General features: G+C 35.4%; 2 protein-coding genes across 9 annotated transcripts; one reads left to right on the plus strand and one right to left on the minus strand.

The window, feature by feature from the left end:
• Positions 1-4,474: 4,474 nt before the first annotated feature.
• Positions 4,475-85,007, minus strand: LOC121422279 (unconventional myosin-XV-like). Of its 8 annotated transcripts, XM_041617205.1 has the most exons (53): positions 84,719-85,007; positions 81,665-81,737; positions 80,933-81,005; positions 68,051-68,184; positions 63,822-63,926; positions 56,704-56,792; positions 55,506-55,569; positions 54,358-54,470; positions 53,683-53,854; positions 53,091-53,194; positions 52,142-52,205; positions 51,499-51,774; positions 50,987-51,103; positions 50,535-50,593; positions 46,889-47,012; positions 46,318-46,413; positions 44,950-45,081; positions 43,888-44,091; positions 43,303-43,457; positions 42,502-42,672; positions 41,757-41,877; positions 40,856-41,116; positions 40,421-40,649; positions 39,837-39,970; positions 38,564-38,749; positions 37,672-37,832; positions 36,843-37,094; positions 36,308-36,514; positions 34,961-35,112; positions 34,009-34,272; positions 33,243-33,299; positions 31,031-31,123; positions 29,731-29,903; positions 27,955-29,151; positions 27,378-27,518; positions 25,283-25,418; positions 23,605-23,717; positions 22,528-22,643; positions 21,630-21,723; positions 20,686-20,851; positions 20,195-20,289; positions 18,707-18,748; positions 17,374-17,480; positions 17,095-17,180; positions 16,477-16,614; positions 15,864-16,041; positions 14,922-15,150; positions 13,187-13,361; positions 12,469-12,629; positions 11,543-11,676; positions 10,721-10,988; positions 9,723-9,860; positions 4,475-9,459 (listed from the first exon to the last, which is right to left on the minus strand). In XM_041617205.1, the coding sequence occupies exons 4-53, from the start codon at positions 68,057-68,059 to the stop codon at positions 8,848-8,850; spliced, it is 8,670 nt and encodes a 2,889-aa protein (XP_041473139.1). In that variant the 5' UTR covers positions 68,060-68,184; positions 80,933-81,005; positions 81,665-81,737; positions 84,719-85,007; the 3' UTR covers positions 4,475-8,847. The 8 variants fall into 8 exon arrangements, with proteins under 8 accessions (XP_041473139.1, XP_041473140.1, XP_041473138.1 ...); XM_041617206.1 differs by lacking the exon at positions 81,665-81,737; XM_041617204.1 differs by lacking the exons at positions 80,933-81,005; positions 81,665-81,737.
• Positions 85,008-87,579: 2,572 nt separating this feature from the next.
• On the plus strand, positions 87,580-100,493 carry LOC121423017. The gene is made up of 6 exons (XM_041618288.1): positions 87,580-88,331; positions 94,439-94,472; positions 95,286-95,561; positions 97,205-97,405; positions 98,213-98,392; positions 99,106-100,493. The coding sequence occupies exons 1-6, from the start codon at positions 88,212-88,214 to the stop codon at positions 99,342-99,344; spliced, it is 1,050 nt and encodes a 349-aa protein (XP_041474222.1). The 5' UTR covers positions 87,580-88,211; the 3' UTR covers positions 99,345-100,493.
• Positions 100,494-116,805: the final 16,312 nt, after the last annotated feature.

Raw genomic sequence — 116,805 nt, forward strand, 5'->3', positions numbered from 1 at the left:
AGAGATGGATAAGATTTGAAGGAAAAAGAAGGCCCCTTGGTGATTTTCATGCTATGAATAAAGAGAAGGGAGAAACATATGGTGCTACCAAAATAACGTTGTGTGTTGGATATCACCTGGTGTTTGGGTGATCTCTAGCTACTAGAAGGAAACTGTATATTTATCTGTAGTTGTTAGATATCATTAGACATTGTTTCATAGATTGGAAGATTTTAAATATGATTGCTCTTAAACCTTGCCTCAGAAATACAGGGGAGTCATTTCTGTGTTTTCAGGATTAGTAATTATCTTATGTTCAAAGCTTTTTCAGTATTTTGATCTTTTTATGTTAAACTGTTTTTGTGTTTGTGTTTTTACAACCGGTTCTGTTTCGGTGCCCAAATGTTGATTGACATCGTTGCTGAAGGTTTGGTTTCTGTCTTAATTTATCTTGGCACTAGATTGAAAATGTACAGAGTTATGTAGTTAGATTGAAATTCATTACCTTAGCTTTTTTTAAATGATTTATAATGGTGATCGAGGATAAATCAGACATTGTTGATAACAAGTATTTGTGATGCAACAAAGAATCTTTTGGAAATATAGTGAGAGAGTTTAAATGAATGTGTGTATGTGTGAGAGAGAGAGTGGGAGTAAAAAAGGTGAAATTCTTTGTAAATGTACTCTTTGAGTCAACAAGGAAGCTAAGGACATAGTGATCTTTTAACTTTATATTTATTATTATTATACCGTTCATGACATATGAGAAGAGATCTAGCAATCTATTGTATGTATCGTAGGTTGTCTTCATATTTGATTTTCGCATTTTGGTGCAATGTTTCTCTTGCAAAGTGCGTCTTATGATAAGTTGTTACTTTTTGTTATTTCTTCTTTTTCTCTGAGAAATGACCTTCATTTTTGGTCATCCTTGTAGAAGTCTATCTTTCTCTAATTAGTGTGCTACTCAATGTTTACCCATGTATTTCTGTTGTTGATTGTGATGTATCGATAAAATGGCGAGGAGAAAAATATTGTGTAATAGGCATTGGAATTATTAAGTATGTATTGATTGCGAGAATGTCGTGAACATTCTCTGGTTTTGAATGTGCCATGGAATTGGACAAACTTTACTGCCAAATTTTGTAAATTTCTAAACACATGAAGAATTTCTCATGAAAGAGATTTTTTTATCATTTTTGAATCACATTCATTTTGGCTCACAACTGTTGAATATAATGAATTTATAGCTGTAGCAGACATGTTTTGATTGGATAGTTGTTACACCAATGCTCCAAACTTCAGATGATCAATCAATCTGTATTAGCTCATCAATGAAATCCTTCCCCAATAAATAAATGAATAAAATTAGTGGTAATTATCAGTTAGAAATAATTAAACAAGTATAAGATAAAAGACTAAATAAATAAATTGATTAATGACATAAATAATAGATCATAAAATACTTTTTTAAAGGATTTTCCAAATGATCTACAGATAATTTAAACTATTTTTAAATGATTCATATGAACAGTAATTACAATGAATTCATCCAAAGCAATTAAATCTGTGCTCTTTATAATTGTGCTCAAATAATGTGCAAATTCATACCAGCCATCTTGCTTTGAGACAAAAACGGACAATTGTTAAGTGATTTTTTGCCATTTTATGACAATCAGGTTTATTCATAAACCAAAATATGAGTCTCGCACTTGTCTTGTTCATTGTGATATAGCACCCTTTCCTCTGTATCAACCAATGTACATTATTTTATTTTTGCCAACTTAAGTTATTACTGTAAATGTGTATACCTTGTCTTTGTGTTAACACTCAAGAGTTATATAAATATGTTTTGTTTTTCTTCTCCTCAAGTTCATGTTTGAATGAAAAATCAGATTTTATTGTCAAATGCATTTGAGTACGGCTGCCAAATCTTTGATATGTTACTGATTGAGATGATTGTTATATGTACCATCAATGTCTTCATATCTCGGTGCCCGCTGAACACGCTACAACTCGTGTTTCAACTCATCTCTGTTTGTTTCAACTCTGTCAATTTCAATCAGTAGTACAAGAAAGGTATTAGAGATAGGAATTTTTATCATAGTGACTTTTATCATGTTTATTAAGGACAACTCGTCATAAGATATATATTTTTTTTCAGTAACGTTACATCGTATTGTGAAGTCAATCAAAATTTTTCAGGTGTCGTTCATATTTTATCTGAGAACATTTTACATGTACACGTTAGTTGAGGGAAAATGTGGATAGGGGAAACTGGAAAAGTTGCAATTTATACTGAGCTATTGTGTGCTTTTAATCCAATGCTGTTTGTTGGCATAATGATTTTAAAATGTAACAAATTTTGATTGTATAGTATGTGAGGATATGGTATTTTTATCTCAATGTGCAAAACAGACCCATTGTCCATAATAAAATAACACAGAACCTTGTCAATTTTAGCTTGTAGAATCTTAAAATGAATAGACAATTAATTCTTTGTATAGAAAATTGATAAATCAAATGAAATTATTACCTGGATTTTTCTATGCCATTTTAACTTGTAAAAAGGAAAGTGATATACGCATTCAAATTCATCGAGTTTAAAAATCAACTCTTTTTAAAGTTAGTATTTCTCAGCTCAAATATTTAAGGCCATCCAATGCTTGATAATATTGTGTGTTTTACCCAACACTTGAAGTAAAATTTGAAATCACAATTTCTCAGATTTTTGGACTGCCTCCTGTGTTTTGTGAAAGAGGCTGAAGTTTAAAGTGTAATACTTTTCTTAAGCTGCAAGTATCATGATCAGTGCATTCTTTTGCATATTTTTTTTTGTCTCTCTACCCAGTGGTGCATTTAGGAATGGGGGGCCTCGAGCCCCAATTATGGAGGGTGTAAAAAGTAAATTGAAGAAATGAGGAAAAACTTAAACAAAATGGCCCTTTAAAATTTTAATCTGACAAGCAACTGAAGAACCCACAAGTGTGGGAAAGGTTGCAATATCAGCACTTGATCCGGCAACAAACTTGGTAAGAGGCATGATTTCAAGGATGGTCTATGTCAGACGGTAGGCAGACTCATACTTGCCCCGAGCTCCATCTGTTCCTGAATACACCACTGTCTATCTCACAACTCTTTATTTTTTTATCCTTTCGACAATCAATTACATTTTAAGGTGCCATCTTATGTGTCAAAGGTTTTTTAATGATGTTTTTTTTTGTCAATAGCCAAGCATATATTCATACTAATTTATATTTATGTTTCACTTGATCAATTGCTACTGTGTCAGTGAGATTCATTCACTGTTGTCGGCTTTAGATCTGAGTTCCTAGTAATCCTCATTTTGCCTGCATTTTATGGCACACACTCTATCATTGGATAGTCAGTTTTTTATCCATATTTTCTTTTTGTAGCAGTCTGGAGTTGTAGAAATCATTTTGTCTATTAAGTGTAGTATATTTTTCCCTCATTCATTCTCTTTTCTAGACAGTTGTTGATTTTAAGATGAGATTCATTGAAAAGATGAATCTTTGGGGCATCAAATGCACAGAAGTATTATTGTAAAATCTTAATTACAAAAAAAATAATAAAAATTGTACAGATTCAACAAAAAATTATCGTTTCATATTTTGTTTTTTTTAATACTCAATGTTATTGTATGTTTCTATTAAGAAGTTAAAGGGGTGAAGGAACTGTAGAGAGAGAGAGAGAGCAAGAGAGAGGTAATTAAGTGGTAGTGAGAGGAGGGGGCAAATAGAGGGGGGGGGGGTTCATGAGACAGATAAAGAGGGATAGGCGGTAGAAATGGTGACAGAAACAAAGAGCACGGCTTCAGTCACAACGAAACTGACTCCAAACCGACCGATGTTGGTTATAACTGATACAGCTTATGTCTCTCTGAAGTCTGTATTGCAGGTATAACTGTAACATAAGACAAGAGGACAAGAAAGGGAGTGAAAGAAATTAGAACAAGAGAGAAGTGATAATGAAAAAAGGAGAGAATTTCAACCAACCTACATGTAACTGAAATGCATTTAATAAAAAAGATGGGGAAGGATATAAAGATCTAATTTGCAGCTTACTTGGAATGCTTTTACTAGGCTACAAATAACAACCTTTGATTTGATAGTAAATGGTTGCATACATTTTAATAGACTGTTTTCAATCTCATAGAAACACTTCATTCTAGCTCTTTTATTTGTATGGGTTGTCACAGAAGTTTAACATATACGACTGTTGAGAGAAGAGACAGCACTCGAACCCCCTCCCCCTTAGAGGGGTTCCCACATGGCGTCAAAAGCAGCCATGTCAGAGGACATAACAATTAGAAACCTGTGCATTGGACTATCAAAACAATGATTGTTAAAGATTCAATGCACAGGTTTTTATTGTTTATCCTTCAACATGGCTGCTTGTGTGAACCCTCTATTGCAATGCATTTATAAAAAAAGATGAAGGAAATTGAGGACTGTAAATGGACATGTTTGCTTTAATATTTATTACTTTTATTTACTTTTGGAGAAGTTGCTTTCCATATGCTACGTTCTGCCCTCTCAAAATATTTGGCTCAATATGCCCAACTGTAAACACACACACATGACTCCCCTTTTTAATTCTCTCCATTTATTTTCTTCCAAAAAGTTTTTAATCAATGAAATGAGGTCAATAAATCAAGTAAAGCATCAAGTGAAATGTGCTTTCAAATAACAGAATTAAAACAGACACATTCTTTGTACTGTCTATTAGATTTATTATATCAATGATAGCATATATATGATATTATTTACTTCTTTGAAACTATATGTGCACAGTAAATTCTTAAATGGAATACTTTATTCTATTTAGGTATAATGGTCACAATCTCTTGCTAGGGCAGCAAAACCTCATATATTTACCTCAAATTTAGGGGAAAATACTATTTTTTTAAATGACTGAACAATCTATCGAGCAATTTTTCCCAAAACTAAGATCTCCCTCTAAAAAAAAAATAGAAAATTGTAACCCCCCTCCCCATCTTGTTATATGAAAGGTTATTCATTTGATAGTCTTGTTATGGCAGACTGTGGGGTATCTAGCTGAATCAGAAACAATTCTTTGGAAGGTCCTGCCACTGAGCGCAAACAATAAGGTATCCTCTCCTAAATATGATTTTTTTTTAGATATGAAGTTTTGTGGCCCAAGCAGTAAGCCATCTTTCCCAAGCAGTCATATTTTTCTCTTTAAAAATATACATACCAGTATTTCAAATATTTTCTCACTAAACTCATGAATAAGGCCATCATCAGAATACAAATTCTAAATACATTAAATAGTGTATATATATATTCACTGGATTATACTCTGCAAGGTAGAACATTATTATTTACAAAAATCAGAAAAGTTGAAGCTATTCGTAAATATAATTCACACATGTGCAGTACTGCGTAGTATTGATGATATATGAAAACATTTAAAATATGAAAATATCATGTTAGAATTGGATACTGCAATATTCATACTACATTCTTTTTCAGTTTTAGTTGCAGTTCCAAGAAATGTATTCAGTGTTTTTTCAGCAGTCAAGGCAACAGAACATCATTTTAATTAATGAAGAAAATCAGCACTTACATACAAATGAGAGACTAAATATAGAAGGAAGAAAAAAGGGATTACATTTCTGAAGGAATTGGGTCCCAAGTGTTGGCACTTTATAATAAAAATATGTTTTTCAGCAAGATAAATAAACTATCAACAGCTTACAATTAGTTTAACAAAGGATTCTCCCATACAGACAAAATCTCATAAGGAAATCTAAAAAGTTGAATGTGAACAAATAAAAGAATTGTAATATAAATGTAATAATAACAATTATGACATTTCTTTATAAGTGCATATCACAAGATAATCAGGTCAGTGTTTCATGAAGCTGTTCTTAAGAACGACTGGTGATCCTTTCTTGTGGTAAATGGTATATTCCTTGGCGATGATTCAGCGCGTAAGAAAAGTTCACCAGTTGCTCTTAACTTATGAACAGCTTTATGAAATGGCTCCCACAGATTATCAAATCACTGAGTACAAAATACAAAGGCTTATACAATCACTACTCACTGTATTACAGAAAGGCCAACAATTATTTAAGGCAAAGGATGTTTCAACAAAAAAAATTCACATTATTTACAATGCTGAATGATGCATTTACAATTTTATGAAGTTTAAAATAAAATCATTTAAAAAAATTACTTGTACATAAATGAAAAATATTGCATAAAGGCACTAACCACTTTTACATTTCATAACAATATTTTCAATTAAATTGTGAATAAATCATGGCCAAAATATAATCTACTTTGTACATAATTATCATCCCATGAAACAGTTTTCTTTTGTATTATGATAATAATTCTTCCACATTGAAGTATGAATTTCAATTTAAGAGTCAATTCTGACACTTCATTTTAATGTAGATATGCATTGTCAAAGGAATTCCTGCATATATAAATGAGAAAGGCAGACAGAATACTACACACAAAACGCTTTTTCCCTGTGATTCCATTTATCGCTTTCTATTTTCATATATCCGAATTTTCGCAATGAAGGGTATTTAAGAATCGAATTTTATGCAAAGAAAAATTTCGAAAATGTATCTGAGTCACAAAATATTCTGATATTTTGAATACATAAATCATACATTGTCATCCTTTGATATCCATGATCAATATACACCATTAATTATAAAATGAGAAAATAAATATCTGATAAAATTTTTGAGGTACCCTAATAATTGTTCATTTGGTTTTGATGGTAATAGTGAAAGACAACATTATGAAGAAAATCAAAGACACAAAAGAATATATATAATCAATATCAATTACTAGCTCTATGTCAGAATGTACAGGTATTAGACCACTCATGTTTATCCACCATTTAACATATAAGATGAAGATTAAAAACTGCCCACGTCAGAAAATGTAGCAACCCACTTCAAAACCATCATACTTTTGATGAAATTTTTTTCTTCTTCTTTTTATTGGGCAAATTTTGAAATTTACCTCATACCTTTTGTGAAATGAATATCTTTGTATGTATGTTGAAAAGGAAGTAAGTGTTGTTAGGTTCTAGACACATATCAGTCATTGCCATATAACACATAATCAAACCCATCATTCAATGCTGTACATAGACATGGCATACCTCAAGGTTATTCAAGTTGTCCTGTTTTATTCATGTTTCTCCAGGTTGTGTGTTTAATGAATGTGTGATTCTACGTAAGGACCGATGTAGTCCCTACAATGTATAATAAGCTTATTCAATAAGTCAGATCCAAAATACTTTTCTTAGGCTACTGTGATTTACACACTTCAATATTACAAATTCTCTCCTTTGGCACTTGAAATAGCTATACTTGTAGGTATAAACGTGAAAGATGTTCACACATCTAAATTAAGAAACTAAACATACTATGAAGTTGAATAAACACAAAGACATACATAACACACAAAACATACCAAATAAAATGACAGAACGGTGTATTTCATCATCATGTAAAGAAATGAGGAACTAAAAATCAATATTAAAAGGATTAAAAAGTGCTGTATAGAAGGTTTTTAATGACAGTTATATATATTAAAAAAAAAACATGTTGCTAAACATCATATCACATCTCTGCTTGTTATATACATACATGAATTAACATGAGAGTTACTGTTGGTGTTTTAAATCAAATTTAAGTCACTTAAGTGATAAAGTAAAGAAAAAAACAGCAATGTCATAAATACCCATTAAATAATTTTCAAACAAGCACCTTTGATTTCAAACTAAAAGAACTAATTTCTTTACAAAAAAAAAGAAAATTATAATTTTGAGAGATCCACATAAGGCACCTAAATGATTGCATGAAATTATAATGCTAATTAACATAAAAATCATTAATTAGTCCTGAATGTACAAAAAAATTATCCATGGACACCTGGATTACATATGGAAATGGAAATTCATTTACTACATTTGATTCTTTTGTACTGAAACAAATCAAAATTTATTGTGCCATTTGTTGTTTTCGCATTCATCAATATATTATCTTATCAAAGACAAAATAAAGGCATACTAATTCATAAATAAAATGTATTGATCATAATTTAATTCATGATATGGCAACAACATACATCCACAATCTAACATTTTAATGTTTACATAAATTACAAAACAAGATATACAGTACTGATAAATGAATAGAATTGTAATACAAAAACATGATCTTACACCTGCAATAGATCTGAATATACATTTCATTCATTAGATATTTTATTTAATTTCATTGTGGAATGTTGATCTTGCTATTAACTTGCAGATTCTTTTAGAATGTATAAATCTTTGTTAAGAACTGTTGAATGTTGTGTGTTACAATACATGGATGAGCAAAACATTGTGGAAAATCAGTTTAATCTATGTTTTTTTTTTAGAGATTTGATTCTACAATGTTCTTGTTCTTTTTGCTGTTTAACAGACTAATTCTGATGGTCCTAAAGATTTATTTATCCTGAGATTTAATAATAATGATCACAACCAATGCACAGGGTTATGTTGATCAGGGGCCAGTCTTACAATGACTTAAGATTGATCCGATCACTCGCAACCATGGAAAGTCAGCAAAGCCAACATATAAAATGCATGTTTGCTCAAAAATTTTTCTAGATATGAATGTATATCCACAAATCTATTGATTTCTTGTCAGTTCGGTGTGTTCTCATTTGTTTACAAAGGACATTTTGCACATTACCTGTAGAAAAAAATTATGTCACTGATGGATTTCCATAGAGTTACAATTGATTGGATCAATCGTAACTCTTTGTAAGGCGGGGCCCAGATGTAATAAGCATCCTTCACACTCCCTTACTTTCTCATCCCTCTTACATTACCTCGCTTGAGGATATTATCAGAAGCTTGGGGCTGAGAGATGGGATTGCGGACGACACCTGTCGGTGACATGCTATTCTTGAGGATACCCTCTCTTGGTACTGGCTGTCTTGTCGTCGGGGAACCTGGGTATCCATTTGTGACAGGTGGTTGACTCGAGCTGGGGCTAGCAACGATCGGTAATGAATTTGGGCGGGAGTTGTAACCTCCCAAATCACCATTGACCTGTCCTGGGCTTGGATTGTTCGCGCCCTTTTGTGGTTGGTAGTTATTGTTGTTTTCCAGAGGCTGGTCAACACTGACCTGTAGAGGGGGTAGTGACATGACCCTGACGGCACCAGGGGGCGGGGCATGACTAGGACTTGCCGGTATGGAGGATCCGGCAGAGTCTGTAGATGATGGGGTCCTGTATCGTCCATCTATCCCGTTAGTTTGACCTGTTGAAGGGTCATTGGCTCCTGGTCCTGATGGCCAGAGGTTGGTGATAGCATTGGTTTGGTAATCACTAGAAATAGGTTGAGGTTCTCTCACTGTACCAACTTCCTGGGACTTGATGTACTTTGAGATCAACTCACCTATCTCAACTCCCTGATGATAAAACAACGATATAAGAAATATAAAACTTGAAATAATACTCTCTAAAATAAACTTAACCAGCAAGTTATTTTTCAAATATTGGGATATTCTGTGGAGAGGTTGACGTCTACTAATTACTGTTTTAAAAGGTGATTTGTGTCATTTAAGAGTTTCGCAGTGTCCAGTAACACACATCAAACCTTAAAACAAACCTGTACAGGGCATGGTGTCCATCAAGACACTATAAGTGGTCCTGTCTTATTTACAATACTTACCTGATTGGTCTGGAACCTTGAGACTGTCTGTTTCATCAGGTCACCATGTTTGATATCAAAGAATGAAACCTTGCCATCGTTGGATCGGAGTCTACGTGTTGAAACAATCTCTGCAAGCATTGTGTATTTCAAGATTTCCTGATCATTTCAAAAAAAGAGGGAAAAAGGAAAAGTGGATTCCAACATTTTACTGACTAAAGACAAAATCAACTTTTTTTTTTACCATGTACCAGTTTTAATGCCAAAATATCTTTTATTCTATTGTTATTCATTATCAAAGGTGAAAAATAAATTGCAACATAATTAGGAGACAGTCGAAAACATTTTACAAACTGATAGTGACAAATCCATGAGAATGATAAGAGAACATATACCCAGGCGGAGATTGATTTCAAATTGTGTAATCAATTGGTAGTAATTAATTTGCGTTTGATTAATCTAATACAAATCTTTGAGAGGAAGGGCCCACAACCCTTTTACATAAAGAGTGATGATTAATCTTATCAATTCCAACACCCAAAATCAGGTGATACCAGGGGCCTGTAATACAAAGAGTTGCAATTGATCTGATCTATTGCAACAATGGACAGCCAGCAACGTCAACATTTAAAAAACATGTTTCTTCAAAATATTTTCTAGATATGATGTATATTCATACATTATCTGTTTTCATGACAATTCAGTATGCTTCTCTTAGTTTTCAAAGGACATCAAACAAATCTCCTAAAGAAAAAAATTATGACATGGTTGGATTTCCATAAAGTTAGGATTAATTAGATCAATCGTAACTCTTTGTAAGACAGGGTCCAGAATTGACCACCAAGGAGGTGTATATATTGTCTGTTTGTAAGCCAATCAGCCTACAGAGAAAACAGGTGTTTTTCAAATTGTTATTTTGTTTTATATATGGGTATGATGCATTCCTGTTTATACTGAACGAACTCTCTACAGATGCTATTGATAAGACCGACTGTAATCTCTTTCATGAGAGTACTCACATGAGTATTATTCTGGAGTACAAAGAAGCCATCTTTATTAATAGCAAGCAATCTAGCATCACTGCTGTTAACCCCAGTCTGCATCCTAACATCAAAGAAGTTACATCCAAAGAGAGTCCACTTCTGAAGCATTTCAATGAACCTGACACGAGCCTGGACCGGGGTGACGTCTCGCATCTGGTCCAGGCTAGAATGTAGCAAGTTTAGCCAGTGTTGGGATTGCTGCTTCTCCTTCACGTTGAATGGTAGCACATTGTTCAAGTCTTTCCTGTTGTATTATAAGGTCAGATTTTTAAAGTATTTAAAGTAAGTATTGATCCACCTTACTTTACAAAATATATCACTTGTGATCAACAACATACATGCAGACATCAATAAGAATTTTAATACAAATATTACAAACAACTTAAATAAATAATTTTACATATGAATTCAGATTCTGTAGTTTCCCATTTCTGCAAAAGTAAACAATGAAAGATAAATTGCTATGTTCTCATAACTAACCATAGGTATGATTCTAGAACAAACAAAAATTACAGTCCAAATTTTAATGGCATGTAATATTCATGACAAAGACAACGTACCAAAGAATTTGTTTAAATTGATTTACACTGAACATTTAATCTTTTTCGAACTCATTTTAATGCAAATCATTTTTTTTTACTTCTCAGCACATTGTAAAAAACAAGATGTAACAATGGCTGAGTTGGTAACAAACACTCCAATCAAGTGTTTCCTAATTCACCCACTGACTTAATATCATTTTTATTCACTTGGGCTTTATACATGGATTACCCATCTTTTGAACAAACCATGACTCACTGAGTAGGAAGTTGAACTTGATCATTTGATTTCATCTGGTAAGCAGCTAGATGTATGATGGTATTCAGCTGTTCTTCAGTCAGTTCACCATTCTTTAGAATCACCATATTACCACTGATATAGTCTTGACGGATCTAGGGTGAGCAGTATAACACAAGGAGAAATCTACAGTTGATTTTCCCTTTATTTGACATAGTGGTACATATATGTTTAATTGTACAATTGACTGTATCTTTTAAGGCCACCACACACCTTACAATAGGTCTGCAACCCAATTTTGGAATAAGCATGGTAAAAATTGATGGGAATATTGAGACATGTAATATCTTACTCTTTTAAATTTTAAATCATCATAGAAATACTTACTAAAGTAACAGCAAATTGAAAATCAAGTTGTAATGATGTCAGAGCAATTGTATGATAGGCTACAATCTGAAACTAATTTGGTCTTTACTTCAAAACATAGCTTGCAATTTTACCAAATTGTTTTATCAATATTCTTACAATTAATTTGAATCTCGAATATTATTATTTTAATTCACATTTTTAGAAAATTAAGCAAAACACGATTGTTCCAAAGCCGGATCGTGGACCAGTCATAAGGAGTGCAATGGCCTTTACGTCACAAGGTCCACGATTTATAATCTGGAAATGAAGTACTACAGTAAAATACAAAGGTATGATAATACAAAACCTGCTGTATTGAAGAGAAGTAAGAAATATTTTTAAAATGTACTAACAGGCATCTTAACAACACTCTTTTGCATAGTGATATCTAGATGTTTCTAACGACAAAAACAATATCATGTGTTCTTCACTATATATTATTGGTATAGTAACCCAGAAAAAGATCATAAGAAGAAGACGCACAGTATTGTTGCTGACCTCCATTGTTTTGTCTGTTTTTTGCCTGTAAACAAATTTACCTGATTGTACATAATCTGCATGAAATCCTCTAGGTCAATGCGCAAAGGTCGTTGCCATAGCACCCTACGGAAGAGGAGTACATAGCCGATACCGGACTGTTCTAGGTGAGTGGTGATATCCATGATGTAATCACTCTCTTGGAGTAATGTCTCATTATGCTCTGAAAGAATAAAGAGGACTGGTAAGTCTGGTTCCAAAGTTTGGGGAGGGGGTGGCTCAAAACTGTACAAGACAAATTCACAAAATAAGCAACCTTTTTATATGTTTTCTTCATTCTAACTTGTTGTTGTTTTATTAGCCTTTTGCAACATGTACTTTTACAATGCAATTATTTGTATTCATCATTGTAAATATATTCATTTTTATACGCATATTCATTATCATTAATACATTCATTTTCATATGCAAATTAATTATTGTAGATATGTTCTTGTTGAGACTCTACTCCTGATAGGGGGTCAATAGAGTGTAATGAAATATTATATTATCTTATTTTACTTCACATTATGAAGTGCCAAAATCACAATCATTTGACAGCATCACAATTTTCATAAGAACTAGAAATCAGAGACAAGTTATTTCCAGAAGGTCCCATTTACTGGGGGCTGGACATAGACATTATATTGATTTTCCATACAGCACCTTATGTAATACAAAGTGTTTTGACCCAATAATTGTCGATAAAAGGGGAAGCATGCATAAAGTTGATAGGCTTACTATTTCCAATGATAGCAAAGAGTCCAAATTCTTTAACATCCTTCTCATTGGTTAACCCAAGGCTACTACAGACTCCAGCTAGAATATCTGCTGCCACCGTACTGGTCGTTATCTTAAGCATTGTACGGATTCCTCCTGGCATTAGAAATTGTTGTCTCCGAGTTGTTCTGCCAGCCTGTAAAGATCAATTCAAAACTAGAATTAAGATCTCGAGTTTAGTGATTATTGGTATTGCAGAAAATAGATTTTTGATTTGGGGTACTTATTTTGGATGAAAAATACACAAAGCCACCGCCAGCAGTACCGTACCACTATCGTTCACACAATTTTCATGGTAAAATTCACCATCCTTGATATTACTATAATTTCTAACATCACCAGCACAAAAGTCTCATCACCATTACATTCATCATCATCATCATCATCATCATCATCATTATCATCATCATCATCACCATCATCATCATCATCATTATCATCATCATCATCATCATCACATTATCATCATCATCGTCATCATCATCATCATCATTATTATCATCATCATCATCATCATCACCATCATCATCATCATCATCATCACATTGTCATCATCATCATCATCATCATCACCATCATTATCATTATTATCATCATCATCATCATCATCATCATCATCACCATCATCATCACCATCATCATCGTCATCATCATCCTCCTCATCATCATCCTCATCATCATTATCATCATCATCACCATTATCATCATCACCATCATCATCATCATCATTATCATCATCATCATCATCATTATCATCATCATCATCACCATCATCATCACCATCATCATCATCATCATCGTCATTATCATGATCATCATCATAATCATGATCATCATCATGACCATCACCATCATCATCATCATCATCATTATCATCATCACCATCATCTTCGACAACCATAACAATGATCATTAATTCCATAATTCCCACTATAAGCATCAATTTCATCATCATTACTAACCAACACCACCACCAATTACAAAAACAAATCATTGCCTTCTCCCCATGTATCACCGGTGCCACGATTACAATCATCATCATAACCAACATCACAATTCTTATGAGCACCCCCATCTCCATGATAAATATAAAAAATATATTCACATCTACTCTAGATGACTACGCCATGATCAATGATCATTTGATTTTAATGTACTTCATCGATATTACTCGGCTACCTTCATAATTGTCTTTATCTCATCTTAAAGATATCAGCACCTTTGATAGAACGGTAATGATTAATATTATTTTTATACATGGTATTCATCTCTTTCATTATTTTTGATTGAGTCTGTTTTCTGCATTCAAATCATTTTCATCATCCTCATCATCATTATCACCTTATAAACAATACCATAACCATATTGATGATATCATCCCACTGCCATCATGCATTAACATCATCACTGTCTTAATTATCATCATCATCATGACCACCATCATCATCATCACCTTTATCATCATCATCAACATCAACAAAATCATCATCAAATAAACCATCATGATCACCATGATTTACATCATTATCACTACTAGCATCACTATCATTGCTTCCACCACCAATAACACCATCACCACCATTACAGTCATCATCATCATAATCATCACTTCCATAAACATCATATCATCATCAACATCATCATCATCATCATCATTGTCGTCATCTTCACAATCACAAACAGAAACCAAACTCACCAAAAGATGTGTGACCTCCGTTTCACTGGGTATCACCCTCCTCCCATCACATCTCTGTGCTTTCCTTGCACTCTGAAGGCATATAGCAGCGATCCCACTGTATGGGTTCTGACTCTCGTGAGAGGCAGCATCGGACAGGTACTGGAAGAAGTATGGCTTGAGGACACTAGAACACGGTAGGAAGGTGGTCAGGAGGAGAAGCAATCGCCAACCCTGCTGCACACTTTGCCTGATACAGAAAGAGAAAAGAACTACATAGTTATCCTGTCAATATAATCCCCTGTCTTAATCAGAGAGTTAGAGAGAGAGAGATGCTAGCAGGAGCAATCAGAGGGCCTGATGATATTCTAAACTGAGTGATTTTCCCCACATAATTTGTATTCATTCTTTTTTTTGGGGGGGGTCTGAAAATGAAAAGCAAGGTCCACAACTCATGCTGTTGCTTGAAAGCTGGAATCTTCTATTAATTAATGCAGACATATATCACTGTTGAAACCAGTTGTCTATTGATTTGCAAGAATGAAGGCAAGTGTAATTATATTAGTATATCAAAGGAATTAATCATTATGAAACATGTTAACAGGACTACATGTATTTACTTTCTTGACAAAGACATATGAGTTGGGACATGCATTTTAAAGTTGAGAACTATATATTCCACTTTCCACCTTGTCTTGTCAGCAGGTTTTACAATTAAACTTCTTTTTAGCTACAAATTTATCAGTTAATTTGACACACAAATTATCATGACTGTCAGGAAATAATAACTAAAATTGTTTTAAATCATTAAAACATGAGGAAAGAGCAAAGAAAACATAAAAAAACAATGTAAACAAATATTTGACACTTTAGGCTTCCAATAATTTTAGCACAGAGTTATATGGTCTAACCAGACTTCAGTATTCCGGCGTATAACTTTAAAGCACTCTAATCTCAACATACCTCTTTGCACTCCTATTATCAGTGACTTGTTTCACAACCTGACACAAGATCTCATCTCTCAGGTCAGTACTGTTCAGACAATTCTTCAGGATGAACACTACACATTCATAGATCGCTCTCTCCTGGTTGGTATCAACTTTACTTCGCAAAGGATAATCCCCCATCACTTGCATCAGAGCTGGTATTAGATAATTATGTAAGTTTGAAAGAAATATCTCTTGATTAGTCACTCGAGAAGATTCTTAGGTGTTGCAAGAAAATATTTGCAATCAATTACAAACTTTCAGATGCAAATTAACCACTGATTTGTTAATGACAGCAAGTAATTTTTATTTGTTGTTGCAATATAAAGACAATCAATCACTTGCAAATTTTCAATGAAATGCCTGACTTTCGATTGATTTTGGGACCTAAAATTGATTTGGGATCAACTACAAGTTTCTTGCAACAACCCACTAGTTAACAATTTTGAGAAAAGAAATTATTTAAAATAATTGTTGCATATTTAATCTTCATAAAAAAAAACACAGGTAATTTTCAAGTAACAAACCTGCCTAAAACAAAAGCCTGAAGTTCAATTACAAAATTCTGATATATAACAAGATTTACTTACCAAGGAAACACTCCAAAGCAATCTTGTTAAGTTCTTGAGATTGAAGATCTATGAGGGAAGCCTGGATTGGTGAATTGGTGTAAGATACAGCGGCGATGTACTGCTGCACAGCAATGGCATCCTCACTCTTCTTCTTGTCTAAAAAATAAAATTAATGTGAAACAATCATTCTGATTGGCTGCTGGTAAGGCCTTCCAAGAATACTTGCATAGAACAGTGATTTTGATTGGATGAGGGACTTGGCACTCTCACTCTTCTTTTTATCTAATTGATAAAGTTCATGTGCAACAATCATTCTCCTGAGCTACTGGTAAGCCTCACTGAGTTTGATTGGACAATAGATTTGGTATTCTTTTTTTTTTTAATCTCATTACAAGTAGAATTCAAGTGAAAAAAACAATCTAATTGGCTCCTGGTTAGCTCTTTCAAGAATATTTGCATAGAGATTTAGAACAGAGATTTCGATTGGATGGACAAGACAGTTTGACTATTCCTAAACATTTATGGAATAGAAAACAATATATATTTGCAAACAAGTGATATAAACAATTATTCTGATTGGCTAATGAAATTTATTTAGATGAGACAGTCATGCTGATAGGCCAATGGGTTTCTTACCTTTCTTGAGAATAGATCTCTTGAGTGAACCCATGAACTTGAGGGATCCTCTGATAGATCCATCACTCTTACGCTGCATGATAAATCTACAGAACAAGGAAAGAGAGAGAAATAAAAATATGAGGTAGTGTATGTGTGCATGAGAAAAGATACAAGATATAGATTTATAGATAATGAAAGAGACAGAGAAAGAGGAAGAAAAATAAAAATAAATATTTATTATTTATTTACTTATTATCATTCTTTTTTCTGGGGTGATATGTAAGTACATGTACTTACTTGTCAGAGCTTTCCCTGAAGTACCTCTTGGCAAACTCAGTCATTGAATAACGTTTATGGTCATCATTAGGGGCATTCACTGGCTCCATTCGGGGCTGATGCCCTTGCTGTTAAAGTGAACATGAAATGAAATAATGTAAATCACAAATCAAACAAAATTATGATACTGGGATGGGAGGAAAATAATAAAACCGTCACATTATGACTAATGTATACCTGCTTGGTCCCGTTTTCATAAAACCTATTGCAATAACATATTAATGATAACCATTCAAAGCTACTAACAAAGTGGTTCATAATTTGATGAAGAAATTTGTCATAGATAGGTTTCTTTTGTACTTATATAAATATTGTTTTGAGACAAGACCAAGATTTGGCTGTGACCGGTTAATATATATCAATAAAAACAATCACATAATGGAAATTGTACAATACCCTAAATAAACATAATACTCAAACTGTATGATAAACCTTGAAACAGAGACATGCTTCTTTGTTTGTAACAATGATTCATCTGGAGACTATGTTTAACAGCTTATGTTCTTCAATATGACATCAGTATTATCCATTTTTTTTTGCGTAATTATCTAAAACAAATAAACTTTGATAAAAAATGATTTGTTATACAAAGATGCTCATTTATTAAGAAAGAGTAATCGTATCGTATATCTATTTTAGTGCCAACTTCTTGATTTATGCGATGATTTTTCCTTTTTATATTTTCATATAATGAAACAAAATATACTGAAACAATAAGAAGCCTATTAGCAAAGTTATGGACAACTAAGGTACATGCTTTAATTCACAGATGATTTGAGAGAAGAGTACTTCAAGTGATACCAAATTGTTGCTTTTCTTTTTTCCCCCTTTACATTATTCAAAGGAACAATAGATAATATCTTTTAAAGGCATTATAAAAGTGAAATGCATGTATGATAACCTTGGATAACCATAGAGGATGAAAGAAATGACCATTTCAGTCCATGTTCATGCAATGTATTTATGCAATATGGCATGGACATAGTTTATCCATGTATTAAGAGAATCATGAACCAGGTTTAATGAGAAACAATGAACAGGACTTCAAATGTGATATATCAAAAGGAAATCACACCAGAGAGAAATGAAAATGGATATTGAAAAAATGGGAGCCCAAGGAAATTGTTAGCATTTGTTCACACTAAGGGTTTACAATATTTGTTTTGTTTCTCAATTTAAACATCAATTATTATTGCCTGTTAATAATTCTATTTTATTCTTTCATAATTTACTTATCCAAGGAAATTAGAGGGCAAAAACTCCAGTTTTGAGAGCAAATGCTTATTTTTTTTACCTCTTCAAGCATCCGGGTTTCAATGTTGACACGATTCTTTGCCTGGGAGGAAGAAAATGGCATCATTCTGGCTTACTCCACAAGTTCAATTATTCATATATTCTACTTTTCCATTTTCAACATGAAATAAAAAGCATCCATCCATCCAACATTTAATTTCAAAAGTATAAACAGTCATAACATCCCAACAATGGAGCTTTTTAAGATAATTGCTTAATTTTGCACATTGTCATCAGTGTCACTTATTTGGTTTAAGAGCTAATCATTTTTCTTTTTAAAGGAGGGGGTGAAGGAGTAAGGATAAAGTGTGATTTGAAAAACATACCAGTAGTGTTCCAATGTATGAATATGATTCTCACAGCATTCAAGAGATAAAATGAATTAAAGAGAGATTGAATCATATGGATCAAGAAAGAGTTGATGATTAATCCTGATTTTGAAAATATTTAGAGAGGGGATGAAGTTTCATACGTTAAAATTCATGCAAGGGAATGAATTCAGTGATGTGTTGTTCGTTTGAGAGAGGACAGTATATGGACAATCAATCAAGTTAATATCCGCCACTTAAATTAATATCATAAATATGATAATCACAGTTGAAGAAGTTGAAAATGTACACATAAATGTATCAAAATCCACTTTATAAGATCTTTAAAAATGAAAATTGGTGTTTAAAATAAATTCTTGATGAAAGAGATGGTTCCATAGTCTCTCCTTGAAAGAAAGTTGTTTATATTGTTAATGAGAATTAACAAGACATGGATTGAACTAAAAAGAGCATTTAAAACTAAGATCTTCACTGCTTAATTTGTTTGTCAATGTTACAGACCTATTCAAGATTCAAATTTTAGTTCCACAAACTGCGTAATGCAAACACAAAAGATATCAATCCCATGTTTCCATGCAATGATATGTGATTTGCATTATAACATCATGATAAATTAGTCAGTTGTACATTCAACATACAGGTGTAGCTGTATCCCTACTGTACAGGACAATGTCATATATAGTTACTATGTGAAAATGCTTAAAGTTAACATAGTGACACATAGTGACTTTGCTAACTTTTGAGCGATCTGACCCAATAATAATTGCCCTTGTTCTAAAGTCCAGGTTAACTAAGACCATGGTCTAATTCTGTGCTAAAATTTTATGGGAAACCAGAAATGTCAAAATTGTGTTTACACTGTATTTTGATATTTATTTTGACCGTATTCTTTCCTCATGTTTTACTGATAAAGACACGTATTTTGGTTATATTATTTCCTAACAGTTAGGAATGAATTGGGCACCAAATGTAATGACAAATTAAACCTCTACTCCCATTTGGCTATTCATAGTTAGACCACAACCTTAGAACAGAGTTTTATTTAAAGCAGAGTTCAGAATACGAGCCTAAATGCTCACATTGTGTTCTTTCCATAAGGGATGTTTCTTCATATAATGATGGGAATGATTAATAAAAGCATTCTTTGATAGGAAACATACCTTTATTTGCCTCAATGTCTGTGGACCAGGGGCAGGAACCACAAACTCCTTAGGAAAGAGACCTGAACGACCATCCAACATTCCAAATAACCAACCTGATTTAATAACGTGGAGAGAATGAAGGGAAAATAGAGATAGCGGAGAAGAGTGAGAGGGTCAGTGATTTTTTTTTTTAACAAACTGCTCTTAGTGTATTATTTAAGAATCATGAATTAATATTGTCATGAGGTTCCGAACGACGATGAGAAAAACTACTGAAAAGTAAATTTTGGCTCATTGCGACCCTATACATTAGAGTTTAGGTCAAACTGGGTTAAAAACAAAGCAAACTTGTAGGATGATTAACAACTTTGGATCGTAAAGTGTTTCATGTTTCAATGTTCACATCAAATGATATTAATTTTATTTCCTTCTTACATGTAAGTAACTTTTAATTCCCTAAGTAAGTATCAAAATAATGATTAAAGTGTGGAGTGGCTTTTAGACAGTACCTGGATCTGAAACATGATGTTTGCCAGTGACTTTGATTATGTCTCCTTTGTGGAAGCTAAGGAGAGTTGTTTCTCTGGTGATGTAGTCTTGGATTGCCCTCATATGATGTGAATCTTTCTCTAGGTCTACCACGTATGCATCAATCATACTCTTGATCTGAGCACCCTGTGATAGGAAAATCAGAATGAATAGAAGCAATAGAACTTGATTTGAAAATCATGACAGTGGTAGTGATGTTTATGATTGTGATGAGGATGAGGATGATAATGATAATTATGTTGTTGAGGATGATGATGAAAATGATGGTGACAATGCTGACAATTATGTTGTTGATGATAATGAAGATGAAAATGATGATGGTGATAATGATGACAATTATGTTGTTGATGATGATGATAACGATGATGATGTTGATGGTTATGATGATAATGATGATGATGATGATAATGATGATGGTGATAATGATGATGATGATTGATGATGATGATGATGAATGCTGCTGCTGATGATGGTGTTAGTGATGACTGATATTGATGATGATAATGATGATGATTATTATGATGATGGTGATGATGGTGATGATGATGATAGTGATGACTGATGATGACAATTATGTTGTTGATGATGATGGTCATGATGATGATTATGATGATGGTGATGATGATGGTAATGATAACGATGACAATAAAAGCAACAATGACAATGTCACTGAGGATGATACTAAAAAAAATCCCTCATGATATTTGAAATCGACCAGCTCAGAGAAAAAAATATTTTCTGGTACAAACACCTTCTACCAAATCATCTGTAAAATTCAAATAGTGAGCTCTTATACATATAAATTGAATTATTACCTTTACTGACCTCATCATCATCCATATCACTTCAAAATCAATTCGGTGCCTTCATATAATCATTCTGCATATTGTAATAAATATCTTACTCTGTTTGTATAGACATTTATCGCTGTTCCATCTGCTAGATTGAGTTTGAGTATCTGGTTTGGTGCAGCTATTATCTGGTTAAGATCTGAAAAGCTTTAAAAATTATATTTGAAAAAAAATACTTGGTCAATCATCAATTCATCTAAAAATAATTTTAATTGTTTTTTGGGTAATTCTAATCACTCCATTCTGAAGTGTATGATTGTTCTAAAGTTAAGTACATATAATTCCTTTGGAACTTAATGTTCCCATTAGATTCAACAAATGATAGCTTCTTCAAATAAGAAAACATTTCACAACAATCAAGAACCTACATGATGCTAGAATACCACAAAACAGCATTTTTTTTACTAGAAAAGTAATATTTTAAGGAAGAGGTACAACTTGAATTGTAAATACATTATTAAGCTTTCTCCAATTTCCCTGTAAGTAGCTCTGAAGTGACTTTTATTTCTTGTAACAGATCAAATATCAGATTCAGGGTTGAGCTAACATTAAATGTAGGTAAATGTAGCTAAAGTGGTACCTCTATATCATAAATTAAGACAATGCTTTATATGTCATAAAAGTTAAAAACATAATAATTCAAAAAAGTTGGATTCATGACTGAGAAATGAATTAGTTTTTGTGGGGGTGATTTTATTGCTTTTTCAATCACTTAATTTGAAGTTGTATACCAGGAAGTGAAAATAGAGTGCCTATTTAGTTGCAAATCTTTCAAAAATAAAATCACCAAGAAAAATTCCTCTAAAACAGTATTGATTCAAGACAAATCACTTTGAAAATAACCAAGATCCTGTACAACCATGGTCTAATTAGCCGAAGTACTGGAAAATTTATTCATACTTCATATTTTTCATGACTTTGGACTAAGGAATATCCAACTGCTTTACTTACTGGAATGATTCTGTGACGACTAATTGATCTTTCATTGGATCTAACTCATGCCTGACAAGGTAGATACCTGCATCACTGACACATAACCATCTCAGATCAGGATGTTGACGCCCACCCTATATTAAAAGATATCATACCAATCAGATTTATTGTTTGTGACCAAAACGGAGAGAGTGTTTCATGAACCATCTTGTCAGTGATTTTCAGTGACAACTATGCTCTGAGCCAATCAGATGCAAGGATTTCAATAGCTTAAAACAGTTGACACAAAAAAAAAATTCAACAATACTCTCCCAATTTAACAATGGTGTTTTTGAATCTATAGCTTACATTGTGGCTTGTGGAGATTCCATGCATCAATTATGCTTAGTATACACAAAAAGTTTCCCAAAATATATTTATGCTGTTGTTAAGAGTACTAAATTCATGCTGGTTGCTAAGGTTTTATTACAAACATTATAAACATTGTGGGTGAAACAAAGCATAAAAACTAGAATTTAGCATACTGTGGCACAATAATGCATTTGTAATTGGACACAAATTAAGTTACAAAATAGAAATTGTGGTAGTAATATTATACCAAATATATTTATTAATACAAAATCAAGATTATTTCTCAATTGCCATTCAGTCAATTCTTTCTGTATACATTGCTTTGAAACTGAAAGTATTGAAAACTCATGTTTCAAGAAAATCATCATTTTTTTTTAATCCGTTTACTTAAAAATATACATTCTTGGAATCTAATGCAGGCAAAATAATCAAATGTGCTAATAATAAACATTTCTAAGTTCCATCTAATTTTTTCATGATGCAGGAAAAAATTATTTAAATACAGGAAGCAAGCAAGCACGAGAATTATGTAACAAAATAAAACAAATAAATAACTTATGAATGCATCAAAATCAAAACCATAATGCAAAATAAATGTGTAATTTAATAAAAATAAATGATGAATAACTTAAAAAACAAATGACTGAATGTAGATAATCAACTATATATAGATATAGTTAACATTACATTTGAGGTATTTTCGAACCATTTTTCATGTGTCTTAAATGAGGTTAGTATACTTACATGAATGGGGAAAAACCTGCTAAAATATAGAGGCAATTGTCTGGCTGCCTCAATAACTTCCTTTCGATGAGCACTCTTCTGGGGTAGATTTTTAGGTGTGATGCCATATTTGTCTGTTAGTAGCCCAAAAGCAAATTAGTGTGACCAAAGTGGGAGTTAGTAAGCAATAACAAACCAGTAACAGTGCCATAATCACATAATATAGTTAGTATACATATAACTTTATCTTGAAACCTGTCTTAAGTTTGGAGAAAAACCGCACACAGAGTGAATTTTATTGGAGAGTCATTTGAAAATACTTATCTTTGAAAAGTATAGTGGCCATATTTTTTTTTCACTAAAAAAATGTGTGAATTAATGAGATGTAGGATCCTTTCTTTGTGAATCTATAGCTTCTTTTATTAAAATCCCTTGGAAAAGTGATCTTATACTCTATGTATTTACATGTATAAGCACAGATTGTCACAATTCTGAAATTTTTACCTATTCCATGCTTTAGAAGTAGTATTATATCTGACTTCAATTTTTGCACTTTATTGATTTTACACACCATCTAACACAAAATGTGTATTCTGATGTTTTAATTTTATCTGATAAAGAATTCAATTTTGACAACAAATCGGCTTTAATCTTATCAACTTGAAACAGGCTTTAGAGAAAGTTGCATTGAACTTAGTCAATAACTGTGCAAGTGTTAGGTGTTACTGCTTTTTTATCATCATCACTATCACCATCATCATCATCACCACCACCACCATTACTAACATCATCATCATCACCTGATCACCATCAACATCACCATCATCTTCATCATCATCATCATCATCATCACATCATCATCACCATAATCATAATCATTATCATATCTTCATTCACAGTAATCACCATTACATTTTTTTAATTGAATGAAACTTCTTCCAGCCAATTTGTTTTGATAATCATCACAAATAAAATATTCCGTTCTCTAATGAAAATTAAAATACGAAAACACTTAAAATTAAAAAAAAAAATAATAATAATACTGCTTTCTTTTAATCAAACAATGCTATGTTACCCACATACAACCTTCATCCATTGCAAATTACGTATAAAAATATAAATGCAATTAATAGTATTAGTAACCCCAAATAAGATATTTCCAACATAATACAAAGCAACATAACTGCAAGCATGATGTTTTAAATTCTTAGAAGTCTAAGATTATTCAAATTTTCAGCATAAATAAACAAAAAATAACATTATGAATTTTCAAATAGGGAAAGAGGTGGAATTATCACTCCAATCCCTAAATCCTTTGTAATAAATACTGGTGTCATGGACAATTTTTTTTGCTTAGTGCATTAACAACATCCCTGTTAAAATAACTCAAACAAAAATAATAACTTTCCATTCTAATTTTAGAAAGTGTGTACAAACAATGAGATACAAAATGCAGTTGGCTTTTAAAACATGCATAAAACATTAAATTTTTAAATTGTTTTTAGAATTTAGGAGTGAATCAAATGAACAAGCTCAGAAACTTCATTAGAATGCAGGTTAAATTCATAACACACATCTCTTAGTGCATCCAAGAAGGCTCTTAGAAATACCATCAGGATCAATGCATTGTGAATCATCGATCAGTAACTTAATAAAAAAGGTGTTCTATCAAAAGCAGGCATCATTTTGATTGATTTACCTAGCAGACGAGCCATAGACCGTTTCTCTCCCTTACGCATACGGATGCAGCTATTACTGAAGACATCCAGGACAATCTGTGAGAAGATCAGCTGTTGAGTGGTAGGGTTTCCTAGGCGTTCTCCCGGAGTAAACACCTGAAAACGGAAGAGATGATTGTTATGTAGTATGAATTTAACTTCCTGTTATCCTTTCAGTCATTCACCCTCACTTGTTTACAAACTCTCCCAATGTCATCTAAGAATTCCCAAAACCCCAAATACCATTTAATTGCTAAGCCTTGACCATAAAAAGACCAACCCTCAGTGATGTCAGCTAACTTCATGGAAGAAGTATGACTCACACTCCAGCCCCAGTCACTTGCACAGAGCATCACCACACCCCATATACCAGAGAAAGTTTGATAGACAGTTAATTGTAGACCAATCAGAACAAGTTTAGATCACTCCCACCTTAAATAGTTACACCCCAAAACTAAGGATATAAATAAGACTTCTTGATGATTAGAATATAGAAGAGAGAACACCAACGATAGAATACGAGACCCACACTCATCCAGATAGACTGACTGACTTCAAGACTTAGACGTCCATCGAACTGATGATTAAATACTTTGTGATTTGAACTGTATAACTTTCTCCAAAGTTTCTTCATTACGCTTCCCTAATTACCGATCCCAACACGACATGATGTCAGAAGTAGCAAATATCTGAAGGGAAGGGTCAGCCAACTTAATTCTGATGATCCTTGTAGGTTTGCATGGTGGAGTTTATAATGTGGAGAAGGTTTACGGTTCACCATGTGTAATATGAAGAAGGGAAAGGAAATACTGGCAGATAAATTAAAATGGAAAGACAAAGTCACAGAACCATCACTGACCACCCGACATCGACCTGGCCCTTTATCGATTCCTCCGATGTCTGCATTCTCGCCACAAGTACCCAGAACTCGTTTAAGCATCCTTCACTCATGAAGACGGACAGTCAACCTGCCCGAAACGTCAAGTAACCTCTCTTCACTTCATCTTGCTACTACTCAAACCATTGCTACTCTAGCAATATTTAGCCTATCTCATCTGGTTTACAGTCCTTTTCGGGACTTCACTCACTTTAAGAAAAGAATACCTCTAATTTCCTCTTTTCATCGTTTCTCGTCTTTCCATTTCAGTTTTTCTGCCTTTATTTCCTTTCCCTTCTTCATATTACACATGGTGAACTGTAAACCTTCTCCACGTTGCAAATCAATTATATTTGTCATGGAGTTATACATTTATATACATAAACAACTTGAGACTAGTCCTTGTAGAAAGCCCTCATGAGGGTTAGGCAAATTTTTACAAATTGCCTTATAATTACTCTTCGTAAAAGGGGAATTGTAAAGGCAGCAATGCAGTTGAGGGATGCACTCAAGGCAATTGTCTTCATTGCCTTGAATTAATACAAGCCCTAGCTGCATGAGGCTAGATAAAATAATTATTTTAAACTAAACCAGATGTCGGTTTTTAGAGACCTGGCTTAGGTCTTTTGGATGTTGATCTATATAAAGGGAAGTCCATCCCGACATGTAGTCGGTAATGCATGGAAATAGCGTGAGACATTTTAGTAAAGGTTTGAGGAAACTCCATAGGAAAATAATTGAAATTCAGTCTTATAAATTTTGATTTTGTGGTGTCATATGCGAGGCTGCTCCATATGTCATATTGAATTCAAAAGATAATATAATTTTAATTTTTTTAAGAAAATTATATTAAATGGGATTTATATAAGATGACAAATTATGATTTAAGATGACTCGATTATGATTTATAAAGCATGAAAAAATATACAACTCGTAAATTATCTGATGTACTTTTGAAAAATCTCTACAAATACATGTATGTTCCTTTTCGTCTGCTTCTATCAAAACTAACTTGAAATCAGGATAAAAAATAGGTCCCAAGAAGTAAATTATATCTCATTGATTGACACATACACTAAAATGGGGCTCATCTAGAATAAGACTGTGGTGCACATAACCCCTGTAAAAAAATGGTGTCTATACTTTGAGGACACATGCAGCAGCTTGGAAAGATACAAAAGAAGCAAACTATTTCTCACCTCTTTCCTGATGGTGAGGCTCCATCTGACCCTGGTGTACATGTAGAAGGAAGACTGTCCCATCGGATAGACCAATGTCTGGACCTTCTCCATCTCCTCAACATCAGCATCAGATAGCGCATCAGGTATGGTGGATGACGTCTGAGGAAACAAAAGGCCATCAAAGACATCATGTTCATCTGATCATTAACATCATCACGATTCATGGTCTTTGCTTTAAGCAATTAGGAATATTTGATATCTCAATGAATAAAGAGGGTTTATCTCGGTGTGTAAGCTTAATCATCCAAATTGTGAGACATTTTGAAGCAAGCACAGTCAGATTGAGACCAGTGCTTTCCAAGATGCCCTTTGTGTTATCACTATTAATACATGTTTTCGTATGCTCTTGAAATGCAAGATTAAACCACAAACAGCCTTCATGTTTGGAAGCAGGGCAGGATTCAATCCTGGAATATGCAGAAGGGATTATACAGATCATTTCACTTTTAATCATGACAATTTTTTTATGTAGACGGAATGATCATCTGAAAGTTTAGCATCTAATAAGTCAGAAGAAAGACTGGAATATACTTACGACAGATGGTGTATCATCAATTTCCTGGATGATGCCTTGGGCCTTGAGGATATCAACAGATTCCATCTCTGTCTGGGTGGTCTGGATTGATATCTCCTTGTGCTCTGTTACAACGGGAGGAGGGAGTGGAGGAGGTGGAGGCGGGGGTGGAACAGCACCAGCAGCAACTACCACTTGAGCAATTGGTGGAGGAGAAGGGGGCTTTTGTGGAGGGGGTGGCGGGGGAGGTGATGGTGCTTTGGTGACGACAGGTGGAGGTGGTGGTGTCTCCTTTGGCAGTATCTTCTTTGGTGATGGTGGTGGTGCAGACTTCATTTGTTCCTTGAGCATCAGAAGTGCCTCTGAGTGATGATCCTTCTTCTGTCCAAAGACTTTTTTGGCTACAGGAGGAGGTGGTGACTTCACTGGTTCTGGTGCTGAATCTTTGGTTGCTACCACATGACCAACACCCCTTGGTCTTATTTTCTTTGTATTTGTCTTACGCAAGCTGCCGGCACGGTCCTGTAGCATGTCGGCGGTAATCGCGGTTGGACGATTGACAGGAAGCGATGGACCAGACTCCACTTGCTGTTCTACCTCTAGGCGTCCAACAATAACTTCTTCCTTTGGCCCATCTGCTTTTCGTGGAGGCCAGACGATCTTCCCGACCCTGATGGTCCTAGCCCTGTCCTTGACATCATCCAGCTGGATAGTACGACCACTTTTAGAAACAAATTGAGGAGGTGGAGGCGGAGGAGGGGGAACAAAGCTATCTCTGAAGATAGGAGAAACCGGAGAGGTTGGAGGAGAGACAGCTTTTAAGGCAGATCTCTCATCGCTTGCTCCATTGCTGATGTTGACAACCTCCTGATTGAACTGGATACTCTTCTTCCTCTCCTGGATGTTCTTTGAGACTGCTGTCTGCTTAATGGCACTTTTCAGCGGTGCCCCATTTACCGAAGGCACCGCTGGTGGAGGTGGTGGAGGCGGGGATATGGATGAAGATGATGCCGAAGATACTGGTGAGACAGGAGGCTGAGGTGCTTGAACTTTACTAGCAGTGTTCTGACGTGCCTTTGGTGCATGAACTGTTGGTGCAGTGCTGACAACCTGAGCCTGTTGTGTCTGTTGAGTTTGTTGTTGGTTCAATTGCTGGATACTTTGCATCAGCTGTTGTTGCTGTTGTTGTAGCTGCTGTTGCATTTGACTTTGTTGTGCCTTAAAAAAAATTAAAGATAAATGTTGTGACAAAAATTAAGGTGACTACAATTTTGACAATTCAGGACCTACAAATACTTTAATTAGGGCGGGTTTGAAATTAATCCATTTCTCTCGCTGTGACGGGAAATAGGGAAGAAATTTGTTTCCAGGCCATTTTTCATACTAGACAATGGAGTGCTTTCAGCCAATCAAATGATAAAATACCAGTAGTTTGTAACAACTACTTGTGACTTGATGTGGGTGGCATGTAACAAAGTTTAAGGCCAAGAATGATTTTTTTTTCATCATGATATGATTGATAGGATAGAAATTAGATCATAAATGAGTCTTTGGGCTCCCATTTCAGTACGCCATATTCCAGTATCCATATCCCGCATGAATTTATGAACACTTGCATGAACCAGCATCTTGGTGAGCACGTTATCTTATCAGTGATAATCAAAGATAAATTTGCTATGAGCCAATCAGATGCAAGTATATAAGTAGCTTATAACAATTAATAGTCAGTGAAATCACTATTTTTTCATGAAATGCTTTCCCTATCTCTAGAATTGACAGTAACTCTATACAACATACCAATAAGGTTTGCTGGTTGAGATAGGCTTGTTGTGACAGCGCTGCATTGGTTAGGGTTGGGTTGGTAAGTTGAGTCTGGGGTACCATGACTGGTGCTGCTTGCACCATCTGTGGTTGCACCACCTGTGGTTGCATGGAAGTCATCATCGGTGTCTGCATCATGGGCACCATACCTAGAATCATTAAAATAATGAACAAGGTCCAAAGAAATGGAAAGTTCAACTCTAAATTTTGTTAACAAATTTTCGGCATTACTCCTATTTGTTTTAAGATCGGTATGCTCTATCTGCAATTAAAATCATATGATCAGTATGCTCGATCTGTAATGAAAATCATAAGATCATAAGTCAGAAAAAATTGGAACCCTCTTAAAAAAAAAGTTAAAAAAAAATTAGAAGCCTCTTAATTTACTATCTATTGTCCACGGCGGACGGCATTTGAATGTTAATGAGTCAGAAAGAAGAGGATCGAGGGTATTTGAATTCAGTTCATTGTGGTTCAGCCATGAACCAGAATAGCCTGTTGGTTAAGTCACTGCCCGGAAAGCAGTAGATGGCAGGTTCGAATCCCACTGGTTCCAATTTTTTCTGACTTATGATCTTATGATTTTCATTACAGATCGAGCATACTGATCTTAAAACAAATAGGAGTAATGCCGAAAATTTGTTAACAAATTATAATTTCCTCCTATAAAAGCCTCTTAATTTACTATCAACTATTAATTACTTGGGGCCAAGCCAGGAAGACCAATTCATTTTATTGCAGTAAATATGTAATGAAAAATGCTCTTGGAACAACTCATTTTAGGTACACAAAATACAGTAACTGTAATTCATAGTGTTACGAAGATAATACATGCAATCCATTAATGTATTCAAGACATTTAAACCTGTCAAAATTTTTATATAAAAAACACATTGATTTGTGTAATGCAGGGTTAGTATAACACTGAAACACAAAATGATGGTGCACAAACGTAATAAAAACAGAATAACAAGAACGTGTAGCTGATCATTTATTTTGAGTTGACCAAAGTAAAGGAACTGTTTCTAATGACAAAATCTACAAATTCCGATTGAAAAGAACAACAAAGATACAATTCAATAGAATAACTGAAAATGAATAAATTACTGAAGAAAACATCATGTTTTAGAAATCTGAATGGAAAGGGGTCACTTAACAAATTTCCTACTAAATTCTGTAATTTACACAGACTCTGTACAGGAACCAACCACTTCCAGTAGGCAATGGGTTAACCTAATTAAAATCTGGTCTTAGGTTTGAATTGATGGATGTATACCTGCCACGTTAGCTGGTACAGGTTGGACAAACTGTGTTCCAATGGCTTGTGGTGCAGGAGTCATGTATTGGGTCAATCCGGCAGCAGGGGCTCCTAAGAGCAATCAACAAGATCATCAGTCGAGACAAGTTCTTGGAAGTTTTCAGGATATAGAGCTTTGAGGTATTGCTCATGCATTTTGGATTCAAAGCAGCAATAGCATAAGTGATGGATCCTGGGTTATGTGCTATAATTTCATGATATAGAGGGCTTTCAGAGAGGAATTTCATTACAAAAGGGAAGACTGGTTAGATGCTGAAGGGATGTTTTCAAAAGTTACAGTTTTGAGGATTCATTTGAAGCAGGGTCCTTGCATTCTGCATTCCAAGCAGCAACAAACATACACTGTTCTTTGAAACTTATGCTATACTTAAGCAATAAACAGAGATACTGGGCAGGAATTTTATAGGAAAGTGGGGAGACAGACGAGACACTCAATGGATGTGTGAATTACTATGATTTGAAGCCATTGATAACAGAGGAAACAGGGCTCATGCATTCAAAGCAAGCTGCAATGGTGTGGAGTACATAGTCCTTACAGACCTATCATACTTGGCAACATATAGGATGGAGCCTCTTGGGGACCAGGGGCCCGTTGCAGAAAGAGTTGCAATCAATCTCAACTCTAAAAATCATGCGCAACTTGATATTCAACCAATCAACAGCGCGCATTTGGGACTTGCGATTGATTTTTTGACTTGCGTTTAAACGCAACTCTTTCTGCAACGGGCCCCAGGAAACACTAGGGAGTTGTTTTCACAAAATAAAAAATAAAAATTGCTTGGCACAAGCATGGGATGGAACCTCTGGAGGGGTGAAACTGGCCAATGAGAAGATAATAGGTAGATGAGAGTAACAAAAGTTTATGATAGTATATGAAGAGATAGCTCAGCTTCCTTGGTACTATTTGTGTTTCTTTACGGTTGTTGTATCATAGTGCATCATGGGACTGAATTCTAGTATAGAACTGCCATGATTATTTATTGATAATGCACTTATGATCATTGTTTCCATTATTTCAACATCACTTTCTTATTTCAATTATTCAATATTCTATTTGGAAATAGGATATCGCTTTAATTCCAGTATTTTAAAATGCTTAAGATTGAAGTTCATAGAAATATCATGAATGAAGTGTGTGACTAGGACTACATGTTTTGATTGATGCACCTGTTTCTTGGAGCACCGATTCTGTCCCATAATGCATTGCCATGAAAACACAATGGCATGTTGAGTTAGGAGAGGTGGGGGTAGAGTTAAAAGGAGAATGCTGCTGATGGGAAGATTAAAGCAGTTTGATGGTTGAAAAAGGAGAAGTTGAGCTCACGTGAAAGAATTGCTAAATATGACAAAAGAAAGATAGTTGTGGCACTCTAAAATTGGCAACATACATGGTAGTGAAAGATAGGGGAGAGGGGAAGAAGACGGATGGAAAGGAGGTTACAAGCTCAAGCACCAACAAACAAACACTACATGTACATGAAAATGGGTTATGAATCGACAAATGCACAATAATGAAGGGGGGGTAAATATTAATAGCTGCTTCATGCTTTTTGTCTATTTTTTGAGTAATTTTCTAATTAAAAAAACAAAATACACTTATAATGACTATAATGTAATGATAATAATTATATTCATTAAATAATGCTTAACACTTATATCATCAGAAGTCTCTGAGCACTAGCTCTACAGTAATACAGCATAACTACCCTGGCTTTAGCAGAGAAGCTGTTTTGCGCAATTTGTTTGAAAGAATAAATTCCTGCAATGTCCCCATTTACTTACACTTGGGTTTGGTGCAGCAATATATGGATAAAATTCTTGCAGAATAAGAGTAATTTGGACCCATGACCCTCTGATTAAGAGATGGGAATTAGAACCACTACACCATAACACCTTATATATCCAAACACCACAAGATAAAAGTATAAGAGATGCCAAAAGACTTTAATATAAACTGATTAATCCAGTAATATTGAGAAACAAAGGTCATTATTACTTCCAATATATGAATGACACCACCCCTATGTGTAATCATGTCTCATCTTGAATTATTTTCAAATAGACATAGAATACTTAGCCTAGAGAAATAGACATACTTTGTTTGAATGACAACACCAACAAATGCTGAATGTGATTAAAGTTCTGAATACAAAATGAAGAGTGTTAGTACCTGTGTAAGTGGGATAGCTAGCAACAGAGGCCGGTGTGAATGCTGGGACACCGATAACTAATCCAAGATATTGTGAGAAATGATGAAAATATTGAAATAAAATACAGTAAAAATTGTGTTAGTTCAAGTAATATCAACATACATTTTACACATGAATAGATCACAATCACAAAACTTTCATTGAATATTTTGTTTTATACAGTAAGTAACAGAAGTAAATACCATTAAGGTATAATCTGAATATTAAAAAAAATGGACAGATACGTATACATTACATTCTGAGGCAAAATCACACAAGATGAATTTAAAAAGCATCCTAGTTACCATTATATTGCAAATTCCAGGTATGAACAACAGAAATGTTTAATTGTACATGTACTAGCATATAAAGATATCTAGTGATCTGGTAATATAAAAGAATGATAGGAAGCTAAAAAAGAAATAGAATTAGTTTAAATAGTTAGCACAATTATTCAAAATTGAAGTAATGATTTCTGCTGGATATCAGTAAACATTGGGTATCTGATGTGAAAAAATCCACAATAGAATATGAAGAAATATGTTAGTAAACATAAAGTACATTAATGTGATGAAATTATGTCAATAAGAAGTTAAAACAAGTTGTTTTTGGTTGAAAGAAGAATGACTGAATGCAATATGAAAAATCTTCATTATTTTTATATTATTAGCAGATGAATACAAACAATACCCTAAAAATAGAAACTCAAATTAAAGTTGTGACATTGTATATCTCAGAGTAACTTACTGCCTGCTGGGGGCTGTGATGTGGGCGGGACCGGGGGTGGGACGGGCATCATGGGGCCCCTGCCCCCGCCCCGGATGACATAATTTAGACGTGTAGGACTAGAGAGATCTGCAGAGGTTGAAGGAGATGGGGGTTCACTGCCCCCTCCACCATGGATACCCAAGGTAGCTGGATCAAAGAGCTGATTGACGTAGTCCTCCAATCCTGACTCGGACATTCCAGAGATGGTACCGATGCTCTGGCTACGCTGTGCCATTGACCTCCCTGTTAAGGATGAAATAGTAGAGTGAGAGTACTTCATGAGGTGTAGCTTTCAAGAAAACAAAGAGGCACATTTGAAAGCTGTTTATAAATAATTTCATGGATAGCCTGAAGATGAACATGGTAAACCAAATACAATCCTCAGTAGATTTTAATTGTATGTGCTTATGAGCTGAAATAAGATGTTCAAGTTACTATTGTGGAAAAATTGAAAACAAGTGTGAACTTTTTCTTAGGAGAAATTATTAATTGTATTTACTAAGTATGAATAATTCAATTTTTAATAGATTGCCTTTTAAATGTTATGACATTGTATGCAATGTGTTACTTAGTATTAGTTTTTAAAGTGGGGTAAATTCAGGGATTTACCTTGACAGGCCAATGGCCTTTTGTTTATCCCCCACATCCTCCTCACTTCATCTTTACCATCTCTTTTATAACATTACATATAATGTATGCTGTATTTTGTATTGATTTGTAAACTTGATCTTTTGATTTTTTTTAAGAGATGTGAATAAATCTAATTGAATTGAACTTATTTACAAAAAAAACTATTATAGTAATAGAATCCATGACAAAAGATTGCTCTGCAAATTCACAATTGTTGCCAATTTGAGGATCAAATGATTAATTTTAACATCATGAAAGCTGTGTGCCTATGCGTCAAATAAAGATATGATTTATTTTGTACCTGTTTTTGAATTGGCAACATAGTCTGGCTCAGGAATACTGAAGTCAGCTGGGTACTGGGACTGAAGATGATCGTGTTGAGATCGCTGACGAGGAACAGATGATCGAGTTGGGGTAGGAGCAGATATGATTGATTCTATCTCAGATTGTTGCCTGTAAGGTAAGACAGAGGTAATATTTTCTTTTAATGAGGCCAGGGTTGGAATTGAACATTTTATCATGAACATAGCACAGGGAGATCTGAAGGGTATTGCATAAAAGCTGCAGTCAATTGTACAATTGGTTGTAACAATGGAAAAAATGTTAAACAATACAATCAATTGTTGAAATTTATAGCATCTCTTTATGTTACAGAGCTATGGTGTGGGAGTAACATTGCAATGCTTCACCATCTTCATTAGATTACTATGTTCTCTTGATTGATCAATATGTTTATGATAAATATCAAGTCATTTGCATTTTTGAAATCACAATAATAGTGGCATTCAGTGATCTTAAAGTGTAACTGCACTTGACTCTACACTCAGAACAATAGAATATTAGAGCCAGAACAATAGAGTAAACAAGCTGGAATGGTGGATTCACTGCAAAAATTCTAAAGTTCTGGCTCTGAGTGTTAAGCCTGGTGAAATCCATTGTCAATGCTGACTGGGTCTGTACTTTGGCCATATGTATCACCAAAAACATAATAATCTTGTCAACACAATTGACTCTGTTAATTTGCCTATGATAGTAAATCACCAATATTATCATCAGTATTACCACTAGCATTGTCATCATCATCAACATCACTTTCACAATAATCATGACTGTTGTAATCATCATTTACACCAATACTACCATTATGATTACCATTAACATCATTTTCACAACCAACAATACCACCACCACCATCATCATCCTCATCATCATCATCATCAGGGGTGTGAGTGGTCACCAAAAAAAAGCTGAAAAAAGCTGAAGAGTGTTGATAAAGTCTGAAAAAGAAAGACCTCTCATACTTTCTGCACAGAGGAAAGCCAAAAATAAGCTGAAATTAAGTTGAAAATCAAAACAAAAAAATCTGAAATCAGATAAAAATCTGAACTCTCACACCCCTGCATCATCATCATCACTATTTTAATCATCCTCATCACCATCTTCTTCATCATCACCATCATCATCATCACCATCATCATCATCACCATCATCATCATCATCATCACCATCATCATCATCATTGTCACCATCATTTTCACTCCTACCATCACTATCATTATCACAATCACCCTCATGCTCCTTTTCTCCTTCTCCTCTTCATCATCATAACCATCACCCCATCACCATTATCCTCATCCTCCATCATTACCTTCTTTTGATAGTTCTTCTATGTTGAGTCTGTCCACTCTTGATCATCTCAGAAGCAATGAGGAAATGAGATTCTCCTACCGGCATCTCAGGATGAACCTCCATCTCAGCGATGAGATCCATGACAAAGTCCGGTCCAGAGAGATCGTAGCGGACATTCTCATCCATCAGCTCCACCGACCAACCCCTGTAACCTTTCTGCAGTCCCCTGATATGAAAGAACAAAACTATATTGAAAGTGTGGACTTGTGGATAGAAACGACCAACTGGTGTCCTAGTAAAAGACTAGTGGTGGACTGTAAGTACTTACAAAATGTTTCATTTTTTAATATCTTCCAGTAAGGCATCTTTGACCAAGATCACTGACTTGGTAAAGTGATTGGATGCTTTTTTTTCAGGCAATTTTCAAATCTTGAAAACTTCTGACAACAGATGGGAGAATTAAATGGATGACATAGTTGATTTTGGCATCAACAATCTTGCACTACACTTGCACTTGCACTACACTTTAGCTGACAAAGTATATATCATCTTACTTCTGTTTCAGAGCAGCGGCTGCGAAATCCTCTCCCGTTGTCCATGAATCAACCTGTACATTGATGGGATCAGTCTCTCCAGGAAGTCTGGTGACCAAGGACATGTTAGCCTGTAGTTGGTGAGCCTTCCACTCCAGGAGACTCGGAGGATAGGTCCTACTGCCCTGAGACTCAATGGCATGAGGGTCACAGGAGAGAAGCTTGTGTTGGCAGTAGGCCTTGTAACCATCGTAGGCATGGTCAGACACATACCTGAAGACCAGAAGGTTCTTTTGAAGTTAACCGATGCTCTCAAGTCAAGGTATGACAAAATATTTTTATTGGTAAATTCATGAAAAGGTGTAGTAATGAAAATCAAGTCATTGAAAACATCGACTGATGTTGTAGATAAATGTATTACCCTCATCCCCTCTGTATGTATGTTCTCTATCTCCCTCTCTCTCCCTCACTCCTTTGATCTTTCTGTTAACTTTAATGTCCGACTCTATCCTTCTCTTTCATGTTTTTAAAAATCTTTCTTATTTCTACTAATGCATTATTAACATATACCACTCCATCTTTCTCTTTTTCACTATCCATTCCCTTTTTGAAGATCTACAATGTTACAAATTTTGAGTACAGCTATATAAACTTCCATATTGCACATCCTTACAAGTATATTGTAGAACTCAGAAAAACTTACATAGTCCTAAATGAATTTCACAAACGTTTCTTGATTGTTTCCAATGACAATAAGCCAATAACATAATTTGAGTAGCATAGAACAAGAAATATAAAACAGAGACCAATGTTTTGACCCTTTAAGTATGTGGTCACCAATTCCACTTACTTGAGGAGGAAGTTGTAAAGCTTGGGAGATGGAGGGAAGGCCGCCATGATGTTGCTAAGCAACAGCCATGCCCTTTCTTGGATGGTGTTGTTGGTGTTATTCCACGTCTGGCTACAGACCTGGCAGTAGATCTCATCTCTGATGTTACGATTGTTCAAACCCTGCAGCAATATGACATAATGAATAATATTTTACTTACAATAATATACATGTACAGTATATTAAATACATAAATAAACACTGATTTCTGTAAGCACTTTACATTTGGATTTAAGAGACTATGACCCGTATTCTTAAGTTGGGTTTAACTTAAACTTAGGTTTAAAGTTGTGGTTTAAGTACGGATAGTCAATTGTTACATAAATCACTAACGGTAGGGATATCATATTTTAGCTCATGTGGCTCTCAAATCATTCATAATTATCTAGGAAGTATAAATAGATTATTGTCTTCACAATCGTTGAATCAGGAAAGAGCACAGTAAACATAAGAAACAGACAACTTAATAACAGTTTTGACACTTTTGGCTTCCCATAATTTTAGCACAGAGTTAGACCATGGTCTAGCTTAAACCTGACTTCAGAAAACAGGCCCATGTCTGATAAAACATCTGACTAGTCCTTTCATGCAATGCTCCCTAGGGTGGAGAGTGGCAAATTCACAATATTTTTTTTGCTGAAGGATGCCACAGAGGGGGAAAGAACCAAATACCTTAGTTTATTCTTTTTTAAGTAAAAATGTCAAAACCACTCCTTTCACTTCCTACATTAAAACTGTCAGAATTCTAAACATACATAGTCTTATCTCCCCCCCCCACAAAAAAAGATATATTACTTTCTACAACATTGCTTGAAATTGATAAATGGACGAAAAACCTGTAATCTATAACTACCTTCTGTACAATATAGTTGCCCGTGATAAAGTCCTGAGTTTTCTTGGCAGGGTTATTGCCAGGGTCAGCTGTCATAAGGAACCTAAGAATGAGCTTGAAGACTGCTACGGCCTCGTCGTCATCGGCTTCATTGAGGGTGTGGAAGCCAGTAGCAATGGGTAAGTCCTGATACCCAAAACCATCACTCTGTGGAATAGAATGTGATAGGATTGGATTGGTTAAGTAGGACTGCTGAAGAGAGTATGTGAAGTACTGTCATAAAGAAGACAAATGGTTTTACACCCTCTCCATTGGACTTACAATAAAGACTAATGCATCAACCTTCTAGTGTAAGGGCTCTGTAACACAAATGTTTGCGATCCATTGCCAAATGGCAATGCCAATCAAGCTCATCTTAACATGCATATTTTGTTTAACACACTGACAGGAACCTTTCAGCATTGCTCAACCATATTTGCCATCTATGTTAACTATTTGGTGCTATGGGGCCCTGGGGAGTGTTTCATCAACATTTTCATCCAACAAGTAGACAGATCTGACAACTTTCTATGATGTTGATTGGCTGAAAGGTACTGTTACTATGGTAACTGTCGATAAAATGGGACTTGTCTGATAAATCGTCCGACAAGTCATTTCATGAAACGCTCCCCAGGGGCATGCTGTATAAAACTTTTTAACTGAAAAAACTGGTAAAAACTGAAAACTAAGGTGAGTCTGATTTCTGCCATTGACTTTAAGTCTTAATGAGATAAAACAGTGAGATACTTAAACAACAGGCATGTCCAGGCTTGCCACATGATGCATTATCATTGGTTTATATCATGGCTTTCCATACTTTCCCATTGTTTGGTTTATGAAGAAATTAGAGGATTGTAAATGTTAGGACGTTGAGTGCAGTTTGTGCTAAATGCAACAGCTAAACTTGGCTCAAATCCTCGTTAAAGTACTTAAGTTAACATCTTCATGAGAAAGCAATCAGTCAACATCTTCCTTAGATTTAGCAAGAAGTTGACTTAATGCTCAATCTAAAGAAGATGTTGACTGATTGGTTTCTCATGAAGATGTAAACTAAAGTACTTAAACCAAAGTTTGAGTCAAGTTCAGCTAATACATTTAACAGAATATACACTCTGCATCTAATGAAGATATTGACTAACTGCTCAATCTAGTGAAGTTATTGAATTAGATTGAGCAATTGAGGAACATATTTCTATAAGATTAAGCAGTAAGTCAAAAATTTTCATTAGATTGATAAATTATACAAATTTCTAACCTTGAAATATATATTGACATATCTTGAGAAAGGATGGTCATTGATGTTAGCGGGGAAACTAATAGGTCTCTCCTGACGAGCTACTTGACCTACGACTTTTATGAGATTCCTCTCATTGTGAGGCGGACTCCAGCCTGTAAGGCAAGCATAAAGAGAAAATGGAAAATGAAAATTGGACAATAGTGCAGGAATTGGCAATGTGGTAGGAAATTGTAATCAGAAGAGTTGCATAAAAACAGTGATATTACTAATTATATAAGTAATATTACGTTTTACTGTCATGTCCCAAATATAGATTGCATTGTTCATGTTACATGTGCATAAATTTATACAATTTCTTGTTTATTATGTTTAGCACGACATGTAAACAAGATGAATTTCCATTTATGGACATTTAATAAATACTTATACTTATTATACTTATTGATTTTTGTAAACCAGAGGATCACACTAATCTACATGTTTCACATTTCCCAAGGCTCAGGAAGAACAAACACAGTAGCCATTGGACAACATATTCTCAACTCATCTGGGCTACCTAACTGTCCATCTAATTTGCTGCAGTGTGAAAAGGCCCATCTTACCTCTCTGTAGTAGCAAACTGAGTTCATAGGGAATGTCCACCCTGGATACATCTGCTGGCTGGGTTGGTAGGGATGGTGGAGGTGGTGCTCGACTGGCAGCCATCTTAGATGATGCTAGCCGACTTGCTTCTTTCCTTCTCTCCTCTTCAATTCTCTCTCTTTCCTGTTTTATGCGGAGTTTTTCTCTCTTCTCCCGCTCTGCTCTCTCCTCTTTTGCCTTCCTTAGCATCTAAAGAAGACACATACATTCCATTTTGTATTAAGAAACTTGGTTTATAAATTTGTGAGAGCTTTAAAACTATTGATAACTACTATGTCTAGCCATACAAATAGTTCCACAAACCCCCTAAAATTCATTGTTTTTATCTCAAATTTTGTTTCTTTTGAGAGCTCAGTATCTTGCGGTTGTTTGTGAAAACATTGGCATGATCTTACCACAAGGTATCTCCTCCTTTGGAGTCGCCCCCTGTAGAGAGCCTGGAACAGGACCAGTCCCTTCAGGATGGTCCTGACCCTACGCCTCACCAGGTATCCCCTCAAGTGAGCCTGGAGCTGGACCACGGTGTGAAGGATACGATGGTACTGACGCCGGGCTAGGAATCCTCTCAGGTGACGCTGGATGACCAAGACAGCCTTCTGGATGATCTTGGAGCGCTCGTATTCTAGGTGGTTCTCAAGGGCTTCTTTCATGAATACCTGTGGAATGATACAATGATCATAGCTTTTAATTACCTGAGTTAGACTGCAGTATGGCACTTAAGAAAATGAATTTACTCTTAGGGATGCGTTCAATCACAGTTCATATTTGTTGAATTGGACTTCAATACTCAACTAAAAATAAATTGATTAAGCTCTATAAGGTGCACTCATCATTTTTTTATTTAAATACTCCAATGACATTATCAATTGACATAAACTTCATTACTTTACTTACAAGAATTAAACCTTTTTTTCTAAAGCAGACATCAGGGTATGATATACATCCTACACTAACTTTACAATTCATATTTAGACTTGTATCTTTATTTATGGCAATAGCAGAAAATTGTGTACAAGTTTAGGCTTACATTTACATCGAGACAAAATTACTTTTAATATTAATCAAATGACTCGGTTTGATGTTACAATTCAATATCAATCATGCCATTCCTAATTCAAAGGGATTTATGATCCAGAAATTTCAATTTTACAATACCAGTACAATTTTATCCTGAGCCTCTGCAAAGAAGATACATTTCAATTGAATTTATATCCAAAATTAGATTTTGATATATCATAAAGTGTGTGGGGCCTTAAAACTGAGGGCAATAAGCACATTTGACCTTTGACCTCTTACCTTTGTAGATCCCAGTTGGTAGTCTCCTCTGAATTTATCTCCAACTCTGAATAAGATCTCTTGACAGAGCTCTTTGGCTGTTGCTCGGAATGTAATGTGAGCACTGATCAGGAATCGATACCTGAATGTAATGTTTGATATCATAGTCCATTGAATGTACCAAATAATAATGAAAATGACAGTGGCTTTTTACAAATAAATCAAGTCTTTGCACCATGACACTCACAAGACAATTACACATACATAACAAATTTAACAAAAAAGAGCGATAAAATAACAAAGTGTTCATCATAAATTACATTAAGCAAAAGTGTAAATGACCAAGGAAATAAGACAAAAAGAGCTATAGTATAAGTGAGACATAATGTGACAATGATAGAATAAGAGTGATGAGATAAGTATTAAGTACTCTTAAACAACTATTTTATATCTTGGAGGAAGGAAAAGTTGGGTTATTCTAAAGAGAGTCACAAAAGATTGAGAGTTTTTTTTTTCAAAGTACCCAGGAAAGGTAGAAAAGGAGAATATAAATGGAGAGGTTGATATATATAATATATTGCTCATAGCAAAATGTCTTCTTTCTAATCATTTTGAAGCTTTGGTCCACTGATTAATCAATCAATTTGAGATCAACTTTAATCTTTCACAACTATCTTTTATCTTGACCAATCATATTGTACATTTTTATTAGCTTGTAACAACTGCCTTTGTTCACAAGTATGATGAAACAGGCCCCAATACTGACCTGTTCATGAATGACAGGAAGGCCATTCTGATTGGGAAACCATTTCTTCTGATGCGGACCGTCTCCAGCATCCCACTGTATCTCAGTTGACTCACTACAACACCGGTATCAAACACCATAGGGGACTTCTCCTCGTTGGGTTTGATGCAACGAACAAAAAATGGATGGCATCTGAAAGTAAAATAATATTGTAGAGAGTGTACGTTGTGGGAGTGAAGGAAATACTGAGAGTGGACTTTTGACGTAGCATGGGAAAATATCATCAAGAAATGGTCATTGCTCATGAAATGAATTGCAAGCATCAATTACAAACATGAGACCAATCAATTACAACAACATGAAGTCAATTCATTTGTTTTAGGTTAGCAGAAGCAGAATATTATTAATTTGCAATTATTTACTAGATTTATGACTAATTTGGAGATCTAAAGCCGACATGCAATGTCCCATGAGAGTCTGAATTTACAGATATATAATGCTTAAACAAGAGCAAGATAAGGGTACCGGCAGGAAGTAATTCCTCAAAAAGCTGTGTGCACCAGAATCGGTAGTCTAGCTTAGCCGGGGTAATATAGGAGCGCCTTGAGCACCTAGCAAGGTGGGTACATGCGCTATACAAATCCTATATTATTATTATTATTATTATAAGAAACCAGTGAATTTAAGTCTTCTTTTTCACTTAATTGAATTTTCAGGTTTAGAATCTCCTTTCTAAAAGGTTCGTTGTCAAAAATCAATTTTCTTGTAGTATCTGTTTACTTTAAATTCACACAAATTTGCAATGGTTAATCAAACACATACTTGTTCATATTGTTGATGAGCTCTAGAAGAGATTCATTGAATCTGGTAGCCACAGTTGATGGTCTCATCTTTCTCATCCCTGAAGGGCCACTAGCCCCAATCATAGATCGTTTCTGCTCCGTGGTCTGTAATAGCTTGAACATCTCTGATAGCACCTGTAATATATTTTAGTGAATTCTTTATTATTATTTTATTCTTGAGAATCGGGTTGCAACAATTTATGATCTCATCTTTCTCATGCCTGAAAGTCGATTAGCCCTAATCTTAGATCATTTCTGCTAGGTCACCTGTAGCAACTTGAACATCTCTGAAAATACCTGTGATACAATCAAATAACTTGGTAATTAATATTGTTATTTTTTTTAGAAAATCATATAGACTATTGGTGTTAACTAAAATGGATATTTAACAAAATTGGTACAGTGGCTTCTAACTTAACCTGAAATTATACAAATGGTAAATTGGCTAGGTGAAAATTCAACTAAGTGGTCTGTAGGCATGGTTGTAGGAGAACTAAGATTAGACCAAGCGAGATAAGATCAATTAGAGACCCATGTATTCACCATGTTTTAAACAAGTTCTGACCTGATTCTTGCTGTTCTTGAACATCTCCAGGACCTCTGGTTTCAGTACGTCCCTGTTCTTTCCGATGACATTGTCCAGCTGGTAGATCACCTTTCCTGCGTAGTGCTTGATACAGAACTCAAGACGAGGCTGCTTAGGGCGACCATAGGAGGAGTTGGAGGAGTGATGGTAGTGGCACTTCTCAACAAAGGCTTTCTCTGTTCCCTGTGGCAAACATGCAAAATTCATTCATTAATACTTACACTTTGAATCATACCCTATTATTTATGATTGTGCATTTTACAAAATGAAATTTCAAACTGCATTTCAAACACAAGAATAAAATCTTGGAAGGGAACTTGACTATAAAAAATGCACTGCTTCTAGGCTGGACATGAACACATTAAAACAAAAAGATTCAGTATCAGTAATTACCTATTTGAGAACCTATACCACTTCAATCACTGGATGAACCCCAACCCCACCCCCCCCCCCTTGCAAACAGGCCACATAATAAAGAATAAGACATATGGTAATTATTAAATATTAATGGATTAGACCATGGGCATTTGAAAAATTATGGTTTGATGCCAAATGGGTGCTGAAAGAAAGTATTTACATTTAATACAAATCCCATACTTTGGAGATATTGCACTAATATTAAACCAAGATTATCATACCAAGTGGCACTTCCACAATGGGAGTTTGCACCGGTCTGATGGGGTGAAAGAGAATATTTTATACTAACATAAGTGCCACAGGGATGTCAACCTGATCAAGAAAATTCAGTATTTTAAAGGCTGAAAATCAGTATTTTGGTAAGAAAATCACTACTGAAATACCATATGACAACACATAAACTGAAGTCAGTAATTTGCATGAAACCATCAATTTTCTTTCTCATTTTTCAGTAATAATTGATGAAAACCATTACTACTTGGCAGCTCTGTTGCTATACCTAGGGATAATTTGACTTGATTAGGCCATGTTGGATGACACCAAATTGATATCATGCAAGAAAGTGTACGACCGATTAGCAATTCTTGGAGGGAATAAGTACTTTCATGTTTTTAAAAGTCATACCTTGGGAAAGTTGCTTTCATCATCTAGGATGTGAAGAATACCGGTAGGTCTCTTGGCCAGGAGATCTAAGACTGGTTGGTTGTCAACAAATGTGATAGTCTGCCATTCTATCTTCTCTTTGGCATATTCAAGCTAAAATCAAACAAGTTAAAAGATAGAGAGTCAAAAGGGGCCTAAGCTTTCGATCCTTCGAATCTTCGTCGGAGGCAAAATGACAAACATATAAAGTGGAACATCCATAATATAGACCACACACATGAAACAGCAACACTAGAAACAAGGAGACAAAAGGACTTAAAAAATAAAGCATATATACAGATCAGTGGCATACCAGGAAAACATTGTCAGGATGGGCAAAAAAAAAGTTACCAAAATTCTATCCCACCCCAGGTAAGCTGGTGTTGTTCAATTCAATTTATTTATTCAACCATCATCAGGTACAAACAATTACATAAATACATACAAATATAGATAATTGTACAAATACTAAATATAACAATAGAATGATGGTTTGGTGACCCCGGAGAAAGCAGAGCTTATAAAAAAGGGGCCACCGAGTTAAAATGTACACTGAAAATAAATGCAACAAATAATAATAATTACACTAAGTACACCGATGACATATCGTGGCTGGGCTAATAAAATCTTGTATCGAAATATTTAAAAGTTTTGGAGGCAGCTCAGAATCTAGGCTCTATTTCAAAATATAGTAATGGTGGCAGTCAAGTATTGTCTTAAAATGGTCTCCTGATACCTACCTGTGAAGAACTCTTTGAAGGCACAAGAAGGTTCCTGCCCACATAGAGATTACCAATATTATGCGCTAAAGTACAATATTATTATTATAACTCCAAAAATCTAGCTTATTCTGAGCTGTCATCAAATTATTTAAATTTTGAGATACAAGGTTTTATCAGCCCAGTAGCATATTAAGGAAACCTATCTACAGTAAAGATGTAAGACCTTGAAACTATGCCAAGTGATGGGATCAACAATATATGAGAGGCCTTGCAATTTTCCTATACAACTTCTTCTCAAAATTTTCACCCAATGAAGAGTACAGTACAATCTTCACAGCCTCACTCAAGTGCCCCTGTTAGTAACACCCAAAGACATGAGCGATAAGGCTGGGTGTTTACCATTTTTCAAAATTGTTCAAACTTCTACTTTCTAAAATTGTAGATGCTAAGATGCCTTAACAAACATCTGAAATTGTTTGATAAAACTGTATATTCAGAGTTTGTCTTTCTCATTGAAGGAAGCTGTCTGATTTTAATACAATCAATCTGCTTTGTACAGGCTACACAGCAAAAATGACAAAGCTAATAGTGATAAAAGAACAGATTTGATAATTGTTGAGTGTCATACCTGTTCTAATTGGAAGATATGTTTGTTGAAGTAGAATTGCAGATGCTCATTTGCATAATTGATACAGAGTTGTTCAAAGCCATTTGTCCTGAAGACCTGTGAAAAAATAAAATGTTTAAGTTAATTTATTTCACTGATATAAAGATACTTAGTGAACTAAAATTGAAATGCATTGAGAAAACGTTGAGGATAATGTCAAAGCCAGAGCTTCTTAAAATGGCATTAAACAAGAAAATTGGTGAATATTTTAGAACATTCAACAATGAAATTACAAATTGCAGACACACAGATTATTTCAGTCATTCCCAACTTCATTATTTTAATATGAAGATATATTGAAATTATGCAAAGGCCATGGAAATAAAACACTGACCTATTCAGTATCCAAAACTATTTTCACCATGAAAAGAAAAATCCAAAGGGAATAGATATATTTTTTCTTATTCTTTCTCCATATTATCAAGGGGAGGGGGGGGGGGGCTCGGCTCCCCTCCCTTCCCAGTGCTGATAATGGCTTAGTGGAAAAACTCAAAAGTTTTACATCACCAATTTTTAAAATTAAAATCCTCACCTCAAATCCAAAGATGTCGAGTATAGCAATAGAGGTCATCTTAGCGGGTTGGTTTGTGATGACATTTATACTCCTGACTAGCCATCCAAAAAGACTGGTGTAAAGAGATTTGGATATCCCATCCCTGTACAGGAAGAAAATGTTTGACAATAGTGATATCAAATTTAAAATGATAGAATGAGTGATTTTGATTATGATGATGATGATGATAATGAAGATGATTGTGGTGATGGTGATGATGATGATGATAATGCTGATGACAATAATGATGATGGTGAGGATGATTGTGATGATGATGATGATTGTGATGATGGTGATGATGATGGTGATGATGATGGTGATGATGATAATGCTGATGGCAATAATGATGATGGTGAGGATGATTGTGATGATGATGATTGTGATGATGATGTTGATGATGATGATAATGCTGATGGCAATAATGATGATGGTGAGGATGATGGTGATGATGATGATGATAATGATAATGATGATGGCAATAATAATGATGATGATGGTGATGATGATGGTGAGGATGATTGTGATGATGATGTTGATTGTGATGATGGTGATGATGATGATGATAATGCTGATGGCAATAATGATGGTGGTGAGGATGATTGTGATGATGATGATGATGCTGATGGCAATAATGATGATGGTGAGGATGATGGTGATGATGATGATGATGATAATGATAATGATGATGATGATGGTAATAATGATGATGGTGATGATGATGGTGAGGATGATTGTGATGATGATAATGATGATGGCAATAATGATGATGGTGATGATGGTGAGGATGATTGTGATGATTATGATGATAATGATGATGGCAATAATGATGATGATGATGATGATGATGATGGTGAGGATGATTGTGATGATGATGTTGTGATGATGTTGATTGTGATGATGGTGATGATGATGATGATAATGCTGATGGCAATAATGATGGTGGTGAGGATGATTGTGATGATGATGATGATGCTGATGGCAATAATGATGATGGTGAGGATGATGGTGATGATGATGATGATGATAATGATAATGATGATGATGATGGTAATAATGATGATGATGGTGATGATGACGGTGAGGATGATTGTGATGATGATAATGATGATGGCAATAATGATGATGGTGATGATGGTGAGGATGATTGTGATGATTATGATGATAATGATGATGGCAATAATGATGATGATGATGATGATGATGATGGTGAGGATGATTGTGATGATGATGTTGTGATGATGATGTTGATTGTGATAATGATGGTGATGATGATGATAATGCTGATGGCAACAATGATGATGGTGCGGATGATGGTGATGTGCTAATGATGATGATGATGCTGCTGCTGCTGCTGATGATGATGATGATAGTGATACATAAGATAAACGGTGACAAAAGGAGGATGATGGAGATTATGATAAAATGATATATACAGTGCGTATCAAAAAAAGTTTACACTTTGAAAAAATCCTGTAAAATTATAAATTTGTAATATCCTGAAGATTTTTCCACATTTTAACATTGGTACAGATCCATTTAAGCAAATGACGATATAACTATCGAAAAATATTTCCGCTTGAGTGAGCACCACTTACTTTTGAAAAGTTAGTGAAAAATGATTTGCGCAGAACTTTGAAATAGGTATGCGAATAAAAGTAAACCTTTATCATGAAGAACACGTAGAATTTAGCAAGTAAAATTGATTTGAAGATATCTTTGACCTCTTTTAACTTGTTTCCTTGCCCAATACACTTCGAAGAGTGCATTGCGCCCCGCCCCACTCCCCCACACACCAAGGCCATCAAGACGATATTTGATTTACACTGAGCTGTGATTTACATAAAATGAATTAGGCTTGATTTTCAGTTTGTTAATCATTGTCAAGCTTAGGAAAAGTGTGGAGAAACAAGTATTAAATGAACAATTAAATGTCAACCCACTTTAAATAACAAAAAAGTTAGTGAAAAGGTGCTGGAGATGTCTGATGTAAACTTTGGTTTAGATTCAGTTATGTCCTCAGATCCAGCTGGCACAAAAAGGGTAAAAGTTGTGCTTACTAAGTGTTGAAATGTCAATTTGGGTGGCAACTTTGTTTAAAAATGCTTGGATGTATCTGTTTTATCTTAATTAACTAAAAGTGCTAGGGAAATGTAGGAAAAATGTGTCGCAGGGTAAGTTTGATTTCGCCCTTTCCCCTTGACACTGCGTGAAAACGAGCATTTCTGCGCAAACAGATTTCTGCGAGCTTTACAAAAATGGACAGTGCTCACTCAAGTGTAACATTCTGACAAAACTTTTATTTTCATTGGATAGATGAGGCCCAAACCCAAGATTATATGTGAAAAAATTACCCACATGTTGTATATTTTTTAATTCCCAGAGCATTTTCAAAGTGTAAACTTTTTTTTGATACGCACTGTAGAATTAAAATCTTAATCTCTTATCACTTCATATTGCACACATTAACTTCTGGCTTCCTTACAAATGTTCAGATGTTTGGGGGTCATTACTTTGACACTCTAGTCTGAAGAAAATATGTTATTTTAAATGTTTATCTAGTATCTGGTTTAAAACGGCATACCATAGGACAATCAATTTCATGAACTGTATCATAATACAATAAAAAGAACAGTTAAAGATAACCCTTGAACTTTCAGCCATAAAGTCTTACTAACGTGGATGAAAAAGAAAGGCAACATATAGTCTTTAGAGCAAATTTGTACAATGTACCTGATAAAAAAGCTGGTTATATTTTACCTACTTCAATCTGCATTTCATAGAACTTTGCTCTTTGGGAATTCCCCCAGTTATCCCAAGGCTATCATCTTGACTCCATTATCTATTCATGAGCTTTATGGGAATGCAAATATTGAACTTTAAACTCCATGTATTAGAAGGTACACATTTACATTACCCCCATTGTTGTTCAAGATATAAGTTGGATTTCTTGATAGGGGACAAATCCTCATTCCTCAAAGAAAATGGTCTAGGGCATGTCATATAAAACTTAGCAATTGAATTTGGTGCTGATATTTATGACTGATCATACATGATATTCAATGCAATCAATCGTAAAAATCAATCAACAATCAATTACAAACATTAACGATAAAGGGCCCTGGAGAGTGAACAAAATATACAATTGTAACACTATATCCAATGTAGTACTGTAGTCTTCCAATCGGAAAAGCATAGAAGTTTCACTGTTCAAGACAGCTGGCTTGAATTGGATAGGATATTACTTGATAGATGATCTAGTCGAACAAGAAAATAACCCCAAACCATACTACCTTCGGCAACCTGCTACAGTAGGGCGTGGCACAGAAATTTCAGACTCAAAATTCTGACACCCCTCCAATGAATTCTGTTCAAGACGATTGTGCAAATACAAGCAATAAACTTTAAACTTCATGTATTTCAATGTACAAATATGTCTCTATATCCTATTTCAAGATATGATTTTAATGTACTCAATATATGGGATTTATGGCAATACAATCACTGAAGCTCATTCCAAAGTACATATTTAAACTACCCGCTGTAAATCATATGATTTGTAATCAATATAGATAACAATCAAACATTTTTTCATTCAGGAAGGGAGGGGGTGGGGACGAAACCTTACCTGGCATCTTCAGCTTGTTCTAGTGTCCGAGGAGTAAGAATTCGTTCTCCGATTGTTTCCTAAAGTAAAAAAGATAGTTAGCTTTCAAGAATTATTTCCAAATAATATAACAATCATAATAGTAATACAAAATATCAATAACATATAGTATAGAACAAAGAAAAGTGTACTGGCACCAAAATGGAGATAAATGCTTTGTTAGGATTCAAAATAAATATTAGTTTCAACTTCTTATTCAATAATGATTTCAATCCTTTGCATCAGAGAAATACATATGAACTTCGATGCAATTCATACCTGTATTGGTACTACTATCATAATTTTTTTGACCTCTTGGAACAAAATAATTTGTACCCTTGTACACATGAATAAAAATTAATACGTACATACATTTCACAAACCATCACACACCTATTGGCCTATGAGCATATGACAATATATTTTTTACTTACTGTGACTCTGTATAAAATAGCACCTTCAAGCTGTTTAGGATCGAGTTGCAAAAGCCTGGCTGCTCCTGCTAGGGCACCATCGTTGGTGATTTCTGGCATATCATGTCTATCTTGCCTCTGCATATATAAGGTAGAAAACAAACAATGCATTACAGGATTACATAATCAACATCGACCTCTCATTTGTATACAAATAAATTAAATTAATTCATATTTTTGTTTAATTTCAAAACAACAAATACTTTCACTATTTTAACAGTATAGTTCACATGACATTCAGTTTATATTAATCTACATGAAGTACAGTACAATATAGACTATATGAGAATGGAAGATAATTGCTTGTCTTGACAAAGAAAACCAACAAAATAAAGACTTCACGTTTTCTGTCAGACGTGTGAGATTAGGGCAAGCTACGATGTAGGCTCCCTAAAAAACTCCAAGAAATTCATCTCTATAAAAAATCAATTAAAAAGTTTAATGTTTATAAAACAGGAATTCAACTATCCAACCTTTGAATTCTGGAGAGAGAGATTTCCAATGTGCAAGATGGCCGCCAGGATACTGAAGGCCGTCTCCTGCTTAATGGGATCAAAATTCAGCACTTCCATGGCCGAGACTGTCCGGATGAAGTCGTCGGCATCGTTGCGTGTATCCACACGACTGCTGCCCCCTTGGTTGAGGTAGAAATAGCGCTCTGGCTGAGTAAGCCCATACTTGGCTTTCTCTCCGATGGACATACCAGCTAGCATCTGGTAGAAGATGTGATAGTTGCGTTCTCCAGGACCCTAGCATGGACATATAAAAAATATGCATACAAAATTAATTGAAAATTGGTGTAAAAATGGAATGTAATTTTTAACTTCTGTTCTGTTGAATGCTCATATTTTAGTGACAAAAACTTAGTCAAAAGATGCAACACAATTAAAGCAAAATCACTCTTTAAAAATGCAAAATTGGTAACTGTTTTATAGGACATTGCTAACATCATATATTTTATTCATGTTATATCCAAATTCTTTCTTTAGAATATGTAAATGAATAGAAAAATAAAACATTGTTGCCATTTTGAGGAGCAAAAAGATATTAATCTTGACCTAATGAAAGCTATATACCAGTATGTGTTAATTGGGATAGAAAGGTTGATCATCTCACCTGCCTAACAACACGTGACTTCTCAACCAGATACTCTGTTGTCCTGGCACCACTGATGAGACCACTGTTTATGAATGATTAGAATTCGATGAAAAAATAGTAAAATCTCTTCTTTCAATAGAATATTACACACAACTAATTTTTGAAATGATAATGATGATGATGATGAAGATGATGATGATAATATGTATTTTGATATTTTAAATGAATTTCAATTTGATTGGGCACAAAACAAGAACAAAATTATGTTTCAATGTGTTTTCCTTTTGGTATAAAACCAAGTTTCAAGTATTGAATTGGCTAAATTTTTCGAAACATAATCTTTGTCCGTAGCTTTCAAATAAGCAATCATTCAATTTGTAAAATAGGTAGAGGGCTTTTAGAGAGATTGCACTAAATAATTTCAAATGTAAATGTTTTAAAGAATCAATAATGGAAAAAAAGAAATAATAACCACTACACATTTGGAATATCAGAATGTTAGATTATACTACAGAAAACACTATCAATCATGAAACATGCCTCTCACTGCATATACCTGATTTAGGATCTACAATATGAAAATTCAACATAAAAAAATGCAAGCATAATCTTAACATATAAATAAACACAAATTCAGTCTTAAATCAGAGACTTGAAAAATCAACATTAAAATAGAACAAGGATAGTCTAACATATGAATAAATGCAAAATCAGTTTTAAATTAGAGACAATTGAACAACTGCTGCAATGCTACTGTGAGGAACCGATTAGGCCTTATTTCGTACACAAAGGTTTTTGATATGGTAGTTTCAGTTTACAATCTATATACGGCCATTCAAAACCTATATTGAACATATTAGTGGTCTATTCGTAGTAATGATACATTCACCATGATTTATTTCTAAAAATTGAACGGCAGAGTACAGGATAGTTTGATAGACAAGAAATATAAACAAGAAAAGCATACTTATTGAAGAACAATTCAATGTATTTTCCAAAGCGACTTGAGTTGTCATTGCGAGTTGTCTTGGCATTCCCAAAGGCTTCTAGCAATGGGTTGGCTTCTAGAATCTGGTAACATATGAAAAATAACATAAATGATATGATTTAATTACATTAATTGAACAATGATGGAAAACTGAGCACTCTATCAGCAAAGAATCAACCCTTTGGCAAAATCGCTGATTTCAAGTTCACTAATGACTTGAGGTTATAATATTAGGCAATTTTTTTTTTACATAAACTCATAATCAGATTCAAAATGAATCTGGGGCTGGAATCTTACCAAGTCCTGCACCACACACATTCATAATGTGATGTGGATCACTTTCAAAAACTAATGCGAGGTTTAGAAGAAAGAGAAGACAATCTGAATTGTGCTCCCAACACCAACACCACACTTTAAATCATAGAGTATCAGCAAGCTCTTCAGCTACAATTCAATGACAGGGGTGAATGCATCTTTGAAACACTACGTGTAGGATACAGTGTCTTGAATTACATGCTATGTTATAGTGGATTATCCTTACTGTTAAACACAATACAAATCTGATTCTTACTTGTTCCGTAATGAGGTTAGTCGAAGCTTTGTTGACCACTGCAAGGTATTGCATAATAAGTTTAGTACTCTCTGTCTTGCCAGCACCACTTTCACCACTGATCACGATGCATTGATTCTGTTTGGTTTGAGTCATGCGAAGGTATGCACCACTTCCTATCGCAAACAGATGTCTGAAAGATAGAAATGATGGGTAAAAGATATAAAAACATGCTAATCCTATGCAATAATACTGACGCATTTTTTTTTCACAATTCTCCCGCCCCCTATCCAAAGAACTTAATCACAATTTTCCCCTAATTCAGTGGCATTTTCTGGAATCTTGAAATTTGTTACAACAAACTTTTAGTGCTGAGACAGCAAGCCTGATAAGCTGAATGACCAGAAATAATTTGTGTTTACTTGGCATAATATTTGTAGCATTTCTGTATCAACTTCTTGTATTACAAGCCTGTAAAATGTCTGGCTCATCATTTTGATCAGTATTGAATACTCTAAATTCCAATACATCACACTGCCAAGTATGTTTTTTTAATTTCAATCAATCAATATGATCACAATGCTTATGAATTATGAAACAGGCCTCTATATGTTACACCTCTACTCTAGCACTGAGCTCATGTATTATAACAGGTATAAGGTAGCACATGGGCAAATTAAATGGGTGAAATCTTACGGTGGTAGATGTCCAATGAGCTGGCCTTCATATCTCCTAACGGTCTCTATGTTATAGATGTCATCAAAAAGCTTGTAAGGATTGACGGCCACCAATATGCTACCGGTGTAGGTCTAAAAGGAATGTACGCACAAGAAATGCAAGTTTAATTACATTTTCATACAGTAGAAATGCAAAATATTTAAATACAGTCTATGGTGGTCCAGAGCTGATCGCTACTACATCAGGAACCTGCAACTGCTTTTTTTAAATATATCTCTATTTTTCGATCTCTCTCTTTCAAATTTTTATCTATCTATCCACCCATCCATCTATCTATCTACCTATCTATCCACTCATCCATCAATCCATCCATCTATATCTATCCATCCATCCATCCATCCATCCATCTATATATCTGTCTGTCTATGCATCTAACTATCTATCTATTTTTTCTGTAATACTAGTATTACAATGATATGTACAAAATGAACAAAACTCTCTAAGCAGTTCAAGAATAATACAAAAGTTTTGTTTTCAAATCATTCAAACCCCTTTAAACAGTTTTCAGCATAAGCAGCTATGTCCCATGGATTGCAATTAATCAACCTTAAAAAATCGATGCTTCTAAAAATATGGAATATTATGATAGGGGCGTAGTCCAATTTAATCAGTGTAAAGTCTAGACTATAAAGCTCTCTCTATCTTTGCTTGCGGGTAAAATATGCCATCTTCGGAAGCAGAAATGCAAGAACATTTTCAAAGACATGTAACCATCCCAAACATGTCTAATTTGTTTCAGTCATGAAAAAAAGTATTGGAAAAGGTATGCAATACAACAGAAGAAAGAAAATGATGAATTTTTCAAATATGATTTACATCTGCATCTTGCATTTCCTCTAAAACATGTAAAAGGGAAATAGAAAACATTTGGTAATGGGCCAAGAAATTTAAAATCATCATCGTTTTCAAAATATTAATACTGTACTAATCTGTTTATATTACATTTGGCTACATCATTATGCCTGACTATATCATGTTTTCTTTGAAATTCTGAATCTGAATCCGAAACTGATTATTGTTGCTAATTCTGGGAGCAATAATCATTTGATTCAACACCAGACGTGAATATATTTCCTGTTTTGAAAGGGGTTCACATATATACTCACATATATGAGACCTTTCTCGTATCTGGTATGTAAGTTGAATATAATGGATCCCTCATGAAGATCTCTGTAAGTTAAAGAGAGAGGGGGGGGGGAAGGAACTAAATATTCAGCAAACATATTCAAATTATAAATAAGTTATAATCACAATAATGTTTCAGCATGCACATCTCACAATGATATTAAATTTGGACTAAAGATATCAAAAATATAAAACAAATTCCTCTTTTTTATTTGAGAAAGAATATCACAGAAAATTGATCCACTACAAAGCATCGCTCTTCACATGCCCCCCCCCCCCCCCATCAAAACATGACAAAGGATAAAACCCAAGCAGTTATCCTTAAATGGCATGTTAACTTTGAATTTCAAATCATTTCACAAGATCTCTTATAGTTGCCTGTGGGAAGGCCTTGGAATGGTGAAGGGCTAATCTTTCTTACAAAAACAAATGAGTATAGGAATATAATTTTTACATGTTAGACTCATCATTGTTTTCAGTAGTAGATCCATTGCCAATTAAATTTATGATATTTTAACAATTATTCAGATATAATACAATACATGTATTTATTCATTACTATAATATCTATTTAATTGTGCATAAATTTGTCAATTATATCATTGATTTATGAATTCATCTTTTGTTCATTTGAAAATTTATTAAGTCATATCAATGCAATTATTTAATTATTCATTCATATTTGAGGTGATTAATACCCTTTTCATAAACCTATCCTCCAATTAGCCGCCTAAGAGTAATGCGGATAATTCAATAAAAATTGCGTTCATAAACTCCGAAAATAAGCCGCATTATTTTTACGAGCGCCCGTCCTGAAAAAGGGGGATAATCGCCATGACAACTGGACACGCCCCCTCCGATGCGGTTGTGTTGGAAAAGGGTGACCTTGTGACCGCACCATGGCAATTATCCGCATAATTTGGAAATGCGTTCATAAACTCACAATCTTGTCCCGATGCTGCTATTATGCGGATAATAGCAGCATCAGAGTAATGCGGATAACTCTTGTCCTCCTCCAATTTTACGACCAAATTATGCTGCTATTAGCCGCCTAATTCATTTTAATGGGGTTTATGAAAGGGGTATTAGACTCATCTGCCAGATTATATGTATGAAGTAAGCTAATGTCACCACAATTACTACACATTGGATAGTTTCTGTTGTTATTGTTTTTTTTACCTGAGTTCAACCATATCCTGAATGCTTTCAAGTTCAATCTGATCATGTCTGATCCTCAGCAGCTTTCTGGGGTCTACTATTGGGTATTCCTGGAATGGAGAAAGTTTATCAAAACTTCACATTGACCATAGATATTTTAAGACAGATTTGAATAGGATTTCAATCAAAGTACATCATTATGAAAATCAATACAGACTAAGTGATTTGAAACATTGATCCTTACAATGATTTCTTGGAATAAAAAGGTATTTTTGTTTGTGGAATACAAAAACTACCATTCATCCATACCAATATCTGTTCTGATGAATCAAGTCATAACTTGTTGGCATCAGTTCCTTTGAATTACAAACAATTAAAGTCCAACTGTTGAGTACTAGTTTGTAAATTATATTGTACAAATATGTATATTGCATTATGATGAAATACCGATTTGTCAAATAACTCACATTGCACAATTCTTATCCAATTTCAGAAAATAAATACACAGTTTAATATCAAGTTCAAATTTGTAATTTTATAAACAAAACTGAACACCTACCAACCTGATATAATTAACTTATACATGTGTTTACATGAAAATAAATGACATTGTAAAAGAAAATCAGTACTAATATCTGTTCAAAATACATGTACATGTAGGTATGTTCAATAATTCCAAGGCGCAAACTAAATTTTACATTCAGAGGCAATTCATTTTCAGTATATTCTGAGGCTATTTAAAGTGGTACACCAGGCTGGAAATAGTATGATTTGAATGGAAAAGTTTAATCAGACATACCAAACCCTGAAAATTTCATCAAAATCGGACAAGGAATAACAAAGTTATGATTTTTGTAAATTTTGCATTATTTTGACGAAACAGTAATATGCATGTCTTCACGAATATTCAATGATCAAGCTGATGATGTCATATCCCACTTATTCTTTTGTATTTTATTACATTAATTCCAATTTGTCCATCAAGAACGAAACAAATTTTGATTGATAACTGATTCAATGTGTAAGATAAACATAATAATTTCAAGTGCGACTTCAGTCAGATTCAGATCTTTGTGAACCACCACCTTGCTCACTTCACATTCTTTCAGAATTTATTTATCATCTTGTACCTAGCAACTAAATCGTCTTATTTTGTCATCATATGGCTAAATTATGGTGAATGCTCACTTTTCCGGTTGTATATTCATAGACGACATCATAAAGTTAGATTCTTATCAGTCAACATTCTTGATCTGTTTGTGCAGGAAACGTCTGAATACACCACTTAAACACACCCTATGAACTTTGATCTATCTTAAACTTACTTTCTCATTGTGTGAAAGGTGCTAATGCTTAAATATCATAAAGTGTATAAAGTTGCAGTGTTGTTAACATTGGCCAAACATTTGTCTATTGGGCCGCATCCCTGTGGCTTACCAAAACACTCCTCTGTCATACGAATGCTATGCTTTCTTATTTGCATCATGACATTTGGGTAAATATCTAAACAGTCAAAATCATCATGTACAAAAATGGGAGATTGTAGTCTTATATTTCAGAACATCTGGCATAAAGGATGATAGGGAAAAAAACACCAAGATGTGTGCTGTAAAACATTTGGTGTTAAGAAACCAATACACACTTAGGTGTTAAGATTACACTGTGGAATTTGAACACAACACCAAACCTTTCTTATTTCTGATGAGAGGGGGGGGTTACTGTAGTATGAGGGATGTTTGCATTGATGATTAATTACAGATTTATTGTCGGCTATTGGTTTTGTGTGCTATACACCTTCATTGTCGTGTACATCTGGCCATTCCACAGAGTTATTTCTGTGTTTATAAAAAAATATAAGAAAATAACTGCAGTCATCTCAAGATATGCCCTTCTAATTCCACAGAGTTATTTAAACACCCGAGGGTTATAATATACATGTACGTATATCAATGATGCTAAAATGATGCTCAAGATCACTTCTGTGTTTATAAAAAAATATAAGAAAATAACTGCAGTCATCTCAAGATATGCCCTTCTGAATATTTACACAATAGGTGGATGTATATTCCAAAGTTCAAAAGTAGACAAAATATATATCTTGGCAAGTCTATATGCTACCAATGCAACTTGCACCAGTGTACTACAATTCTGTAACGATGTCATTCAAACAGAGGTTTAGTCAATGGCCTTTCAAAGGGTGATTTTGCCCCTTTCCACATTTTGATATCTTACAGTGTTTCTTCTATTGATACAGGCTGCCTACATCTAAACAGATTTGTCAAATAATGTTTAATGACAGCAGTTTTAACTTGAACTTATCCAAAATTCAAAAATGCTGTAAACCTTCTTTTATTATTATGTCTGGAAATTAGTACCGCAAAAAAATTGCTAGCGACAGGGAAACAGCATGATTAGATAGTAGTTGGTGACAGTGTCTAATACCTTATCCTCTGTAAGAGTCTAAGACCCCTGTTACATCTGAGAGATTCCCTACCTCGGGCCGGCCCGGGGCCTACCTCGGGTCAGAAAGAAATCAGATGTAAACATCCCAAACCTACCTCGGGCCACCTTTTAGCGAACCTACCCGAGACCACATCCAGAGGTAGTCTCGGGTAGGTATCGGGCCGGCCCCGGTCCACCGATTCGTAGATGTAAACGCACACAAGCTTTCGAACCTATCTCGGTCCGTTCGCCAGCTGTCAAATTACGTCATAGCGCGCGCTATCCCCTCCCCAGCCCCGTCGTTCTTCGAATGTTTTTGCGACATGCGACACGTGAATTGTGATTGATAAAGTCTTTGATTTGAGTGAAAAGAAGCATTTTAAACGTATCCTTTTCAAGTCGATCATATCTTCAACGACTGCTGGGATCATCAGCATTCTTTCAGAATCTCGGGTAACTTCAATTATTCGGAGCCTAGATCGAGAGCGCCTTTTAAAGGTGTCAGCAATCGGATGCCGCTCGAAACAGTACAGATAGGGCGATAGGGGAGGGAATGAACACTGTGATGTAAACAGACCACATTTCGGACTCGGTCCGTTCGCGAAGCTAATCCACCAATAATCCAGTCAAGGTTGCAAGTGGACTCGGTCGGGTCTCGGGTAGGAAACTTTCAGATGTAACAGGGGTCTAAGTTACATTGTGCATTGTGTTTTATGCAGAACCTCTTTGGTTTACAGACCTGATCCCTCTTGATTGACTTTCCTTTTCAATTTATTTCAATATTTACTCTCTCTTTCTCTCTCTTTTCTCCACTGTCCCTAAAAGGAATATAATATATGGGCTAAATACTTGGTATTTTAGACTCAAGTGTCCACATTCTTCAAACACAGGTAAATCCATTGTAGATTTTCACCAGTTGACTAGCGAGTGTAAACAGCGCTGCCCTAATTTGGCAAAAGGGCACAAGTGACAAAAATGACTTTTATGTAAAAAAAAAAGCAGATTGCAATCATATGCAATGTAAACTTATCATGTATCTATGGAGTTGTATAATCTAAACATACATTGAGCACAGTGATGAATCTTGCAAAGTGATCTCCGAAGGTAACAATGCTTTGTACAATAATTGCAGTACATATTGGTGGTATAATTTTGGGTAGACTCCCAACCAGCACAAAAATCATATTATTGTTCAGATGTACAACAAAACACAATTTTTATGCAAAAAAGGCAACATCGAAAACCAAAGGGTAATTGCATGATTCGTGTAGATTTCCATGGAGCCCGAGTGGCTTCCCTTGAAAGTCCATAAAATACTAGACCTTTGCAATCCACAATGCCCCTAAAATTGTACAAAAAATAATTTTTCTGATCTAAGAAACAGAAGGATGTGCATATTTCCTATTTGGCGAAGAATAAGAACATAATTTGTATTCAATAAAAAAACTGATAACTCTACATTGATTGATATATGACATATTCCCTTTTGCTTCTCAGGACAATATGGATTTTCTTCTCTTTGCATGGCTTTATAAAGTTAATGTAAACATCATGTATGTCAAAAGGACTATCAATCCAAACGTCCAATGCTTGGGGAATCTCAACAGTCAATAGTTGTCTAATTCAGACGGCAGCAGGGTGAAACTTAATGTTTGATATGCAATAAAAGTACTAGCACTCATAAGGGCAAAATATGATGACATTGATAATAATAATAATATGCATTTATATAGTGCAAAAACTATTTCTATATATTCTATTGCCCTAAGAGCTTCCTAGGTGCATTAGAAAACAAGTCCTTTTCATATACATGTAAACTTTCGGTTCTCATTCATAGTCCATTTGGGCCACAAAGCCCACAACTCGTGAAATATAAAAACAATTCAAGTCAAACAATAATCAACTTCTCAATGAAATATATCAGTAGAATATTAATTACTGGTACTCAAAAAAATGAACAAATTTTAATACATTTCACATATTAATGCATGTAGATTTAAATTATTTTTATTGCTTTCAAAATTCATTTATTTTAGCCCATTTGATATGTCACTTTGGTAAACTTTAAGTTCTATAATCTCCATGTGAATCGGACTATTGTTAGATCACATTGCAATGAAATTGAGCTGAGACCACTTCATTGCTATTGTTAAACAAAACTCAATTCCATTCATTGGTTTGCAGTTTGTGTGTCTATGCAATTCCTCACTTTCTGTTGTGAGAAAAAAACAGAGATCCACTTTTTTGTTTTTCTTTACACACATAGACCTCATATTCAAATAATATAAAATATGATTTCATAATAAGATTTACTTCAAAACTCTACCATAACTGGCTCACATAATTTCATTTTCTTGTACATGAATGTTATATGAATATGTTCTCTTGTGACTATGCATAGGACAATCAATCAAAACTTAAATTGTTATAGTTGCCCAGTATGATTTTTTTGCGCATACATTCATAATTCCAAAGCTTCGTTATTCCAAAGGTTCGTATTTCCGAAGGTTCGTATTCCGAAGGTTCGTTAGTCCGAAAACAAAATGAGATTCGTAATTCCGAAGGTTCCTTAGTCCAAAAATGAAGTGAGGTTCATAATTGCGAAGGTTCGTTAATCCGAAAACGAAATGATTAATGAACCTTATTTTGTTTTTTTACTTACGAACCTTCGGAACAATGAACCTTGTTTCGTTTTTGGATTAACGAACCTTCAGAACAATGAATCTTATTTCGTTTTCGGATTAACGAACCTTCGGAACAACGAATCTTATTTCATTTTTGGCTTAACGAACCTTCAGAACATCGAACCTTTTTTTGTTTTCGGATTATCGAACCTTCGGAATAACGCCACAAATGTTCCTATTAACGAACCCTTTTACATTTTCGGAATAAAGAACATCGAGGTATAGGCAATTTCCGTGTTTCGGAATAAAGAACCTTCAGAATTACGAAGTGTAACCATTTTTGATGGTGCATGGCTGGAATGCTCCCCAGTGAGAGGGAAATGTGCAAAACTTGTACTGTTTGCTGAGCAGCCTGAATCCAGTGTGCAGGACACATATATCATTATTACTATTATGATTATTATATCAATAATTATTTTTGTGTCATCACATGTGAAAAGCAAGTTGGATTAATAAGAAATCTTAATGGATGACACTTGACAGTAATACATTATTAAAGTAAAATAATTATGATTTATGAATGTGCCACCTTTCCAAAACACTATTTTAAAGGCAATTGAAGATAATTTCTGAATAGCAAATAAAGATAGCAGGGAAAATAATTTATTTATTTCTATTATTTCATTTAATTGTAACATATTTATTCAAGATGAAGATAAAACAAGATCAGCCAAAGGCTGTTTTACATCATGGTCCTGACACATACAAAAAACATAGACACAAAATACCCAAACCTACTGTTGGAAATTGCACTCGTAACTGACTAAATTCATTTTAAAAATGCATGATAAACCCATCTGTTTTAGCAGTCACCATGAGTGATTGATTATTTTAATTAAAAAAGGCATATCCTATGGTGAGCAAAATACATTTAAACAGTTTGATATACAGGTAGATGTGGATGCAATCATTCAGTCTTACACCTGTAGCATTTTAAGACTATGTATATTGTTAATGCCAGGCATACAATCACATAGACATGTATTACTGTACATGTATGTGCATGTTATAATGTATATCAAACAAGTCAAGGTAAATACAATGAGTCATCTACTGTAGCTATACGTGTAATTAAATTGCCAGTGAAAGTGGTATTTCTCACTATACATGTACATGTATATGGCATTGATTGGGATATAGGGATATATTATTCCATAGCGAGAGCCAATAATATACTGCTCTCCAAAAATTTATTATTCACAAGGATTAGTTACATGTACACTATCTAGATTAGATCTGGACCTACTACTAGTAACTACTGGTACTACTACGACTACAACTACTACTTCTACTAACTACTACTACTACTACTACTACTACTAGTACTTCTCCTCCTCCTAAAGTGGGGGTAGGTGAGCCGAAAGTGGGGTGGGAATGTCTTGTCATGCAAAAAAAAAAAACAACAAATACATGTACACTGTGGTCATTTCATGTTTTTTTTTACATGATTAAGTCATTGTAGCACTATTACTACTTTTGAATGACAATTGTGAGTTTTCTCTATGTGAACGAGAGTCAATCATAGCATCCAGCAAATGATTTTCAATGGAAACCTTGAAGGCCTTTCTCGAAAATTGGTGAATAGGATCAACAGTTGGGCAATTCAGGAATATGATCAACCTTTTTGTACATCAGACCCCCATTTTTCTCAAGTCTTACTTCACTATATAAACTGACCAAGTCATGGTCATTTGAAAATACAGACCATCAAAAGAACCAGAAATCAGAGACAAAAAATTTCATGAAAGTCCCACATATAGGAGGTCGGCCGTACATATTTTATGGAATTTCCCAGTTTCATCCAACTTTTCGGAGCTGACAAAAAAATCGCAAATTATGTTCTTCATCCAGAATCATGGTAAAGCTGACGTTTCAATTCACCCACCCTTGAAAAAGACTTCATTGATGTGAAGGTCATTTGATAATAGATTGTTTATGTTCCAGAAACCGTCTGCATACATGCAGCTGTTGCGAAAACTTTCTATTAACAGATAGCAAGACACGGTATCTTACCTTTCCATCGCTGGCACATAATACCTTCATGGAGGCACTATCAGAGACGATGATACGACCAGGAACAGGGTACTCCAACCCACTGTCAAACCAAACGAGGGTTCCCTGTGACATAAACAACACAAAATAATTAGAATTCAATATCAATCATAATTCTCCTAATATGACATTAGATGGTATCAGAGTATTTTGGGTCGATTCATAATAAAAATGCAGGGGGGGGGTGGTTACTGAATGCTATACATGTTTCTTTCCATGTGCTTTTTTTATATTCATCTAACCAGTTTTTCATCTTTTGTCTTCCTCTATTTTTCATTTTCCCAGCTCCAGTTTGTCACTTGAAAATTCAAAGGGGACAGTCTCCCCTTCAAACTACTATATTGTTCATTTCTATATATTCAATTGTTTTATAACAGAATGAAATCAGGAATTGGACTACATAGTACGGTTTAGTTATCAATAAAATTTAACAAACTATTTCCAGAGATGCCAAGTTCAAAGACCAGCTATGCGTGAGATTTTCTGTGAATCTGAGTGAGATCACAGACATTGTGTACAATGTATATGGGGATAGGCTGTGATAGTTGCGTGAGACAGAGATTTGAGGGGATGAACAAGAGTCCAAAATGCTTGAGTCTCACGCATGATGCGCGATACTTGGTAGCTCTGTATTTCCAATTCAATTCAATATCACCGTCATGCAAAAGCTTGTCTCTGCAATAGTATTTTAAAATTGAAACGAATCTTTCCCTTTTGCAGTTTTATGTTCTGTCTGCAATATTTTCTTTTAAGCTACAGTTTTCCATTTTCATAATATTGTCAACATCTGCTGAACATTGTCAAAAGCAATTTATATTCTTGTGCTAGTGTTGCTTCTCCTTTTATCACACAAAATCTTCTTCCACACTGCATATCAGTCATAATATCCAAAAGGGCATGAAAAACTGAAAGTACATGCAAATGTACATTGGCCAGGAAGGCTTAATATTGTTTACATTAGCTCCTATTATCTCATGTACAGTGTAGAGTGATATCATATCACTGTTTACTATAGCTCTCCTGTCTGTAAATCATTGACAATAATTGCACAGATCAAACTTTACATGCCCTATTTAATATTAAATTTCATAAATTCCATCATTTCATACTATTGCTTTCAGAATGATAATGATGATCATGATGATTATTCATAGCTTAAGAACATCAAAAGGTGCATAAATTCTATCTACATGTATATCAGATCTAGATCACTAAAAGATTAAGATCTAAATATAGCACTAGACAGGAAGGTAGTCAGGTTGTAAATAGTAACCAAACTATTTCTCTTTCATCAACTGCTCCTGCTTATTTCTCTGATCTACATGACATTGGTATAGATAGATAGATAGATGGATAGATAGATAGATAGATAGATAGATATACAAAAAGATAAATAGATAGATAGACAGACAAAAAGATAGATAGATAGATAGATAGATAGATAGACAGACAGACAGACAGGTAGGTAGGCAGGTAGATAGATAGATAGACTCACAATTTTTCCTAATCCCAGGAAATAGGTGGGGCTAAAGGGGGGGAGGTCTTAGCCCCACCATAGGGGACATATACATGTAGCAATAATATAAAGGAATTTCTAACTTCTCATCTATCTATGTTTGTTACCGTATCAACTTTATATAAATGTAAATGATAATATATTCATCAAACTCGAGAATGAATTTGAGCTAACTGTACAGGCACTCTTCTGGGAAACTTAAGTCATATTTCTCTTACAATCTTGTAAATATGTAACTTGATTGCAATGTTGATTTATTTCAATAAAATATACCCCCAAAATATAAGATTGGATAAATATTAAACATGCTTGATACAATTCACTGCCACTTTGTTAAAACAAGGCAAATTGAGAGTTTAGCAATAACAGGCCACGGTTCATGCATAAAGACTGATTGGTTGTGTGTAAATGAAATTGTGCCCCTGGAAACACAACAATGTGTAAACTCCATTCTCTATCTCATATCTCATAGATTTGGTCAATTCAAGTTGGTGTTGGTGTTTGAATGCACATTTTAGATATTTATTTATAGCACCAACACCTAAATCTTAGCTTATGAAAATGACCCAAATTACATTTACTGGCTCACCAAGTACCGACTTTATTTTAAGTTTGGTTTTCTGCTACCATAATTGGCCAATCATCGACACTTGAGGGTCAACACTATTACTTAAAATCACTAGTTATTGAAACTCTACAATTAGAGCATGAAAGCAATACATGTATCTCATAAAACTCTGTCTGTATTGTACATGATTATTTGAGTGTGTATAAATCAAAGTAAACAAAGGAGGGGTAGTAATTCCTGGTCAAAGTATAAATGATATCGATAAGCAAGGGTAATACACAATTGGTCCATTATTGTCCTTCAACAAGGATATTGTTCTTTTGGCATATATCTGTACATCAACATACACAGGATGCAATATATCTATTTCTCCCTTCTTTATGCTTTCTTTTGCTTTGTTTTCTCATGCTTTCTGCATTCTTTATGGTGGGGATGCCTAATTTGTGCTAAGTCAGTTGGTTTAGAAAGCAAGAAATCTTACGAAGTACAGCAAGTACATGTAATCAAAACATTTCTTTCTAAGACAGGAGTAACATATGGTATGTTCAACTTTTAGAGAATATTATGTATATTCACTAAAAAAATGTCTTTAATACATGTACGTAAAGAACGCCTCTGGCAGTCTCGCCTGCATAACGTGCCGTGATTCAATATAGCAGCAGTGCTGACTTTGAAAACAACTATTGTATAATTATTCATAAAAACACCACTCATATGATAATAAAAGACTAGATTCATTTTAATATCCCAAATAACCTTTGACAATGATCATGTGACCTGAGACTCGTGCAAAAACAATAATACACCGTTCTCATTATACTTTCTAAAAATAGTTTACTTACTGGAAATCGGTTCAGGAAACTAGTTTAGAAGATTGCTATGCTAGCGTTCCCATTTGATCAGCCAAAAATGGTTTTCAAAACCACTTCACGAAAAGTGGCCAAGTTGCTATGGGAACGCTCTCAGTGGGGTGGGAGTGACATGTTTCGCGTGATATTCGAAACCGCAGCATCGATAATCTACACACAGTTTATGGAGTAGCGCTCTCAAAATGTGCAAAGATTGCTTCCTGAAGACCAGTTGTGTCCTCATTTACGCTAAAACCAGTTAAACAAGGAAAACCGATCTTGAAAACTACATCACAAAGTGGTTTTGTGAACCGGTTTGGAAGATCGCTTCCAAGACATTTTCGACTGTTCTCATTACACGTTAAACTAGTTTCCAATAAACTAGTTTTAGGACGATAGTGAGAGCAGTGTCTAAGTGAAACTTGATTACCCATGTGCCTTTGTTTCATTTACTAGATCCATAACTTTCAAAGCAATGATGGCAATTCAACAATACCCCCAACATGGCCATAGTTTATTGACCTTAAATGACCTTTAACCTTGGTCTTGTGACCTGAAAGTCATGCAGGATGTTCAATGATACTTGATTACTCTTATGTCTAAGTTTCATGAACTACATGTAGATCCATAAACTTCAAAGGCTATGATAGCAATTCCCAAATTACTCCCAACATAGCCAGTTTGTTGAAATATGACCTTTGACCTTGATCGTGTGACCTGAAACTAGCACGGATTATTTATGATTCTTGATTGCCCTTATGTGCAAGTTTCTTGAATTATATCCATAAACTTTCAAAATTATGATGGCAATTGAACATATACCCTGAACATGCCCAAACTTCATTGACCCTAAATGACCAGTGACCTCTGTCATGTGTTTCAAAAACTTAGGCAGAATGCTCATTTCCAAGTTTAATGAACTAGCTTCATATACTTTCTAAATTAGGATGACATTTAAAAAACTTAACCTTGGTTGAGATTTCATATCGTTGACGACGCTGCCGCCATTGCCGTCAGAAAAGTGGCACCTATAGTCTAGCTCTGCTATACAGGCGAGACAAAATTATTTTTTTTTTGCTTATCTATCGCTGATCAAATAGAAGAGTTTTTAATTTGTCTTTTTCACAAACAAAGTACACTTTATAATTTCAGGGGGGGAGACATGGACATTTATAAAATTTCAAAATAATTAAAAAAAAACAATACCTTTTCTCCTTTCCCCAAAATGAAACTTTTCCTTTAAGAAATATCAACTTACCAGCTCCATCTTGTTTTTTTAGAGATGACTGGATTTAGAAGAGTCACTCCTCTCAGATTTCCTTCTCTTTCAATGCTCCATTTGTTGTTTTCCGTCTCCTATGATTTGAACAAGTTATTCCTTTCTGTACAGATCTGTAACTGAGAAACATGTAAACCAAATTACAAGGTTATGAAGAATTGGAGTTACAGAAAAATGATTAGAGAATGATTACAAGAGCATAAAGCTTTTGTTCAAATTTCTGAGAACTTAGTTAAAGAATTCCAGAGGATCAAGTAGTCTTTATTGTTCATGAATTCTATTCAAAATAATAATAATAATGCTCAATTCTTGTATAGCGCATCACACATAGCATAGCATGTCCCTATGCGCTTAAAGAAGAAATAGTGTAAGGTAAGAATAAAGTAATCAAGATATGTATATTGGATCATTAGTTCAAAGTTGGTATTTTACGCATTGAATAGATATGTTTTGAGGGATCTCCTGAATGTACATAAATCACTTTGATATCTCATTGAATTAGGTAAAGCATTCCAGAGGACAGCAGAGGCATGAGTAGAAGCACGCTCACCTTCTTCAAAAGAAGAATTAAATACTTAAGGTTTACCCAAACACGAAATAGCATTACTAATTTTAATACTATCTTTTTATAAAACTTTTATAAGTATTAAAATAAGTCACACATAATAAAACATTGAAACTCATAAAAACTGTGATGGTGATGATGATGCCACCTGTACAACTCTGAACCATGGTCAAGGGATTACATGCAATTGTCATTCTTAATTATTTTTCCCCGGGGGGCCACTTCCATTCACAAGTGGATACCATGCGCGACCATGGGGTCTCGAAAAGCACCCTAAACACGTAATTTCCATATTCTGAAAATGCACCCCTTAGCAAGTATTGGCGTGTGAAACCCTACCCTTAACAAGTATTGGAAACAAAACGATATATCTTGGCAAATATTCCCTGAAATGAACCCCTAAACAAGTACAGGAATGTTTTATTGTTACGGGTCCTTCGGTCGTCGGAATACCTTATTTGGTTTAGTACGACCCCATCTTCTACACCTCGCGCAAATCGGACTCTAAACACGAAGTGTTGGGGCAAAAAGGACATCCTTTATAAAACATTTGAATTTCGTTTTATCATCCCCGCAAATTCGACCCTAAACACGTAATTTTCCTAGCGAAATGGATACCCTTTTTTCATTATTTTTGTGTTTTTGACACCCTTATCACGTTACGTACGTAACGTGCCCTATCGTGAAAAAGACATCCTTTTTACGTGTTTTTTTGGTCGCGCATGGTATCCACTCGTCAATGTAAGTGGCCCCTCCGGGTATTTTTCACATGTGGCTCAGTTCGGTTGCCATCTAAGCACAGATAACCGGAAATACATGTAGATTGACCACAAGTACTGATTTTCAATACATCAAATTATCACTATTCTTTTCTTCTTATTCTCTTTTTTTGGAAGATTCATAAGTCATGTATTTCACCAAGAGTTAATAAATACAAATCATTAAAAAACAATTTCTTTTATTAGTACAAAAAATCACATTTTCTCTATTCTCAACTCTCTGATTCTCTTGAAATTAACTCGATATCATAATGAGTCAGTTTTCATTTTTGATATGTTTGTGCTTGATAATCATAAGGTAATATACATTTTTTGAGAATTATAACTGAATTTACAACTTATTTTTTTTAGCCTTTTACTTAATATTCCAACTTTTTTTTTCTTTCCTTTCTATTTTGAAATTATACTCCTTGAAAACAGAGTTCAATTCACTAATCTACAGAGTTAGTCTTTAAATAAACTGAATTTGGGGTAAACTTTCCCTGAATATGTTTTCTGTTTACTTGGCTGTTTACTTTGAAGTTTCAGAAAAACTTTCCCTTGATAAGATTATGTTTTATTGCATATCATGACTTCAAATTTTTCGTGAAATATTTGCCAAAGTAAGGTACTTGTTTGCTTGATCACGAACTGAAAACATTCATAATCCCTTCCCCTTAACACTTTTTGTTGGTTTAGCTAATTTCATAACTCAATTTTAACAAGTTTTCCCCTTCTAAATTGATCATTTAACCTTAAAGTAAAAAAATCTTCTGAACAAAGTCTGTTACTGTTTGGCTGATCACTTAATTTTTTTTTTATTTAACTCAAGCATAATTTGAAGCTTTACAAAGACTTATTTCTCATTTCCAATTTTGACTTCTCTATTATGATTGTTTGATTAAACAATAACTTTTTAGTACCATTTAGTTCATTAAACCATTATTAAAATTTCACTCACAATTTGCTGAAACTTTCACTTATCTGCCTCCTAGTGCATCCTCAAACTTCTATCTGGCTTTTGTAAGTTTTTAACTTACATTTAAATCCTTTAAACCTTTTTTTTATTGTTTAACTGCTACTTTCAAGTTTGTGTAAATGTTCTCTTTTTCAATAGATGAACTTTCTGAGGCCAAAATTGAACTTCAATTGTATTAGGATATTTTAAAGATAAATGAAAGTAGTTCAGTAAACATTGATTCCACAAGAAAGCCTGTAAAACCAGGCTTAATTGTCATTATATCGAAGATCTAGATCTGGTACAGTTACATAAACTTAACTTTGTGAAATCTTGAAATCTACACTGAAAATGTTCACACTGAAGATCACTAACACAGATACGCGCACGTGGGACAGTGTATTATTATTGCTTTGAATGTCGGCCCGACGCTTGACCCGAATCCCGTGCTTATTTCTCAGCAATTACACAATTTCTTCCAGAATCCTTTGGCACATAATTTTCATTTAAATACAAACAGACACGTTGGTGGCCATTTCATTGGATTCTGTACGAACTCATTTTGAAATCGTTACCACAACTGGCATTTATCTTTAAAGAACCAGTATTAGGGTCTTCTTTCTACTTCTGGAAAGGATTTACATCCATAAGATAAGATCTCTACAGCAATTGGTACACAGGACACCAGCTTGTCGAAGCACCACTGGCAATAACAACAATATACAGATCAACAGTGATTTTAATAATGAATGCTGAGTTAATAACGTTCTTTGAGTTAAAAAATGCAGTTAACCTTTCCTTATCCATATACATGGAGTACCACTATGGTGGTCTAAATGTCAAAAGTTCTACAAAACTACTTCAATAATGCTGAAATAAATTCATCATTCCCCATAACAATTGACATCAAGTCGTGGTGCCAAGATCTATGGGCTTGAAGTGCTGGTCATATTTGTTTGAGCCTCACCCAGACCCGCTAATCCATCACGTCCAGGATTGTTCTTTGACGATCTGTTAAGAATGTTGGCAAAGATCACACCCTCTCTATACCTACAATTGTTCGGACATGACATCACGACTCTGATGACCAGATGAAGTCATGATTGTGATTCTACACAGCAAATACTGTGGTGTTAACCAGTGTGCATAGAGGACCACACCAGTTAATTTTACACCGGTGTTAAATTGACAGTGTTAGTTTAACACCTATAGGTGTTATTACAACACCTTTTGTTGTTACATGTACACTATTTGTTGTTATGTGCAATCTCTAGGGTGTAATTTTTACACCTGTGGGTGTGGTCCTCTATGAACACCTACTGGTGTCAGTTTTAACACCACAGTTTTTACAGTGTATTGAAAGGGATTGTGACTTTTTGATGTGCTTTTTCATTGTAGACAAAGGTGAAATGCTCCCGGGGGGGCACTCAGTACATAATGCATAGTGGGTATGTGCCGCGGAGGGGACCCCCATTTTTACACTCAAATTTCCGTTCCAAGGCATAGCATTTTTGCCTTGTTGAGAAAAAGAACACAGAAAGCCGCTCCAAGGCATAGCATTTTCTTCTTATCGAGAAAAAAGAAGAGAGAAATCCGCTCCAAAGCTTCGCATATTTTTCGTTACGCCGCTCCGATCGCGTTGAATGAGCTGCAATTTTGGTGAAAAGCGGCCGCAGAGCTCCCCGGCGGAGGCCGCGCTAGCTGCATCATGCACGCATGACCGCTCCGTAGGGAGGCATACGCGCTCACACGCTGGCGATCCGTTCCAAGGACCCCCGTTTTCACAAACATTTGTCGTTCCGAAGTCCGTTCCGAGGACCCTCCTTTTTACAATAAGCCCGCTCCAAGGCCCCCGTTTTTTGTCTCGCCCGCGGCACACCCCCACCACTTTTTTGGTCGAGTCCCCCCCCCGGGGAAATGCTTTGTTGTAGCCGTTTTGCAAAATGTACAATTGTAGACCAAGTAAATAAATCTATAACAGTAGAAAGAGTTTGGTTTATTATCATAGCTTATTGGATGAAACATGCATCAAAGCTCACTTATATTGGAGGAAACCTGCATCGCAGCTATTGAAAAGTCTTTACAAAAAAGTATACAAATATACAGCTTCACAATTAAAAAACACTAACAATAATACAAAAATAAATTGGATATCATTATCAATTAATAAAGAACACAAATTAAGAGTTATATTAAAAGAACACAATAATCAACGAATAAAATTAGAATTAGCAATGAAGACGTATCTGTAGTTAAAGTGGTAGCAGGAGTAGCAGATTTAGTAGTTTTAGTAGAAGTAGTAGTAGTTTTAGTAGTGTAGTAGAAGTAGTAGTAGTAGTAGTAGTATATTGTAGTAGAAGTAGTAGTAGTAGTATAAGTAGTAGTAGAAGTAGAAGTAGTAGTAGTAGTAGGAGTAGAAGTAGTAGTAGAAGTAGTAGTAGAAGTAGAAGTAGGAGTAGTAGTAGGAGTAGAAGTAGTAGTAGTAGTAGAAGTAGAAGTAGAAGTAGAAGTAGAAGTAGAAGAAGTAGGAGCTGTAGTTGTAGTAGTTGTAGTAGTAGTAGTAGTAGTAGCAGTAGTAGTAGTAATAGTAGTAGTAGTAGTAGTATTAATAGTAGAAGTATATGTAGTATGTATCTATATTTAAACACACAATTTTTTTGGGGGGGCGAGATTAGAAAAGAAACAAAAACATCATGATTAATATCGACTACATTCATGTAGCTTTAACACTGCAGTATTACCTTCAACAGTTTTCATTGTTAAATCTATGGCAAATCAAAATGTAACACAAGACAAGTATACACTGTACATCCAAGCAACAAAATTTACCAATCAACGAATCAGGACAAAAATTGCTTTGTCAAATGTGTATATGTTCTATATCATGATGCAATCTTCCACTTCCCTGACATAACAAACTCAAGCAAATGAAGCTCCTAATTGACAAAAAGAAGATGAACTCCAAAATTTAAATTACATAATCAAATTTACCTTGCAGCAGCACATACTAATATTTTCTATAATCAACACTTCCAATCTTTTCTCTTGGGGAAATTGAAGTAAATATCTGAATCTGACACAGAGTATGAGTCAAATCTATTCAATAGCAACCACTAGGTACAGAATGACCACCTGTCTACAAAGACCAAAAATTATGTTTCCTTGAAATAATAGTCCATATCACACCACGTATTTAGAGCAACATGTCGTATTCTTTTTTTCTCTTTAGGTGGTCTGTATATACAGGTTTCACACATTGACATTAGAAATTCCTAAATACTAAGGTTGTATCAATCAATCCAAATGTGGATGTAAAAATTGCAGAAACTAGTTAAACCATTTTTATTCAGAGTCACACACCTACCACTTATAAATCTACAATTAACACACAGCTATGATCAAACCAAAACACAAGCAGTATGAATGTCTGTGCTCAGCAAAGCAGTCAATGAGATTTTTGCCACAATCAAATTTACCTAGCAGCAGCACCACACACAGATCCCAATCTAATTACCCAACAATAACCCTTTATGTATGCCCAATTAGGTGATAATTGACGCAATTCATACTCACTTTTAATCAATTCACCAACTATAGCCAGATTAATTATATCCCAGTCAAGTCACCAGAATGCCATCCACATCTCCTATTTCAGTAAATCAGTATCATGTAAAATTGTTTTGTTTCTCACTCAGGCTCCTGCCGAAAAGTCTTTTATAGAAATGACGATGTCACGTTCATGTGGGTCCTCCTGTGATGACGGACTGTGATATGTATTTAAACCCTTTTTTCTGCAGCCCCTAATGAACGAATAACAGTAGGCCCCATGCAAACAGACTTGCCAAAGATTAAACACAAGCAGCCCACTAAGTACACACTCGAATCAACTTAAATTACAGAACAAACTCTGATATGGGGTAGACGTCATGTGCAACACTGCCCTCTATCATGCAGATCTGACCATGGCTGTTTGGTATGAAATCAAGTGTGCTCTCGTATCACTGAAAACTTGACCCGATTACAAAATATTAGATAAATAAACCATCATGATAATAACTATTAAATAACAAATGGTCATTAGCAAGATATACGTGAACTGTACTTACAAAGTGTACATATATTATTACTTCAGGTTAGTGCTCCCGTGATCACCTTAATAAGGAATGGACTTGACATTGATTTGTATTCAATGAAGCTCTTTTAATTTGTTTGCATTGATAATAAGGCTCATTCAGCTGTTGCGGTAATATATTCTTTATGACTTGTGTGAACGTTTACATCTAATCACTGCAGCAATTCTAGAAAGTTGTCAAGGTACCATAAAAAAAATTGTTACATTCACATGCTGTGCCTGTGTCTATATAGTCAGAAAATATGTTTTGATTACATCAAGATTTGATATTTCATTTCTTATCATCAAGAATATTGGAGTTAGTTTATGAGCAATTCCACAAAATATGTATATCCGACCCTCTATATGTGGGGCCTTCTTTTCTATCTCTGATTTCTGGTTCTTTTGTAATGTTCTCAAAGGACCATGACTTGGTGAGTTTATAAAGTGAAGACCTGAGAAAAATGGGGGTTGGATGTACAAAAAGGTTGATCATTTCATGGAATTGCCCTTGGTGTCATGCGTGTAAAACATTCCCCATAGACTGTTAAAATGGCACTTTTGAAAAATTCATAAAAAATAAATGTGAAATTAGAGGGTGGAATGTTTACTACCATTGGATAGGATATATATCTGACATTCCATATTTGACCAGGAAAGGGTACCATAGCCAGCTCATTTTAAAAATAAATTGCCATTTATGAAGATAACTGAATGGATCGAATTCACCAACTGAAACAGTAAAATAGCACTAATTAGTTCGCCAGTCAAAAATAGTTCCAAGTCACTTATTTATCTTCCTAATTTGGGCGAAGGAAGTTCAGTAGTTACCATTTCTAGAATCAGTGTTAAATTTTGAATCATATTCATACATTTTTGTCAATCAGCAACATCAAATTGAAACAAATTTGAATGGGTTGGGTAGAACAAATATCTTTAGCCCTCCTGATGTAATTAGGCTCGTGGCACCCCTTATGCATAAAATCACATGTAAAGTGTTGGGTATTCCCATTGTTTGTTGTCAAAGGATGCAATAAAATACAGACAGAGTGTACTTTGGATAAGGACACAGAGGGTAATCACTGGAATGGACATAGAGGGCGTCAAACGAAAATGACTTCAGTATTAGTTCTAGTACCTTTATAAATTCCAAATGTTTCAAAATTCAAAAGTCTCAACATGAGACTGGAAATAGTATGGAGAGTTAAATCTGTTTAAATGTGGAAAATGAGAAGTACATGAAATTCAACACTGCAAATATTAAAATAGGCCTTGTCACATTGTATGGTTAATGCAATATTGATACATCTTGCTCCTGGGAGTCCACATTTTGTCAAATGTAACTTCTATTATTCAAGAAACTGAGAGAAGTGTAAACTTGGTATTTAAAGTCTTTGTCTCTATGCATGGAATGAATGTTGTGTATCTATACACTGCAAAAACTCAGGTGTTGATTTAACACCAGCCCAAAATCTATATATGTCAACACCAGAGAAGTATTGAAACAACACCAGTTTGGTATTAAACCGATGCTGTTTTAATACTAATTGGTGTTGTATAAACATCAACATGTATCTGGTGTTAGGCCAAAACGAAACTGGTGTTGTTTAACACTTCTCTTGTGTGGACATATATAGATTGCGGGCTGGTGTTAAATCAACACCAGAGTTTTTGTTTCTGAAATAATAAAAGTTACATTTGACAATAAGTGGACACCCAGGAGTAAGGTGTATCAATACTGTATTAACCGGAGGAACTGGAATTTTTTATCATCATGGCGATCATCCATCACGTAATTATGGAAATCATCACATACTCATTATTGCTCTCTTAATACCACTAACATGTACATTATCATTGCAAAAGTACAGAAAAATATATTATTTCCCATTGATAAGATTATATAATCAGGAATCAAGTGGAGCGCCTCTGTCAGTCTCACCTGCGTTACGCGATACAATACAGCAGAAGTGCTGACTTTGAAAAGTACTACAAAATAACTATTCACAAAAATGTCACTCAAATAATGATACTACGTTCATTGACCCTAAATGACATTTGATCTTGATCATGTGACCTAAGACTTGTCAGTGATACCGATTACCCTATGTCCACAATTCATAAACTATATCCATAAACTTTGAAAGTTATGACAGCTATTTAATAATTACTCCCCCCATCTTGGCCAAAGTTCATTGACCCTAAATGCCCTTTGACCTTGGTCATGTGACTTGAAACTCAATCAGGATGTTCAGTCATATTTGATTACCCTTATGGCCAAGCTTCATGAACTAGGTCCACATACTTTCTAAGTTATGCTGTCATTTAAAAACAAGTGGAATGCCTCTGGCCGTCTCACCTGCATCACGCGGTTCAATATAGCAGCAGTGCTGACTTTGAATACTACTCTAACTCGCACAAGATGTTCAGTGATACATGGTTACTCTTATTTCCCTTTTTTATGAACTAGACCAATAAACTTACAGAGATATGATGGTTATTCAACAAAAAAACCCAACATGGCCAAAGTTCATTGACCTTACATGACCTTTGACCTTGATCATGTGACCTGAAACTGGAACAGGATGTTCAGTGATACTTGATTACTCTTATGTACAAGTTTCATGAATCAGATCCATAAACTTTCAAAATTATGATGGTAATTCAACAGATACACCCAATTCGGCCAAAGTTCATTGACCTTTGACCTTGGTCATGTGACCTGAAACGCGCACAGGATGTTCAGTGATACTTGATTACTCTAATGTCCAAGTTTAATGAACTAGACCAATAAACTTTCAAAGTTATGATGGTAATTCAACAGATACCCCCGATTCGGCCAAAGTTCATTGACCCAAAATGACCTTTGACCTTAATCATGAGACCTGAAACTTGCACAAAATTTTCAGTGATGCTTGATTACTATTATGTCCAAGTTTCATGAATCAGATCCATAAACTTTCAAAGTTATGATGGGAATTCAACAGATATCCCCAATTCGGCCAAAGTTCATTGACCCTAAATGACCTTTGACCTTGGTCATGTGACGTGAAACTCATGCAGGATGTTCAGTGATACTTGATTAACCTTATGTCTAAGTTTCATGAACTAGGTCCATATATTTTCTAAGTTATGATGACATTTCAAAAACTTAACCTCAGGTTAAGATTTCGATGTTGATTCCTCCAACATGGTCTAAGTTCATTGACCCTAAATGACCTTTGACCTTGGTCATGTGACATGAAACTCTGATAGGATGTTCAGTAATACTTGATTAACCTTATGGCCAAGTTTTATTAACTAGGTCCATATACTTTCTAAGTTATGACATCATTTCAAAAACTTAACCTCAGGTTAAGATTTGATGTTGACGCCGCCGCCGCCGCCGTCACCGTCGCCGTCGGAAAAGCGGCGCCTATAGTCTCACTTTGCTTCGCAGGTGAGACAAAAATGAGCCGTTTTATTAATCAAAATAATGACAAATAGAGTGTTATTTACTATGGTATTACGATGAGTGTGTAGCTAGTGTACTGCCATACTTAATATAGAATTCTGGCTATAATGCAATGTTAAAGGATACCAAAATACAAGGAGAAATACTACTACTACTAATACTGATCTTATCAGAAAGAATAAAATGAGAGGAGCAATACGAAATTTGTTTTATCAAAATCGGCTATAGAATAAGCGAGTTATGGAAGTTTGAAAACTCTTGTTGTACTTTCTATGGGGATCCTCAAATTGGCAAACATGCTTCAAAATGGCTGATTATGTGGACAGCTCTCCATTTGTTTTGTACACAAATTTTCAGATTTTCCTCATTATCTTCCAAATTGCATCTTGCCTCCGTCTGAGCACAACATATATCATGAGAATATATAATTCACAACGCATATGTCAAGGTCAGGAGGAGATGAGGAGATGTGAAATATGTGAAATAAAGGGGAAAATCTGAAAAAAATATCTCAATGACTCAAGTTCAATTTTGCAGACATGCCCCTTCATCAATGCCACTTACACGAGTACAAGGTTAGTATGCTATACGGTACTAACCTGGCACTGAGTCGCACACCCAACCGTGTTTGGCCCGGGATATCTATGTAGTCAGCAAACATCGCTTCATTACAGAAGTAATATTTGCTGAAACTCATTCTCCCTATTCACCGGGGCTCTTCCAGGTGAGTACCCATACCATTGTAATTTTTGTTAAAAATTTATAAATCAAAATCATACGAAAAAGAGCAAATTTGCTTATCTCGGCCTAGAAAGTGGTTTTGCATGTCTCTTCCAAGGAAATAGAAGGAGCTCTCTACTAAAATTCACAGCCTTGAAATTCATTGTTTGCGCAATTACTATGACTATGCGATAAAATATGGGCACCAATAAATGCAATATACCTTCGAAAACATACCATTGGTGATAACACTTTTTTAAAATCATTTAAAGCGACGACAAATCTTTAAAAAATAGAAAAATTCTATGTGCCTTTGTTTGTTGTCAACAAACGGTATACCCAAGTCTATACAATGGAAAGATTGAACACTTCACCAACTCGCGCATCACTTTGCATCGATTTGCGTAAATTAACTTGAGTGCCTCGTCTTTCCCATGTGGCGTCTTTGACATGAATCTCAATTGCGCGCACCAGCAGTCTCGATGGGTATAGGGCGGTCGTAGGGAGTGCATGCTGGTGAATGGTCAGAAGCCATTCCTCGGGGATGTCAATGCCATTATCCCTGTTGTTAACATTATTCGGATGTAGGCGGATTTAGATAGCCTACATACATAGCCTGCATGCGCCCCCTACGACCGCCCGATACTCATCCAGACCGCCGGTAACTGATGGGATTTCCCTGATGTCCGCATGGCGCCCAGCGATCGTACCGTCCATGGCTTCTGATTGGTCGGTTGCTCCGACCAATCATTAGCGCGGCGGTTCCGGCACCAACGGAACACAGATAACGGTATAGAGCGCACGCAGCAATTGTCCACCTAATTGCCTGACAAAGACTAGCATGTGCAGTCAAAACGTCACAATTTCAGTTTGCCACATCATGAGACAACAGATAGTTTCCTTTACCGATACTGCAGTACGGTACCACAATGATTAACATCTTCCGTACTATACAACCTAATTTCATATAATAAAATACAAAAAAAGAACAAGTGGGGATATGACATCATCACACCTTATTCATAAATATTCATAAAGAAATGCCTAGAACTTACACCAGAATAATGCAAATCTTTAAATTTCAATAACTTTGTTATTTGTTATCCAATTTTGATCAAACTTTCATTGCATTTTGCTCTGTGAATTTTTATTTTTAATTGAGATATAAATATTTCCAGCCTGGACCATCCTTTTATTAATGACAAGACACGTTGTTAATGATAATGTCAAACATGGGTGTCAATCACGGGGGGGGGGGGGGGGGATGTGGGGATATATCCTCCCCAATATTTCAAGGGGGGATGGCCTGTATTATCATCCCCCCAATAATTTAGGGTAGAAAAATTATAAGAACTAGCAGCAATTACCCGTGGCAGCACAGGGGGTAGGAGTCATTTTTCTTTATCAAGTGTGTGTGTGGGGGGGGGGGTGACAATCTTGTATGTACAGCTAGACTGCCTATTCACACTAAAAGCCAAGCAGTTTATTGATGGAATATATTTAGACAACTGATTCATAGCGGACTTCTCTTTCAATATAGATAGGAGGTTCAATTAAGTTAAGCATCTTGGGTTGAACTGGAGGAAGAACTTCAATAATCATTACAGAGTGAAATCCAAATCTAACTATAAAATGGAAAAATGTTTTAGAACACGGTGTATTCAGTAAGCAGTCAAGAGGCAATTATTGTAATATAGAAATGTTATGATTACATGTATTGGGTCAGAAATAAATATGTAAGTACATTGCACATGTACCTTACAATGTACATTAGACTGCGGTTGTTTGTACTTTTTAAATTAAAGGTTGCTCAATCATATATAAGTATGGCAGGATGTCGAAAAGAAGTGAGAGTGAGAGAAGGGGGGTGATAAAATGAGTGAGACAGTCTGTAAAATCATTTTACCAATGCTTGTTTATTACGATCACACTACATTAGTATTTTGTTAATCACACAGAAATAAAGTTTAACATATGAATTGGCGAACATAATACTAAATATAGTTCATTTATATTTGTAAATGAATTTTAGAGACATTAATTTTGTTGAATGTGTGTAGCAAAGAAAGAAAATGCCAGTGTTACCAATGTTCCGAAGAAAATCTGATCAATTTTGCCCTTAGATAAAAGGGTTAATAGCAAATCTATTAAGAAATTTTTAATTTTGGGTTTTGGAACTTAGCACTGAGTTGATTATCAGACTCAACCAAACAACTTCATCACATGTTGGAATTTAGATTTACTGCGGCATTAATCATTCAATATAAATATTATGTCTTACGTCAAAATACTAACCATGCACTGAACTGTGTGCAACAGAGCACTGGCACAGCTTGGCCTTGGAGCATTGAGTGGCAGGTAGCTGAATCTGTTAAAATACAGGATTAAATATAAAGGATGTTTTAATGAAACTGGGCAGAAACATTAGATCTAGACCCTTACCCCCAGCATATAGGCGCCTGAAGTGGGGGGGGGGGCTGGGCAGTCGCCCCCCAAAACAAAACAGTGGGGGGCAAAACATATTTTCGCCCGCCCCCCCCAAAAAAAAAAAGTAGTAGTAATAGTATCATTGTTATTATTATTAAAAGTAGTAGTTGTAATAGTGTATATGTAAAGTGTTCAAACTCTTACTTTACCTCACAGGTTTTTATGTTTAATAGAAAGAATTGTATTTTGTTAATCACACAGAAATAAAGTTTTACATATGAATTGGCAAACATAATGTTTAAATATAGTTAATTTATTTGTAAATGAATTTTAGAGACATTAATTTTATTGAATGTGTGTCGCAAAAAAAGAAAAAATGCCAGTGTTGCCAATTTGCAGAAGAAAATCTGATCAAATTTGCCTTTAAATAAAAGGGTTAATAGGAAATCTATTTAAGACAATTTTAATTTTGGGTTTTGGAACTTAGCACTGAGTTGATTTTCTGACTCAACCAAACAACTTCATCACATGTTGGAATTTAGATTTACTGCGGCATCAATCATTCAATATAAATATTACATTTTACGTCAAAATACTAACCATGCACTGAACTGTGTACAACAGAGCACTGGCACAGTTTGATTTTGGAGCGTTGAGTAGCAGGTAGCTGAATCTGTTAAAATACAGGATTAAAATGTTTTACAGGGGTCGCGGAACTGGAGGGGGGGGGCTCAGCCCCCCCCAATTTTTTTCCAAATAACCGTGTACAAAAACGCAAAAATGACCATGCGATTGTGATTTTTAGCATGGTCAGCCCCCCCCCCCGTTCATACTTTGAAAACCGTTCCGCGGCCCCTGTTTTAATGAAACTAGGTAGGTAGGTCATTGGATTGACCTAATTATCAAGAAAAGGTAACCTTCTCAAAGATTCATCATGAAGGTTTTATCTCCCGATTTCACTGATGTTGACATAGATTCTAGGCCTACAAATAATCTCACTTCATTCTCACCTGATCAGCAAGCAGGTGACAGTGAAGTGAGAATATTGTTTGTATGTCAAAGAAATCGGGAGATAAAACCTTTGTGATGAAGTTTTGCAACATGTACCATCACAAGAAATACACATTGCTTGTGAGTTGTGTAACGCGTTTGCGATTGCTGCTGGGCTGCTGCATAGAGTACAAGTGCAAGTGACGCGTGTAGCGGTATCCTCAGCGGGGCATGCATGCTTTGTATTTCGCTGACCCGAGAGAGGTAAAAGGGACTGGGAACTTTGAAGCTATACTCAGGGCTGCAAAAAGGAATGCCAAAAAGTTACGAATTGTAAAAAGACTGTAAATAATGCGACCAAAATACCACAAACAACCCCCCCTCATGACAATCTGTGAACAATTTAACCATGTTTAGAAAAAAATCCAGCTCCATTGAGTGGAAAACCACGGAGAAAAGCTGCTTCAAACAAACGGAAGGACACACAAGATTAGCCAAATTATAGTAAGGATGATGTTGAAAAAATGAAAAGTTTGATCATGATTGTTATAGTGATGATTATAGTATGCCATCAATCAGTTTGTTTCCCTCGCAATTTGTGTATATTGTTATTAAATAAAAAGCTTCTTTTCCAGGACTTTTCAACAGATGGGTGGAGGTTCAAGATGAAAAAGAATGAAATGTTTATATGTATATGATATTTTTTAACACATGACATAAAAGGACCCCGACGAAAAACAACTTTTGTTGATAGGGTGTTCCATCCCACCAGTGGTGAATAAATTAATTTTTTTTTCGGAGCTCCATGACTCAACCGCGCCTCAACTGCGTTGCAATGTGCCGCACCCATCGTGCAATCCTGGACAATCTGAACATACAGGAACTCTGCGAGGAATTTGCAATGAGGTCTGACATGAGGCGGAAAGATTTTCTGACATTATTGAGACTACCTGAAATAGATGTTGTTCTATTTCAAACTTTTTCTTATTCATTCCCAGAAAGTTCAAAGAAAAAGAAAAATATCTTTGCGTTTCTATAGAGTATAGGCTAATAACTTAATTTATTTGCCTGGTTATACACTTTACAGATGTATGTCATGGTATCATTGTTATATATGAAGTTCGGCATTCAGTAAACCTTTGAGCAAGAAAATATACCAAAAGGAAGATGTGCACAAAACGAAAGTCACCCCTACTTGTATATATCCAAATACCTTGACTTGAACGATAAGTTTTGGTCAATAATATTTTTGCATGAGAGCGTTGATGTCCTCATTACCTATCTATCTGGAAATGAGGTGCCTATAGTCATGAAAGAGTGAGCCCATATCAAATGCAAAACTTTCACTTTTAAAAAATATTAAACATTTTATCATGTGATCCCATCAGATACCTTTCATGAAAATATCGAGGTTCAATGAGCTCAATATAATATATTTTTATTATTTTTTAATAAGTGAAATCAATTAATGGTTTCAAAAAGAATAATCATTCATTTCTCTCTAATATCTTCGGATATGAACATGGGATGTGAACATCGGATGTTTTTTTTCTCCATGTTATTCTTGTTATTGTTATGGACTTGAATAACTAAACTTGATATATTTTTTCTTATTTTGGCAAAAAGAAATCTCTTTTGAGTTTAGAAAGGGATGAGTTTTGCATTCTATATGAGCACACTCATGCGGTACATAAATTTCATTTTAACACATATATTAGCTAACATTACACACTGATGGTTCAAGAAAACGTTGGAGAAATATCATAACATGACAGTTGAGTTTTTATTGTTTTTATGTTTGATTTTGTTTCATGCACTTATAAAGCATTTAAAACATGTTAAAATCCAGGGTTAACATCGTCTAAGGAATGATGGTAAGCCCGATGGCGTACGAGAAGCCACATAGTTTGTAATTTGTGCTATAGTCTTTAATTTGTCCGAATCTGCATTTTATCATCATGCATTAAGAAGAAAAAAGATCGGTCTGGTTAGATTTAAGAGAGAAATTGAATACACCCTGTACATCATGCTCAATAAACAAATCACTTTGTACATGGTCCAGACAATTTTTCGTCATTTTTTCTTTCGTATGTTTTTAGAATAGGCTTACTTGTAACACAAGTTGAATTTTCCAAAAAATATATATATATATATAAGTACGGTACAGTACACTGCAACAATGAAGGAATTTCCAAGAACACCATGCATATCAACCACTCCCAAATGTCCTAACTTGTGATTTTAGTGGGGGTAATGTTGAAAGATCCCCATCCACAAGAACATTTACATCAATCATCACCTTGTTCATTGAATGAGTGCCCCCAACCAACAATACCGATCGCCACCCATGCATGATGTCAATGACATTAACATCATCATCCATCCCTCGTTCAAGAATCATGCTCACATTATATTTTATAGAGACGCGACTCGTGAGTTTTAGACATAAAGAATCTACCACTAAACATAGAAACATTACAGGTGGGACTACGTGTTGTCATAAATCAGACTCGTCTCTAAGGTACGGTAACTCTTGCCTGGACTTGCTCACGCGATGTCAGTATTGGCTACTGGCCCCTATCAATAATAGTATTTGGGTAGAAATTAAATGAAAGGACAGCATTTCCAGTAATATGTGAATGCATAATTAAGAAGTGGACTCACCGAATGCACATCGTTCTTTTAATCACTGCATGATCGTCTCCGTCATTGTTAATTCCACCGGCAAATAATTAAAGAACGGCTCTCCATTCAATGCATACCGGTGCACGGTATACCGTATACATAGAGTATACATTTCTATAACCGTATATCACCAGAGAGAGCGATATTATGTATACGATACGGTACGGTATTTGCACCCATGCTGTGCATCTCACGCAACAGGTGCACAGGCTATCAGTCCACATCTACCGTAGACGCGACGAGTTGCTAGTACAGCGATATGTGTGGATTTAGTTTATAACGACGCGTCATTTATCACAATGATACATTAACATTAATCAGACAAGAATGGGGTAAGACATTTTGGATTCAACCCGCAATTTATCAAGATTATCATTAATGTGAATCAAGATCTGACGTGATAAGAGAGAGAGAGGGGGGGGGGTAATTATTATGTATATTTGGGAGAAAAACTTGATTGGGGAGTAACAGTTGATTAAAGGTGAGAGGTGCATAGCTTGCAAGGCCTTGACCAAAAGATTCAGTTTCTACACTGGCTGCAATCACGGTACATAATGTCAGAAACTGCTAAATAAATTCCCGGAAAAGACGGTTATTCCCGTCTTGTTGGGCCTAGAGAAATGGAAAGGAATTAAGTTAACTGGCAGATAGACAACAAAAACAAGAAGGGGCCAGGGGAGGGAAGATCGTGATTAGTATAAAAATTGATGGATGATTGTTTATTTCGTATCCTCTTTTCATTTCCCCCTGTTTTCATAAGTTCTTTTATCTTTACTGATGATATGCCCTCAACATAAAGGAAATCAAGACAATAACTTTGACTTTAAAAAAATATTGTTCAAGTAGTGTAGGGTTTAAAAACTGCTGCTACCAATCGTAGGGTTTAAAAACTGCTGCCACCAGTTGTAGGGTTTAAAACTAAACACATACTTGATGAGAATGTAAACTGATCAGGTATTGTTTAGGATTTAAACAAAACGTTTCAAATTTAAAGAGAAACGTTCAATTCTAATATTTATCACTTAAAAACCTGAATATTGCAATTTAAATCATTAAAACGTTTGTTGAAACTCTCTTCACAATCTTAACCGTACGGTAATATAGTAAATTAAGCTGTATACATTCTTCACATGTTTTACCGTGTATTGAAATATTTAAGAGGGCCTGCTATGCAAAAGACAATACGTACAATCATGATAATAAACGATGATAAAGTCAATGATAATGATGATAATAATAATAAAATCAATGGAAATAAAAACAACAGAATGGCAAGGAAATTAAGTCATAATCAATCATAACAACACTGAGAATGATGATACCCCCTCCCCCCAAAAAAATAAATAAATGAAAAATAATAATAATCTTATTTTGGCTGGTTACTATGTTCATAGTAATTTAGTATAACTATAGTTACAAGACAGGGAAGTGACAACAAGTAAGATGACGATATTTTTTTTCTAAATTCAATCACAGGTAATATAATGTAATGTTAAGTTATAAAACGCAGACTTGTATTGCTTTCATATACCTTTCTTTCTACTCTCTCCACCGGTTTTTCCCTTTTCTTCCCATTTCTTCTCTCTTTAGGCCTATCTCTTTCTCTTCGCTTTTGAAAAATGGGTAAGGTGGCCCTATATACATATGCCAGCAATTGTTGTACCAGTTTGTTGGCTTAGTTGGTAGTCGGTAGAGGTTCAGTTCAAAATGGTTTATTGAGATAAATACTTCCATCGCAGCACAGAGCCGAGTAACAAAAAAATAAAAGATTGAAATCAAAAGAAATTAGCAAAGTGTGGAATATAACACAACAAAAACATAACACATTAAAACAACAAATATGGTACATAACATAAGATAAACAAAAATGATCACAGACACAATGTGTTCACTTATACGACATTAACGTCAGTATCAAATTTAAATTTTCCCTTTATCGGGATCGGCCAGAATATGATAAAAAGAGAATTCATCGAAAGACATTAAAATTTATTACTACTCGTATATGAATATGTCAACATTTTACAAATGGTGTATCTACATTTCTGCTCAAACCGTCGGTTTTAAGAATTACCAAAGCTGTTGTGCATGTATATATAACTTCTCACATTTTCATATATATAGAACGATATCATATTCCGCGTGTTGGATACAAATGAGACAAAAGAGGTAATGCATTTGGTTCCAACAAAAAGTTTATTTTCATTTATGGCTATTGATTGCGTGTATTTCAAAATCAAAATTAACCAAAACCTTGTTTAGAATCTGCAAGAAATTGGACAACACTTGTATTATATTTTGGTCCGACACAATCATATTCAACAAGAGATTGGTTATGTTAAACAACTTTTTAAGACGGTGTGTATAGATTGACTTCACATCATTACCCCTTTATACACTCTTCCTTTCTCTCCCCCCACGCTCTCTCCCTCTCTCTTGAAGCACCTTGCTCTTTCTCTCTCTCTCTCTCTCTCTCTCCCTCTCATCCATCCATCATCTACGTCCAATTTGTCTCGGATGTCTTTGTTCTCACTCTGTAATACGATCGTTTTTAATCATAATTATATTTTCCACCCTCAGCTTTATGTTCACGAATGCATCCTTTCGATGCCAAATTGGCGTTACATTTCAAGAACAAACCCGCGGGGGGAACAGCGCTGACACTGAACTCAATGTGGAAATAGAGGAGTCCATTTTTTGTATACTCTCTCCAAAGAAAACACTCGCTTCGACGTTTTTTCCACCGGTACCCTTGCAAGCTGCATCCCCAGCATATTATGCGCTCTTAAAACTAGCAAATGGCATCGACGCATCGGATTACACAATCTTGTGCACGCGTGCCACCATGAGGACTTCTAGTACTTGTAGACGATCGAAGAGCGACGAACTACACTACTAACAGGACAAGTGATGGAGCTGCGCGCGAACTTTACAAATATTACACAATACTGCATATCCGTGGGAGAACATTCTTTCTTAGACATCAGTTCTTATGCCCTTTTGGTGTTTCCGGAGTTAAAGATTGCGTTTCGTGGATCACCTTTTCCCCAGGAGGCTATCTGATTGCTTGATTAAGGTTTTGAGTTTTTATGGCACAAGGGTTCTTGGAAATTAGGTGACTCCGACAACCCTTTGAAGTTATTAAAAGATACACTCTCGGAGCTTTACTGATTGTTAACAGTTTTTCCGCATTCCTTATAGGTTCAAATAATCTGCCATTTCCACATCAAAACGCGGCATTGCGATTTGATATAAATTGTCCCTCGAGCGAAGATATCAGCAGACCGAGATTGAAGAGGCTACATATCAACATCATTTGGACTGATCAACTTTGAATACTCGCCCTCGCCACCATATCTATTACATTTAGGAGGAGTTGAAACCAGTCGATCATCCATCCCTCCTGAAGATCTTCAATTTTGAAGCCCAACATCTCATCTAACCTTGGTAAAGACCCACAAACCTTGGCAGAATGACAGGAGGAAGTTTCATCGGTCGGACTATTCCTGAGGAAGACCTAAGCAACCAAAGAAGGATCAGAACGGGCTATCTGGACCAAATAGTGTGTCTAAAAACTATCAAAACAAAGAAGGTAGGAACTTGAAAGCTTAATTCGTATTATTCCATATCACAGCATTTTCTTGCTGTAGAGATAAAATTGTCACAGTGTTTTCACACTTTGTACACATGGTGGATATTACATATTCACAATGTTAAAATGCCAAAATTTAAGAGATAATTTCGAACTATTACATGACGAAGGGACGAGTGGTTGACATGGTGGAAATTTATTTGTTGTGATAAAATGCTGACATTTAACAGTGTGAAAAGATGACTTCATGAAAACTTCAAATTTCCAAAAAAAAATCCCACAGCAGTGTGAGTGTTCACATTGTGTTAACACAGTGGACTCTGTGGCCCGTATTCTGAAGTTGGGTTTAATTTAAACTCAGGTTTAAAGTTGTGGTTTAAGTATGGGAAGCCAAAAGTATCAACATTTTTATTAAGTTGTATGTTTCTGATGTTCACTGCTCTTTCCTGATTCGTCGATGGTGAAGACAATCATCTATTTATACTTCCTAGACAATTATGAATGATCCGAGAGCCAAATGAGCTGAGATACATGTATGGTATATCTCTACTGTTAGTGATGTATGTAACAATTGGTTATCACAACTTTAAACCTGAGTTTAAGTTAAACCTGACTTCAGAATACGGGCCTGTGAGTAAGAGCTTTACAATGTTACACTTGATTATTTTGACAGTGGGGTGATTTTAATGTGTTCACGGTGTGGAACACACTGTGAGTCACCCTACAGGACACTCGCCCGTATTCTGATAGCAGGCTTAACTTAAACTCATGTTTAAAGTTTGTGGTTTAAGTATGGGAAGCCAATTGCTACATAAATCGCTAACAGTAGAGATATCATACTTCAGCTCATTTTGCTCTCAAATCATTCATAATTGTCTAGGAAGTATTAATAGATGATTGTCTTCACCATCGATGAATCAGGAAAGAGCACAGTAAACATAAGAAACATACAACTTAACAATTTTGATACTTTTGGCTTCCCATACTTAAACCACAACTTTAAACCTGAGTTTAAGTTAAACCTGCTATCAGAATACGGGCTACTGTGTTCTCTCCAAAAAGGAAATGCACGAAAGATAATTTGCAATATTGCCTTTTCATGAGATATAGCTAAAATGCAGCTGCTTTTATCATTTATGCATCGGAAATAGCATTTACTTTTCTTCCTTTTTAATAATCAATGATATACTGCAATATTAATGTTCGGAATTCGATTCTTTGCTTCTTATTGATTCAACGATTTCATCTATAATTATGTGTCTAATTTCGTTTTAATTAACTCTATTGATTGACGTATTCCCATAACGTAGGTTCGGTTCCTCTTAATGTCTTCTGCCTTTTTGTTGAAAAAAGATATACGACTGCTCTCACCGGGGTTCCTCCCCAACGCTGATTCTTCTTCTGGTAGCTTTTAAGCAGAAAAATATGATGATGAAGATTACAATGGTGATGACAACGATAATCATGATGAGTAAAAATAATGATAATGATAAAAATAACAATAATAATAATAATAATAATTATAACTGTTATCAATAACCATTTCGTATCATCCTTCGGATGAACCTGCAAGTACCTCTTCCCCTTCCAGTATTCCTTCGTTTTATCTTTTTATTTTCCCTTATTTATTCATTTATTTTCTTTGGAGGTTTCTCTATAATTATATTCCCCATTCTCTCTTCATCACTTTCGCTTACTTGTCTCGCTACGAGAATATTACTGACGAGAAAGTACTTCATCTTGGAACAATGGCATTTTACTCACGTTATACCCAATCAAGAAAACATTAACATTCAATTATTAACTTGCTGTCACGATGCTACAGATGACAGACAGTAGTAGAATTTTGAAGCCAGACCATGAAAGGCATCATTTCCGAAAACCCTCGGCGCGCCGGTGTTGATAAGAAAACTGCAATACGTCATAATACAAGTGTCTTGTACATTTTTCTTTTGTAATGATAAACTCATATTGATCGTGTATGGTCTAATATAAGCTTATCAGTCCTATCTATCATTTAAAACTAATGACAACTTTTCAAAAGTGTTCAATAATTTAGTTCCTTATATAAAACGAGTAAACGTATAAACCTAAGAAATGCAAAACTAGATAAATGGTACTTAAAAAGAGGGATAATGAGACAGAGAAAGAATACACGAAGAGACGACCGGGACAGGGAGAGAGACAGAAAGAGAGCGAATGTAGAGATAGGGGGAGGATAGAGGGTGGAAAGGAAGAGGGAACGGGAGGAGGAGGGGGAGGCACTAAAGAGACAACGAGAAAAAGATAAAGAGAGGGGTATATAAATGTATATAAAACGTGAATATTAAAGGGAGAGGAGGAGGGTGACAGGTGGAATGGAGGAGAAGAGGGGATAATGACAGAGAGAGGAGGAGGAGGGAAAAGGAGCAGAGATGGGGGGGGGGGGTGAGAGAGGGGGAGAGAGAGCATCGAAACAAACACAAAGGAATAAATAACCCTGGATCATGCAATGCCCATGCGGATATAGATACGTCATGAAGAGACAAGGATGCGGGACGGTTTCCATGACAACTCAGCATCCATTGCGGTTTGAGAATACCTGCCTCATCCGGTCCAAAACGAGTATGTTTCGCTTGCTAATCAATATCTTAGGGGGTACAGTGTGAGGAGAGCAACTTGGAGATATCATACATATACCTAGTTCTTTTTAAAAGGTAAACCTATTTTACAAACATGGGAAATTATAATTATCTAGTTCTTGTGTATATCATGTATCATTTTGACATTTCCAGGCGATTTCCAAGGACTTGAATATTTTTACCCTGGTATTAGCCCGGTAAGTCTTTTACAAGGGCACAATGAATCATTTCAAGGAATTCCTTCCAGGTATACTACCTAGATTGAGTGCAGCACAATATGGATCAATTCCTTGCTGTATATCATGCCCTGGCTATTAGGATTCAAACCCCATCGGAAACTAATCCACTACGTGCCACCACTCTCCGCGCAATTTGACAATGGAATTTGACAAATCAACATTATGAGATATCTATCTCATCAATTTGATAGGTAGAGAAAACATCGTCCTGAAATACTTCATATTTGCATTAATAAATTTACATAATTATCTCCTTTGAAATTATCATGTAGGTTTTCTTCGATTAGATAACTTCTTTAAACAAATCAGTGAAGACATGTTTCAAGTTTGTAATAGTACGGTTGATGACGCCAAAATATTTGTAGGCCGTGTCCCTTGCATTGATTGGCCTTGCGGATACCATTTACCGGATATGAGAGTTCGTTGTACAAACAATGTTTGCCTCGCTTGAAGATTGATTGTAGTCACCATCTGACCATGTTCGATAACTACTTCACATCAAGACGTTTTTGATATGGCAAAAGATCGTTTGCCAGAGTTTGAGTCTGGAATAATTTGGCCAGTCTATACTGATCTTCTGCCTTGCAAAATCATGAGCTATATAAGAAAAGGTACGTGCGTGTAACAACGATTAAAGCCCATCCAATGCAACACGATCAGATACTGGTAAACATGCATGTTAACGTAACAAAAAGCTAAAGTTCTAGGCCGCAAAATTTAAACACAATGTTAACATTGATAGCTCAAGATACCTGCCGAGAATCGGCATAGGACAAACTTCATTTTAAGAGGTGTGGAAATTGACCAACACTAACACCAAATGGCCAATTAAGATCTTGGAATCAACTATTTATATTATGGAAACTGCATGGTATCAGGGCTCAGAAATTAATCAAAAGTAATGTCTTGAGTATTTTCATCATGCAAAAGTTATCTCAACCTTATGAGTTCTTTTTGACACCAGCTTTAGAACACGTGACCAATTACGTTTTGCTTTAATTCGATCCCATTCATTTTCCATTAACTAATATCAATTCAAAGTGCTAAAAAATAAAACCGAAATAAATAGACAAAACGCAAAATAATTCAGAATAAAAACTATAATTGAAATTTATTCTTGCTTTACATACTTGCTTTTAACCCATACAAGAATTATGAACAATAGAATTATCTTACCTTATATTGATATGAGATTTAAGTAAAACAGCTTTTCACTGTAGACATTTAGTACGCAGTTACGTCAAACTGCATTTTGCTGTGGTGCCATTAGCCCTTGATTTCGCTTTTCATCCTTTATTGGATTGATGCGCTCGAAAGTTTTTGGTTTAAACATTGGACCGTATTTTATTCCATTATTAAAGACAAATATCAGTTAATACACATTTTTTCCTTCAAATCGCAAACAGGTCGTGTAGTGTTCAGATGGCTTAAGAGAGTGGACTCATAAATACACTTTTGGGCAGGGCAGAATTTTAGGATTTTTGTCTGATTCAGTATGTGAAAACTAAAAACAGTTGGACATGATATGTGTAGATTTCATTCATTAAAATTTTACACTTTGAAATTCGTTATCGACAGCTTTATTCCTCTTCCATTCCGCCGGAGTACCAGGACCAAATCTCATCCATTATTCAGCTTCATCCAGCAATAAAAACCTTTACATTTAAATTATTCAACATTGTGGCTCGCAAACGGGATAACCCCTCCAGTCTGTCTTGATCTAAATATGAGTTGAACTCTTCGAAAAAGACTCTCCAATTATGATACTAAACGCGTGCTTAAGTAACCACAATGCAACAAATAACGAAGAGCATCTCTTTTCAATCTTTAAGTAGGTATACTTCGTGTCGACCAACTGCAGCTTGTAGCGCTTGGTCGAGATACGCGGTCAGTACACCACCCGCCCTCCGATACATACGTCATCCACACACCCATGGGCGGAAATCCCAGGGGACAGGGGGGACGTGCCCCCCCCCCCACTACTCAAAATAGTAGGGGGGACACAATAGCAAATGTCCCCCTACTATTTTGGTTCTTTTGTGATGCTATAAGAAATATATCACTCAAAAAGACTCGGGCCAATATGATTCATTTGCTGGCAATATATTTGATGTTCCCCTCAAGGCTAGTCAATATTATATAAATATACATCTCTATGTCATGGACAAATAAATACGCATGATGTAATGACGTAACAATCAGCAGACCGAACTCGCACTGCATGAGCAGGTTTTGCATCGAAATTTATAAATTTCACATGAAAAAAAAATCAATTTTTATGTATCATATAAACCAAATAATAAATGTTTTTTTCATTCGTGCAATGGACAGAATACTTCATTCGGCTACGCCTCGTTGAATGGATCATTTCATCTTTCACCTCACGAAGTATTCTGTCCATTGCACTCATAAACATTCATTATTTGTATACTATTAAGCATATCCGTGTACTAGGTTTGGATACGGACAAAAAGTGAATGAACCTCGAGTTAGATTTTAATTTGAAACTTTTTGTGATTTATTCAATAAAAACTCGCTTATGAAGATATCTGTGGAAGATTGTGAGCGGGTGTCTTTGTGTGCATGTTGGGTGTCTACTTGAAAATGTGGGATTAACGTGTTTGTGAGTGAGAATGTATACTTGTTGGGGAAGAATAATTCTAGAATTTGTGATAAGAATTTAACGATGATAAAGAGCAAGTGCTTTACAATGCAGGAAGAAATAATGATATATCGATAGCGAGTTTTATTTGTAAATATATTCAGCGATTGATTTAAACTAGTCTTTTCAATTCCAAACATGTAAATACAAGTTCATAAAACGGTGTCACTCCTAAGCATTGTAAACAAGTTTTCGACGAAAATTCCGGTGCAAGTGTGCCTACTATTGCTATTTACCTTGGAGCAAATTTGAAAAATATAGGATTCTTCTACATCAAAAAAAAATAAAATTGTTATAAATTTAGGTCATCTGATTGGTATCTTAGATTGCCAAAGTTCATGGAAAACAATCCTTGCATCACATTCCAAGTAAAGTGTTTGTAATTGTTGCAAATGTATCAGGAAAATACGAAAAGTTCGGGATAATATTGGATAAAGATTCGAAATTATATATTTCAATTTCGTATATTCCCCAGGGATATGTGTTTCTATCTCTTGATTATCTGGAATAATATCTCACGGATGTTTGAGCACTGTATTGTAATCAATCCCCACTGTAGTCTTTAATTCTTCTCTTTTATTTCAGAGATGGGTGGTTTTTCAAGGTGATCTAAAGACCGGTAAGTGCTGATCAAGAAATTAATCTTGCAAACATAATTCTGATAAGCTAGTCATGCTTATGTTGATGATTGGTAATAAAGAGATTTCTACTGATATCAGATAGAAATAAAATAGTATGTGCTCAATTATTTGAAATGTACTTCGCAGCATTATTAGGAATACTGGAATGATTCGTAACAATTGTTTGGATATAATGTCGCGAGAATAACAACTGGATACAAGAAATATTCCACTTAAGCTCAAGGATTTTGGATGGGACCTGTTTCTTGTTCAAATCAATTAAATTAATTAAACATTTGATATCAAATATACAAACGAGTGTTTATCAGAAGCGGTAGGTACCAAATCGGCTACGGGTTTTTCACCTCATATTATATCTTACTTTCATTCCTTTCGAAATTGTTTGTTTGGATAGTCTTTTGAAATTAGATACCGCTTTTAATGGAATTCTGCAACTTTTTGTAAAAGACTGGAACATCTGTTGCTGAAGTGATACGCATTGGGTGTGAGCTGACTAACCAGTGGACCTGGTCTATATCTTATCCTATTTCTTCGACGTCAAAGTCATCTACAGACGTCGAGTAGTAACTTTGCTATGTGAGACACACAAAAGAATATATATCTGGGGAAAGTAAACAAGTTATGCTATAACTATCATGAACTATAACATATAACAATATACAAGCATTGTCATACAAAAGTAGCCTCTTAATTCGCAAAATGTAAGACAGACTTAGGAAAACCTTACAACGGAAGGAAGATTCTTCAAAGTCAGTAATCTTGATTGTTGACCCCTATTCCTCCACCTCAAGGGTTGTTCCAGCTGAAGATCTTCAAGAAGATGGACGAGAAGATCTTGAAGAGTGCTTACACCGTAAACAAAGATACCTTCATGGGCACCGAACGGGGGATGATGCAGAGACCAGGGAAACGGAAGTCACCCATCGAATATTGGGCTATCATGCTAGCCGCAGATACCATCCTCTTCCAGGAGTCCAAATCCGTGTCACGTGATCTGTTTGTTAAGAAGATGGCGTCGGAAGATTTGGCCACCTGGTACGCATTCATCAAGTCACATTTTTTCAGCGGTAAGTGCCATATAACCATAAATATAACTGATCGTTAATTTTTAATTGTTGCATTAATTATTCGGAGATTGTAATCCCAATGCATTCAAGAAATTCCCCCTTTTTAATCTTAGGCCTAAATGTAACTAGTTCTTGTGTTTAAAAGTTAAAATCCCAAATCACCAGAAGTTTTAAGTGTTTTTATGAACTGTCTTTATCAGTGGCGTACCGTGGGTCACGGCATTGGGGGGGGGGGGGCACCAGCAAAAATTTTGAGTCACTTAGTGAGCGCGCTTCGCGCGCTCAGTTGTCAGGTATACTGACCTAATATAGACATTTTAAGGAAGCACTTGTAGTCATTATAATCAAAAATAAAAATACGCATCTCAGTAATCAAATAATGCGAGCGCGAAGCGCGAGCTGAAAATTTTTGATATTCAGACCTAAGAAGGGACATTATAATCGATTTTGTAATCATGATACGTACCTGTCTCGCTAAACAATGCGAGCGCGAAGCGCGAGCCGAAATTTTTGTATATATTGACCCCAAACAGGGAGATCTTAATGACTATATTTTAGGAATCCCTTAATAGTATACATATCTCACCATAGTCATCTAATGCGAGTGCCAAGCGCTTGCTAATTTTGTTAGAATTACATCTGAACACATGAAGCACTTTGTGTAGTCATTGTAATCATGATTACCATACGCATCTCACTAATCAAATATTGCGAGCGCGAGCTGAAAATTTAGATAATTCAGACCTGAAGCGGGGCATTCTAAGGCTTGCTTGTAGGAATTCACTAAAACCATACGTATTTCACTAACCAAATGATGCGAGCGCGAAGCGCGAGCTGAAAATTTTTGATATTCAGATCAGAAAAAGGGACATTTTAAGGACTGATTTTAGGAATTCACGGAGAGCAGACTTATCTCACCAATCCACTGATACGAACGTAATCGCGGACAGGAAATGTTTTATATTAATACTTTAACATGGGGCAATCATTTTAAGTAGTCATTAAAAAAGAACCATATGTCACTACATAAAACAATAATATATTTGGTGTATCTTGACTTGAAACGGGAGTTTTTCGTACAACAGGTTTATATCTCTTTAAACAGACAATGCGAGCACCATGAACAATGACAACATAGGCCCTGAGCAAATTATGTTTCATAGAGTTATGATAAAAATGTTTCCTATGACATATAGCATAACTTGATTATAATGAATAATAATTTCTTCTTTTCCACTACGTTACTCTTCCTTTCTCCCTCTGTTTCTCCTTTTCCCCGTTTTTTTTTTTTTTTTTTTTGGTCAGCCGATGGGGGGGGGGCACGTGCCCCCATGCCCCCCGTAGTTACGCCACTGGTCTTTATACAGAATCAGTAATTGATTCGTGTAGATCATGACTGCAGATGGTCTGTCACTGTCTCAATCTCAAAATCTCAAAGAAGGCATCGACAAAGGAATAATCCAAATATCGATATCGTTCTTGGCTGGCAAAATTGTTGCTTCGTATAAGCTGACATGAAGTTTAGGAAGTCTAGGATCTGGATATACATCACTATGTCCTCTAGACACCGCGCCTCAAACCAGTTGTCGCTAAAAACAAAATGACCACTTTATTTCTTGTCTTTTCCTATCACATTTGTGTAGAGAGTTGGACGGTTTTTCCATTGAAAGGCATCGTGGCGCCAGAGTTTAGAATGGCTCTTCACTTGACGCACCATGCTATGTGCTTGGCCACTCTGAGCCCGCCAAAATGCTGCATCGCCTGGGACCTAAAAAGAATCACACAGACTAGTATACAGGAAGAAACCCTCGGATTTCACATCGACAGCACCGGGAGCGATGCAGGTAAAAGAACATAATATCAGTTGCCCATCAATATGGAAAGCGAAAATGCCAAAGAACACTGATTTACTTGTTGCAGTATAAATCCAGAATCATCGCTCTAGCTAGGAAACTACAATGTTATGCACATTGGATAATCTCATGTAAATGGATCTCATAAAACCTTGATTAAGGGTTTGTGGTTGGGTTTATGAAAAGGGTCTATACTGCAAGTGGTAAAAGTCCTTAAGTACCCTTTCCTTTTCTCTTCCTAATAAACACCCCGTTCTGTGATCAAGGAGTATTTATAAACATTTTGCTTTCCATATACAACAATAAAGCCCTAATTCATGGTTAATTGTCACTTTAAAAAAAGGCCTTTTCTTCTTTCCGTTTGATCCTTTCCATTATAACCTCATTCTAGTTCGCCTGTAATAGGCAGATTCTCAGTACAAAATAGGCTTCTCTATTTGCTACATTTTCAATATACAATAAGTTGCAAAATGGTCTGACTTTATGGATGATGAGGTTTTGCTGTAACACCATGTACGTTATTCCTGAATATGACTGCTGGTTCATTTTTTCAGTATAATAGCACTTAAAAACAACTGTTATTCTCGACGTTTCAAGCACATAAGCTTTGCTCTTCGTCAGGACTATGTTGAATCATCGTGTACTTGAAACTATGATGGGTCGGGTGAAATAATTAGCCTGATAAAAAATGGCTTATTCCCATGAATGTGCTTTCAATGTAAATTCAGTCCTCTATAACACATCTTAAAGTTTAATATTTTCAGGGTATTCTTCATATCTAAAATCCCTTTCTTACAGGTTACTGCGAGTTGAAGACAGAATCTAAGAAGACCGCAGGAGAGATCTATCGTATCCTCTCCCGTCACCATAGCAAGGGTTCCATCAGAGGCGCCCTCCCTAAACTACCCCCTATGGAACCAATCGTTGCACCCCCTCTTCTCTTCATGAGGCCTGACCTTAAACCTGGCGGAGTTCCCGGTAAGTATGGCGATCGGACATAAAACCGTTTCATTCCGTTACACTGTCGTACTACTTAAAGATCCCATTACGACAAGAAATTTTGAAGATACGGGACAGCGTGAAAACGTTTAATCGCAAATATGAACCGCCTTTATCGATATCTGGGGCAGTCTTGTGAAACAAAATCGGTTTCAAAACTGCCGTTTTTCAGGATCGAAACTAGAGAACCTGATTAATCGGTGGAGGTAGGATTGGCGTGGCATATATGCATTGATTTGATCTGACGCTGTGTACAGGTGTTCCTCTGTACCGGAGTTCAGAAAGACTTTTAATGACTGTATTGTTTAATATAATGATTTTAAATCGATCGCATCCTCTGCGAAAATACCCATGGGGTTGATTGTATTCTTCATTTCCTTTTCTTTGCAACGTTTTTTCCCTTAACAACTTTATAAGAATACATAACCGGAAGCATACCTTTTCGATTATTTCATACTCAAATAGGTCCCCATCCAAAGACCGGGATCTTTCGAATATCTAGGTCTACATAATCAGAATCTCCCCCATCTCTCTCTCTACATAACTTATTTCTGTCATCCATCAAAAGCAACCAACATCATCCATCATCACTGTTATTATCTTTATAACCATCACGTTGCAATTGTTATGCTTGATGATAGCACTAAATTGGAAGTAATTTCAAGACAGTTACGTTCTCTTTTCTCTTCAAGGACCTGAGCGCTACACGGCCTCTCCGTCTCGCCTTAGAGGAAGACCCCCTCAGCCTCCAAAACCACATCCGGGTACTCCGCCAGACTTTCTGACCGAAGACGGCCATTTTGATTCTCTCATAGATGACAACGACCCCGATGAATGTGATGTTGAAGGGCTCATTGAGGAAACGCACGTCGATATGGTCTCGCTGATGTCGGCCGGGCGGGATGACATAGCCGCTTACGTTAACACGTGAATGCCAGCAAGAAAAAGGAGTGTCGAATTTGGGTCGTTGGACGAGGACTATAATGTAGCGGGCCTATATTTTTCGTCGAGAAAAGGAGTATGATTTCATCGTAAACCTTAATCGGAACATTAATTTCTTTCCCTATACATGTACAAATCTCGTATCATTTCAATCTAAGATTTTCCAAGAAATAAAGAACGTGAGAGATGGAAGTGTTTTGGGGCATCGCTAGGCCATTTTGGTTGGGGGACTGTCAGACCTATATATTTGCCGACACTGATGATGATACTTTGAGATAAAGCCGACAAAAATTATGATGCTTTCTCTTATTCTCACTGACCCCAGACACAAACTCCCCCGGCCGTACACATGGGTTTTCAATGTAACAGGCCTGCTATTAAAAACAAAGTGAAAATGCGAAGTGATCTTGGGCTCACTGGTGAAAAATTGTAATAAAGGTGTTTTTTTTTCAATTCGGGAATGGACATCCCCCTCCTTCGCGCAAAGTATATTACTGTTCATAATAACGTCTAAGTGGATTATCATTGCATAAAAGATTGTTTGCGCCACAATTTGTTATGACAGTCTATTTATGTTTGCGAGAGAACGATGTCATTGGTTGTCACCACTCTCTCTAGATATACCGCATGGTGTAGGCCTGGGCCTGTGTCCCGATGCATAAAAGCTATATAATCATGGTAACTTTGCCTTCCAGTGGTAATTACCATGGTAACGATGTTCAATAGCCAACCAGAATCGAGGATTCCATACAAGATATCATTGGTTGTCAAAGTTACCATAATCTTAACTTTTATTAAACGGGGCCTAACATATTTTCGGTGAGCGACGTATGTATCTAGAGTATTGAGCTAGGATCCGGACGCGAGGATGAATATAGGGGGTTATTATTTTGTTCAACGAGCAAAAAACTACTGCCACAGAAAAAAAGAAGCCTTTGTTGAAAATTTACGAACCCAAACGGCAGAAATATACTCTATCGTCTCTACTTCGTCCAACAGTCAAAGTGCAAATGTATCGTCCGCTCTGAATATAAGACGAAACTGATTTTCTGAGTCTTGAATTTTCGACGAAGACTTCTATTAAGGCGACCGCACACATTACGATCGGTCTGCGACCCGATTTTGGAATAACACGTAGTAGAATTTGTTGCTAATATTGAGACATGGAATATCTTACTGTGTAATGTTCGAAATCATCGTACGAATACATATGTTCAAATTTGTGACTATGCTATCATCCTTCTTAGAATAAAAAGCAAATGTAATGACGTCATAGCGGTCGTACGATTGGCTACGATTTGAAAAATAAATTGACTTTTACTCCAAAATAAAGGCTTGCAATCTTTCAAAATGGTTATATTAGTTTTATTTCAATTAATTTCAACCTGTAATAAAATGATGTGTTCCATTCATATTCTCAGAAAATTAGCAAAATGCGATTTGTTCCAAATCCGATCGCGAGCCGTCGTAAGGTGTGCGGTGGCCTTTAGGCATCCAATGTCTTTCGACAATACCTTATACTCTGTTCTTAAATCATTTTTGCGCGACAACACCCTATTCAGTGTTCCACTGTAACTTTGCCATATTACAATGCAGAGCTGCCAGCCTGAACAAGAACAATTCAGTAGTTTAAAAGCTGAAAATCAGTATTTTTGATGGGGAATCATTATTTATAAGAAATATCTTTGGGCGACAGATAAAACTTAACTTCATTAATCAATACAGTATTTTGCATAAAACCATCAGAATTTTTCTCATTTTTTCAGAACTCAATACTGAAAAAAAGAGTAGTACAACGCAGCTCTGCTGAAGCTATGGCAATCGTTGATATTGATTGCTTTTCATTTCAATTTGTTCAGTTCAATTGGTTGTACAATTTGTAGTTACTGATGCATGTTTAAGTTGCCATGATAGCAAATTTCTTTGCATGAGTGGGACCAATAGACCTATATCACAGAAAAATCGGTGATGATTCATCACAGCCAGTGCACGAAATCACTAGGTTGAAGTTTCCAGGCTTTTCATGAAGAATAGTATTAACTATAGTTATTTGAAAACAACATCTTAAAAATAATTATGAGAGAAAATATAGATATTTTATAACTGTGATCGGAATTGAATATATTTTCTTACTTTGATATACTGAGTTTAAGAAATGATACCGATGGTTCCAGAAAAATGGGAATGGTGGGTTTTAAGTAATTTGCCTTAAAAATATCCAATACCGGTATTCTTATGCAGCATTAGTTAAGACGCTTTCAAACGAAGAGAGTTATACTGAAATGATACCAAGATACCCCCCCCCCAAAAAAAAAAAATCCTCACTTGTGTATGAAGGACATATTCCCATTAAAAAAATCTTGATGATGGCTCCCAGGGGGGGGGGGGGGGCACGAGCCGGATGTGCCCCCCCCATCCGCTATTGCCAAAATCTGTGAATTTGGTGAAGTTTTTAAATATTTCATGCCCGTTATTTTCATTCGGCCATTAAAAGAAATTACAATCACGGGCGACATATATACGAGAAAACAATTATATCAGCAATGGCCCTTCATATATTGTAATAACGCTGTTTGGGTGTATGCCAACAAGAAACGGTGAAAAAAATATTTTAGACCTAACTTGGTCGCAAAAATACAAAAAATTGAAGAATTTGATACAAGATGCTTGATCATTAGTATGATTTGAATAAATATTAAATCCTTGTCAGCAGAGTATTTAAAATCCATCCTTTCACCTCTTCTGGGACACCGCGTATTTTCTGTACATATAAATGTAAATATATCATTCTAAATGTGTGTACATGTATATCTGATTGAGAAATAAGACATCTGTATTTCACTTTATATATTATGAGGGTAATGACTTCTACTGTGTGTTTTTATTACATAAAAGTAAGCATTTATTTCTTTTTCCAGTTGACATTCTTGTTCATATGAAGCGTTAAAACAATTATAGATAATATATTGCTGGAGGCCACCTCGACTTATTACCAAAATTGTATTTATATCCATAAGCAGACGGTTTTGCTGACAGATTAGTAAATAAATTCGTAATCAACTTTAAAAATTCTGTTGTAAAAGATTATTATACGAGTAAATCATATAAAATAAGAATGAAAAGTAATTAAAGTATATAAATGTTGGACGTGTGATTGTCAGTGAATCTATTCCACTCTGTCTACACAGTTAACTCAAGCGTTTCAAAAGAGTTGAGAAAGTCAAGGGGAAAGTGAAAAGATTGACGAGTCGTTATTAAAACCTTTGAAATCTAAACAGATGTAAGAAATTATTGAGTGACGGGTACTTTCGGAATTAATTTCATTGCAAAAACCACTTCGCTAGACTTATATTGTATGTAGGAGGGTTAGAATAAATAGAATAGAATGAAATAATTCTTTGTTATAATACTCAAGTGGTCTGTCATAATTCCACCCACGGCGAAATCGTTTGGTTTATTGTCAAAATTTCATCAACAAAAATGATAACGAAGGCATGAGTATTCAAAGGAACGGTAAAAGAGAGCCGGGGAGGTATAAGGGGCAGGGATAACTGCTCGACTTATTTCCGATTGGAGAGAAAAAATGAATAAGGAAGAAAAACTATTCAAAGAGGATAGAATGCACACTGGGGCGAATTTATACAGTAGCGTTTGATGGGGGTGGGGGTGGAGGCGCTCGCCTCGCCAAAATATTACACCCCCCCAAAAAAAAAACCAAGACAAAAGGAAAGAGTTAAGGGTGAAATATATTATTTTTTGATCATTACGTCAAAATTCTCAAGCAAGCTATGAATGTCTCAGAAAATAAAGACATTATAACAGAAATTAGATCTAACGATGAGATCATTCAACAGCCTGTTACCATTGCTAATATATTTAATGACCATTTTTCATCGATCGGAAATAACCTCGCTAAGAATATAGCGCCCTCAAACAAACATTTTGCCGAATTTCTTGCCCCGCCCAATCCGAACTCAATATTTTTATGCCCTACTTCCCCTCATGAAATTACTGATATTGTCTCAAACCTCGATAATAAAAGAAGTTCTGGCTATGATGACATCAATAATCTAATACTTAAAACTATCATTCCATATATTGCAGAACCACTTGCTTACATCTTCAATATGTCTTTAATTCATGGACAAGTCCCCAATTCCCTGAAAATTGCTAAAGTTATTCCAATTTTTAAGAAAGGCGATAAATCTAGCATTAACAATTATCGGCCAATATCCCTCTTACCGTGTTTTGGTAAAATTTTGGAAAAAATAATATATAACAGAACAATCAAATTTTGTTGTGATAATAACATTTTCTCTAATTTCCAATTTGGTTTTAGAGAAAAGCATAGTACAGTTCATGCATTATTATCTTTTGTTGAAAAAGTTACTCATGCAGTCGATCAGTCTTCCCATATGGTTGGTATTTTCCTGGACTTCTCCAAGGCCTTCGATACAATAAACCACGACATTCTACTTCATAAACTTTCGCATTATGGTATTCGTGGGAAGGCCTTGGATTGGTTCAGGAACTACCTTTCCAACAGAAAACAATTTGTTTCTTTCAATGATCACCCCTCAAATATGTGCAATATTAGCTGTGGTGTGCCGCAAGGAAGTATCCTGGGACCACTCCTCTTTATTTTGTATATAAATGACTTTAGCAGAGCATCCAGTATTCTATCTTTCATAATTTTTGCGGATGACACAAATTTATTTTTTTCCCACAAGAATCCGCTTACTCTTGCTGAAATAATAAATTATGAATTAACTAAAGTTTTGAGTTGGATTAGAGCTAACAAATTATCAATCAATCTTCAAAAAACCAAATACATGGTATTCAGTAATACTATAGATTCGTTGCCTCTTGATAAATGTATTGAAGATATTCAGCTGGAAAGTGTCTCGTCAATCAAATTCCTGGGTGTCCATGTAGATAACAAACTCTCCTGGAAATGTCACATTGACAATATTTGCAAAACCATCTCTCGTAACATAGGCATCATAAATAGGTTAAAAACATTTATTCCTGTTACCTCTCTACTAACTCTATATTCTTCTCTTATATTACCATATCTCAACTACGGAATCCTGGTTTGGGGCAATACACACCAAAATTTACTAAACAGAATATTACTACTACAAAAGAAAGCTCTTCGTATCATTTCATTTTCACATCCCCGTTCTCACACTGACCCGCTATTCCTCGAATATAATTTGTTTAAAATCCAAGACTTGTATTTATTTCAACTAGGACAGTTTATGTACAACTATAAAAACGACATGATTCCCTCCGTATTCCACGATATGTTTCTTCAAAATAACAGTTATCATACATATCCTACCAGACATGGCGATCACTTTCATCTACCAATGCTAAGAACTATTTTTGCTCAAAGTACTTTCATTTTTACAGCCCCAAAATTTTGGAACTCTCTCCACAATGATATTCAACAGGCCCCCTCCATTAACTCCTTTAAGAGAAAATTAAAAGTATTTTTGTTAGTATCCTACAAACGAAGTTGATTTGTTTGTAGGTCCTGATTGTCTTGTATCCATCTTGTATTTAACACTAAATTTTCCTTTATCACCCGGGTATCAATCCCAAATCTGTGTTTTCATGCTAGCGCTCTCGTTGATCCATGTTCAAATTTTGTTCTCCCCCCCTCTCTCTCTCCCTCTCCCTCTATCGGTCAGCCTAATTCTTTTTTCTCTCTCTCTCTCCTCCATCCTCTAATATGTCACTATATTGTTTTCTTTGTTCGCGTGTCTGTATGTGTGTGTGTCTTTGATAATACATGTCCCATATTTTTGTCACCTTATTTCCATTTTTGCTATCATTTCCTTTCTTACTCTAAAATAGTTTTTCCTATTATATTTATCACATTTTACTTTCCCATTTTTATGATATTGTATATTCGTTCAGCCGAATGAATTTCCATATTTACTTAATTTTTATTGCTTTGTCTTGTCTTAATTGCTTTATATAAATTATTTATTCAACTAGCTATAGGGGATCCACGCTCTACAAGCAATGCTTTTTTAGTGGATCCCCTCATTTCCATATACGCTCATACAAGCGTTTGTTATATAATTATGCTAAGTTAAAAATTATTTTGTATTCGTACTTTGATTTGTATTTGCATTCGATTTATATTTGTTTTGGAAATGAAATAAATTTCTTGAATCTTGAATGAATCTATGAGTATGCCCAAATTGGATTTTTTAAATAAAAGATGTCAAAATATTTGATTGATCAATTCGCTCGCTCGCAACATCTTATAATATTTGACCGATGCGTCATATCTGGCCTCCACAAAATTATTGGCGCATTATTACGCCACTGGTTTTATATACCCGTGGCAAAAAGTGCACCATGAATTAGCTAATTGTACTTAGTTAATTGTACTGTACTTTCCACTTCCAAACATTACAAAACCATTCCAAAACAATATTTCTTTTTAGTAAGCGTTGTCCGTGCACGCAATATAGAAATTGAATTATTTCCATTTAAGAAGTTCTCTGCAAGCCAAAAGGAATCAGGTTATATCGCACGGGTTCTTCATGTGGCAAACATGCATGGCAAACGTGATTCGTTATTTACAACACCCGAGATTTGCAAAAATCTTTCTGGCCAAGTAACATTTTTTTATAATCCATATTCGTCATCATTGTGAGTTGATGAGCCTGCTATGCACAAATTGTTTTGAGAATATTAATTATTCTTGATGCCTCAAAAGCATATTTTTTCAAAAGTTCAAGTCAACATACTACATGTACCGTACTAAGTTTTATGCTTAGGCTTAGTTCCGGTTTATCTTAGAACTATCCGATATATTCAGTCCACACACTACGCAATCTATAGGACTGTATCTAACTCGAATTTCTGATCGTCTTTTGATTTCTGGCATAATCTGCGCAAATTTAAGATTAAGTAATCTCATTCACCATGTCACCGATTCGTTTCCAACTAAAATGGGAAATTTTCTATTTTGGGGTAATTTCTTTTATTTTTCAAACTATTTTCCAGAGAGCGCTATGTGAGGATTTTTTATGGTGCACAGTTAAGCAAGAAGAAACATTGGAAGCAGTCAGCGGGCAAAGTATACCTCTGGTATATTTTTTCGAACATCCGGAGGAACCTTTTAGCGGTTCAATGGTCTGGGCAAAGTGGAGAAGACCAAATAATGAACCTGTGTTGATATATGATATCGACAAAGATACAAGCAACCAAGGACGATATAGGTACAGTTATGGAATCAATGAAATTTACGTATTCATTGCTGATACTGAACTAAATGATTCAGGAAAGCATGTCCTACTGTGGTATCACACTCATGAGCGCGAAATACCAACCTGCCATATTGCTGTTTTCCATTTGATTATTGTGGATACAGACCCCTTCTGTTCAACCCTCTATGACCAAGGAACTCAGAGATTGCAGATGTCTTGCGAATGGATTCAGGTCACCGCTGGTACTCGAGTTCAACTGTTGACAAGAACTGATCAGATTGTCTATGAGTATTTGACTCCCCAGGTGAACATCGATGGCGGTTTCAATTCAACAAACAAAGTCAATATTTTCTTTGCTCTTGATGATATTCTTCAAGCTAGAGGTCTTCTGAGTACGTGTCTCATCTTCACCCTGACGGACAACGGACAATCCAAACTGTGCAGATTTCTTCAAATACAACGCCCACAAGAAAGTCTGCACTCATTCGAGTGCTGTACCACCGCGGAAGATGATGCTGTCAAGCTCTGGTACATAAATGGCAGTAATCTGCGTCCACTCTTATTTGCTGACAACATGACATATTTTATACACCAAGGACCCGTTACTTTCTTCTGCGGAGAACAGAAGGAAAACGAGACATTCTTATTGAATGGCATTCAACATACTGATCTGGAAAATAACGAGTACAACATTTCTTTGTCAGCATTACGGAGAAATCAAAGTATTGGAAATACTAATTTACGATGTGAGAATATATCCGTTGAGTTGAGAATCATTGATGACATACCTCCGGGAGAGATGTCAGATATAAGCACGGTTACCAATACTAGGCCTACTGAAGACACGGTATCTGTCACTTCAGAAGACGCAAGAAGTTCCAAGGGGTTTATAGGTCTATCAACGGAAACATGGCTTATTTTAGTTCTGGTTTTGTCGACCGTAGCCCAAAGCGTGAGCATCACGGCGTTTATATTTTCCTACGTAAAGGGTTAGGTGTTGACATTATTGCTTTGAAATCATATTTTGTTCTATAACATGTTTTTATTGTCTTTTCTAAAATCAAATATACAATAACACTATAAGTCTCATAAGCAAACTATGCATTGACTGAAAACAAGTATTATCACAGAGTTATACATTTTGTACAAAGGAAAATATAATGATAATGAAGAACATGTGACTTGTCTCTAATACAGGTTGAAATTGACAAGACTCTGAAATGACAAGATAAAGATCGATCATGAACAGAAAACATTTTCTAGAAGGCGGTATAATTTAAAAAGTTATAATTGTGTTCCGTAATGATACATTGATGGTATGCAATCTTACTACGATTTCTGAGGTTTCTAAACTAAGTTTACTTTACATTGATTCCCACTGTGAATCTTGACCTTCAGTTCAATCTGAACATGGCCATGGGACGAAAATGTGTTGGTAACAATAGATATTCGAAAAGCTAATCATTATCGAGTGATCGAATTCCGGGATCGAATTATCAGTCGAACATTAATGGATTATGCATATGTCATTCTGAAATGTGAGGATTGTGTATAATTTTTGTTTGACTTAATAAAAAAACGTTTGCAGTACAAAACAGAAGAAGAGGACTGAAGAATATCGGACGTTTGCAACTGATCACCGATGTTGTGCTCCAAGCATATCCCTATACGCCGCTCGAACATGCAGTTGAAGATTCTTCTTGATTATGTATGTCCCTTCATTGTTTACATCCCTTTTACTAATAATGTTGGGCGCCACTCACAAACTATATGCTTTCTAGCATCTAGGGGTCATCGAAAAGTTCTAATGATATGTATCATATATCTTTTTCTATCATCTGTTCTTATTTCCTTATATTCTTATTCTTATATCATCTTCTTAAAAAAATAGATGAGGGTGTTTCAATACGCCTGACAGCTAGAAACAAGTTTATGCACAGTGCAATTCAATTATTTGGATTCTCTCCAGAATAAGATAGATTTGAAGCTGGTAGACATGTCATTTCGTGAAAATTTGATGAGAATTTTAGAAAATTCTCTTTGAAAAAACAACACACACCAAGAATCTCAAACATGGTTCACTCATCGTATTAAGTCGAGTGTAATTATAAGAGCAAGTTTATGAAACATCTCCATTTTGATGTACATATACAGGCTTATACCGATAGAACAGCCTATGGTAGAAGTGGCTGTCTTGGGAAATATTATTCAACGTTGTCACTTTGTCGAATACATCATATTTTTGGTCAATTTTCCCTTTCCATTTTCAGACCAGAATACTATTTCTTGTTACAACTACTCCTATCAACACTGATTAATCACAATTAATATTTCCATGTTAATTTCACAATGTAAAACTTGCAATAGTCGTAACTCTTTATGAAACAGGCCTCATGTCTGTTTTAAATGGTTACAGCCCGATAGACCGCGGGTCCGTTAGACCGCGGGTCCGATAGACCGCGGGTCCGTTAGACCGCGGGTCCGATAGACCGCGGGTCCGATAGACCGCGGGCCCGATAGACCGCGGGCCCGATAGACCGCGGGTCCGATAGTCCGCGGTGTGTGTAAAATTATGATCAGGACAACATAGTGAAATCCATGTCATCAAGAGGTCAAAAGGTCATTGATACAAGTCCATGGGGTTCTATAACAATGACCTACAGGACAAATCGCACCCTGACATCTACTTCAAGGAAAATATTATCTCCATATTTTTATCGTCGGGGACTGTTACACCCCCCCCCCCCGGAAATATGCCCTCTAGACGCCATACGGAGCCTCTAAAATGCCATCGACTTGACGACATGGCGAGATACTTTATCTTGCCATGTCGACTAAATAAGCTTATTATGTCCGCATGGCGAGATACGTTATCCTGCCAAGTCAGTCCACTTATAAAACGTTATATGTCAACATGGCAAGATATTATTATCTTGCCAAGTCGACTTAAATAATACATGTCAACATGGCGGTATATCGGGATTCTTGCCGGGACTTGTACACTTCATATCTCGCCATGTGGACATATCGACTTGACAAGATAGAATATATCGCTATGTCGAAATAATAAGCTTATTAATTACTTTAATAGGCGGCGGAAGCGGGGGGGGGGGGGCTTTCCCCCTAAATTTGAGGTGGGAGGACGGTCCCCCCTAAATTTGTAGTCTTTTCTACGTCCCCCCCCCTAAATTGAGGTAGACCACCCTAGAATATTTTTGCCCCCCCTAATTTTGGTTGATAACCTTCTTTTTTTTTCTTGTCAAAATATTTTGATGGTCCCTCCTAAAATTTTGGTTGATTTGCTTGTCAATTTTTTACCTGTGTCCATCCCAAAATCTCAGGTGGATCCCCCTAAATGTTTTGCCTTCGGCCGCCAATGATTAATTAAGACATGGTAAGATAAAGTACCACGCCATGTCGTCACGTTAAGGCATTTTCACAATTATTATTTTCATAATTATCTGGGGTAATTGTCTGGAGAGTAAATTTCCGGGGGGGGGGTAACAGTCCCCGGCGGTAAAAAATATGGGTTAATATTTTCCTTGAAGTAGTTGTCAGGGGGTGATTGCCCTAATTGGGTTATTGTTATAGAACCCAGGCGCGGATCCGGGATTTCAAGGGGAGGGAGGGAGAGCAAATTTGACCTGATGTTTGGCGCCCATGTGTACTTTTCGAAAAATGGCGCCCACTCCCTCCCGGCCAGGCTAAATTAAATTATCTTATAATCACATTAAAAAAATAAAGACCACTTTTTAATGTGTTCTTGAAAAAAAATCCATGAATACATAAATACCAAAAGGTAGGGGGACACAGGGGCGGTTCCAGCCTTCGCCAATAGGGAGGGGGGGATGGGCGGAAATTTGTTTCAGCCATATTTTCCCCGATCGGCAGCTCGAAGATAATTTTTGTTTGTTTCTTTTGGGGAAATTTTATGTATTTTTTTCCTAAAATTTGAACTGATTCTGGGCAATGTTTGTTATCCTGAAAAAGACATGTATGCAACTTAATAATTACTACGAACGCAAAGCGCGAGGGGAAATGAACTGATGAAAAAGATACCTGTTAAAGTAGCATTTAACAATCAAATAATGCGAGCGCGAAGCGCGAGCTGAATCTTTTTGAAATTTTCACCCAAAGAAAGGAAATTCTAAGCACTTTTTTTAACTCAAGCAGAATAGGTATATGAGTAAAAAAAGCAAGCGCGAAGCGCGAGCGGAAAATTTCTAGATTTAGTCCTATAATATTTACTGAACGAGACACTCTATTCATGATTTATAAATCCTAAAAAATATGAGTATTAATAATGCGAGCGCAAAGCGCGAGCAAAAAAAATATACGTTTTAAACTGGTACCTGTTAAGGACTGCTTGCTCTTAGCCATGAAGGCGTCACATATTTCAACAATCAAAAAATGCGAGCGCGAAGCGCGAGCTGAACATTTTTGAACTTTTTTAAAGAAAGAATGGAAAATTTCAATCAGTTTTTGTAATCGTGAACAGGATAGCTATGTAATTTAACGATTGATGCGAGCGCGAAGCGCGAGGAGAAAAAAAATCGAGATTTAGACCTAAAAGTGGGCCACTCTGATCATGTTTTGTAAATCATCAAAAGGATGAGTAATATGGCGTCTTCCTACATTAATAATGCGAGCACAAAGCGCGAGCAGATTTTTTTTGATATTGTGATCTGAAACTAGATAATGATTAAAATTAGAGAACAAGTTGGGTATCTGAATAAACATGCGCGAGCGTGTTTCATATTTAGACCTAGAATCTAGGCATTCTAAATACAACTTTGATCATGAAAATCATGAAACTTTGATAGTCCGATCTGAAAAAGAGTCAATTTCAGCTTTATAATTCTAGCACTTTGTAGAAAAATTGTAAGGTGGATATGGATCGCACTTAAAAAAGAGCTGATATTATTATTACTTTGAGTTTTGACATAGGACCGGGACATCCTTACGACATGCCATCATATGAAAATGATGACTATCTTCCTATTCATCTTGATAAGCGCGAGATGAAACAAAGGGACAATTTAATTATTAAATTGATATTTATTAATGCCTAATGAGGGCGCGAAATCTGATGATATCATGGCATAAAACTGGACATTTCACTTTTGTGATTATGAAAAGGATGCATCAGTTTATATATTTTTAACCATTAATGCGAGCGCAAGTCGCGAGCTATAATTTTTGATAAACTGTCATGAAAAGGGGATTTTAAGTACTTTGTTGTATAAACAATATTGAAACATTTATATAACTCGCCAATCAAAATGCGAGCGTGCAGCGCTCCAGCTGATGCGCCTTAACAATCAGACCAGAAAAGGGATATTTTGAAAACTTTATGGATTACACGAAAATATAGGTACCTGATAAATCAAAATTTGCGAGCGCGTAGCGCAAGCAGCAAATGTTAACATTCAAACCATAAAATTGACATTTTTACAGAGCATTTTTTAAAAACCAATTTTAAATTACACAAAATAATGAAAGTTCGATTTCCGAGGTGAAATATGTGTTGTTTATTGACTTCCAAACTTGATATTCGAACTCCATATTGAACAAGATATTTAAATCACCTAATAGGCAATGTGAGCGCGAAGCGCGAGCGAAAGTTTTATATAGTTGCACGAAAGATTCTTTTTATTTTCCAAGTCTTCCCCTCATCTTATTTTATGCCTTCGTCGTCCTTCTCTTCCTATTCTCCTCTCTTTTTCCTCCTTTTTCCTTCTTTCTTTCCTTTTTTTTCTTTTTTTGCTCCGCCAAGAGGGGGGGGGGGAGCTCGGAAAAAAAGGTTAAAAAAAAAGGTTGTGTCCCCCCTACTATTTTGAGTAGGTGGGACACGTCCCCCCTGGGATTTCCGCCCATGATGTAATATCAATGGGAGCGCGAAGCACAAGTGATTTTTTTTTGGGGGGGTTCAATTTGGTTTAACTTCTCACCAGAGTAGGCCCTACTAGAATATTGTGAACGGGAGCTGTAGTTTCTGTACTGTTGTTTTAGTATACCCTTCAATATTATCAATGATAACCTCTAGGAAATATGCAATCTCGACTAATTATCCTCATCAGTGGCGTATTTATTCAGCATGGGTGCAGGGGGAGGGGGGGGGGGCGAGGGCACCAAGATATAAAAATAAATGAAATGGGGGGTAGACGTTAAAGAAAATCTGAGATTTTATTCTTGAAAACACATTGGGGTATCTCACAAGGCCTAAATAAATAATGAGAACGCGAAGCGCGATCTGATTTTTTTAAAAGAATTTTCCTGTATTTTATCTTGAAAGCCTAAGTCAGGGGCGGACCCAGCTTCCGCCAATAGGGGAAGTGCCATTTTTTCACCCATATTTTCCCCGATCGGCAGCTCAAAGTAGATTTGTCCAAGTGCCGTAATGAGCCAACAATTTCGAGGGGGCTCGATATGGCGTATCACATAAAATTAATAAGAAGTTGGCCGTGAGCGAAGCGAGCAAGCAAATATGTTGACACTTTTAACACAAAAATACAAGGTTGTGATAGATTTTGACATAATATTTGGAAAATAATAGTATATTTCATCCTAATCCCTTTTCTTTTCTCTCTATTTTTTCTTAGCCTTGATTCTCTCTTTTTTGTTGGAGGGGGGGGGGGGGGCAAACGCCCATGTCCTAACAGTCATTTCCTAGATTTACTTTATAAGCAACATAAATGTGTTATAATCTCATAAGCCATATGCAAGCTAAAACTTAAATTTCATGTATATTGTCCTGAAAATTTAACATTCTGGGCAATGTTTGAGAACCTGAACAGGACGCGTATGTAACTAGATAATTACCATGAGCGCGATTCGCGAGCAGAAATGTTGAATATTATGGACTGGTCGAAAAGTTAGTCATCAAGACGATACATATTTCAACGATTAAACTGAAAATTTTTGATATTCCAACCTAAAAAGATGAGATTTCAAATCCCCCAATGGGACATTCGACATTTATTTCCATCTCTCCTTTTCTTATCTTTCTTCCCATCTTTCTCTCTTTTTAGTATTATTCTCTTCCTATTTTTTTCTTCTTTTCCTTTCTTTTCTTTTCTTTCTTTTCCCTCTTCCTCTTTCTTTCTCTTTCCCCCATTACTTATCCCTCTTTCATTTTTTTCCTTTCCCCTTTTTTCTCTTTTAATTTTTTCCTTCTCTCCCTCCCCATTCCACTCTCTCTCTCTTTATTCTCCTCTTTTCCCCCCTTCCTCTATCTCTTTTTTTCCTTATCTTTCTTCCCATCTTCCTCTCTATTTAAATATTCTTCTCTTCCTTCCTCTTTTTTTCTTCTTCTTTTTCCTCCTTTTCCTTTCTCCTAGCTTTCTTTTCTTCTCTTCCTTTTCCCTCCTCTCTTTTTTCTCTTCTTTCCCCCTGTTCTTCTCCCTTTTTCTTTGTCTTTTCTTTCCCCCTCTTACTCTCTTTTCTATTATCTTCTTTTTCCATCTTCCTTCTCTCTTTTTACTCTCCTTTTCCCCTCTCCCCCTCTTTTTTTTGAGCGGGGGGGGGGTGGGTGAGGCAGTTTCCCCTCGCCCCCCATGGATCCGCACCTGATAGAACCCCATGGTCTCGTATTATTTGACCTTTGGACCTCTCGATGACATTTGATATATCTGATCATAATTTTACACGCACTGCGGACTATCGGACCCGCGGTCTATCGGACCCGCGGTCTAACGGACCCGCGGTCTATCGGACCCGCGGACTATCGGACCCGCGGTCTATCGGACCCGCGGACTATCGGACCCGCGGTCTATCGGGATGTCCCCGTTTTAAATAAGTCAAATCATGTACGTATATTGCATTAAAAAAGAATTGTTTTGTATTCCACACACACACGCACGCACATACTCTCACCCACACACATCCGCCGAGTATACTGCAAAATAAACTTAAAACGTAAACAAAAAATTGTTGTTTGAGGGTCTGTAACAGCATATATGGGAACAACTCTTTTTTTTGTGCTGATTGCTATTTTTTAATTATTGTAATGTCAAAGGTCATTTAGCTGAGAGGTTAACCCTAAAACCACAGGGGGTGACTCAACCCCCCTAGAATTCTTTTCCGACTGCGCCATTCGATCGGCGCGCAGGTTGTCTGGGACATAATCTACAAAATTGTATAGTAATTTATTTCATGAAATTGTCATCAAGTGATTATGCTGATTTATGCATAATTAATTTGCAAAATCATACTTCTCCCTAAATAAAGCTCCAAATGTAATTTTTGGTATAGAAACTCTTTGTGGTGTTCTCAGCAAGTGTACATGAAGATTGCGATATCAGTTCAATTTGTCATGTATTATATTGTTTTTTGCGATTTCTTATGTATTTTTTTAAACCTTTGATTTTCATTAGTTTTCTATGAAATTCTTGAAATTTGTTTGGGACTCTTCTGAGATCATAAACAGCATAAAATAAATACATTTATACCAGCAAAACTAAAAGTAATCATACATTTATGATATTTGGTTGGAAACACAATTTGCATTGACTTTGTACACGAAATCACGTTTTTGAGCAATTTTTGGTCTGACATGCACTTACATAATAATAATGTTGTGTAATTTCGGAATCGCGTACCCGGGTGAGGCAAAACTGGGGAGCGTTTCATGAAAGGACTTATCGGACGTTTTATCCGACAGTTACTATAGTAACAGTGCCTCTCAGCCAATCAGAATCAAGGAAAGATGTCAGATCTGACAACTTGTCAGACAAAAATGTTGATGAAACGGTCCCCAGGTCTCAAAAGTTGCGCAAGACTTGAAGTAAAAAGTCAGCAAGCGGCGTGGTCAAAGATTTTCGTGCGGCGAAAATATTGCGCGAATTGTTGAGTGGGGAGGGGGCCTCCGAACCCCCCCCCCCCGGCCTGGATAGGATGAAAACTCCTCGCTCCAAAACGTAATATTGTGTACAAAGTCAAAGGAAATTGAATTTTCTCATCCTATTCATAAAGATATGATTATTTTTACTTTCATCTGCCGAAATTTATTGATTTTAGCACAAGTTATGCTCTCCTATAAATTTCGGAGAAAAAAACAAACAAAAAAGGTCAAAAACAAAGAAATACATAATACATTAATAAAATAAATGAATGAATTTTCAAACCATTTTTTAATTGTAATTGTGTTACGATACTGCAACAAATAAGAATGAAAATTTAGTTTTAAATTTGATTTCCTTTCCTTTTACTACAGGAAATATATAGATTACTAAACAAAATAGATATTAATCTTACATATCTAAAAGTGCTGATTATAATCCAAAGTTATGTACCAGATTAGTTGGCTGGCGAAAATTCCTTAAATCAAAGTTCACAATGATGGCAATGATGAAATTGATGTTGAAGCACGATGAATAACAAGAGTCTCTGTAACGAGTTGAAATGTCTGTGAAGACGATGTTGATAATTAACAGTCAATTTCAGCAATCCATGGGTTGAAAAGCGTTCATTAGGTTGATGATCTTGATAAGAACTGAGAATTCCTCTCTTAAAGTAACTGCTAACAGTTCACTGATGGCGTGCAAATAATTCCACAAAAGACAAATGTTGTATGCCGGTTGGAAATAAACTGGTGTGTTTCCATTTTTCTTGTTTCTTGTTCTTTGATTTTTTTTGTTCTGCTGTTCTCTGTTTTGTCACCTTCGTGTCTGTCTTCGTAGGCAATTCTAAAATAATTATTTAGAGGGGTCCACACAATACAAGCACGGCTTTTTAGTGGATTCCTCCATTTTCTCAGAATTTTACTTTATAATTGTTATAACATTTTGCTTATACATGTATATAATACTGTTCTGTTTTACTTATAGATAAATATCATATACTGTACATACCTCAATTTATTTTGTCTGTATAAGTTCATTGTACCTATTTTGACCACATTAGTTTGTTCTGCTGAAAATGAAATGGAATCAAATAAATTGAAACTGAAATTGAAACTATGCTCTGACATAATGTCTGGCGTGCAACTTTGAGATCTGACGTGATAATGTCCTTGAAGAAACTGCCAGCTTATATACAAATTATTCACTATTCTGTAAGCTTCTAGTATTGTCTACAAAAAGAAAATTCTGCCGATTTCTAGAGCAGTCCAACATTCTTGAATTACCACAGTGAAAATAACAATGTAAACAAAATAGCTAATCCTATTGTTCTTTTCACTGCCACTACAGTCTATTGTACAGCAATCTCTATTTAGAA

This window comes from Lytechinus variegatus, chromosome 10 (assembly GCF_018143015.1).
Source record: "Lytechinus variegatus isolate NC3 chromosome 10, Lvar_3.0, whole genome shotgun sequence".
NCBI classification, from domain to species: Eukaryota; Metazoa; Echinodermata; class Echinoidea; order Temnopleuroida; family Toxopneustidae; genus Lytechinus; species Lytechinus variegatus.

What these genes read in the sequence shown, in the direction of transcription:
- LOC121422279 (XM_041617204.1), bottom strand. An exon ending in GATAATAGGAGTGCAAAGAG is followed by an intron (nt 15,151 to 15,863) that starts GTATGTTGAGAT and finishes TTTCTGTATCAG; the next exon opens with GCAAAGTGTGCAGCAGGGTT. An exon ending in TACTCCAGAATAATACTCAT is followed by an intron (nt 9,861 to 10,720) that starts GTGAGTACTCTC and finishes TGAAATGATCAG; the next exon opens with GAAATCTTGAAATACACAAT.
- LOC121423017 (XM_041618288.1), top strand. Translation starts at nt 88,212, where the DNA reads ATGACAGGAGGAAGTTTCATCGGTCGGACTATTCCTGAGGAAGACCTA. An exon ending in CAAGTCACATTTTTTCAGCG is followed by an intron (nt 95,562 to 97,204) that starts GTAAGTGCCATA and finishes ACATTTGTGTAG; the next exon opens with AGAGTTGGACGGTTTTTCCA. An exon ending in TAAACCTGGCGGAGTTCCCG is followed by an intron (nt 98,393 to 99,105) that starts GTAAGTATGGCG and finishes TTTCTCTTCAAG; the next exon opens with GACCTGAGCGCTACACGGCC.